This window comes from Poecile atricapillus, chromosome 3, assembly GCF_030490865.1.
Source record: "Poecile atricapillus isolate bPoeAtr1 chromosome 3, bPoeAtr1.hap1, whole genome shotgun sequence".
Classification (NCBI taxonomy): Eukaryota; Metazoa; Chordata; class Aves; order Passeriformes; family Paridae; genus Poecile; species Poecile atricapillus.
In genome coordinates this window covers 44510935-44655113 of record NC_081251.1, presented here as the reverse complement: position 1 = coordinate 44655113, position 144179 = coordinate 44510935, and the positions used below count along the sequence as shown (strand labels likewise).

Sequence of the window (144179 nt, the reverse complement as noted above, 5' to 3'; positions counted from 1 at the left end):
GGCTGTCTCTTCTCTGCAGCTCTCCCTTGAACTTGGAGTAACAAAGAAACCACATATGGCCCTACATCTCATCCTCAGCAGTGGCTCTTGCATCACTAACTTGAGATCTTCAGCCCCTTTTCCATAACACTCATCCCCTCTCCTAAGTCTTAATCTTAGGTGTAAATAATTTTTCAAGAGATAGAAAGATCATTTTAGCTACAGAGATGAACTTCTGGCTAACCTTAAGCCAGTTTCTTTCCAGTGTGAATTCTATCCCTCTCCTCTGCACGTGCCGTGACAAAGCTGCTCCTGCTCTCAGTAACCACAACCATATGAAGTAGCCTAACCTTTTTTCATAAATGTTCTACAAATTGGGAAATAAAGGAAAAACCAAGCAGGATTCAGCAAATGTCCTATCAATTTGATCCTTCCGGTTCAGAGCTTGACATCTAACCCTGTCCTGAACTTAGACTTGTTTAGGGCCAGAGATTCCTGCTACAGCAACAGCAATCTAACTTCAGTATTCACTCTTATCCAACTCAGAAGGCCTTCTAGTTTACTTTAGCCTTTTGTTGCCTGCACTTTGCAACCCTCTCTGCAGCACCAGTTCTATCTGTAAACCTAACAATAATGAAGAAATATCTACCTGGACAAGAAATAACCCTGTAAGTTATTCTGTTCCTTGCTTGACCACATTTGTTTTCCATATCAGTGGACCATGCAGAAATGAGCCTTGCCTCCATTGCTGCACATGTTCATGCCTTATCTGTGTTCCAGCTCATTCTTTTCCCGCCCTACAAGTGACACTACAGTTGTTTTCCTACCTCTGAGTTTTTCTTTGGCCAAAGGTGCGTGAGAGAATGGCGGGCTCAATCCTTTAAACACAGCAGCTGTTGCAGGAAAACACCCAAGATTAACTGCTTACAGATGTACAGATTTCCTCCTTAATGTCCTTTTGTTTCAGGAAGAAGACAAGGACAATGAGTTCCTGGTAGTCTTTGTGTTAAAGATCTCTGAAGTTGTTGTTCAAACTCTCTAGTTCTGGGTAACGAGAGTGGGAAATGAGTAAGAATTTATGCAGGTATTTGCTTTCCTTGAGTTCTTGGAAAATAATGGTGCTTTTTGTGGGATCCAGTCTAACTGGTGCCTGGCTGGGGGCAAGCAGAGCTACATCAGCATCCGTGGACCAGCTGGGCCAGGCAGATGAGCCAAGAGCTGCCAGCTCTTTGGAGAGGGGGCAAGAGAATCCCTAGAGGGAGGAAGAGCTGGTGCAGTACCCTCACATTTCAAGGTGCAAATACAGTGTCACACAGCCACCTGTCACCTAGGGGGTAACTTTATTGCCAACAACTAAGGGACATGTTACATTAACTTTGTGCCTGTTAGAAACCAGACAAACTGCAGATAAATGAGGGCTGATCAGATTATTTTGAATCATCACAGAGTATCCCAGGTTCCCCTGCTGCTTCTCAGGCTCCAGCAATGCTCCGTGAAGCTGGATGCTGATAATCTCTCTTTAGTTTTCATCACCACTCATCTTTTCTCACCAATTTCTCTTTACAAGTTCCTTTGTACTATCCAAAACTGTTTTTACACACAGTCAGAGGTTTTATCCCATCTACTATGAGTATCTTACTCTGATTTGTTTTTTTCTTTTAACTTGCTACAGTCTCTGAACTGCCTCTATCCAGTTTATGTTCTTAGCTAGATTAAAGACAAGTAAGACCTTCTCTCCTACAAGGTCAGGTTTTTCTCAGGTCCTTGCATAGCAGTTTATCTAGCCAGGTTGTTTTGGGACCCACAATACCACGTGAATAACAATGCCTCCCACTGCAGCTGGCAACCAGCTGCTAAAACCTGCTTAGGAATCTCCAAGAACAGACTGTCCTGCAGACCTTGGGGCATTAGCAAAACAGATTTACAGACCCAAAAGCTCCTTTAAGGGTGGGAGTACACTTGGAGGGGCCTTCCAGGTCTGTTTTGACTGAAAGGAGTCTTGTTTGTGTGCACCACAGCTGCCTACAGTACAGCTCAGTGCATGGTATGTGGGAATGATTACTAGATTAACTTTAAAAACATGTTGTAGCTCTGATTTAAGAAGCTATTGTAGAGTTACACAGTAGTATCCTTAGAACTACTCCAGTAAGCCCCACTTGCACCAACACAAATATCAACAATTCTCTGCCCTGATATTCCTGCTACTTTAGGGCACCAGGCAACACACCACCTTTTCCATCTTCCACACTAGGATTTGAACCTCTGCTAATTCATTAGCCAGTGGGGAGCTCTCTCATCCCTCCTGGGAGCAGCAACAGGTCTTCCCATGCTTTTCATCCTGTCTTTGTCCTTGCTGCCCAGCCCCTGTTACCTACTGCCAGCACATAGGCAAATGAGACCGGCTTACACCTGAGTTAAGCTCTAGTCCTCACACTCAGGTCGTACACTAGTCCTCACAGTTTTCAGAACCACCACTACAAAGTTTGGACCTTAAGTCCTTCTCAACTTAAAAGCTATAGTAAAACTTTCCACCCCATGCCCTATTTGTATGACCTTCCCTTTAGCACAAATCAAACTCTTCATTCTGTGTTTTCCTAAATAATAAATCTTATCCTATCCCCGATCTCAGTGCAAGCAGTAATCCTGTTACCCCAAATGACTGTGAGTTTTTGGAGCCTGTTGCTTAATGATTTGGGTTTTTTTTTTCTTAATTGAACTGTAGGTCATTATAGTCAGTGTCATTTCTCTTTGTTGCCAATTCTCTTGTTGATGCTAATGAGCAAATAAAAAGCACATGTAGGCTGAGATTGCAGTCAGGTTATGCTAACAGCAGGGACTAAAGGTTGGGGTTGTTTTAACATTCAAGGTCAAGAGAACTAGAATTTGTGGGTGGAATTAGGTGTCAGAGCAGGGCAGAAAGCTTTGTCTTTAACATTGGTTGTACCAGTGTCTCTGGGCAGTGATTAGAGTACTGGGAAATTTGGATTTGCAGTTAGGCTGTTATGTGTTGAAGAGATTGGTTTGCTGCTGCACCCCAGAGAGCCCACACAGGTCTGGCAAGGGGGCTCCTGAATAATGAAGGGGATTTCGTGTTTCCTTCCCTTGGCCTAATTTAGGGCGGGGCAGTTTGGTCTGACATCTGCTGCATGTGGCATGGTACTGGCGTCAGTGAGCAGTGTATGGATGGCTATGACACTGCAGTGTCTTTATTACAGAAGCTTGTCCAAGAGCTCGGCCAAGGTGAGGTGCAGACGTCATTCAGCAGACATGGTAATCATGATTTTAACTTACTGGGAATTAATATTTATTCCATGGTTGTATCACCAGCAAAACGCAGGCTCTAAGAGCCTTATTCCCACAAGGATTAGGGAGAGTTAAGGTACAAGTGCCTCCTTCATCATCGCTGTTAATTTAAGTGAGCACCTGAAACTTGCATACCTTGCCAGCAGACCTGAGCCAGCATAACAGGTTCTACTTGGAGTTGCCATAGTGTCTTGTTTAACCTAAAAAACAACAGAACCTGAAATTTTCTTGATGTGGCAAGAGGTTAATTTTGCTGAGCCAAAGGGCCTTCAGATAAAGAGGGATTCCGTGACAAAGATAAAGACGCAATTTGCAATGATGGAGGTCCTTAAATATTCTGGGAATCGTAGAAGAAAAAAATTATACAAACACTTCAACACAATACCTGTAAAAACTGAATGTAAGTCTTGTTGAAACAGGCCATATTGGCAAGCCTAGAAAATGAATTCACTGGTTATATAGGACTAGCAGCAATTCATTTACCACAATTTCCAACACAGGCCTGTTTGAAGGCTGAATTCATCATGGTGGGCTTAAAGGGAGTCTGCATACATATCCCAAGCAGTTGGATTTTTCTGAGCAATGATGAAATTGAGGATTTAAAGGGCAACTTTCAAAAATATATTTGTATTTCTGAATCTCTCAGCCACTGATGGAGAGCGGGTAGAAGAACTGTGCTGTGTGGCCTGTGTTCAGCCTTATGTGGTTATGGGGCTGTGTCTCAGCCTGAGACATTACATACAGTGTCTAATCCTCTAAACCGTAAAATCTCACGTGAATAGTGCCATTGATGAGGCTTGCAGGTAAGGGCTGCTTGTGTGAATGAGTGCTTGAAGAACCCAGCCCTCTAATTTCAGTCTGCAGGGAACTTTCCTAGCTGTGTTTTGTGTAAAAACACCTAAAAGTCAGATCCAAATAACATTCCTGGCAGACTTACTGCTGTGGTGTAGAAGGTATTGCTGATATTTAGCTGATGGCTATGACTGTGGAAAACGATGAACAGATTAAGGCTCTCAGTGGAGCTGATCCAATTGCACTGGGAGCAGGCATCGCTCCCAAGTGTTGGTGAGGCTGAACTCTGGGACTGGGGATAGAAAGCAGAGACAAACAGTGAAAACGCTAAGAAATACAGTGAAACTGACCTTCCAGTCTCAATTTTATGCCCAAAGGAGAAGGTGGGAGGCAGGAAAGAGGGAAAGACTCTGGTTAATAAACTTGTGTTCATGATGTGAGTCATTCCTCCAGTGTCTGCAAAGAGCCAGTTAATTTATCTGCCAGGGATAAATTAACACTGAAACTGCTTTGCCAGTCTAATTACTTTACAAGCTAAAAGGAAATGAGTAGTTGTTCCTTAATAGCTTTTTCTACAATGAACTGCTGCTAACATTGGCAGTAAAAATAATGGAGATGAGGAGGTGTGTGTGGAGTGAGACCAGTGTCTTGCTCTAAGTAGCAAGGTTTGCTCATTCTTAGAGAAACTGGAGTGAGGCAAATTTTATGTTGTAAGATACATTGGATATATGTGGCAGACAGCTGTCTCGGGTTAAGAAACTTGGAGAGTCTTCTGCCTTACCAAGTTTCCTCTGTTGTATACAAGGAATATTTCATTCTAAATATTTTACATGCATATGAACTATTGATCATTCCAACCAAGAGATATATAGGTTGGCTGGTTTGGGTGGTTGTTGTTTGCTTTTTTTTTAACCATTCCATATTTTCTTCCATGTAAGGCATAACCTGAGAGATAATTCACATAATTGTTTGGACTCATATTCCAATACAATACTACCTTTTTTTTCATCATGAAACAGTTTTTTTCTGGTGCACCCAGGGAAAGGAATATTAAAACAAATGTATTCCTGGGAAAGTGAATTTGAAGGCTTCAGAGAGCCAAAACTCTAATTCTGTGTCCCTTTGCTCTTCTTTGGAAGTTTCAAATGATGCCACAAATTTGTTTGTGGGCACTGGCTGTGGAAAAAATTCATGGCTATAGCGTATGGAACTCAGTATGAGGAGAGTTGAGAGCTAGTCATTTATCACATGATAAGCTTATTACTAGATGTTTCTCTAGACAGAATCAAACATTTAAGTATTGTTATAAAGACCTTTGCAGGTGGGATTTAAAATTTTAGGCTGAAAATCTCACAGGATTTAAATGTCACTGTACTAAAATGCTGCAATATAGGTAAAGCAAAGGTGAGCTTTTTGCAGGCAGTAGTTGAAGCAAAAAGAATCAAGAAACTCACACTGGGAATATTTGTACCTGTAACTTCCCACTCAAACCCAGTATTTACTGTGAACAGGCTTTCAGAGACTGTCTAGTGTGACAGCTGGTTGAATTAAATGCCAATAATTCATTACTTAGTCACTGAAATAACTGATAGCACATCAGTTTCTTAGCAATTGTACAGCTGGTTAGGGAAAAAATAATCAATACAACACCTACTCAGCAGAACTTATTGATTTTTAGCCAAAACTAAAATGTTATGCAGAGATGGTTCTGATTCAGTGGAAGCCACAAATAGATGTTTTCTTCTGGGACCACTGTACTTGATGAAAGGGGTTGATGCAGCTCCTCTGCCAGAGGCTGCTACCCCAGCTGAGCTCCTGGTCAAGTGCTCCCTAAGGCCCATCCTGCAAAATCAATCCTGGTAAATCAAAGGGGTGGATGGGGAATAATGACTTCAAATGAATGAGGGAGTGCTCAGGTAGGAAAATCCTGGCAAGCAGTATCCTCTTCCCTCTGTATGGCTGGACTTGGAGAGAACACCCAGAAGCCTGAGTGCCTGTGACACTTGGGTATCCATGACCTAGGTTTGCTTTTGTTTTTATTTTGACTCCAGACAATTTGTTCCACTGGTTCCTCTGTCAGGTACCCAGTGTTACACCTTGTGAGTTTCCAAGCCCCATGTCTCTGGGGCACTTGGTTCTTTGGTGGTATTTGGTGGAGATGCTAAATATTTTTTTATGCTGATGGAGACAATCTGTTTCAAAAGGCTGAAGTCTTCTTCACAGAGGAGTCTGATCTCTCAAGATGTATCTGGCTGTTTTGAAATTAAAATGATATTTTGACTGAAAGTTCATTAAAAGGCAGGCTCAAAGAGTGCTGGAAACCGAGATATAAAGGTGGTTCCTGTGCAAAATAGACAATTCTACTTAGCTGACATAGTGTTGTAGGAAACTGGAAGGGTGGTGAAATGAGTTTGGAAATTCTCTTCAGGGAAAATTAATTTCAGCAAGCTCTGGAAAATCTTGCAGACTTTTCTGGTACCCTCTGTCATCCCTCTTCTTCCCTTGTTATCTCTCTGAAGTAGGAAAAGGTTCAGAACACAGTACTCTTCTCAAAACCTTTGTGAAGATGGGAGCATATGAAGGAAGCAATATATCACAAACAAGGCCAGCAGATGGTTTTGTCCTTAAGTCTCTCATTGGTGGCAGTAATTTGAAAGAGTAGATATTTAGATTTTGAAATCTGGAAAATGTATTACTATCCAGTAAAATTACTGGAATCTTGTAAAGAATTGCAGAAAGAAGTGTGCTTTCAACCTTTGTTTAAATCCATTAAGTGATGTAACCTAAGAAAAATGTATTAGTCTCTTAATTCTATATTTTCAATAAAATGTGGTCTTACTTAATTTTTTGCTTTCATTAATTCCATTTTCCAATTCGTATTAATTAGGATTTTGTATATTCTCTGAAACAACATTTGTTGATTTCAAATCAGTTGGCCAGGAGAGATTAAGGAATTACAGGAAAAGTAATGGGATTTTGAAAGACAAGAAATCTGTGTGCTGGATTTTCTATTAGAGATCCAACATTGCCTGAGAAAGTAGGGGTAATTAGAATTTCAACAACAAAATTCTGTGCATTGCATTTGTTCCCTTTGACCCTAAATTGGTCAGATACAGCCCAAAGTATCTCCTGTTGATTTTAAATGTGCTGGAGATTTTTATAATCATGCCAGCGTTGGGGGAGAGGGAAAAGAAGAAGACTGAGTACTAGAGGATTAAATTATAACTGAGTATGATTTATTATGTCTGTATTTTTTCACTTTATTCATAATGTATTTTTCTCTTAGAACAGTTTGTCTTATGTGCCAAGATGTCAGAAAAATGTTTGTTCAGTGTTATGAATCTTATTTTAAGCTAGAAAAGGAGATGACTAAGTAATACCAAACCTGTATTAACTTTTTATATATGTCCTCAATTACTAAGGACTTTCTTACAAAGCTGGATCTTTTTTTACCTCCGGGGTACATGGGTGTGATACACTTTTAACCCTGTTATCTGCCTCGTGCACAAACATTTTGAAGACTGCTTTGTTATCATGACAATTCTCATGTGGAGCTTTCTTTATATATTTATATATGTATGTGTATATGTGTGTATTTAGTACCTTCTTTCTCAAAAGACAGGAATAATCACAGATTCCACATTGCAACAGGAGAACCACCATTCTTGGAGAATGGGGGCAGTGAAACAGAAATGGAATGAAACCAGAATATAATGTTATTAAAGTTGGTCAAAACCCAGTAATTCATTACCACTGGCTACACTATTGGTGGCATTGCACCTGGCATGCTGGTTTAAACAAGTGTGCTGTCCAGAAACCTCCATTACCTTGTGGAGACATGAGTTGTTATATTACAGTTCTTCATCTTAGAAGGTGGCCATAAGAAAGTTTAGCCCTGAAACTAGAATTATACCAGAAATAAAATGCATGACGTCATTGAAAATGCTTACACAAGTGTGTGTGGTTATTATGTTATAAAAAGCCTTTAATTTAGTAAAATATCTGTTGTTTAGGAAAGGCTGGAATTCATATAAAGGTTGCTCTGGGACTTAAAATCTATTAAAAAATATTGTGAATAATTACTTGTGGTAAATATTACTGACATTGACTTATAGGGTCTGATGTACATTGGTTTAATGTTCGAAGTAATAGGTCTTAAAATCCAGATTCTTCTACTTTCAAGTGTCCCTAATACCCTGACAAATTAACCCATTGAATTAAGGTAATCAAATCTGTTCTTTAGAATCTGCATGACTCTTTTATAAGAGTTCAGCCGTGTTTCCCACACATTATTTAATTAAATAATTTAAAAATTAAAAATTTTGAAAATCTGGAGCCTCACTTTCTCACAACTTCTGAAAAACAGATTGGTGTTTCTCAGTTTCTTCTGTCTTTTTTTTTTTTTCTTTTCTTTCCTGTAGCACCGTTCCTTGTTTGCTCACAGGAACAGTAACGCTGGTGCAGCGCTATTTGTGTGTCTCCAGCTCAGGATGTGGACAGCAGTTGTTGCTGTGGGTGGAGAGAGCAGGTCAGGAGAATGTGGCTGGAAGGGCTCAGGTCTGTACTTCTGTGTGCTGACGGGGTGTGATCAGCTACTGCTTATTTTCAGGAGCATCCCTTGTTCCACTCGTGTTGCACTGTGTGTGTGTCGGTTTAAGGATCTGCCTTCAGTAGGATCTCTTTTCTCTGTAGGCACTCGTCTTCAGTGTGAGGAGCCCCAGACTTTGGATAAGAACAAGAAAATCTGTCTCCTAAAGAGAAAGCTTTTAAGCCACAGCTGAAGATGACAGACTTTACACATGAAATCACTGTATTGCACTATGCATTAAGTGCTGTACCTCTACCCCAGGTAAAGAAGTCTTCTGCGAGGAGAACTTCTGAAAACTTAATGTTAGCAACTATATAAATATAATATGCTTTATTGGTAAAGTCAGTTCAGAATTTCACAAAGTGTGTTGTGCTAGAGAGTGATGGAATGTCATTTCACTCAGGCATGACATGGAAATTTGTGTGCAAAAGTCATAACCAGGCCCTCTGGAAATGTTCATTTCGCAGCCTATAAATAGGTGAGACCACCAGCCCTGTAAAGGGTTACTAGGTTGCTGGAACTTTCTGGGCAGGTAGGGAAGTCATAAAATAAGGATTTCATTGCTTGGTTGTGGAACTGGAAAGAGAAAAACATTGCTTGCAGAACTGAGGAGGAGAACTAAGTGAGAACTTAGAGAAGACATGAGGAGCAGAATGCCTTAAGAAGAGCAGTAGTGGAGGCTCCATGGGTGTCATCTGAAGGCTTTTGCTTGAAGGCTGGAGAGCCCAGCTGAGCAAACAACAAACATTTTACTCCTCCCGAAAGGTTTTCTGAGTTCCTGTCACAGACAATGTCAGAAGGCTGGGTGCCCATTACTTGCTGGGACACCAAATCTTGAGAATTTGATCAAGCAGGAGTTTACATTGCAAAGGATCCTGAAACATCATTAGTTCCACATTGAAATATGTTTTACATTCACTTTCATTTCTAAAATACCTATAGCCTGTAAACACTAGAACCTAGATTACGCTTAACTATTCAAGCTTCTGTGATTTGGGACTGTCTTTAATTCAACTTTTTATAGCTTAAATATTAACTAAATAGAGTACATCCATGGCTGGTGGTGAAACAAGACCAGTTTGAAACACTAGTGAGGTGTTACTGGTTTTACTGGTGTCCCTGGATCAGGGCTATGAGTACAAAGGTAGCATTTCCCCCAGTATATCTGCTCCTGCCTGTGTTGGAAGAAATTCTCTTTCTCACCTTCCTGACAGGAGGAATGACTTTGCAGAGATCAGTTTAGGTGCATGGATGCAAGGCTTCTTAGCACATGAAGTGTTCTTTGACTGGTTGGGTAATGTCAGATGTAAAAGAGCAAGCAAGCAGAATAGATAAGAAAAACTAATTGTAATATAACTTGTACATTAAAAACTCAATAAGTTTTTGCAGAGAACAATGAAAAGTAGTGTTGTAAAAGTGGCAAACAAGAATCATACTCTCTGCAGCCATTCACATAAATTTCTTTGATGGCAAATTCAATATAATTTTCTACTTGTTTCTGAAGCAGCATAAGATTTTAGATTGAGAACTCCATTTACTGTTAATAACATGGTCTTCTTTCAATTTAGAAAACAATTAAAATAGTGGCTGCTGATGCCTCAAAATCTTGGCAATATCCAAATATTTCTAATATTTATTGTTGAGCAGGTAGAAAAGAGTAATATGGTCTCTACAAGAATATTTTCAAGACCTCATTTAAACAGCATTATGAATACTCAAAAATGTAACAAATGCACTACAAACAGGTTTCTGGGGCTTAAATAACCTACTGCTTGGAGTTGCTACAGCTAATGCTGCTATTTAGAAAACACCATTTTCCTGTGATTTTGTAGACAATAAGAAGCAAGACTTGCTTTTAGATGCTCTTCTAGATCACAGGCATTTTAAATCAGGGGATAAACATATTCCTGAAGTGGATTTAGCAAAACCTTTTGCTTGTTTTTTTGCAGATCTGAAAAAAAAACTTTGGAAATCATTCTGTCAGCTCTCAAAACATGGAAATGTTCAGGTACACCATGGTAAGAAAGATGTTTAACTTAACAGTGTACAGGATCAGGAAGTATTTTACAGCTCCTGTAAGTTTTTTCTGTCCATTAGGTAAGGGTTCAGTAATTAAACTTTGTTTATTAAGGGAGAAGAGACTCTTTCAGTGGTTGCATAGTGCTTCTCTTCAACAGCATATACTATGTTTTCTGATAGTCTTAAAATAGTCACAATCCTGACTGTGATGTGTTGGGAGAATGTCTATAAGTATGTTACACTGTTAAAAAACTGATGATTAATATTTTGGTTGTAAGTGTACCTATGCAAAACCACTTTATTACCCATGTCTGTACTACCTCTGGAATACTTGACTTCCTTCTGATTTTAGAAAACAGACATGTTAAGTTAATTTAACCTAATTTTCCTAAAATCCCTTTAATTTCCCTGAAAACAGTGCAGACTTCAGGCAATTCTACTTCTTGCTAGAGCTTACAGGTTCGATGGAGGCTGGACTCTGTATGTGTCTGAGCAGGGCTTTACATTGAGAGACCAAGGAAAATGTGTTTACATGCTGTGAGAGTATTGGTTTCCAAAATAATATAATTTTCTGACCTGCAAAACCTTATTTTCTTGATTATTCAAAATCTACAAACACTACATTCATATCTACTGCTGTAATAGCTGAAAGACTACGTTCCTTGAGTAAACTGACTTGGACAATCTGTGGAAAACTTAGAATCAGTACAATCATAATTTATAACTTTAATTTATATTGCATGTCTAAGGAATGGATTTTTAAAAAAATCTAAAATGGGTAAATGCTACTTTGAGTAATAGATAATTGTATTTGAGTGTATAAAACCTGCATTTATCAGAAGAGTACCTGACCTGTTGAGAAATATTTTCCTAAAAACCCTCTGAAGTTAAACTTTGTCAATGAAATAGATTTTTGTAGGGGAATGAATAATTTATTGTGTCTGGGGTGGATATGACAAAAAGGACATCTCACCTCACAGTAAGTTTAGGCAACAACAAAAGCTTTCCATCAAAGTTTATAGACTTTCAGCAGATTCAACAAGTATCAATAATTAAATGCATGTGCTGAATTGTACTCTGGAAGAGAGCTGGTAAATTATTTCCTAGTATCCTTTCAGCTTTGCTTTCTGTTTCTTATTCTTTCCCATCACTGCACCACTCTGCTCCTCCTATCCCCCACCAAGGAACTGGAGTGAGCTTTTCTAGACATCCCTGGAAAATCTGTGCCACATTGGTGATAGCCCTGAGGTTTTCTGTGTCACAAGCAATGAGTCAACCATTAAAGCAGAGGCTAAAGCACCTCATGGAGCTGCTTCTTGTCTAGGGCTCTGTTTGTTGATATGTTTTCCTCTCACTGTCAGACTGAGCAAGGAAATCCCCAGATGTGGGCTTTCTTCCCCCAAAATGTGGGCTTTCTTCCCCAGCCCATTTGTGGAGTCAAAGCCACTCAAGAGCAATCCTCTCCAGGCAAACCAGGCAGTAACAACTGGCTTATTCCCTGGGAAAGTAGATTCAGAAACCAACTTTTAAAGGCCATCTGGATTTGAGATGGAATGGACTAACCAAGATGAATTCAACTAGTACTTAACTACCCACAGAAATGTGTGTGCTGCTGAGTTACTTGAAGTCTGGCATACCCTTCTTAAAGAAACTTGTCTTCATTGGTTTTCATTTCAAAGAGAGACGTGCTCATGGCTGACAGACAATCTCTTGTCTTTGGAAAGATGTCATTCTTAGAGTCATGTCTTCCTGCCTCAGGGTCAGGTTTTGAGCTATTTGTTTCTCTCTTTGAAAGAGCATGACAAAAAGAGGTGGTAACCAAGGCAAGTATATGTATTTTAAAATAAATTCCAAAGAATTTTTATATACTCATTAGTAAGAAGTGCTTCACCCACATTTCACTGGGTGGTATCTGACTTTACTGTGAGTGTTCTGTCAGATTATAGTTATATAGTGATTTGCTGGACACTTCAGATCTTGAAATTAGGCTGAGTGGCCTATAATCCTCTCACGTCATACCTAGTAGCCTTCTTGGGCAGTCAGGTAACACTCTTGCTTTCTCTGTGTTTGCTAAAGGTTTTGAGATTGCTTTGTACTGTTTTAAACAATGGTATCTTGATATTCTTTAGACTTTGTTTCAGTGCTCGGTGCAATTTATGTTGCATTTAACCAGTGGTGCCTGCAAGATTGTGTTTGTTCCTTTACAATGTAAGTTAATTCCCAATAACAGTACTTAAAATAATAGCTCACTTGCAAAGTCAGAAAAAGAACAATCTCTTTGAAAAAATCAGGGTGAGAATGAACAAGTTTACTGATTTACAAATGGAGAAATAAAATTTGATGTATACTTATTTAATCTCTAACTGAATGTATGCGCTAATTTTCTAACAGGAATAAATGCATGTTAATAGAAAAGTTAAAAAATATATTACAGATATTTAGGAATTTGTTGATCAACCAGTCTGGTTCTTTTAACCAGTGGCTCAAAAGTAATAACAAAATAAGCATGTTGCACAACATTACATATGTAGGACTTTTCATGCTGGCTGGGGAGTGCTTAAAGAGGAGCAGGAAGAGGTTGTTCTTGCCTTCTGACTGGCAGCAGGCTCTGGTGCAGATAACTCAAGGATTTCCACAAATGCTGCTGGTATGGTCTTAATGGAATGCTACACTGAAGCAACAATTCAATTCAGTTTGGATTTATATTGTATTTTCTTTCCCTTCTGGACATGCATGCTGGAATCTGGCACTGTCTGAGAGGACAAACTGTCTGAAGGACTCAAGATAGACATATAGGAATCAATCAGACAAAATACAGGTTGTGGAAAAAAATCACTAAAAATTAGTTATTTGGACCACAGCCACGTCAAGCCTTTCCCCTTCTTATAGGCAACCATAAATCCATGAAGATTAAACTATCCTTCCCTTCTCAAGTTTTGCCAAGAAGTTACACAAAGCTTCTTGGTCAGCATTTTTCTTGATGTTTTTTGCAAAGCTTGGTATTATAACTCATCTTTATTTAAGCCTGGAATAGTGCCAGAAGAGTTGTATCTCAGTCATTTCAGGAAGCAATTTCTGACACTTGCCCAGTCCAAAAGGAAATAAAACTTCCAAAAAAATTGATTTGCAGTGTTCAGATAGTTCCTTGTGATTGCAATCTTTGCAAAGGAGAGTACAGAGGCTGCTTCCTCCTGATGCTTCCAGGAGGACACACTGCCCTGATGGTTCAGGGAAGGGATGGAGCACTGTCACCCTCAGCATTAACCTGGCTGTGGCTGGCCTTCAAGGGAGGGAATAAAGCTTTATTAAAGCAGCTGGCAAAGTCCAGTTTCTCCTACTCTTCTCCTCTGCACCTCCACCTGAACCCTTTGATATCCTTAAAATCAAAGGGAGCTGATGAAAAGTCTGCCTAGAACTTTCTAAAATTCTAATTTGACTTCTTTCAGGTCATATAGCACTGACAGCTGGGAATGCCCCTGGTTTAATCTTTTTTTGTTTCAACACAACTGCATCAGAGGCTGCTGGTACCTGGAGGAAGGGCAGTGGATGCACGGTGCGCTTGGGATACCCAGACCCTCAGAAACCAAGACTAGCAGTGTGGAAAAGGCTCTTGTTGTTGAGGAGCTCTGCAGCTTTTTTGTAGGTAACATTTTCCAGCTCTTACATTTTATGACTGATGCTTAGGCACAATAGAAGTGGCCGGGGTGTGAAAAGAACAAACAGTTCAATGTCAAGAGCAAATCATGTGGCTGCGAGTCAGCCCGCTTGCTTGCCGCACCGAGAGTGCAGCCAGGTTACAGCTGGAAATTCCCACTCGGGACATAAAATTAGAAACTGTTTTGCACCGAAAATAGTGGAGGTGTGGAGAGAGAGAGCCATCCACCACAGCAGGGAAACCCCCATGTTCTTGAGAGGGTTTCAAAAAGGTGGAAAATCAGATTTTGTGGTGAAGGTGAAATGGCAAGGGTACCTGGAGGCTTCCGTGCAGTCCACCAGAGATCTGGAGCTGGAGGCAGCTCCTGGCCAAGCCACCCTGCGGTGCTGCCCATGCCTGCCTCCAGGTGTTCTGTGACATCAGCCCTGTCCCATCCCTCATCCCAGCCCCAGTGCCTGTGCCTGCTCCCCCCGGGCAGCCGCCGGTCACAGCAAGGCCCAGTCAGGCACCGGGGACTCACTGCCAAAGCCTGCTTTACACAGACACATTCTGGCAGAAGAAAGTCAAAGAGCTTTAAGGATGTTTATTTTTACTTCCATCCTTCTTCTTGCTTATTTTTGGCAAAAGTATCCGCTGCACTTGCTTTAGCAGAGGATTGATGAAATGTAGCCCTTCCTTCTTGACGTTGTGCTGTTCTCAGGGCAGCAGGACTCACTTCTGCTTTCTCTCCCTGTTTAACAGTTAATGATCTGGAAAAAAAACAAGGGGTAAGGTGACATTGGCAGCGCTGCAGCTCCCGGGGGAGACGGGCTCTCTGCAGGAGCTTGTGCCCTCTCTGGCTGTCGGGGGCCACTAGGTAAAGTAGCTGCTGGTGCTCCCAAATAGCAGCAACTTCTCATTGCATCTTTTGTCCTTGAGCCTGGGGTGGGAAGACAATATTGGGAACTGCAGAATACCTTATTTGTAAACCATTCTGAACAAGGCTTGACTTCATTTATCATTCTGGACTTTCAGAAGATTCATCATCTTCTCTCAGAAAATGTATGTTCAAGAGATATAAACAGCCAGCTGCTGTTCTAAAATTGTCACCTCATCACAACTGCTCAGGTATCAAGAATGTCAGCAGTACAGCAGGTCGATGACAGCAAGGGACTTTACCTCTCATCCTGGATAAAAACACCATGATCACATTAATGATATTCTGATTCTCTAGTTTATAGCAGAGAAAAAGATCAGAGGTGGCAAGGAAGCATATTTCAGTTTTATACTCTCAAAAATATTTCAAGCATATTTATATTTTTCATTTGGGTGAATTGCTGGAAGATTAAAACATTTATTTCTTCCATGAATCCAAGTAAATGTGAAGCATTGATTTAAAAATAAATAAGCATTGATTCCTTTAGTCACTGTCACTTTAACACTCACAGTGGCAGTGCTGCTTGGAGAAGGTGAGCAGTGTACTTTGCTGGCTTTTAAGTCACACAGCAGAGAAGACAAAGCTCTTCCTGCTCAAATTCTTGATGGTGCACTGCAAAATGATATGATAATTACATCACATTGAGCACACGTTCACAAAGTCAGCAGCTCAGTTTTGCTTAGCTTGCAGCATGCCATGAGCATTTAGGGATGCTTTTCCAATTGCTGGTGAGATGGAATCTTTTACACATCAGTGTGGCTTTGGCACTGTAGTCTGGAGCTAATCAGGAGGTATCTGCATCGTATTTTCTGTTAGACTTCTCCTTCTGCTCCTTCAGCCAAATCATACATGTATACTCTCAGTACTAGTATTTCGGGTTTGGTATCAGTCTCTTCGGTTATCCATTTGTTTCTGAGAAGAATTCTACTGCATTTTTTTACAGAGAGGTGATCAAGAAATGCAGTCCCCAAGCTTCAAAAACATGGAAATGTTGGTTCAGGTGCTGCACTTCAGAAAGGTGAAACCACAGCAATTCAGACTTCTCAATTTCCCTGTGTCCCATCATGTGAGACACCTTGAGTCAGGTTATTTGATCTGGGAGGGAAAAACGCTCGCACAACTGGTCACTTGTGGGAGGATGAGATGAGGAGGCCCAGGCTGGTGTGTCTGCTCCCCTGGCAAAGAACGTGGGGCTCAGTGATGAGCGATGCTGCAGTGTGGCAGATAGAGGCTGTGGCACAGGGCTGCTGCCAGGGGTACCAGTGCTGCTGGAAGAAGAGTGCAGGGCTGGAGCTGTCAGGCAGGTCTGGTCTCTGGACATAGAGCTGAATGAGACATGGGGATTTGGAGTCATATTCGGGGAAAATGCTTTCTTACAGTATTCATGGTGCTTGCTAAGTCATGAGTGTTTTAATTAATTCCCAGTAACCACATTCTAGTTCAGGAACAGCATCCATGGAGGCTGCTGGGAACTGGTTGCACACTCACCGCTGCTGACAACAGGTTTCCTCACATGAGCAGTCCCTGGTAACTGTGGTAAAGGATGTGGGCAAGGCAGACTGGTCAGAGCAGCATATTGGGAATCATTGAAAGCTTTAGGAAAGAAACTGCCCTGTCTTTGAGCTGGCTGTGGAGGAGGCAGGGAGTAACTGTTGCTTAAAATGCATCTTCAAAATGCTGGAACCTGTTCCATTTTTCATGCTCCTTCGGATGTGCCTACGGAGCACAGCTTATTCTGCTATGACCTGTCAGGTAGATAAAGTGGTACAAGCCCATTAAAGTGGGTACAGTATAAAGAAAGCAAGGTTTGTAAAAAAAAAAAAAAAATAGTAGCCCTTGTTACAGCAACCAGTGTACTGGAAAATAAATAGAGAAGATTTCAGGTACTTGGGCCTTTTCCCAGATTGTCTGCTCCTTACACAAGCACAGGTACAGACAAGGTTACTGCAACACTGTAGATGTGCTGTAGTAACACATATGTTCCCAGGTGGAAAAGGAAATACACAGGTAACAAGCCCTGCAGTGGGTGGTTGTATTTAAAAGAAAACCAACCCCAAACCCCAAAAAATCCCAACCAACTGAAAAAACTCCACAAGCAAAAAAATCCCGAAGCAAACTGCTTTAATTAAACCAACTGAATTCTTCCCAGCTCAGTTCGGCTTTAAATCAGGGTTTAGAGCAAAGTTTATCCTGACACATATTACCAAAACACGACTTTGCAAAGAGGTCCAAGTTTTCCACATCCACTTCTGCAGAGCAGAAAAAAGCATAAACTTTTCCATTGCACTGTAAAGCTGATAATTCCTTTTGCTGACTGATCAAGTCACACAAGGCATGTACACCTGGATGCTTGGTGATAAGTGGGATCTGATGGTTCTGTCACTGCTCCTGGCTGCAATGACATGAGGTCAGGGCAGGCTGGAAAGTCCAAGCAGTCACTCTGAAAATTGATGAGTTTCACACAGTTGTGAATAATATGATCATACCTTTGTTTTCCTGATGCTTCTTGTATATTCAGTGTTTTATACAGTGTCTGGATTTCGTGCTGCCTAGAACATCCATACTGCCAGTTCATGGATATGCCATAGGAATTACAAATGATGAACCGGGAAGGTTTTGATCACTGGCTAGAATGTTACTGGCATTCAGAGAGGAAGATGTTTTAGTAACACAATTATTTGTGAAACAGCTAAAAAACCTCATTGTCCAACTGATTGTCCACAGCTTGGCGATCAAGGAGCCCATTGAAATGCGCGAGGTGATTTGTGCTTTGCAAACACCATTGATTTAGTCTGGCTGCCAAATTTGGGAATTAATGCTGTAGTGATTTGTGGATGTTTCATGTTTTCATAGCTGTCAATCTGGAGACAGTAGATCCAAAATCAAAAACAAGCCCTTGAATTTGGGAGGACTGGGGGAATACTGAACTCCATGGAGCAATGATGAAAGACTAAAATGCTGGATGCCATTCAGCCACGCTTGTTAAAGCAGACTGCACTTTTGTTCTCGGGGGCTATTTTCTAGACTTTTAAAAAATTTATTTCTTTTACTTTCTTCCAACAGACTGGCAAGGAAATATTTCAGAACTACAATAGCCTTGCAGTGGTATTGACTTTGAATTGAATCTAGTTTCTCTATGCATTTGAAATGACAAAGGTCATTAACTGTGAGGTTTGTATTGGGCTAAGCAAACTGACGAAGAAATGGTTTCAGAGAATGCAAAAATATCTCCTAAGCAAGAGAATATGTGTGAGGAAAAAAGTCTTGGCTTTTAAAGTGGCTGTATAGACAATAGTTCTTTTAGGAAACTCAACTGAAAAGTTGCTTATTTGATCTTGCAAGAAGATGGAAGATCTCTCAGCACAAAATGCTGAGCCATTAGGAGGTTTGGATTAGGAAGGAATAATTTCTGTTCTGAGAGTAAGGGAATACTGCAGCTGAGATTTTTATTCTATAAAGACACATAAAGGGCTAGCAGCAGAACATTGTGCTACTGCATTGGCAAGAGGACACGATTTGAAAGTGGCAGATTTTAAATAAGTAGGTGGAAATGCAATTACTTAAAATAAATTGGGTTTTGTCTCTTTTTATTTCACTATTTTTCTTACTTTCTTTCATTATTGCTGTTAAGGACTAATTACACTACGATTTGTATTGCAATCTGTAAGAATAATTGGTCCTGTTTTAAAGCACATCCTATAAATGGACCATGTTACAAAGCACTGACTGGAGAGTGCTGAATTCACTCTTGTTTGGTGTGCAATACATCTCTGGTAAGACAGTACTGATTTCAAGAATGAGTTTCTGTGGTTTTGATCATTTGTGCAGAATAACATCCTGCTGAAATTTGGGATCATACTAGAAATCAAAGACAGGACTGCATCATTAATGCCTGAGCTTATGTGGAATAAAACAACTTCAACCTTTAACTGCCCTTTAATATTTTTAATGTAACATTTCCTATAAAAGAATGAAAGTTAAGGGTAAGGATATGGATACACAAAAAAATTGTTTTCGCTTTAAAAGTTCATTTCTCTCTACCTTCCTCTTAAGTGCAAAAACTACTCATCGAGCAAGATTTTGGAATTTTTAAAGGGAAGAGGGATGGGCAAAGCAACATATGGTCAAATATTAGCCAGAGTAATGTCAGAAACCACTTATCCATGCTGAAGAAAGGCGGTAAGCATAAATTTGTTTAATGTCTCCTGCATTTGGCTGCAGGGCAGAAGGGAGGTTCCTCTTCTTGGAGGGTTTCTGGTGAGCAGGCAGCCTCTGAGCGAGCTGGGAGAATTCTGCAGCTTCTACCTCTGTGAGAAAGGGACTGCCCAGAAACAAATTTAATTCCAAGCCATGCCACGGTGAATAAAACCAGCTTACATGTTCAAGGACATGAGGGGAAATAATTTAGCTGCTTGAGCCAATTGGGGATCCTAAATAATCAACAGAGAAACTGGGATTGCTTATTTAGGAATGTAAATTCAATAGAGATGGCATTGCTGGAACTTGATGGGAATTTTCTGGTGATTGAAATCTTTAAATCACAGGTAAAAATCTCTTAAGAAAGGTTGAGCGGACAGAAGGGGATAAGAAATGGCACACTATAACCAAAAATAACAAAAGGAAGTGAATATTTTACTAGTGACAAATAACAAAGAATTGTCTCATGGGCAGATTTCCCATTGTGAGAAGTGCAAAAGGGAGTAGGAATTTCTCTCTGTGAGAGAAAAAACCCTACTTTTTATGAGGAACAGGTGACTGGCTTTTTCAGTTACTATCTATAATTTATAGGAGGAAAAGGAAGATTGTGGGTTTTGTGGGAGACATTAATCCAAATACCATATGCTGGCAATCTCATGCTGCTGGCACTGAAACATCTTCAGAATCATTAAATAACATTCTTAATTTTATTTCTTAAAAAGATTGCTCCAGATTTTGCCTCAGCAGAGGAGAGGAAGCACAGTAGTAAAACTTAGTGGTATAATAAATAAAAATATTCACAGCTCGATTATGTTTGTTCAAGGAAAACAAAATGCAAATTAGTAGTTTTAGCTGATACAATTTCACAAAGTGGAAAACAACTCTGAACTAAGTCATTTGGGGAAAAAAAAATGTAAATTGTAACTGTAAAATGTCTAAGAATATTTTCCAGGCTGCCTAATAAGCTGTAACTGGGAAAAAAAATAAGGGTACATTCATTTCAAGACAAACAACAACATCCTGGCTGAAAGGAAACCGTTATAACAATAACCCTCCTCTCTGTGAATATAAAACAAGAATGGGGAAGCTGAGAGTAACAAATACAGGACATAAATTTCTAGCTGAAAAAAGCTGATACACCCCTTTTCATAGGTAAAATACTAATTATGTGCAATAAGGTAAGATATTAAACACTTAAGCCCTCAGCTTTCCTAAGAATAAAAATCCACCTTCCCTTCTCAGCCCAGCTGTGCTCCTGGTCACCTCCTGGTGCTGTTGGCAAAACAAAATCTTTGCCACTAACAGCAGAGAAAGGACTTAGAGACATTTATAGATACAAAACAGAGACATCATAGCTATTTCATATGACTATATATCTTCCCCTCTGGTAATAAACTGGGAGGGTGCTAAATTGCAGCTAAACATTTGAAAATGCATAACCTCCCTCCAGGAAATGCAGTGGGTTGAAAGACTGTTGGGGTGAGTGTTGTTGTGGCTGGCAGGGAAGCCCTGAGGAAGGAGGGGAGGAAGCTACATCTCAGAGCTGTTAGGATTTCAGGGGGCACTCCCAACCATAAGTCTGTTGGGTCTTAGTCACAGGAAAAATAGCAGAAACCATGATGGGGGGACTGGACAGATAACTTGAAAACAATATAATGAGTGTCAACAGATTGATGGAAAGCATTTTCCTATCAAACTTGGGAGATTTTCAATGTTGTTTTAAGAGGTGGCTGATATATATTATAATGTTGCCACTGTATATTTAGAGTTGTAGAGTGATTTTTATTTTCTTGGATGGTATTTGACACTTGTATAGAAATTGGGAGTGATACAAAAAGCAGTATAGCACACTAATATAAGTAAAGCCTCCTCCAGCGGGATAGTAATAAAAATTATTTACTTCAAGCACAGTTTCTGAGTACTGGCCTTTTCCTTGTAATATTTCATCAAACTCCTGAAAGGCAACCTCCACTCTGAGGCCTGACCAAGCTTTCTGAAGTAGTGACATGAGTAGAGAGCCAAGTCAGTTCTGAAAAGGATCAGTTTGAATATCATCTTCAGTGTCCCTGTGCCGCTGGTCTTCCTCAGTTAAGCAGAGAAAACCAGACCTTCACAGCTAGCAGTAAAGACTAATATATTGAAAATAGAAAAACATATCAGATGTTTTAAAAGTGGCAAAAGTAGGGACTTGACAATGTTAGTCTTATAGAAACAGATATCTCCAAGGGCTATTCATGAATAATGAAACTAATTTTCAGGTTTCATCTTTGGAGAGTTCATAATTTTTCAGAACTGTTTCTTGCCAATGATCTTTAGTGGTAATTATAGAAAAAGGTTAGTACTTGCAGCAGGTCCTAGGAAAAAAAGCCTTAAAAATTGAATAGATCAATAGAATTATTAAGTCATATTTAGTCTTCTTGTCCCCCACCCATATTTAAGACAATGACAGCAATTTCTGTCTGTAACAGAACTGGAGCTTGAGCTAAATTCTCATGTATTTAATAAGATTGAAGAATGCTCTAAAATGGCTTTAAGGTGTTAATTCAATAGCACACTCACTCTGGCAATAATGGACTGCATGGAAATGTGATGTTTGTTTAGTGAGTTTGCTCACAACAGCCAGAGCCAGTGGTTTGGGAAATGTCTGTGCTTTCAGAGTAAACAATACCAGGAGAAGGAAATTTAGGAGAAGTCTATAGGGAAGACTACCCATTACTACATTCACTGATGTCTCTTCTCAAAAACAGCATGACCAGTCCATTTACACCAAGCAGAATGAATTCTGATAGGTTTTCTCCATCATTTCAGGTCCATCAATGAATTCCATATATGTTGGCCAAATTCACTGGGAAATTTTGTGTTTGAATGGAAAAAATGAAGTGGCAGTGAAGAGCAGGAGTCAGAAATGCTGTACACGAAAAGTGCTAAGTTTGCACAGAGAAAAGCAATAGTTATCTAAAATTCCTCTATGCCATGGCTTGTCTTAAGGTCTCACTTTTAAAGAAGAAAGGGAAATAATTATCTTCTTTACTTTCAGTTATGTTGCTAATTCTGAAGTCTGTTTTTCACCAGGTTCAAAGTATGTTAGATCTAGTCCTAATCCTTCAGTGCTCAGATTCACTCTTGCTGAGGCAATGGAACTGGAGCAACACACATCCCCTTCATCAGGCTGTTTGTAAATGTAACTGTGCTTGAAGAGCAAATGCATTAGAATATTTTGCTGACTTGCTTGTAAAAACTATTTCCTCCTTTGGTATTCCAATTTTCTCCCCTCAACTTTTAAAGCATGCTACAAATTCCTCACCACCGTTCTTCCTCTCATGGCATGTACTCGAAAAAGTGAATTTGATTTTAGAGAAAAACATGCTGTGTGGGAGAAATACACTTGACACTTACAATGTCTCAGTATATATTCTGGGGACAAAAAAAAGAGTGATTTTGTTTAAAAGTAATGTGTTTCACCAAGCTTCTCCCCCAAGAGGGATGCTAGGAGGTGTAATCTTCTTTTTCTTTGGCTGAAGACCAGGACAGCCTCTTTGCTTGTTCCGTGAGGGAGTCTCTCTTGCCAGGATGTGCAGTGGTCCTGCTGGGCTGCCCTCAGGTGAGATGGTCTTGTGGCAAAGATGTGCAGCACTGTTGGCTACAACACAGAGTAAATATTTTTTTTTGGCTTTGTAAGCAGTTCTGTCAGATGGATGCTTTAAGTCCCAAATCAAAGAGGCATGAGCAGAACTGGGTTTTTGTTCCACCCTGATAATGTTTAGGCATGTTCTTTATGGCAGGCCTTGGGATATGTTATCTCCCTGATTGCACATCAGTGTTTCACACAGCCCTTGGGGCTTTTGTAAGTTCCTCACACTCTCCATGTGCATGCTGCTATGGTGCTCTGAGAACCCTGTGTTTGATTTAAGATTCAAGAGTGGGATGGGAAATGAAGAAACACAAATTCTCCCCGAGTCCTTGGAAGCCAGCACATCTAGAGAGGCATCAGACCTGACCTCAAATATCCCCAAAGACAGCCTTTGCCCTGGTGTACTGGGCAGTCTTCTCAGGGACAGTTTTTCCTCCTAAATATGTTCCCTGACTTGTGTAACCAAGCAAGTGGAGTCCAGCACCTTCCCACCTCAATTTTTCTGCAAGCAGGCAAGCTGGTGCCCATGGGAGCGGGCAGATTGGCTCAGAGATAATGCTTCTTTCTGAAGCTTCTTTCTTTTGAGGTATTTTGTGCTCTCCCTGAGCCTGTACTGGCAAAGTCCACATCATCAGAATGGTTCTGAAGCACAGGGGACAGACACAAATACAACCCTAAATGGAAGACCTGCAATGAAGTGTAGCTTACAGTTCAGTTCAACAATGTAGACGTCCCTCTGCCTGTCTCGTTTCTGACTGAGGCTGCAATTGAGGGTTTTGTTACTTGTCTGTTTAAATACTGTGAAGTTAGGTGTTTACTTCTATAAAAGAAATGACATAGTTTTACATGCTGCATGAAAAAAGCACAGCACAAACTTTGTGACACAATTGTGTTTTTTCTCTGGCTTTTCTGCCGAAGTTATATGAGTACAATATCCTTTTAGAGGAGTATCATCTTCCCTGTGTAAGTGATGCCATTTTCCTTTGTGTCTTATCTTCTCCACTCCTCGGGGGGTAAGTATTAATTTTCACCACTAAACAAAATTCTACACTTTCTGTATTAACAAGAAAGTAATGTAATGGTCCCTCCTTCCAACCAAAGTTGCAGTGACCATCTGGAGACCTCCCCATTCAACTTTGGATGAACTTCAGCTGAAGTATGAGAGCCACTTTGGCTCCATACAAGCTGTTCCAAGCCTCATTGTTGCTATTAGCAGTTTTTCTTAGTGACAAGGCTGCATTTTGCCTATTGAAGGTTCAGTTTTAGTGATTCAGCGTGTTTCCATTGTCCACAATTGAGAGTAGATCATTCAGGCTCTTATGTTTCCAGTGCTGTGGATACAATAGCTCATTATCCTGGGGTGGCTTTTTTGTTGGGGGTTTTATGGGGGTTTTGGATAGATGAATAATAGATGCAAGCTCTTTTCAGGGGCAAGTTCTTTTCTTGATACCCATGCACAGTGTTTATTGCTATGGGAATCCATGATTTTAGCCTTCAAAGCAAGCCAGTCATGGAATAGAGTGAGGGGTGTAACCCCAAGTTTTTGTTAAGAAAGGCTGCAGCTCCTCAGCCTGTATCTAGCTTTGTCAATAGGTGGTTGCACCTACACGATTCATCAGGGCACAGGTGAGACTCACAGAGGCCACACAGGAGAAGCTGGATTTTATTGTCCTCTAAGTCCATTGGTAGCAGTGGCTTGGAAAATGATTGCAATGGGGGTAAAGTTACGGTGATAAGGAAAGTTATTTGAAGGGCACATTCTTTGTTTCTGATGACACGAAGCTGGTAATTACTGTCAAAACAGTGGCGAGTTGGGGTCTTACAGGAAAAACTGGAAAACTCTGATAATCTGAATAGCAGTGATGAGAAGGAGCGCAAGGTCATGAACCTAGAGGTTTAGTAATGAGCTCCCAGCTCATAAGGGAAACGGTTATCCACTGAAAGCAATAGAGGCAGAGCAAGCCCCGAGTGTGCTGGTTAATTATAAATTGGTTCTGAGCTTCTGGTGTAATGTGGCTGAGTAAAGGACAAGCGTGATTCCAGAGTGGTCTGGAGAAGAATTTTTCAGGAGTGGTAGGGAAATATTAATGCTGTTGTGCTCATAAGCCTGCACCTGGAATTGCCTTTACAATACTTCTTGCCTATGCTAAAGGACATGGATTCAGCTGGAGCAGGTGAAGTGAATGGTTACAGGAATTAGCACAGGGCACTCAAATATACCGGAGTAAACTGTTCTAGCAGAATACAGGCTAAGGAAGAATGTGATTGTGCTCTATAAATACAAGAAAGAATTAAACACATCAAGTGAGAAGGCATATTTAAACAAAAAAACCCCAAATATTGCCTTGAGTAAATATGTGTGTGTGGCTTGGCTGTGATTTAAGTTTCTAAACAAAAGGTTCTTGAATATTAATAGGAGAAAGAAACCAAAAATACTTGTTAGATTTTAGTAATGGAGATGACTGAAATCATTATCTATGTAGAGAAATCAAGCCCACATTGTCCCTTCTGCAGTGTGTTCCTAGGCTTCCTGAAGTACACTGTTAATAACAGGTTTTGATCTTTGTTAAACATGTCTTTTGTGTGTCTGGGTCAGACTTTATATGTGCTTGAGCATCACCAGCTTGAGCTGGTGAACACAAGTCATAAATACTCTGGTCTTGGATTAAATCAAGCTGCCTCTATGTTCAGAGAGGTACAATTTATAAAAGGTACCCAACTTCGAAGATTTCAACTTAGGAACATGAAGTCAGGGCCTCTCCTTCACCAGAATACTTCTGATGAGTTTTGTGGGTCCTTCCCAACTCAGAATATTCTGAGATTATATGTGCTTCCTCATCCCTATGTCCTTTATCTCCTCAATCTTCCTCTCCCAAGTTTGGCTACTTGAATGAGTTATCAGCTTTTATGATACTTAATTCTTTCCCTCTTTTGTGTGCTTTTTACCTCCTGACATTTCTCAGCTTGCCTAAACAACGTTTCTGTGCTTCTCAGCATCACTTCCCAAACTGAAACATCTCCTCCTAGGTGGCACAACAAAGTGCCTACTGCTTTTCCTCCATGCACTGCAGTGCAGGAGCTTGTCTCCCCTTTGGGAGTGGTGCTAGCAGCTGCTGCCCAGCAGGTCACGGTACAGTGCAGGCAGGTACCTGGTTGCTGCCAGCCAGTACTGACTACCTACAGCCTCTGCTCCTGCTCCCTTATCTCACCACCTGCAGCAGCCTTTCAGTCTATCCTCTGCCCTTTTCTCTTCACCATAATGCACCTGGGGATCCTGAAAGGGGCCTCTAGCTGAGGAGTCCCTGTTGTGCCCCAGCCGTCTGAACCAGCACACATGACAGTACCCTGTGCACCATGTGTCACTATCGGTGCAGCTAGGCAGGACACACAAATGCTTTCTCCACTGGCTGTCGCACACAGCGACATACAAGAACAGTCTCTTCAGCTGAAAAACATTAGACTTCCAGCTCTTTGAAGTCCATTTCATCACATACTGTGCTGCAGACTTGGCTTGTGACTCCCTACAGCATTTTCACCCTTACTGTGTGGGTATCATACCATAGCCGGGGCTGTAAAATGGCACAGGACATGGCAAAGTGCCCTGGCTGTGTTCCTGCTGCTTTTCCTGAGTGCCCTGCACTCCTGGGCTAAAAACACCTTTTACTGTTCAGCAGCAAGTACATGAGGATGCCTGTGCTGGGTGGGAAAAAACCCTTTCTTCTACTTACAAAGAAAGGTTAACTTGGAATCGCCTAATTGCATCTGGACATTAGTCAATCAAAGGTGTGGTGAGCTAATTAAGAAGATTGTATTTTTCATTTGTTACCTCTCTCTAACATTCCTGTAACTGGATACATTCTTTTTTATTTGAGAGACAGATGGAAAAATAACGAACTTAGATAAACCTTTTTTGCTCCTCTTTTTTTTTTTTTTTTGCTTATTTCTGTGCTCTCTCTGGTGGCACTGTGGGCATCAATTTAACATGAAGTGCAACTGCCACGTACCTCCAGCTGAGATTTTTAGACATGCTGTGCACACCTCCTTCTCCCTTTTCAGCTGCCCATCTGTATGCGAGTCCAGTGGTACTGCTTTCAGTATTCTGGGGGGCAGAGCTGAGGGGGAGGCCTGTGGGATTCCCCAGGTAGGGTACAAAGCCCATTGCTCCCTATTGCAGCTTTCCACAGATTTATTCTTGGGCGAATCATAAAACTCATGGAGAAATGGCTAGCACTTTGGTTATAATGAATTCGTAGTTACTATTAAGTGTGTGATACCTGGAAACTAGAAATGCAGGAACAGAGAAGGAGCAGCACTCAGATTGAATTTTGCTTTGAATTTCTCCTTTCTATGAGTGCTCTTAAAGAGGGTGAGGGGAAAAACTTGTATGTGGAAACTGCTTAAAGTGCAGTATCAGATGGCAACTGTATTTAAGAACATCTTAAGCAAAAGCTCTTAAAAATTTTCATCTCAAAAAAAGCTTTTCCACTGTACAATGTCCTTAAAGGTTCTCATTACCTGAAGAAAAAACACTGTGCGCCAAAACCCAGGTTGCTTATTTGCTAAAGCTCTAGCTTTTGTTTCTCTCAGGAAACACTGGAATTATCTGGACTCAATGTGTGCTAAGGTTACACCTACCTCCCACTGTGACTGTACTGCAATGCCATGAAACTTCCAACTCTATTATTTCAGTGAATTGTTTTTCAAGACAGCTTTAAAAAATGTTTGTATAGGCAGGGATTTGGGTTTTTCCTTTTTTTATTTTTTTTACCTCCAGACCTTCCTGCTCCTTGAATTCCTGTATTTCTGTAACAAGGGGGTTTGAGAGTCTAATTATCTTGGCATAGCAATTTTTCTGTTCATACCTCTGGAGCCATGACTTGGCACTGGGAGCAGCTGCACAAAGCTCTGCTCACAACCACAATACCTATAGATAGCTGGGGTGTTAAGCTCCTTTGGGAACTGCTGGGGCTCCAGAGTCAACTACCAGTTTTTCTAATATGAAGACAGCAGAAGTCTCTTAGCTATTCTCCTGCAGTGTAAGGAACTCTTGCTTACATCCTTCAGCAGCTTGACCAAACTGGTTCCTACCTTCTTACCTCTGGTTCGATAAAATTCCAGCTTTAGAAAGGAGAGGCAGAAAAAGCATATAGGCATATGGTCCCTAAAAATGCAAACCAGCTAGGAGCAGGAAGAGGAGAAAAGAGTGGGAGAAACCTTGTTGGGGCTGCTGTAAATTTCTGATAGCCCAGAAATTTAAGTATCTGCCCAGGAGCTTGTTTTTTAAGTCTCTACAATTGTTAATTCGACTGCTAACACACAATTATAAATACCAGGCAGAATGGGTGCCTGCTTGGTTGGTTGGTCTCTCCCCCAGTGGGTATTTCTTCACAGTCATTGTATGCAGCAGAAACTCTGAAGGACCTTTGTCAGAACAGGTCATTGCTGTGATCTTCTGAATGCTCCTTTAGAGGGTTCTGCAGACTGGAACTGGAGTCCCATTTCAAAAAAAAGGTAGTGCAGATACAGGGACCCTCCACCTACCCCTCCTCTAACTGCTTGGGAAACATGAAGTAGGGATCTCTGCCTTCATCCAATTTTCCCTTCAGGTATCTCTTTACATCAGTGGAAGTTCTAAGAGAAAGACTGCCAAGCACAAGCAGTGATCTTCCGGTAGGTCAGAAGTAAGGCCGGAATTAATTTACAAGGGAAAGAACAGTCCTCAGCTTATTTCTTCTTCAACACTCCAAGGTGATTCAAGCCCCTCCAGGAATGCTCTCCACAGCCAGGATTTTATCTCAAATCCTGGGCCAAAGTCACTGACCTTTACTTTCAGAAACAGCAAGCGGTAAGTCTGGGTTTGAGATGTGCACATCAAAGAGCAGCTATTTTCAGTATAGATCCAGATACAGCAATTTGGATAACCTCACCGAGAGCTCTGGTCACTAACCTGCTCTAAGACACACCTGCATGATTACAGCACACCTAAATTACTGAACAGGACGTTAGTGACAATATTTTATTAGGATTCTCGATTCATCCTCATCACCCACTAATAGAAAAATCAAGTTCCCTAAAGACTGTTCTATGGAAAAAGGTAAGAGTGTGGCTGCAAATAGGCCATACCTTGATTTTTAGCATTTAATAATATAATTTAGCTTTTTAAATGTGGGGTTTTTAGTTGTGTACCATTTTAATTGTGTGGGAAAGGTATTGAAAAAACTCACTTTGGCATATGGAAAATTCACAAATTTATCTGCAATTTTTAGAAATAAGGTTTTTTTCTTTTTTATATGGGTGACAATACAGTATATGACAAGATGTAATTCAGGAGGTTTCTTTATGTTTCCATAGATTCCATCTCAGTCATTTTTCCTCCCTCTATACCTTTTACATCTCTGCATGCTGTACACTATGACTGAAAGGGAATCTGATGCAAAATATCTACAAACTTCATCCTTCATGTTTTTACCTGTCAAGAAATGGAAACTGCAACATTTGAAACAGGTTAATAGTTGTTTAGTAAGTGTTTCAGTCTACAAGATGATGGTTCGGAAATTCAGTTTGAATTACTATTGTAACATCCATGAAGGAATAAATGGCATTATTCCTACAGGAGTCACACTGAGTAAGATCTCTTTTTTAGTAAGCTTTTAAGTGTTGATTATAAAGAACAGTGATGAAGAAAGAAGAAAAAAACTACTCAAGTACTACTGCTACACATCTTTCCCCAGAAGATACCTGGAATTCATCATTCTTACATGGATACAATGCAGAATAATCTGCATGATTTGTAACCCCAGAGGTTATTTTCACCTCCTGCACAATTTAGCTGGAAGTAGGGAATATTTTTGGTTTTTAAAATAGACTAACATTTCCGTATCTTGAATTTTGATAAAACAGGGATCTAAATGCAGGTGTGATTTAGCTTTCTCACAATGTCCTTAATAAGCATCACATTACAGATGTGTAGATGTGGCATTGGGGATATGACTGAGTGGTGAACTTTGTAGTGCTGGTTGAATGTGATGATCTTAAAAGTATTTTCTGATCTAGAGGATTCTATGGTTCTATGTTATTCCCTTGTTTCCTTTTGTATTTAAGTCTTGAACAGATCCTTGATACCCTTGTTCTGACAGAGCTTGTCTGGTTGTCATCATTACAAAAGTCTACGCTCCAGAAGGAAACCAAGCCCTTTGGCAACCATGAAGTCTTCACACAAAAGTTCAGGTTAGTTCTTTAATTGGTCAGATACCTTACACACTCTCTGGGGATTGAAAAATCAGCTTCACAGGCATAACATACAAAATCTCAACTTGGTGTTTTTCATATCAGTAAGAAATAGCTCTTAATAACATGGTAATATTTACTTAATTTACTTTACCTAAATTACACTGTAACAAGCTGTCCTGATTCCATCGTGCATTACTGCATAATGTCTTCATTATTACTTCTGCAAGAGACAATTAACTGCAGAAATTCATTTCCTGACCTCCACAGCTTTCTTGCTCTGACTAACAAGTCCCAGGCTATGAAAAAGAAGCAGATTTCTGATGCTGAAAGACACCACTGTCGTGCCTTTTTACTTCTTCTAGTTGAATCACTGGGAATTGTACTTGTTTTTCAAACCATTTGGCTACAGTGAGAAGCTGCTTCTCCTGGAATGAACGTCCAATGAACTGAAGTCCAACTGGCAAACCTCTCTCTGAAAGAGCTGTAGGAACATTTATGGCTGGCAGTCCTGAAAGAAAAAAAATACACATGCAAAGACTTACTATGAAACCTTAGAGTAATTTTTGAATCAATTTTAAGAGAACCAGAAAACAAACCATGTATAGAAAAAAGACCAGCTAAAATAATTTGATTAAATGAACTGAATGTTAGATGATCACAAGAAATTAATTAAAGAGATTAAAGAGGTCAGCATCCTCTGAAAAAGATAATCAGTTCTCCTTAGAAAGAGATTGCTGTCTCTGGAACAGGTTCATCTTACCTGCAGCCCACACTCAGCTCCAAAGTGCCCTAATTTAAAATCTAGTCTTAGATTTTCAAGCATTTAATAAATTGTCTTTAGACTCAGTTACCACTGTAAGACTTACGACATGTGGGGGAAATATCTTGATTCTAAAGAGAAGGTTCAATACCTAAAGAGATTGGACATTTAAAATTACTTGGCAGGGAAAAACATAATTGAATTCCTGTCCCCTACTCACCAGCCATGTTTGCAGCCTGTGTCAGGATGTCATCTTGAGCACTGCGGGTCCTGTTGTCCTCTTGGATGAATTCCATGTATGGTGCTGCATCACTCAGAGTGGTGGGAGTGAGTAAAATATCAACACCGCTCCTGAAAACCTTCACAAAGTCATTGGCAATGAGACGTCTCACTTTCTGTGCCTTGACGAAGTAATTCTCATAGTTCCTAGAAAAAAACAGGAACATAAAGGCCTGATATTTTAATTCCCAAAATACAGAACTTTATTTCTTAGTTATTCTGGAAAAGACAAGCCCAGTAATCCTTTTGGACAAAATTTTGACTCACATTGGAAGCTTAGTCACCACACATGTATTTATGCTCTCATAGCAAAGGAGCTGTCAGAGAAGGAAGAAATGAGGGCATACAGCTGAAGAAAGGTGAAGGGAAAACAAAACCCTACTTTACAATAATTAACTAAAAATCAAAACAACACTTTTATGACCATTTGGAAACTAAACTGTGTATTGAATTTCACAGAACCATGGAAAATGCCGAGTTGGAAAGGACCCATCAAGATAATGGAGTCCAACTGTTGGCCCTGTGCAGGACACTCCAAGACCCACACAATGTGCCTGAGAGCACAACTCACACTGGCTTGGTGCTATGACCATTTTCCTGGGGAGTCTGTTACAGTGCTCAAGCACCCTCTGGGTGAAAAGCTGGTATCTAACCTAATTTCACTGTAGGGCAGCAAAGTCTAGGACATGCAGAACTACACAGATCTGAAAAACAGGAATAAACCATTTAGGATTCAACCCAGCAAGATACTTGAAGCATGTGAAAAAGTCCCATCATCTGTGAAGAACTCCAAATGGATTTAAAACTATGTATGTGGTTGTAATATACTTTTCTGTAGAATACTATAAAGACCTTATCTTTACCCTTTTTTTCCCCTCATGTAAACATGTGGTCTATGAATTTCTGTCTTTACACAACTCTGAAGCAGAAATACATTAGTCAACTTTACGTCTATTGTTCCTTTTAATTTCATATGCAGAACTGGTAAATACGGAATCTTAAATTCAGAGAAGTTCAGTTTCAAAAGTAACTGTCATCTAAACCCTCAGCTACTTGGGAAAGGAAAAAAAAAAAGGGAAGTGAAAGAAAAATGGAGTGGTGTATTACCAACTGCTACATGCCAGTGTTTACCAATAAAACGACTGCGACTACCTAAAACCTGCTTTGTTAGAGTAATCTAAAGATTAAAGATTCCAAAAGACAGCAATGAAAATGGCTATAATCAATAACAAAGTGTATTCAAGTTAGTAAGTTACATAATAGGAATCAGACCTTTTCCTACAATCACTTCAGAAATCAACCTAGCTGTTAACTTCAAAAAGTCCCTAAGTGCCACATCTACATGTCTTTTAAATGGATGGGGAATTCACCACTTCCCTTGACAGGCTGTTCCAACGCTTGACACCCCTTATAGTGAAGACATTTTTCCCAATATCCAATGTAAACCTTACAGGGTACAACATAAAGCTGTTTACTCTTCTCCTATCACTTGTTACCTGGGAGAAGACACTGACTCCCACCTCGCCAATCTCTTTGCAGGCAGTTGTAGTGAGAGTGACAAGGTCTCTCCTTTGTTCCAGGCTAAACACCCTCATCTCCTTCAGCCACTCCTCATAAGAGTTGTGTTCCAGACCCTTCACCAGCTCTGCTGTCCTCCTCTGGACGTGCTCCAGCCCCTCAATGTCCTTCTTGTAGTGGAGGGCCCAGACTGAACACAGGATTCGAGGCATGGCCTCACCAGTGCAGGTACTGGGGGACAATCCCTGCCCTGGTGCTGATACAGACCAGGATGCCATTGGCCTTCTTGGCCACCTGGGCACAGCTGGCTCATGTCCTGTTGACCAGCACCTCCAGGTCCTTTTCCCCTGAGCAGCTTTCCAGCCACTCTTCCTCAGCCTGTAGGTTGTTATGACCCAAGTGCAGGACCCAGCCCTATAGAACCTCACACAACTGGCCTCAGCCCATTGATCCAGCCTGTCCAGATCCCTCTGCAGAGCCCTCCTGCAGATCAACACCACCAAACAAATTGGAGCTGTCTGAAAACTTGCTGTGGGAGGACTTGATCCCCTTGTCCATGTCATCTCTAAAGATGTTAAACAGAACTTCCTGAACGATCACCTAGTCATTTTAAAACTCTGAAAAGATAAAAATAAGCTGTAAAAGGCAACATTTGCAGCAGACACAGATGGGTTTTCTCTACTACTTATTCTAAGGATGCTTTCTGAACCCTTCAGTCTTACAAGAGAGTAATTTACTGTGGAACAGGAGCACAACTCTCTGTTCCATCTTGGTGGAAGCTAATGAGAGTAGCTCAGCTGGTTAGAGCCTTGTGATAAAATAACCAAGGTTGCAAGGTCAATCCCTATATGGGCCATTCACTTAAGAGTTGGACTTGATGATCCTTGTGGGTCGCTTCCAACTCAGAATATTCTGTAATTCTGGCATGTAATTCTGTAATTGTGTATTCCTTCACAGAAGAGTTAACTATGTGAATTTTCAAGCAGCCTAAGGAAAGCTGATCTGGACAGTTGTAAGCAGAGGGAGCACACTTGGCAGGAATATCAGCATTCCATAAAAGCTGTTTGTTACAGACTGACTGACAACATTCCTGTCTCTCAGAGCAATTAGAAGTCACATCTGATGAATACTCTTGCTGACAGAGCTCTTTCAAAGAAAGTGCACTACAGAGACTGATTACATGCCTAATATTTTTGTTAGTATCTGAGCAAATTCACACAGAAAAACAGCACTTTTACCAACATAAATTAGGACTACTGAATAAGGATTGAAAACTAAAAACGTAAAATAGATCCATGCACCAGATTCTCCATGTGAGCTGGATAAAACCCTGACTTCTGTAAGGACTCCAGTTCAGTACTTTGCCAGTGCTTCTCTTTCCCTGCACCTTGAGGCAGAGAGCCGCAGTTAATGTAACAGCTGTGTCTCTGGCTTTCCCTAGAAGGCCTCACTACAATGTACCAGCACTTTTTCTATGCAGTTTTAATGAGATAAACAGCTACAGAACTTCTAACACTACAGCAGTAATGACTTCAGTATGATTTCAATGTCATACCATAGGGTACATTTCTGCCTAATTTAACTAATGGATGCCAATAATGCTCTGGTAGGGAAAAAAAATATCACTAAGTTGTTTTACTTATTTAATGTAGGAGGCTCACTGGTAAGACTCAGGGAAAACATTTTTGTTCATTATTAACAGTTCACTAGATATTATAGAGCTAAAGCAGCAATAAAAATACAAACAGCTACTAGTGTAAAGGCAATTTCTTTTTCATATCATGATTAATCACCATTTGCTCAAAAATTCATTAACCTGGAAAAGCTGAATTTCAAGATGTACTGCTTACTGTTTCAACAAGAAGTAGTTTCCTGACAGAATCCTTCCTCTTACGACATCATTGAAGCCTTCTCGCCGTGTTGCAGCATACATACTTTCAGTGGAATCCTTCATGTCAGAACGATGTCCTGAAAAGGCATTCTGGGTATTAATACTTCTTGTAATCCTTAAGACTTAATAACGTCACAGTAATACAATAGGTCACTGTTTGCTGCAGTCTGATATGCTACTATTCTGGAAAAACAATGAAACATATTCCTGTCTTATTATGGAAATACTAAACTAGATTTTGAGCCCAGACATTGATATGCCTAGTAGTGAAATAAACTATGTATTTATTTATCTGCACAAGATTTTTTACTATATTTCATCTTGGAGAAATTAACATCAAGCATCCAACCATGAAAAGGAAATCTACAAAACTTTTACATGGCATCCTGCAATATTTCTACTGCCTGAGAAAAAAGCTTTTCAAAGGCCTTACCATATTCCAGTCCATCAAACCTGGCCATATTTGATGCCACTTCTGCTGTGCACAGCACATGATAGCAGACAATTGAGTAACGAGTGTGTGGGAGGCTCACTTCAACCACTTTAGCACCTGCATTCTTAAACAGCTCAGCAGCCTTTGACCAGATAGCCAGAATTTCACTGGACAGCCCTGGTACATGATACTCCTTAGAGGAAAAACAAGAGGAGTTATTTTACACACTGGTTTACTTCTAATAGCAACCAAAACACAAATACTCCTTGCTAAAAATACACTGAAACCATTATCTCAGCACTTTAAGATTTAAAGTACTTATTAAAGCTTTTTGCATCTACTAAATCCTATACAATGAAGGAATATTGAATTAACAGGATTGAATCTTCTTGAGAATATTATGTTCATCTCAGTAGGATTAATATATGTATCACTAATCATGGAATTTCAGCAGCTTCTTCTAAAAGAGTAACTGCCCAGTTATCCCCTTATTTATCTATCAGGACTGTACTGCACTGCTCTTCAGTCATGGGTAGAAATTCTTCAGGTCTAAATCCTAAAACTAGGGCTGCTGCAAGCAGGACAGATTAAAAAAAATGGCCACAGCACTATCAGTGGCAACTGGCACACCTTGGTGAAACAAACAAAACCACCCACCAAAGAAGAACTACAATCAATGGGTTGGGAGAAGACTTAGATTAGCTACATTTCTATTTCATACTCAAATTATAAGTATTCTATTAAAACTCCCTAATTTTGAAGATACTTGCTTTAGTTCTAACTCATAATATCAGGGGCATAATACTGTCTGATTTCTGAGAAGCTATGACCCATGTTTAATGTATGCATGTACCTGTTTAGAGTAACTTGTAGCAGTAGAAAAAACTGTCCAAAGGATAGGAAAAATAAACCAATTATCACCATTTTACATTTATCAAGATTTAAACAGTATGCAACTGATCAATTTTCTAGGCATGTAGTTTTTCCATTTCACAAATTGTGAATAATTTGTCAGTGGACATCCCTGCTTATGAAATTAAAACTTTTGGTATGCCTGTTCTAGCTTAGGTTGCAAAACTGAGAATCCAATTAATGTTACTCACATTGTCTCTTTGCAGGCAGAGCCTTTATTAAATTAAAAATAGGCTGAAGTCCCAAACTTTGTTCTTAAATTTCAAGTACTCTTATGGTTACAAACACGATTGAATTGCATACATCAGATGCCAAATTATAGATGTCAGTTCTTATTAGAACTCTGCAAACCATAGCTCCTTGTGCCATTCAATTGCCTTTAAACTTCTGCTCTATATTAACACAGGGCCATGTAGGCAAGTATCTCAAAGCTCTGCACAAACCAGTATCAAGCTCACTGCGTGGGAAGGCACCAAGAGCAACTTGTTTGAGGTTACAGAGTGGACTAATAAAGGAGCAACAGAGAGAACCAAAAACTGAAGTTCTCCATTTCCCCTGACGTTCCTGACTGTGCTTCCCACCACAATGACAGTATTTTAGATGATGCATTAGTGTATGCTTACTCCAAATTGCCTGGACAGGCAACAGAGCACACACATACCCTTCCTTTTCAGGAGCTGCTTTTACTGTCTTCAATGTTTCAAATCACAGGAGACTGGGAGGTGGTGGGCAAGACACAAGTATTTTTTTGTTATGTGCCTTATTTGTTCTTCCTGTCCATAACTGCTAACAGGATTTAAATGTTACCTTTGGAATTCCTATTGAAAGCTTGCTGACATCAGTCAAATTAGGTAGTTCAAATGGCTTAAAGTCATCCTGAATTGTGGTAGAGTCCTTTGGATCATGTCCAGCAAGTGAACCTGAAATATGACATGACATGTGAAGACCAGGAAAACGTACATTAGTTAGTTAGAATTCAGTTTGTTTTGAGGAAATGCTGTAAACAAAAATGTAGGACATTGTAATACCTAACAAAACTGCCGCATCATCCACACATCTGGTTAGGATTCCTGGCACATCCATGGAGTTCACTAGAGGAATGAGACCATGGCGAGAGATCAGTCCATATGTTGGCTTTAAACCTACAACACCACAGTGAGCAGCAGGGTTTCGGGTAGATCCTCCTGTGTCTGACCCTAAGGCTCTATGGTTTCAAAAGGATGATCATTAGTAAGATAATTCAAAACATTTCCAAATCATAAGAATGTGTGGCTTTAAGATGCATGGATTTAAAACTCTTGTGAATTCTTCCAGATGAGAAGATCTGAAGATCATAATCACACAACCTAAATTCCAGTCTGCTCTCTATCTATTTTTCATTTGTTCCCTGATTTTTCTTAGGGTCCCTGAATTTGCCATTAGGACAGTCCAGTTCTCTTCACAAAGCAGAGGCAGATAGGTAGAATTCAGACTGTCTGAAATGGCCCCAAATATCTTCTTCTGCCTTCTCTGTTCCAATACTGTGGTCTGTTTCAATACTGCATGATAAATATGTGACCTAGGGAACAATTTCCAATACTGATATCTTTTTTATTGGGTAGCCAATGCAGCATGAATCAGCATTTTCCAGGATAAAAATGAAGAGCGACACCTCTTGCCCCTAAAAAGAGGGCATACTTTGGAAAGATGTTTTTCCTGTTTCCAAATCTACAAAGATTGATCAGAACTCCCAGTTTACAGTAGCTTAGGTACAACTAAAACACAGTATATTATTATTATTATTATTACTATTATGTTGTATTTCTTTTTTCTTATTCACAGGTGAAACCTTGATCTATTTTTTTTTAAATTGTACTGAAATGAAACACGCTGTTCTCTTGTTTTTAATAAATCTAACTCAAGCAGCATTAAAAAGATAAAGCAGTTTTCATTCAAATCTTTGCCAAAACAAATTTAAACTTTAGAAACAGGTATAATCTTTATTGAACTGAGTATATGACTTTTCCCATAGCCATTTGTTTCTGATATGGCTGAACAAATTCAACTGACTTTCCTGAAGTCAATTTTTTTTCAAAGCCTTTGTGTTGATGTAAAGCATCTTCAATTTTATAGCATTTTTGGACATCCAAATCTCAAATTGAAAATGTACAGACTGGCAGCATTCCTAGTGCTTGAAAGACACTAATAGGATGGATATACAGCAGGTTATACACAATAAAATAGCTGGACAAAAAAAATCTCACTGATCTGACAGTGTGCTGAGCAGTGCAAGATGGGAGCCCAGCAACACAAGAAAAGGTGCCAGACCCTCTCAGGATCAGCCCATTCTGGCTCAGGATGAGGAGCAGCAGTCCTTGGGAATGGCTGCACAGAGTTCAATTTCAACAGTATTAAAATGTTGGTTAAAATGGGTTATATCCCACTAAAGGTAAGGAGATGAAGAGATACATAATTTTAATAACTAATTAAAAGAGTTGTAATCGACATTATCAAGAATATTTTAACAACAAAATAGATGCTAGTAATGTAGTATATGGGTAAACAACAATGAAGTAAATAAAGAGCATTTTTAAATACCTTCCAATTAAGAGCACAATTGAAATAATTTTCTATAAAACATGCCCCAACATGTAGCTCTAAAAATTGCATAAAATGCAAGGTGTAAAGATTTGTGATCAGTTTTAACAGTCAAATGGGGAAGACAGTACAGACAACTGAATTGCTACACAGTGTGTTGCTATTCCATACAAGTAATAATTACTATTAAAAAAAAATCCAGCTTATTTAAATTCCTTTAGGAAAAAAACTCCAAACGACCATAAACACACACCTGCCTAAAAAAAAACCCCAACACTACAACTGTCTTCTAACTTAAAAACAGGGAAGTCTATAAGTACCTATGTAGTAAATACTCTGTACTCTTTTGTTAAGGGATTTGAAAGTTTTTAGGTCCCAGATCTTATGTACTATTACATAACTACGCTATAAAAACAAAGGAGCAGAGGAAAGATTATTATACTGTTACAAATTAAGGGATCTCCTAATTTGCTGAATTATATTTTCAGTGTGTATTTGTGGAATGCAATTAGTGAGGCAGAGGATGCATCACAAACCCCGAAGACTTTTTAAGAGATTACGTGGAAAAAAGGATAAAACTGTCACTCCTTTATTGCCATTGTATTTTTATTTCATTCAGTGCAAAGTGATACCACTGAAAAATGCCCGAAATGAGTAAATCTAAATTTGCGTGCATGGATTAATTCTTGCTTCATTATATGCCACAAATAACCTAGGGATGTTGAAATAAATTTTTGTGTGCCAGTGCCAATAACCTTCCTATTTCATACTAGCTCATGAGAAAATTAAAAAATTAAAACATTCCAACATATTTTGAGCCATTTAGGGAAAGACAATTTTAAAAGCCTCTTACGCAAAACACGTGAAAGATGACACAGCAGCTGCACTGCCTCCTGAGCTCCCTCCTGTTATCACCCAGTTAGACTCTTCATCTTCTGAATGGGATTTTGGGACAGACTTTTCCTTGTACTGTTTTGAGTAACTCCAGGGATTTCTGACTGGTCCAAATACTCCATCCGTACTCCCAGATCTAAGGTAGTAAGACAGGACAAATACAGACAGAAGTGACAAATGACACACTGTATTCACCAATTTAATTTTTTTAATCCAACTCCTTATCATCCTTGCAAATTCAATTTCAACACAAGAAAGCTGGTGTATGTAAATCCTTATGCAGTCAGCTTCTACAACATTACATACACCTGTAAAATTTATAGCTGCTCATCAGTTTCTGACATAGAACCTGAACTGGTACCTCTTTCTAATTTCTGCTAAAGCCACTGAACCAGGGTCACAGAGACATAAAACTGATTTAAGCTACGTAAAAGTACAGGAGCACGTCTCTTTCCAAACCAAGGTATTCTGTTTTTCCAGCCCTGCATTTGGTGTAAGATCACAGCTGTGAGGAAAAACATGCTGCCAGAGATGGAGAAAAAGCTCCACAATACCAGGAACATGCATTTCTCCGAAATGCCACACTATTACTCACCCTGTAGCCCTCTGCAGAGACCACAGTCCACTGGTTCAGAATGCCAGACTGGCTTCTCAGAAACTGGTTTCACTCAGCTTGTGTCACCTAAGTGTGAGCTGCCACTAGAAGGAGGGACAGGGTGTACTTTCCTCCTTCCTCAGGCCCTCTACTCCATGCTCCCCCTGACTACAAGGTGTCAGTGTCACCAGCTAAATCATCAGACAGAACAGGCAGCTGACAGCCGTTGAAAACCAACCTTATTGAGACATCATTACATTAGAGCTGGATCTGCTCCCTGATCAAGAGATCATGCAAACACACAGACTAGGACGAGAAGCCAATGTTGGGATAAGCTTACTAGGAGAACCCTGTGCTTTACTGAACTTAGACCAGTTGTAATACTACATTATCAGGTTTTTCCTAAGCTTTTTGTCTGCTCCTCCTCTGAGGAATAGCTTTTTTACACAAACATTACTTTATTCAAAATAATATTGTCTATGTATTTCCACCCCATCCATGTGAATTTCCAATTAAACCTTGGACTTTGGTTTAAGTATAATAAAACCAAAATACAGCATTTACTGTTTTTCACAGGTAACTAAAGGCCCAGAGATTCCCTTCCAAACCTAGCAGTAATTATCATCCTTAACAGCTCAATGCTGTTCTCTGCTTGGCTGCCTTCACAGATTTGCAGAAGAATCAATTTGTAGGAGCATTTTTCAATGTGCTCTTGACAAAAAGTCACCAACATTAGCTTAGGCAACTTAAAAGCCTTGCTCTGGATTAGCCTATGTGCAGCAAGTCAGGGAGTACCCATATAAATTACCCCAGTGGCTGACTGGCAGAGGTAGTGACTGCCACTGCGGGCATGATAACAATTACCTAAGGGCAAAAAGCCATCAGTAAGGAGAGAGGAAAAGGCAGCAATTAACTGTGTTGTAATCAATTCTATTAACACACTACCAAATCTACAAGAAGACCACTTGTCCTTGGCCTTCTGCAAAAGCTGGACCACTTCCCGCCTCTCAAGCACAGCTACATTTGAACACTATGTTCACAAAACTCAGTGTCTGTATCATTTACACAACACTCTAAGTGCTCAGGGAGAAGTTCATGCAGCTCTGTGTACCCTTCCAGTAAGTACTCATTATTGTCTCGACTCACAGAAACAGGAGTTAAGGATTACAGGTAGACTGGAACTGATGCTAAGCATGCTATTTATGTAAAATCAACACATTAAAAATAATAAACATCACTCACCCCATTGCAAATTCATCTAGGTTTGTTTTACCCAAAAGCACAGCTCCCTGATCCAGTAATTTCTGAACTACTGTAGCATTGTAAGGAGAAATATAACCTGAAAACAATCAGAACATTTAAGACCAACTGGTGAGATACAAATTATTTTTACAGGTACTATGAACATTTTTAAGCTGTCGTTACCACTCAGACCTTACATAACCTAGGATGAGAACTATGACAGTGACATGAGACCTCAGGTAATAACCAATTCACTTCGTGAATGATGACAGGGGCTCCTCCACTCCCACTTTCATCAGGAACAAGGACATCACTCCTAATACTCACTGCAATCAGTCACAACAGGTCTGAGAATGTGCTTTAAGGAAAAGCATCTCAGGTGATATAACAACTTTTACAACAGTGACGCCATATTTTGTTTCTTCTGCTATTAAAGACAATCAAATTAGAGGTCTGCTAATTTGCTTCTGCTATCTTCCACAAGGATTAATAAAAAGTTTTACTTTGTGCAGAATAAAACAGCTATAAGAAATGTTTCCTACTTTTGCTTTTACTATAAAAACATTGTAATGCCTTGAAAACATTCTTGACTTGTTAATAGAAACAATGAGATTAAGAAATTAAAAGAAAAAAAGCCATAAAACCATTATAGAATGTGATTGTATGTTGGGATTGTTAACACCCACTTTTCTCACAGCCATATGAAAAAATTATTTAAGTCAACAATTATAAACAGAACAACAATAACAACAAAATAGAACTGTCTTTGGATTCCACTAGGCAGAACAGTACTCACTGCTCTCCTCTAGACCTAAAAACAATGTGAAGGAAAATGCAAGTTTTGGATCCCTTTTATTGTAGTATATAGGTTTTCATTATAACTGTTTTTAAATGCATACAAATATAAATACAGAGATAATGTGCTTAGAAGAAGAAAAAGATACATCTGTAATACCAGCTGAACTTGGCTAATGAAATTGGACAAATGTATTTCCTCAAATGACACCAGCTCATTTTCTGAAAACTCTTGGCTTTCTGGAAGACTCCAGTCAATAAACCCTATAAAGAGCAAATTATTTGATTTTACTTTAAAAGCTTTACTGTACCTTTTAACATATTTGATGCACATGTTGTCTCAATGCCAGCTGTATTAAAGTTGTCTTTTACAGCAATAGGAATTCCATCTAGAATGCCCAGTGGCTGACCTGCATTAGGAATGGTTGTAAAACAACAGAGATTAAAGCATAATGTGCTATATATATAATGCTCTCATCAATTACTGTTTATTTTATATGTCCCTTTGTGTGGTTTTTGGAAGAAAGATTGCTTTCCATTTGGCATTTGATGGTTGTCTGTTCCATTTTCAAGAACCATCTTCCATTCCTACTAAAGCATTGAGCACTCTGCCCAAACCAGACTTGGCCTCACAGAGCAGAGCTCTGTGAATGTGTCTAAGCCCTTCAGGCAGGCAGCTGCTTTCATCCAGGCTGGCTATACCTTTCCCAATGTGACCACACAGTGCTTATTTCAGCCATAGGTGCTGCTAAATCCACTCCCTCACTAGGCTGGGAGCCATAAATTCTGCCTACCCGACATACACAGTAGATACGACCTGAAAAATTACTGAAGCAGAGGAAGTCCTTCCCAAGTAATTGATTATCTACCATCAAAAAAACCCCAAACCAGCAAACAACACCACAAAAAAAACCCCAACCGGGAAACTAAAAGGCCTACATCAGGAAGCAAAACAACCTGGCTAACAATTTTATTGAGCTGCCAGAGGACAGCAAGTGTCACCCAGGAAGGAAAACATGTACTCTATTAGGTGAAAATTTACCTTTCCTGCCTTTCTCTAAACATAAAGGAAAATGAGGATGGCCATCTTCTAAATGGTGCAGATAACAGGACTGAAAGCTGCTCTGTTCTCCAATTACTAACGGCAATTAATGAAGCTGTTTTATTTTAATTTGGTTTCTTAATTAAAAACTCAACAGGTTGTACCAGCTGTTTGCCTATCCCAGTCTGGAGGTCTGTGAATGACCACTGCATTTGCCTATTCATGGTACCTAATTGGCTACACATTCCAAATGAGCTGCTGAGGGAAAGAAGCAGCAGACACCAAGTAGCAGTGCTGTCCAAGAGGCACAGGGCCTGTTTAACCTGTAGTACCTCGTTTGGTCCAGGTTTTCCCCCTGATTTTTGGACTAAATATTCTTCCGAGTGCCAAGTGTACATCCATGAGCACCCGCGGAAACCTCAAAGCGTGAGCCTCATCCCCCGACAGTCAAACAAGCCAAGCCAACCCCTCCAAAAAGCAAAGGTGCTTCGTCTAACACAGACAGCTCCTCCACAGCAACTTTTTAAGGCCTGACATTACTCGCAAACCAGCATACCTCTTTTATATCTTTCCTCGGATTCTTCAGCCTGCTTCAAAGCGGTCTCTTCCGCTACGGTAATGTAAGCATTCAGAAACTTGGTGCTTTTGATGAGGGCCAGGCATCGCTGGCAGAGCTCTGTGGGAGTGACTCGTCCTTCCTTCAACGCCGCCGACACCTGAGAACGCAACCTGTCTTTCAGGGCAGCCGGGTGACAGAGGCCGCGCCGGGGCGGCACGGGAAGAACGCGCCACCGCCGCTGAGGGAAGCAGCCCACGGGAAGCGCTCTCCCGGGCCGCCCCGGGGACGGGGGACGCGAGGGGACACCGGTCACCTTGCGAACCCGCCCCGCTCCTCGGCACCCCCACCCCGCTCCTCGGCATTCCCGGCAGGCGGACAGACCCCACTCACCTGTCGGAGAGAGGCGCGCAGCATGGTTCTCCCTGCCCGTCGTCGCCTCCTCACGCCCGCGAAGCGACCGCGACCCCGACCCTTCCCCCGGCGCTGCGGCCGCGCGCCGCCATCTTGCCGCAACACCCGGCGGCACCATTGGCAGGGCGGCCAAGAAGGCGGCCGCCCATTGGCTGCGGGGTCGGCCGGGGCTGAGCGCTGAGGCACGCTGGAACGAGCCGGCCCGATCCTTATCCCGAGCCCGGTCCCGGTCCCGGTCCCGGTTCTGGTCCTTAGCCCGATCCCGCGGCTCCACCTGGCGCGGCCCGGCCCGGTCCGGCTGCCCTGGCCATGCTGTCGTGGGGAGCTGCGGGCGGGCGGGTGCTGCGCTGGGCGAGCGGGCGGGCACCGGCCCGAGAGCTCCGCTCCTCTCCGCGGGCGGGGATCGCCATGCCCAGCTGGGTCATAGACCGGTACGGCAGCAATGAGGTGTTGCGCTTCACCAGCGACATGATGTTCCCCATCATACACTTCCCGAACGAGGTTATCATTAAGGTTCACGCTGCGAGCCTGAACCCCATCGACCTCAGCATGAGAAGTAAGTGCCAAGCCCGAGCAGCCGCGGGCGGGCTGCCGGGATGGCAGGGGCTCTGCTGGGGCTGCGGCCGCGGCGGCCCGAGCGGTGCCAGGGCACTGTCCTGCCCCGGCACACACCTGTCTCGGCAGTGTCCAGGCCTGCCTCAACACACGTGTTTCCCCGAGCCCTGTGCAAAACCGCCGCCTCTTGGAAACGTATCTTCTTTCAGGTTCTCAGGGAAGAACGATGTGAAAAAGTGTTTTTCAAGTTCTTAGGGGAGAACGATAGAAAATGCCGCTGACAAGAGTGTGTGTGTGTTGGGAGGGTGAACTTTTAATTGAGTGATTGTGGTGCTATTCTTTTGACCGAGAGACGCCCGGCCAAGGAACAGCATTCCCCCTAAGTGATGCTGGGTTTTCGCATCTTGAGGTGAATAGCGCTGGAGGTCTGCGTTGCTGCCAAGTCGGCATGTGCGACCTAAGGCAAAGCTTTGTGTTGTTCATTGCCATCCTGAATTGGCATCTGGGGACGTGCTGTCATCCCTCCCAGGAAATCTGTCTCTTTCGTTGCCCGGCTCTTCGTATTTGATACATTTAATCAGATTTACTTCCCCATTTTCTGGGTTCGAAACACGAGAAGGAAGTTGCGGTAGTAGAATACCTTGTATTTCCTATGTAGAAGTGGTTGCATATCGAATCAGTTTCAGCAGAATAAGCAAATATGTCTGCAGGAAGCTTGCTGACAGAGCTGTAATCTGTGTTTGACTCTCTACATGAATTTTAAAAAATCTTTGACTATATTTGGGGGTTTGGTGATGGGACATGCTATCTGAAGATTCATGTTAAGACACTTTCTACCATGATAGGGCCCCTAGGCAAACTTGTCCAAACACTTGAATGGACATATATGCCCCAAAGCAGGCTATTTTTAGGCTGCAAACTAGATGGGTAGTTCTGAGACTTCACAGCATTTGTCTGTTGATTACTGAATAGAAGTCCAGGTTGTTCATCTTAGAGGAGATATGCCTTTTTATTTTTCACACCTGCTCTTTATTTCTAAAATCTGTAGAAGTATGAGATATTGCAGATTTTTTTGCATGCTTTAGTTATAACAGAAATGAGGCATGTTATGCATAGCTGATGCTTTCTAGTTGGAATTGCACAATTAATAAGTGAACACTCAGTATGGTATGCTGTGGTTGATTCCATGTTTTGCAGGTGGTTATGGTGCAACTGCGTTAAATATGAAGCGGGATCCCCTGAAACTCAAAACCGGCGAGGCTGAATTTCCTCTAACACTTGGTCGAGATGTCTCTGGTGTTGTTATGGAATGTGGACTGGGTGTGTCCTATTTCAAACCTGGAGATGAGGTGATTCCACCAGTCTCTTTATTTTTTTTTTCCAGAATGTATAGTTAAAATATGCTATGAGATGTTCAACATTCATCTGCTCTTAATTATTTTTTTAATGCTGTTGCACTCTTAATAAGGCCTATCTGGCAGTAAATTCCTAGAATACTTTCTTCCCTTCATTTTTTCTCTGAATAGCATAATCTTTCAGATACTTGCTTCTTCAAGTTAATTTCCCTTCTGTGTTTTAGTTTTTGGTCCATTTCAGCAGTAGCAAGAGTGGAATTTTGTTTATTTGGTTTTTGTTTCTTTATTTTTGCACACTCAAAGTGCCACTTTATTTTCAGTTCAAGGTAAAATTCTAACAAGAAGGGATTTGTTTTTCTTGAGTGACTTGGAGTAGGAACTTTGGCTTAACCCAAGAAGCACTTCATGGGTGCCTACACAAATACTGATACTGCTTGCTTTCACCTTCACCAGTTGCTTTCACATTTCACCAGTTTTAGCATAGCAAATCCTGATTCTGCACCATGCTCACCCCTCTAATCTGGGCTTTCCGGGCATGGGAGTAGTTTGGGGGGGAGGGGTTGAAAAATTATACACAATGCAGTGGTACAGTTTATTTACATAGCTCTCTAGTCCTTCATTTAGTTAGTTTTGTGATTGTTTTTTTGATGTAAAATAAGCTAAAACTGGTTTCTGATAAACAGTGAAGACATTCTATGAATTAGAAAAAAGTTTTCTGTAATGAAGGAAACTTCTGTGTACATACAATTGTGTACAAAGCTACAAAAATTGATAGTTATTTTCTGTTTGGTTTTAGGTGTGGGCAGCAATTCCCCCATGGAAACAAGGCACTCTGTCAGAGTTCGTGGTAGCTAGTGGAAACGAGGTAAACTGTCAAAACTGTGGCTAACAAAACCTCAAAGTTGTAAAGGCTGTCATTTTTCTTCTTTGGTATTTAAGTGACTTTATTTCTTAGTGCTTGGATTGATTTGTACTCCAGCTAGTTTTGACGGTGGCTAAAAATGTGCAATACACAACCTGCAATTCAGTAAAGCTTTCTTAAATATTTCAGTGCCACATAGGAGTGTGACTTAGATATGATTTTATTTCAGGTGTCTTTTAAGCCAAAATCTCTCAGTCACACAGAAGCTGCTGCCTTACCATATGTTGGTCTCACTGCATGGTCTGCACTTAACCAAGTGGGAGGACTGAACCAAAGTAATTGTAGTGGGAAAAGGTAAGTAAACAGTTCTGGTAAGTTCTTCATTTTTATATTGATGAGCTGCTTCTAAGACACGTCCAGCAGTGATAAAGACTGCTGTACCATGACAGCCATAAAGATCAGCTGTCTGAGGATGATGGATTCTGTCCACACAAGCTGCTTGAAAGAGGCTTCTTTAGAGGAAGGCTCAGATGAGGTCCCTATATAGATGTAAAAAATACCCAAAGAAGTTGTGGGTGCCCATACATCCACAAGTGGAAATATTTAAGGCCAGGTTGGGTAGAGCTCTGGGCAACCTGCTCCAGTGAATGGTGTTCCTCTCCACAGCAGGGCATTTACAACTGGATGATCTTTGAGGTCCCATCGAACCCAGGCCGTTCTATGATGCTATCATAATCCAATGTATATATAATGTATGGGCTGTATAGAGAACTTGAGGATGTTATCTCCAGGAATTTATAGGGACTTTGCCTTTTTTTGCCTGTTAAGACAGCTAGTCAAATGTAATATCCTCTCAGTTATACTGACAACTCACAAAAAGCCCTCTCAAGGACAGAGATGTGGTTCACTCACTTCCTGCATGTGTGGGCCATTTGGAACAGACTGGTTTTCCAGCTTTTTAGAGAAAAATGAACAGGTGACTGACTCTTGTTTGACCTGCAGGCCAGAGCTTTGATGGGGTCAGGAATGCAGACAAGAAAAGGAGAACATGCAAGACGAGCAGCCAATCAAATAGAAAAATCGACTTTGCTTATCAGTCTGTTAATCTGACAATAGCAGATGAGGAAAAATGCAGTGAAAAATTGGAGCAAATACCATTTTTCTCCTGATAATCGAAATTTGCAGTTATTCTGACCTTTAGATGTTTGAGTAAATAGATAGCAAGATCTTCAGAATGGAAATAAGGGCAAAAGTAAAACTATGGGAGTTGAAAAACAGTAGTTAAAATTACTGTGCTGCATCACAGGTTTAGGTCATAAAGTAATTACTGGGTAGCAGGAGTCTGGATGCCTGACCTCGTCTTATCTTCCTGATACTTTGTAACGCAACACATTGCAAAGAAACTAGATCTGTTGAAATTCTTCACCTACATCTCTGGAAGACAGTTGAGTGAGTGGTCATTCGTGTGTCACAGGGAACTTCACCATGAGAATATTGAGTAATTGTTTTTTCTAAAGATAAACAATGTTTTGAGAAAATGAAATTGCAAAATTTAAAGGAGTTTCAAAGAGACATTATTGAAATTAACTTCCAGCTAGTAATAAAATTCTAAATAAGATCACATTACTTTTTATTTTTCAGTATTTATACTTTCTATTATCTTAACTTTCACAGGTAAATAGAATTAACCTAATGATACACTGATAGGCTAGCCTTATTAAATTCTTTCCAATCTTCAGGTAAGTGTTTAGATTTTGCTGTTAACAGTAAAATTCAAACTGTATTTGTAATGTGTCTTTACATTTAATATTTACTTTCATGCTCCAAATAAATTTTTAATTGCTCTATAAGCAAAAAACCCATTTTAATGTATTTAAAAATATTCTATTTCCTGTCTATAAATTTTGAACTGTTAAACCAGCAGTGAATGACTTATGTGACGGTACCTTTTTTCCCCTGAAATATTACTTGTAGGAAAGTGTTTAAAATGCATTGAAGGAGCTGTGCAAAATTACATTCCATGAACTCTCAGGGCAATAATTTAAAAGTACAAGAATTTATACAGTGTTTCCTAATTTCTTTAGGTCATGTATATGGTAAGAATTTACCTACATATGTGATTTTATGTCAGTCTTTTTGTCTCCTGTAGCTGTATGTAAACAACTATGTAGAAGGGTGTATGTTCACACAAAAATGTCTTATTTTGGCAGAGGAGCTGTATTCCTTGATGAAAACTACTTCACTGGTGCTTTAGTGCAATGTTAAAACATCTTAAAAGCAGCAAGATTTTTCTATTGGTGTATATTGTTCTCTTTGCCTCTTTTAAGGCATTAACGTGGGCTAACCAGAAATACTTGCTGTTTAGTCCAATGTCTGGCATTGATCTGACAGATTATCTGCTCCATCTGCACATACTTTCACAGGTTATGTTTTTACAAGTTTCCTGAAGTGTGCTCTCACTGTTTGTGAACCCTCCTGCAATTCCAGTCATTTTTCCATTCTATACCACTCTGATTAATGTCAATATTCTTGTAGAAGCTTAAATGTTTTTACTATCCTAAATGTTCAGGATGACTCTGTTGTATTGAAGTTCTCTGTGGATACCTGGAGCTTCTCATATGTGTTGCTGATCTGTTTCAGTAGAAGGGGGATATGCTTGTTCAACACTAGCTGTTAGATGTCTTGCTTTCTGTATTCACAAAAGGCATGACAAAACAAATCTGACCGTGTGAGAAGTTATTCAAGTGGTTACATTGCTATTAAGTGAAAGTCTTTATGTAAATACAGAAGCAATATCTTAGACTTTCATGTATGCTGGACAGAAATGTTGCATTCTGTTAATGTAAGCTACCAAATGTACACTCTTTGTTTATATGGTTACATTGAAAATTTGAATGATGTAACACCCCAAGAAAATACTTTTTTTCAATGTCTGTGTGTTATTTCATCATTTTATCTGTTGAGAAGTATAAAGTGTAGGTTGTAAAACTTCTTGAAAGGGTAAACATTTCTTGATCCAGGAATAAATTTCTCACGGGCGTTTTGTTGGCATAATAAAATAAAATATAATTTTATATATAAATAGAGTTGATATATTTAGTCAATAAATACATCAATTTTGTAACTATATAAAATTGATGTATTTGTTCAGTTTTTATCCTGCATGTAACTCAGTCACTGAAAATTTTTAATTGTTTATAATCTGGAGAAAATATTAGCCCTTGATCTGTACACCCACTCCCCACCCTTTGTATGTTCTGTTGGGGGACACACACAGCTGAAACAGGTCCTGCTTCTTTCATTCTCATTTCTGACCAGACCACAGTTCCAAGCAGGGCCCAGGGAGATGGGCTAAACTCATGGGTTTAAGATGGGTTCAAATCTCATGTGTGTGCTTATCTGGAGAGATCTGCTCCCTGTGATTGAACTGCTGGAGCCCCATGGGGGTCTTGGTGTGAATGTTGTGCCTCTGTCAGAAAGGAGGAAAGCCTGGGGAACAAATGTTCTTTCTGTTCTTTTCAAAGAATTGGTTCTCTTGGATCTCTGTCCAGGTCAGAAGATTTGTTAGTTTCCTGGTACAAATACTGGTATATTAGTTTACTCCTGAGCTCACCCTTACAGTGAAAACAGGTAGTTTCTATGATGTGTTTTCTCCTGGCTGTGTTTTCCTGAGGCAGTGCAAGCAAAACTGTTCCTGCTTTGGCACTTGCCACCATCTGTCATTCAGTACTGTCCTAACAGGTCCTGCACCTTCAAACACTCCCCCTCTTACCTGTGTGTCTCGTTGTTGTCAGTGCTGTAAAAATGCTGATCTGTTGAGCTGGTGCACATGGATCTCCTGTGCAGATGTAGTTTGTCTCAGAAATGAAGAACTTTATTGAAGTCACAATGTGTGGAGACAGTTTTAATAATTGGAAGGTGTGGTAGAAAATAGCCCATGTAATATAGGAACAAACTGAATCTGAAAGTATTTCTACCTGGAGGAATCTTGAGGGCTTTTATTCAAGGGGAAAATAAAAAACAGTCCTAGCCAAACAGGTCTCCAAACTGAAAATGTTACCTAATTCTTTTGAGCAAATTGTACATTTTTAGATGACAGCTTTCCACCAAATATGTAGTAGAAGAAATGCCCTTTATCTAGGAATGGAATTGTAAAGGCAGTTTGAAAAGGTTCTTTTGAAAGGATTTAATTTTAACTCTCCTTTTAAAGGATAAAGATGGGTTTAACCCAATATCTTGAGTGTAGTATCCTGGAGCCTCTTCAAGTATACTAAAGTCAAAATATGCATGTTGCTTCAGGCATCTGTCGTTAGAAGCCTGGTTCTGAGGATAAGTACATTTTGGCAGATTTAAAAGCTGCAGGCTTTGTGGTATTGTGGTTTCATATTCTTAATCTGAATTTTGCAGCTTGGATCAGTGAAATGGGAGGGAACAGAATCTGATCACTTACAAAAGGAGCATTTTAAAATGGATAGTGTGACCAAAGCCAAGTCTCTTAAGCTACTTCAAAGAACTTTTGTAAACTGAGACTCCAGATTGTATAGTACAGTTTTGTACTGTAAAAAGCAATTTCCTTCAACATCTTTTACTGTGAGATTTAAAACAGGAATTTCATCAGCTTCTGAAGATTCTGAGATTTTTCTGGCAAACAGAAGCTCTGAGAAATATGATGTTCCTCAATCCTATGCCAGGACTTCATCTTGGATCTTCTTTTTGTCCTAGCAAATGGATCCAAAGTCAAAGCACTGTTTGCAACTTGAGCTGCAAAGTTTTCATACTAATTCACTTTCTGATGATTAGTTATTTAATGAAATGTTTGGATAAAATTTTTGAACAGTGATTAGGCTTCTAGCAGTAAGATTCTCACACAAGTAAACTTGTATAATTTTTTTTTATAAATTTAGGGTTATTAGTTAAAATGAACTCTCAATTGCTAATAATTTGACAATATGCTCTTTCATTTTCTTGCTTATGAGCCAGTTTCCACAAGCTGGCATTTACAGGGTCTTGTTGAGATGTACTAGAAGGAACTAGAAAAATTCTACTGCTTTTTTCCAAAGGAAAATGCACCTATCTTCATTTAATAGAAATTAAACGTGTTAATGATGAGGATACTTCATTGTGTTATTGTCTTTTATATAAACATTATGCAATATGGGAAAATTATGTTCCATATGTTCTGCAGTTCACAGTCTCCTTAAATAATGTGATACTAAACTACTTTTTCTCTTAGATAAGACAGATGTGTGTAAAATGTTGGTGAATTGGATTTTTTTCTTTAGGAGATATGACAGTGGACTCTGGGAGACAGAAAGGACTCTTAATTTATTCTGTCCCAAACTAAACAATTATGTTTGGGAAAGTGAGGACAGGTACAAGGTTTTTGAGCAATATAAATGCTACTATGTGACAGCTCCACTGCCTGCATTTAGTTGAAAGCACATATGAGGAAGTCTCTTTGGCTGTGCTGAGGTAATGCTTTTGGCACAGAACACGTGATCAATAATGTTAAGTCACATTTTTGGCTATTTGAACAGTTAACCACTCTTGAATAACATTGAATGACAAAACCAATCTTTTGCTAAAAATAATTCAGTGTCAGAGATGTATAAGAAACATTAGAATACATAGTTACTCCAGAATTTATTTAAAGAACTATTAAATATATTTTAATTTTCTCTTTCAGAATATTAATATTAGGAGCTTCAGGAGGAGTTGGTACATTTGCTGTACAGGTAATACTATCCAGCATGCCCAGGATGAATCTTCAAGCATTTCAGTATGAAAAAAAAAATAACAGAAGGGAATTGAGAGAAGGAATAGAGAAATAGCAAGCTACTGATCAGTCTGTCTGATAGAGACAATTGATATTTCCAAAAGGAAAGTATTTTCAGATTTATTGCTTTCCATTTATTATGTTGTATTATTTTAAAGTAGGAAGCAGGGACTTTCAAGTTGTATGTAAGATCACATTTCACAATTTGGGTGCAGGAAATCTCTGATTGGTGTAACTTGAAATATGTGTCCTGTTCTCATTATCTTTCATTCAGATGTGCACTTTAAATATGAACAGAACTTGGTGTATGAGTGGGAAAACTGATGGAGAACATTACCTACCACAACTACTGCAGTTGGTCAAATGATGTTAGAGGCCATCAGGCTTTTGACTGCAGTGATTGTAAAGCACAGAGGCTTTGATTTACTTTCCCTCACTGTCTTTGCCCTGCTGCCCTTTTGTCTGTCTGTTCCAGTAGCTCTAAACTTTGGAACATCAACGTGCTCTTTTGTTGATTCATTAGTTACGGAACGTCCTCTTTCATGCTCTCAGTTAATTTGGTGGTTTTGACTCTAATTAGTGTCATCTCATGCTGAAACATCTTTCTCTTAAGATTATAAAAAAATAAAGAAGTTGGGTGATTGCATCACTGCTTTCCATATTACTAGACCATAAGCACAGGAGTTTTTGAGGAGTTTTACAGCAGAATTTTTTGTGGTACACTATTTGCCTGATCCATGATAAAACAGGTGACTCTAAGTATGAAAGGCTGACCAGCCATTGACTAGTTAGAATTTTTAACTGATCAAGCCTGGATAAACGATGTTAATTTATCTGGAATCAAGGTAAAACCTGTGAATGAAAAAATGAGATGCAAAAAGAGATAACTAGCAAAAATCCTTTGCTTTGCTATAGCTTTTGGAGTAGAAGATAACATGATACTGTCCCTGTGGTAAATCAGAGATGACTTCCTTCTTTTTCTTGTTACTAACCTATTTGCAGTAATATGAAATACTTAAAGGGCATATTTAATAATATTTAATGGTACATGTGGTGCCAGTATGGTAGATTGGCAGGTTGGACAGTACCTCTTGGTGTGCTTAGCTGGTAGATTCAGAGCAAACTGAGAGCCTTATTTGTCATGAGATCTGGTATCTTTCAGTGGCATTAAAAAACCCCAAACTCTTTCTTTCACACCAACTCCTCCTCTCCCACAGCCACCTTAAATATTGACAAATTCTAGACATTATTTTGTCTGTGGGAATTGTGACAAATTAGCCTGTATTAGAACAGTCTCTCCACTCCCTGTTAAAGGCGCTCATTCATTATATAAATATAATGAGATTTTGGCTTTTTAAGTTGTTCTCTATTTCACTAAATTTTAATCTTTGGGCTTCTTTTTTTTTATACTTGTTTTTAGCTAATGAAGGCCTGGGATGCTCACGTGACAGCAGTTTGCTCTCATGATGCCAGCACACTGGTGAAAAAGCTTGGAGCAGATGATGTGGTTGATTATAGATCTGGAAATCTGGAAGAGCATCTTAAAACATTACCCTTGTGAGTGTTTGTATTGCTTAATGCTGAGATGAAGGAGTTGGCGGTCAGACCTTCTGCCTTTTGATTGCCTGACTCTATCAGAGCTCCCTAAATTTTTCTAAAGCCTTATGTTGTAAAGCAGATTCACCTTTTTGGATGCAGTTAGCAAGTGAGTATGCCCAGCAAAGATTACATTGTAAAACTAAGCCAGTTAATTGGGAGACAAGCTCACTTCCATGTGCTTCTCTTCAATGACTGATATGAACAGTTTTGTAGCTTCCATCCAAGTACCTTGGAGAATATACAATGCATGAATAAATTGAAATAAGTCTCTGAAATCCTGAGTGAAGTTGGTAAATACAAAATTCATCTTGTAGAGGAAAGAACTGTATCATGAAGAAGCAGTGACTTGCCACTGTGCAACTCAACTGGGAGTAAATCTCTGTTCTGTAACATTGGATACAGCTGCTTCTGAAAAACAATCACATTTATCTTGTCACAGCAGCTATGTTTAAACTAGCCTGGGATTTTTGTCTAGAACAGAAGTATTTTTTCTGTTTTTTCTTTTTTAATCTTTCCGTCTGTTTAAATGTAATCTACTTGTATTTGAATATGGTATTTACACAGCTCTTTTTAGCTAGACTGAGGTAAGTTTCTGGAAGGGGAAATAGAAGCTGCTCAATCTGTGGGAGAATTTTACTGGTAACTGTGCTAAGAAGCCATGTGCCCTTTAGCTGTAGTGTGATTTTCAGCAGGCCCAAGGGCAGTTGTGAGGGCAGTGACACTGTCTGTACAGCAGGATGGACTTTGCAGTTGGTGCAAAATTTGCCTTTGGGCAACACTTTAAATTCTAACAAAGTGACCCTTTCTAAGAGAAATCAACAACAGTGTCTAGGGTGCAGTTTAATGATGCAACTAGGCTGATCAGTCAGCTCTACTGACTGGGATGTTCCTACTTTCCTCCCCTTTGCAGTTGTACTGACTCTTCAGAATCCACAGTCAGCTACTCCTTCCAGGAACATTAGTTTTTAAGATCTTTTCTTGTTGGCAGCTAACTGTTACATTAACTGAACTGTAAATATGAAATCACACCCTTGGAAGACAGGCAGGAAAACTGTCATTCCAGAGAGATAAGGACTTTTCTATTTAATTTGCATAAGTATTTTCCCTCGTATTTATAAATTATTTAGATTAGAGATATATGTTGCAATCTGAAGATTGCTGGAAATTTACAGATGAAAATGAGAACGAGTTGTGCATTTAACAGAACAGGTGCATAGCTCCCTGTTGCCCTATTCAGCCTTTACAGGTTCACATGCTGGGAAAATGAGAAGGAACACTGAAACTGTGGCTTTTTGCCAGAGGCTGCGTATATCCATTCCATGGTGGGAAGGTTTTAGATCCTTTGCATTGTTAGGTTCAGTGTTAAATAGGTAGATGTGAAAAGAGCTGTCAGGAGAGGTAAAATGGCCCCTAAATAAATAAGGAGGTAAAAAAAAACTTGGAGAAGCAAAGCTGAGAACTGGATCACAGAAAAGATGTGAGGAAATAAGCATTAGTAGAATAATTTGTTTATGTAATTTTAGCCACTGGAACTGACTTTTGTTGAGTACAGCACGTACAAGAGCTGTTCCTAGTTGAGGGCATGAGTCCAGACTAGTTTTTACATATACATACCATATTGTTTAGTGCTAGACCTCAAGACTGTTCCAGTAGTCTCTGTGGGAGGGCTGAGGAGATAGAGCTCTAGAAGGCTTTAAGCAATTACAGAATGTAGTTGTGCATCTAAGTTTGCTTTTTGGAGCTTAAGTGTACATTTTAAATAGCCTGTGTCTGATGCACAGTGAATGGGCAATAACTGGTAAATTTAAATCCCATTGCACATTAAACTTTGCTGAATGTTTGGGACCTTTGTGAAGTCTTGGGACTTTCTTGCTGCTATCTTGCAGGCTGATTATTTTTGCATTGCAGTGACATGTAGAAATGTGAACTGTAGCTGATTTCTGCTATTAATTAGCTTAGTTACGGTGAAGTTATTTTTCCCATATCAAGATTTTAAACCTGTTATTTCTATGTCTGCAGGTTTGATTTTATCCTAGATAATGTTGGTGGATCCACTGAGAAGTGGGCACTAGATCTCTTGAAGAAATGGTCAGGAGCAACATATGTTACCTTAGTGACACCTTTCCTGATCAATATGGACAAACTTGGAGTGGCTGATGGCATGCTGCAAACAGGAGTCACTGTTGGTTCCAAAACTCTAAAGGTATTTGACAAAATCCTATGTACTTTCATGTTTTGTAGTACTTTAGTGACTACTTCTGTGGCTTGGATGTCAGTCACAGAGCTCATGGCGGGGCAGCTGTTGCATTGTCCTCATACGTCATTAAGTATACTATTCTTTCTTTCTTGCACTGAAAAGAAATGAGTTGGGGTGGTGCTGCTGAGTGTATGTAGTACTTTGGGGGACTTTGAAGTTTGATTCGTTATTGTGCTTTCCATTGTGGCCTTTTCCATATGGCCTCCCTAGTGAGTCCTGCTGACAGCCAGGGTTTCATAATAAACACAGCAAATCCCTGCCTCACTGAAGTGAGGGCAGTTTTGTTACTTGCTTTAGGCCAGTCAGGCTTTCTCTAAAAACATTGTTCCATGACTGATTCTCTTCATCCTGTTCCAGCAGCAGAGAGTAGTAAGTGTGGTTGAGGGTGGCTAGAAAGTCTTTCATCTCTTTCATGTTCGTGTGTCTGGATGGTGATACTGATTTTTCTAGTTTTTGTAAGTGGATCTTAAAACATTTTGCCAGTGGCCAAATCAGTGGGGCTTTTTAGAACTTTTTCTTGAACTTTTTCTTCCCTATGCTTGTGTACTTGCTCTCCAAATGAATGCTTTTCAAGCAGTTGCTATGGTATTCCTGCAAAGGCTTGGCTGAATGGGATTTTAAGTCCTGCAGTAGTACTTTCACAAGAAAGTCCAAAGACAAAATGAAAAGGCGGGGAAGAAATAATGTAATAGTATTTCTCAGTGTGCATGTTGCCATGATGAAGAGGATTCTATGCCATATATAAAAATCATCTCTCTTTGGCAGATGATGGCTTTTATTCCTGTAATGACTTACTTAGAGGAGAAGCTCTTGACTTATGTGTGAGAGATCTTCCCAAAATGCTTTTCATGTGAGCTGCCATCTGTTGTTGGACAGTGATGACTTTAGCAGATATTACAATGGAAAATGAAGGCACTGATACTGAGGTGGAAGGTTGTAAATGTCACATTTTAATTTGGGTTTATTTTACCCCCTTTGTGAGTGTATGTGAACATATAACACCATTTCTCTCTTATGTAACAAATAATTCTGTTTCTAGCTGCAGAGACAAGGTAATTGTTTTTCTCTACCAGCTGATTCAAACAATTGGTCACAAAATTCAACCTGATCCTATTGTGGTAATACAGCATCCTGGTCCGTACATTTAATCCACATGCTTTGGTAACATTTTTTTTAGACACTAGCATATAATTTCCATGTCTTTTCCTTAAGTTACTTCTTCAGAGATTCTGTCATTAATTTTAATTCCCATTTCAGTTTGCTCTCATGGTATTTTAATAGATTCGTGATCTTTCTTGCAGCATCTCCTTAAAGGAGTCCATTATCGGTGGGCATTTTTCATGCCAAGTGGCCCAAGTTTGGATGAAATAGCAGAACTGGTTGATTCTGGAAAGGTATGTCAGTAATGGTTATTTGGGTATTTGTGCTGAAAGAGATGCTGCTTGGACTCAAAAATAGTGTAGTTCACTATCAGGAAGTAAAATATTATGAGAGTCATGGTAAAGAAAACTAGTTAAAAATCAACTTGTTCCAGTTTCTAACTTCTGCCTTTTGCATGGAATTTAGGATTTCATAGTGCTTAAGACTGTTCTGCCTTCTCCCTCTTGAGCGTACATTTTTAAAAACGCAAAGTTTACAAAGTCACAAGGAGTAATGTCCAGTGATTGTTTATTTTTGCCAGTGGGAATAATTTAATATAAACTCTACATGGAAATTATGTTTTAAGAGGTCTCACTTGGTTCATCTGGGCAGAATAAACATGGCTGCATATGCAAAATTACTTAGCCTGGATGGTTTGGCATCCTGCCTGTAGTGTGCATAGAACTAGAATATTCTAGTTATTGCATGTAATAGATGATCTCTGTTGGCAGAATTGTGACAAGAATCTTGTGTTTCATAATTTCAGTGCTGCAGAGTATGATGTTTATGCTAATTCAGCACAGGGACTTGGAATATTGTGAGCATTCATAAACTTCTGAGGAATCTTAGTGGACTTAAGGGGAAAAGCCAAGATAGATTACAGTCTACTTTTGTGATCTTTTCGGGTTCATGAGCTTGTTACAAAATATATTGTGGGACTGAACAGTTGATTTCCTATGTTTTGGATTGTGTGGTGATATAGGTCCCAGCAGTGTTGTCTTTGGGAATTTTGGCAACATGAAATTATCCAAGAGTAGAGAATATGGACAACTGCTGTTAATCTTTCTATGTGGTAGATAAGCAGAAGAGTAAGCAGTCTGTCATGACTGCTGGTAATTCTAGTATGTGAACTATCTTGAGCTCAAAATTTGTGCATATTAGTAAGATTTAGATCTCTCAAAGTCTGAGTGTTGATTCCCCTTGTTTGATATGCAATATGTTCCAGAGTTTGGAAAAGAGTAAATAAACTGCTGTTGTACTGATTGCTTCTGTTTCGGCACCTCAGTGCTGCTGATAAGAATAAAAAGTTTTCTGCTTTGCATTAGATACGGTGTTATAGGAACTGTATAATCCTGTGGTTAAGAAAGAAGCTGTAGAAGGTCCTCATCCTGTGATTGCATTCAGTCACACTGCTAAATTCTAAGTGTCTAAGAAAAAGAAATGTCCTTGTCTTTGTTCTTATCATTTGTCCTGTTCTCAGCCAGTTGCAATTTGTTTTGTGTTCTGCTCCTACCTTGTATGCAAAACAAATGCAGAATATGCTCATGAAAGCCTCTTGGGAAACAGCTGTTTATGCAATAGAGATAGGGCTTAATCGGTGTTCTTTGCTTAATAACCTGGACAGGTGAATTGCAATGCCACTTAAGATGTACGTCATACATACATGAATGTCCTGATGTACTTCTGGTAGTAAGATGATCATGAGGACAAAGATGTTTGCTTGGTCTTTTATTCTCTGTGCAAAAACAGGTCCTAACGTCAGACTGTCTGCAGAGTCATTCTAGTAGCATTTTACTCTATTTTGTGCAATGTTGTAAACATCTGAGCTGTCATCAGGATTTTATAAGACCCAGTTGTGTTCCATTTAGACAGATATTAATAAGACTATGACCTTTTTTGTTTAGACACAAGAGTTCTCTTAAATGGACAGACCATCCATTCAGAAGAGTAGGTGTTTGGGAAAAAAGGCAGGAGAGAATCACTGGAGAAATTGTACCACAATTTCCTATAAGTAAGTGAAAATAAACATTTATGTTTTCATAGGAAAGAATAAAGGAGAAATTGAAAAAGCACAAAGCAATGAAATGTATCAAGAATAGAAAATTGAGCTCATGTAGTTTAACTTGTTACCTTTGAGTGAATATTTTTGAGTAATGCAGGGTTTTTTTTTTAGATTTGAGTCTTTTCTGTTAAGGACATCTTAATTTTGAGATTGTATGAAGTGAATAAGAGAGCAATTAGAAAGCTCCTGAAAATGAGAGGCTTTTTTTCAGGAATAAATGATATAGGGGGATTAAATGTAAGAAATTAAAAAGAGATGAGGGTTTAAAGAGATGTTACAGTAAGTGAAGCGTTGAAGAGCATACCTCTGAAACATTTACAGATCATTTTGATTTGACAGTGTTTCTCCCTACAGTCCTTCTGCACCAACAGAGATTTTTATTTCTGATAAGTTCATTATCTTCCTTTGTGAAAGCAAAAGGGTTCTCAATCCTTCAATGGACGCAGAGTAAGATATTTTGATTAAAGTTACTTGGTTCTCACCTGGATGATCTTTGCAACAAGGAATAGAGATTTGCAAAATGCCAGCTCTGAGGAGGAGTTCTTTTAATAGACGTTTTTTTTAATGGGGAAGCAAAGGAGAGGATTTGATGAGCTGGTAATACAAGTAAAGAGAATAATTTTCCTTGTGTAATTTACCTGCACATCAGTCAGTTCTGGGAATTGTAAAACCACTTTGAGTTTATGAGTTGTTTTCTCTGCCTTGCAGCTGGATATCTTGCAAAAAGACAGTTGCAAGACTGAGGGGCTGGGAGGCTGCTGCAACAGTTGTGGGCATGGAGAAAACCTAGTATTTCCTTGACAAATTTGAGAGAGACTGGCTATTTTCTAAACTGCTGGAGAATCCCTGTTGTGGTTTGAATTGCAGCAGTTAATTATAACCCAGTAAGGACTGGCTTAATGTGAGCTCCACCAAATGAGTTGACGAAGCCCATGTCAGAAGCTGCTGTGTCTCTTTCCATGGTAGAATGTTCCTGTGGAATTACAGTTCTCATCTAAAGGCAACTGAAATCAACAGAGATTTCAATTCAGGACACAGACCTGCTGGCACACTGTTCGGTGAAGTGTCATCACTGAAGGGCTCATTAGGAATTAATTTGGTGTTTTTCTGGTCAGTGTTGTGGATTTAACACTGACAATTTTGTTTTTTGCTGCTTGCCCAGCATTTTCCTTCTAAAGAGATGTCCTATAGTCCTTGCTGAAAATAGGCCAAATTCACATAAGTACTTAAGTTGGTAGAAGCCTCTAACTCATAACTGATCAGTTACTTTGCCTTTTATAAAGGCTGGTGCAGGAAAGCAGTCTCAGAAGACTCCTTAGTGTTGTAAGGAGGAGCACTGAGTGTGTTGTGTGTTCCTGCAGGACCATAATAGGATGTGGGTTAACATGCAGCCCAACAGAAATGTGACATTTTCATTTTAATTCAGTGCTATTTAAATGCACTACAAGTGTGTGTGCAGTGTTTCTGGTGACTTAATACTCTTTCATTTAGAGCATTGTTGCATCAGATGGGCTGATGGATGAGTTATTTTTGCAGAAGGAAGGCTAAAGGGCAAACAGAGTCTCTAATCATTACATGAATACATCAATCTCTCTGATGTTTTCTTTTTGGATAGATGTTCCAGCACAGGCACCCATAGGAAGAACAACTGCATGCCTATATTAATGTAATTTGTGAGTAGTATTGATTATACATTTTGCTGAAATCACTAGATGCTTTGGAGTTAGCACTTGCTGTTATGGTTTGGTGGGCAGGATGCTGACTGTTCTTTGGACCTGCTACTGTCTTCTTTTGCAGTGGTGAACAAATCACATAACCTTTTGCTACCATAATTTCTTGATGTACTAATGAGGGCTAATGCCCTTTATTCACCTTTGGTGATTTGCTCTGAGATACCTTGTTAAAATGAGGAATTGAATTTCTTCCTGTTCCTAGGTATTTCCTATTCAAGAAGTAAATAACACAAATGGATATGGTCATCGACTTTGACATACCATGGGTTCTGAGAGTTGTTTGGATGGCCATGATTTAAGATGGCTTACACCTACTGCTAATGTAGGTCATCACAGCTTCTGGACTCTGTATGTGTGTATTGATTTGCTTCCAATTCATCTTGTCACAGTTCTGCAAATAACTACTTCCTGGCCCTTATTGCACTATTGTTGCATTTCTCTCAGCTGTATGAATATCAGACTGAGTCCTTGAATATTCTCCAAACATGGCATCTATAGATCTGGCCTTCTCTACAGTAATTCCAGGCTTTATGACTGTGCTAAGGTATCCTACGATACCTGAGAACTCACCCTTGTGTGGTGCCTGCTTTAGTCTCCTTAAAAAAGGCACTAGGGTGCCTCATTATAGGGGTTTCTACACTTAAATGTCTCAATTAACTAGAGATCAGTCCTTCTCCCTACTTTTTAGTCACTCACACTTGTTCTGATGACTGTCTTTCTTCATGCTAAATTGTGAAGCTTGCACCTTTTTTATTTTTTTGCATTTAATTTTGTGTTTTCCTGTTGCAGTGCATTTGCTTGCCAGGTTGGTTGGCTAGAGCATAGAGATGTTGACCAAGGAGGGGTTGCCAAAAGCTCTGTTCAGCCCTTTCTCTTCCAAAAAGAAGCTCTATCTGCATTTTGTCACAGCCACCAAAAACAGCCACTGTGATTTTTATTAAATCACACCTGTTCCTGTTCCTCCAGGACATGGTGGTTTGCTTATGCTCTTTATGTAAGTGCTGTGTGGTTACATCACAAAGTGTCTGTGAAGGGCACTAATGGAAATTTTGCATTCTGTGGGGAAATAGGATTTCAATATGTAGATTCACTTACACCACAATGAGATCTGGAAAAAATTCATCACCATCTTCCAGGCATTTAATTAGATGTGTTCCCTTAACCTGATCTAATTGTAAATTGTGTGGAAAGTTAGTCCTGGTGTTCTGAGCTCTAGCCTCCTGGTGTAGGAGGCAATTGTGACTAGTGCAGGGGTAACGTGCAGACAAGGCAGCCCTTGTCTGCTGTGAGTTTAGTTTGCTGAGACTGGGAAGATGTGGATTACGAAGGACTAATCTTCTAGTCTTTATATGTGATATGATTTCACATGTAAATATATATTTCTGTTTAACTGTATGGAAGTTGGTTGTCTTAAGTAAATGGTGATGTTGACCCAGATTGCTTTAATTACCAGCATAAATATCAGAACAATTACCAAGAATGTGCCTTACCAGGGATTCCAGAGGAGATTAATTGTGCTTTCCTTTAGATAACAGTTTTTCAGCATGGTCCAGTACGTAGCTAAACCCAGGATCTTCCTTATTTTTATTGTTTTAAGCTTGGGCTAGGCTAGCACACAGTGCAGTTCTGGGCTTGTTCCAGTTTCTTACTGCTCTTCATTGTGTTCTGTAGAAGCTGTTCTGCCAGGGCTAATTAACAAACAAGAGATTTTGAAGCCTTTTCTACACTCTGAACTGTACCCTGATAGCCTGCTTAACTGGGGATTTGTATGCTAGCATTTTAATAATTGTATATGATGTTCATGAGTTCCTGTGGGCTGCTGTTAGAGATTTGATATGAAAAATGTCCTTTGGCTTAATAACCAAATAAGTAAGACCTGATAATACAGTTGTTGGTAAGATGGCTGTGGGATTAGACCCTGGGACACTTGCCTTCCATTCCACATCTTAACCACTGCAGCACTGTTTTTGTTATGGGTGTATTGTTGGATCAGTTTGACTTCTGTTACGTATTTGGGACAGAAATATAATGTACCTGATGTCCTTTAATGTGCTCATGGATGATAGTGCATATTCTCTGAAATACAAGTTAATAAAAAACATAGCAAGGAAAGTTTTATAAAAAATATTCAAAGATGAGGCTCTGAGCAATCTGGTCTAGTGGAATGTGTCCCTGCCTATGACAGGGGCAGTTGGACTGAATGGCCTTTAAAAGTCCTTTCCACCCCAAACCATCCTACAATTCTACGCTAGTACTGTGCAGTTGCAAAGCTACCTGTACAAGATGTGACCAGAGCCAGCTGCTGCAGAAGGTAAGAACTTCAGCCTTTGTCTTCAGTGAGGGCTGACTCTAGAACTTGCTGTTGGCAAGCACTATGAGGATTGGCATACTTTGTTGCATGTCACTTTAAGGAGAAGAAAGAAGTGAGATTAAGATGCAAGGAGCATGGAACATGAGTACAGCAGAGAAGATGCTCAGCTAAAGTAGGAGTGTCCCAAAACAGCATCTTTTTTCCCCGTGGGATGACAAGAAAATAACAAATGGATAACCAATTGTTTAGTTCCAGGACAAGGACTGTTCTTTTTAATGATTTTTCTTCATTATTGTTGTTGACATTGATGAGAGATTCACTAAAGGCCAAAGGATCAAGCACTGCATTTGTGCTCATGGATTACATTTAGGCTCAGTGATAATTTCTGGAGGAAGACAGCCTTTATCTTTTAAATCAGCTAGTCAAAACAGCAGCCAGATCTTTTCCATTACAGCAAGCCCTCAGGAGGATTTTGATGTCTAGTGGAGCACATCCCAGCTTTTGTTCTGTGTGCAAGTACCTTTTCTGAAGGTTGGTGTATGGGAGCCCTGAGCAGCATCACCAAGGTGTAGGAAGGGGATGTGCAGTGGGAGGCAGCAGCTGGGAGGGAGGCACTCTCGCTAGCAAGGCTGCCCGGCAGCTCTGACACGGCCATCCTTTGCAGACCTGGAAGAGAGCCAGTGCACTGTCACTGTCCTTTGAGTGTGGGCACTTTTGTCCTTCTGCGCTCTGAACTAGGCTTGCGCTCAGTTCCTCGCTCTCCTGAGAATTTCAAGGCTCTCGCTCTCCCTCCAGTGGCAGGAAAAAGCTGCGCATCTACTGGAGCGACTTCTTGTTACCACGAGGGTCAAAGCCATCTCCATTCCTTTTGTGTTTTCTCACTTGCTCTCTCCTGATAAATTCAAACTGTGCCCTTGCTGCCGCAGAAAGTGGGACCTCTAAGGGTGGGCCTGAATTTGCCATGAGCAGGAATGTGTTCCTGCTGACCAGTGCTGTTCACTGCCTTCTACATTCAGAGCTGGAGTGGCTGGGATACCACCTCTACGCTGTGTGTAGGACAGCCTTAATCAGCATCAGCAACTACTCCTTTTATTTTTCCAAGCACATGAATTAATTTCAAGAGACCTGAGATTCATTTCTATAGTATGTCCTGCATTGGAGAGAATGAAGAGGAAGAAAATACCTTTCAGGCCCAATCTGTTTTCAGATAAACATTTCAATGTTGGTATGTGTAATCCTTTCTCTCCCAGACTTTAGTTTAATCCCTTTTCCCTGAACAAATAGGTGTCCTCTGGCAAGGAACTGATGCGTGGCTGTAAATAGGCAGTGTTTTTATTATCCAGTTAATCTCCATTTATTATCACATATTCAACAAACAGCAGACGCTCCCCTACTTGTTTGTCTGTTCACAGGAAGAAATTTTATCTTAGTCAGTGGATTATGGTAAAGGCTGAGTGAATCACTGTGCTGCAACATGGTCAGCCCTTTCAGGGTTATTCAAACAATGGGACTGTCCAGCCAGCCAGATAAAATGTTTAATGCTCTAGATTGCCAAGATCATCAATTCGGTATTCATGTCTCTCTATAGCACTGCCTAAAGCCAGCGTTTAAATGAAGCTAGAGGTTACATCAATGTAGCAGATGGGCTTTGAGCATGTGGTGGCTGCAATACACACGGTGCTTTGAACTGTGAGGATGAATTCAGGGCTCCTCTGAATCACTGTGTCACCACTTTTCAAATGCACTGCTTTGAACTCTACCCAACAGGCTGAGGATGTAACATACCTCTGTCAGGGTTATAAGCTGCAACCTACAGTAAGGGACTGTGGGTTAGCAGGACAGTGAAGTGTCTTGATCATGTTTTCTAAGTTGATGCACGTGTCTGAAATTAACTTCTGCTTTTCCCTGGAATCCCTTGCACTTCACATCCCCCGTGCTGCTGCTCTGCTTTCTTCCCTGAATACTTTTCCTCTCCTCCTAGCCTATTACTTTGTCAGGGTCATCTGTGTCCATGCATCAGCAGGGTGGGTTTCTGCATCTCATTTTTCCCTCTTAATTGAAGCACCACAGCTTTGTACACAACTGCCACTAACAATCAGTACTGTACAAGTGCTTGGCTCAGCAAGGTTCCTGAACTGTGTTTTCCCAAGCATCTGCTATGAAAGCAAGGGTTGGTCTTCCTCAAAACAGTCAGTACTGATCAGCAGCACGTTCCTCCTGCTGATGGTCACAACAGCTGCAGCTGCACTCAGATGCTCAGTTTACCCCAAACCATTGTGAATTCAGTGTTTTTGCTGCCTTGAGTCCACGTCCCTGACTTTGCTGATGTCCAAGACAACATTTCCATTCTGTACTGAATGCTGACCAGACATGAGTTTGTCTTGAATATGATCATTTATACCCAACATTTCTTCCACAGTTGGGGTATCGTCGTGGCTCCTCTGCTGTGTGATGCTACTCACTTTGCTAGGGGTTAGTTTACAGACATTGTCCAGGCAGAACAAGGGAAATAATTACTAAGCCTTGTACCTTGCTGCATGGAAACTTTGAGGCATTTGGTGACTATATTTATTTGCACAGTGGCTCTCAAAGTGATTTGTCTGAAAATTCTGATGCATTCTTTGGAAGGGGTGCATTCATTCCCAATTTTCTGCCATGTAAAGTTTCACACTATGGCTAAGCTTGCTTTGACAAAATAAAAAGGAATATCTAGTGATATTGGGCAATACTGTGGTGCAAATTAGGAGTACTGATGTCTTGGATTACTGTTATCATACAAGCAAAGTCAGTAGTTATTTAAATGCAAGGAGTGGATGTCAATGTAAGGCACAGTGTATAAATGAAGTGAAAATTAGGAGATCTAAGAAAAGGACCTCCCTGAACATAGACAACTATCAGAGAGCATTTGTTACGCTTTTGGGGAAGGTGCTGGGTGGTCAGCACTGCTGCTAGGAAAAGTGTGTATGTATGAAAACCTTTCCTTGGTAGTGCTGCACACTCACCTTCTAAGCAGCACATCTGAAAGTAAAAACCCTTTGTCTCGTGGTAAAAGCAAGGCAGCTTTTGAAAGACAGTACCATTTCAAAGCTGGCACATTGTGTCTTTATTGCTGTTGTATTCCTTTTCTGTCTGGCATGATACATGTCCTACCAGCAGAGAGAAATTACCAGTTCTGGCTTATTCAACAAGAGAAGGGTACATGCTAAAACTATAAGGAAAGTGCAGACGATAATTTTTCCCTGACACAAGTGAAAATTATCTTTTTCTAGCACTGTAAATAGCGTGTTTGGATCTTGGGTACTTCAAATCATCATCACTGCAAGCATCAGCTGCAGACTCATCTACTGGTCATGTCTTTCTCTGGTAAGAGGATTAGTATCAGTGCAAGGACATGTACTGGTCTGGTGTTATGGGATCCAAGGTAAAGGACCAACCTCAGGGTAGGCACATCTTAGGTAGGAGGTGTGGGAGGTACATCTATAGACAAATCTTATTTTGGCGTTGGGAATGCTTACTCAGTACTTGACAGTAAAAAATAACCTCCTCCCTTGGATCAGCAGTGATAAATATTTTTCAGAAGAGCCGAAAATTCTGCTTCTGTTGGTACACTATGACATCTAAAGAAAATTCTTATAGGGGTTTCAGGCTCCTTACTTAATAATGGGGAGAGTGATTAAGTAGTTTCACTGTTGTTAGAAATTAGTCTAAAACAATCCAGAAGGCCACTCTACAAAATTAATGTCAAAATAGCAGTTGATGCAAGCTAGGCTTAATAATGATTTATGGCTCCTGGAATACACAGTGGCTGAGTTTTCAAGTGTAGTTAAATGATTCAGCAACAAACATTGGTGGACTATTTTTCTACTTCATTTGTGGTCTTCTACAGGTACTGAGCTGTGTACTGATGGGCATCAGGGTTATAGGTATCTTTAAAATATCTGATGTTGTGACAATTCTTGAGTTTAACAAGAAAACCAGTAGAGAAATATGAGGCAAAAAAAATGTTCTGTCAGTATATCATTGTGGACAATAAAAAGTTAAATCACAGTGTCAGTTTTTGAAAGGATGTAGAAGTTACAGCTGTACATGGTGATAGAATGTATCACCAGATACCACCATGGTTAGTGGTAGAAGCCACAGGTAAGGGCTCTAAACTGTGTTAGTAAAGGTGTTTCAAAATTTGGGCAAAGAGCAGCAGAAAGCCTTCTTCTGGATGCAGAGGTATCCCTACCAAATCTTAAAATGTGGCTACATGGCAAGTTCCATCCTAAATACCTTAAAGAAACCTCCCCCTTTTCTTCATACAGTTTGAGGTGTGAAGGTGATACATTATTCCTAATATAGTGACATTTTTCTTTATTCTGTAGATTCAACCAGTTATTGATGAAGTCTTCTCATTTTCTGAAGTTCCAAAGGCCTTTCTGAAATTGGAAGGAGGACATGCACGTGGAAAAACAGTGATCAATGTAATTAGTAAACAATAAATATCTCTAATCATTATTCTGCCTGCAGTCAATCTCTGAACATGAATTGGTATGTAGCAAGTGTTTCTTTTTTAAAAGCTCATACAGGATGCCTAACTTATAAATCTTGTTTTAGAAAAGCCTTTGATTCCTTCATATGCTGCCTGTTAATAAGCAGACAAGACATACTAATGTCCCTTAGGCATTTCTACCTGAAAACCATGTTAAAAATGTAGTTGTGACTTTTGCAGAACTCCCCTCACTCTTAGGATAAGAGGAACAGTCTACGGCATTTTCCTTTTAATATATTAAAAAGGAAAATGCCTTTTGTATATTTTGGAGTTTTTATTTTTCAGATATAAATCCTAAAATGGTGAGGCACACTCTTACCTACTTGTCTATATGAAACCTGTGCTGTTTTTCCTTGACTTCCCTGGTTCTATTTACCTTCACCAATGTAGATTATTACTCAAGCTGTTTCATTCTCAGAACTAAATAGTCACATCACTGTCTCAAGACTGAAACTTTGATCTTGTATGGCAACCCTTTCGTGACATAGCTAATCTAAATAGAAGCATGGAACAATATCAGTCTGTAACTGATAATTATTCTAATTGCCCAATTCCTGGCCCAGATTCAGCTGACTGCAGTGTTTATGCAGGTAGGGTGGACACAATTTTGTGTTCCTGTTCCTTTTGTGTCTCATCAGGACTGGTGAAGCACTGGAGGGGGTGTTTGTGTCTGGTGGGCTGTTTTTCCACTTGCCATTTTGCCAGAGATGAGCTATGGAGTAACATTCCCTGCAATTATGCAGGTGGATTGATTGAAGGAATCTCTTAGGTGAGAGCTGTCAATTTACTGCAGTGCAGCTGTGGTGGTACAGTCACCACAGTCACACCAACCATGTCATGCAGCGCTTCTACCAGGGGACAGAAGTGGCAGCCGTGTGAGTGGTGGCCCCGTGCACAAATGCAGTGAACATGTACTTGTAAAGAATCACTGATTCCTCAGAGCCTGCAGCTATTCCACACCATCTATTCACTCCTCAGGTGCTAGCGCAGAGAAATTATGGACAGAGATGTGCACAAGATGAAAGCAAAACTAACCATAAAATGTTACCTTTCTACCTTTAAAATAATTTCAATAAAAAGTTACCTAACTTAAATTTATTTGTAAAATGCTATATTATATATAGCAAGAGTACATCAATGTGACAAAGTACCACTGTTTGAAACCAGTAACAACATATTTTCTATTAAGGACTAAAAGCAGCACATTTCAGAGCAACAAAACTTCAGTGCGTCTTTACAAAAGGAAGAAATTTTTAAGGCACTTCCTCTAGGGTGCTAATAGTAAAAGCACCAGTATCCTTTGAGGCAATACAATAGTAATGAAAACGTTAATTTTAAACAGACTTACTATGCAAGACAAAAGCCTGGATGCTCCTTGGAGCAGCTTGTAATAACACTGGTCTAAGCCAGAACAAAACACAGCAGCATAGTACCAGAGTGTGTATTTTACCTTTTTACCAACATTATTCAGGAAAACTAACATGACCAAGTTCAAAGCAGGGAAACAGAAGGACTCCTGCAGTAATCAGAACATCCTACTTGTCAGAAGCTCTTTACTAAACCAGTAATACTTGGAATGGGCACAGCCCTTGTGGCTGGGTATGTATCCAGGCTTGGCTGTGCCCCTTCCTGGAGGAGTCTGACACTTCTGTCCAATGGAGAGGCAGGAGCTCACCACAAACACTGCTCTCCAACATTTACAGAAATATTGGGGAGCTGGGCATTCTCCATGGAAAGCCCAACAGGCAGTGGCTGAAAAACTCAGTAACCACAGCACTTACAGGCTGTTGCAGTCATCTTCAGTAATACTCCCCCTAAGAATTCTTGTTTCCTATATGATTTGGGAGCTCACTAAGACTCTGCTTCCTGAAACTGTTTTAAAAGGCACAAATATGTCTTGGCAAAGAAGAAAAAATACCCACAACTCAAGAAGTTAGGTAACATAGAAAATGAGGAAATTCTTCACATTCCAATGCATCCTTTTGCCAGCCCTCTTTTTCTAATGAAGTATCTGCTGCTTTACATCCTCTATACATGAGAAAATCTAGATTTTTTTCTTAATTTAGGACTTAATATATTAGCATACTAACTATACTTGAAGCCACATGTGAAAAAGTCTTTGGATGTGTTGTACTAGCAGTCTTTAAATTTTCAGTAAACATAAGTTTGTTCCAGTGAACCAAATATAATAATTTCTTGTAGTGAATATTTCTCCATACTACAGCCCACAGGTCCAAGTTGCTATACCCACATACACACTGCACTCCTGTCCTTTATAAAATAATTTGCACTTACTGACTATTTTGGGTTAACTACTCACTTACATGATTGTAACTCTGTGGGGTCTCTCGCACTTTCAGTTGTTCTCTTCCAGCCTGAGGCATACTGCCACTCTCTGTCCAACACTGAATTGTAAGAATTTAAAAACATAAACAAAAAAATAATTTTGAGATACTCAAGCTTTTATAAGGAAAATAATCTTGGATAGGGAGGTGAAATCATTCTGTTGCTTGTTCTTCTTAAAATAGTGAAGAAAAGACAAAATTCTCATCGTTGATCCTGTATCCTTCAGAGATGGCAGTGCCAATTCCAGTGTCCAGAATAGTGGCTAATTCAAACACCATTGATTCATCAGGTTTATACAACCAGTGGTTCCCAACACTGTGTTAACTTTTCTTCATTGACTGTGTTGACAACAACATGGTCACAATCATACTGTGTGCCTCCTGTAGAGAGAAATGTCAAAGAGGGGAGGTTATCTTTGAAATAAGAGACAAATACTCTATGTTTCAGAAAAGCTCTAGTAAGAGCTGGTGTAGACAGTTTCTCTTTGACCCATGGCTCTGGGAAGAAAAATGTATTTTCATCACTGCCTGCTTTTGGAATTTATTTTTAAAACAGTTTTTGAATTAACAAGGATCAGTCTGTCTTATTCCCTCCACCCCCTTAGCAGTTCAGTTTCTCAGATTCTTCAGCCTGGATGGAAAAGGGAAAAAACACTGCAGTACAGTCAGGTGCAGCTCTTTGAAGACTGTCACATGCAAGAGTCATGCTTGACTATACAGTTTTCCTGCAACAGCTGTCAGTTGTCACTTGGCTCTAAGAATGGAGTGAAGATGTTTAGATGATGAAGTAAGTCCTGCTGCTAACAGACAATACACGTGACCATGTCAGGGACAAGGTCTGGCACTTGTTTACTCCTTGCCATTATAATCCTTTATTTTGACCAGATGAATCACAAGTCATCATGCACCATGTATCACCCAATGTTCAGCTGTTTGCACTGGCAGCTGAACATATCTGAATGCAAAATAGAAACATTCTTAGAAGAGCTTAATCTACTTACGTGATGTAATGCCAAACGTTCTCATAGAGGAGCACCATTAATATTCTGACTTAAGAAACTGGGAAGCAAAGACACATTTGACTGGAGCTGAAAGTCAGAACTGATTTTTTTTCCCTCAGATCTAGTATGTACTGCAGAATTGTAGGACACGTGCATTTCCTATAGTACAACACACCTGCAAAGCAGGTGATATTGCCACTGGAAGCAGCCATCTCTGCCAACCATTTATACAAAGTACCAGGACACTCCCATAGCCACTGTCTTTTTGTTCTGCACCCCAATTGCCTCACCCTCCCTGAGAAAAGATAAGCTTTTCAGCTGAAAGCTTATGATGAGTGTAACATACTGAACTATCTAGCTAATGTTATTTTTTGTAGCTCAGTTTATCACTGTGAGTTGCAAAAATTGTTTTTAAATGATGTCTGATAGAATGTAAACATATTAAAATGGGAAAAGATGGAATTTTTTTTCAGCGGATAGACAGACTGTTTACTTGGATAGCATGGTGCTCTGGACAAGGCTTTGTGCTATGCCAGTTTATCCACAAGATGGCATTGGCAACTGCACAGTTACACAACTGCATTCATTTGCTGAGGAACTCTTTACTGCACAATTTGTGGTCCATAATGGATCAGCAGAGTTGGCAGAAACAGGCAGAGTTCCTACTAGGATTTCTCAAATAAAAGCTAAATGTATTACTGCTTTGTATTTACTGGACAGATTTACTTTGTTTTAGAGCTAATAGTGTATCTCTACTTCCACCACCAGACCTATCCATTGTAAAGTTCTTCAGTTATGAATGCAGAATACATAATTGTTTTTAACATGATTAACTGAAGAAAAGACAATGCAGTAGTATTTCTGCTTGTTTGGTGCAACTTAGAATGCACTTTAGAAAAAGGTATGCAGTCATTGTGACTAAAGATTCTCCTTGAAGTCGAGCATTTTTGCTAAGTTTGCAATTAATCATCATTAGCTTTTTATGTCAGTAAAGAGAATTTGTGACTATTTGTGCCACTGTTGTTATGGTCAGACACCAGATAACCCTGATCACACAGTGCTGATAGTCCTGCCCAGCTGAGGTGTGTGATTGTCCCACTCTGCTCTGTGCTCGCCTTGAGTGAGCAGCCTCACCTCCAGTGCTGGGGGCAGTTTTGGGCACCACAATATAAGAAAGATATAAAGCTATTAGTGCATCCAAAGGAGGGCAACAGAGATGGTGAAGGGCCTTGAGGGGAAGCTGTATGAGGAGCAGCTGAGGTCACTTGGTCTGTTCAGCCTGGAGGAGACTGAGGGGAGACCTCACTGCAGTTACACCTTCCTTGTGAGGGGAAGAGGAGAGGCAGGAAAGTGGTCACAGCACCTGACGGAGTTCAAAAAGCTTTTGGGCGATACTCTCGGGCACTTGGTGTGACTCTTGGGGTGTCCCATGCAGGGCCTGGAGTTGGGCTTTGCTGATCTTTATAGGTCCCTTCCAGCTCAGGATATTCTATGATTATAGGCATTTACTTCTAAAGTGCTGATTGTTGACTGTGCTATTTTGCTGGTTGGTTTGAGTTTTTTAGGGGGTAGTGATGGTTGTAATTGATGTAACTAATGTCACAGCATCAATTAAAAATCCATTTAAAAACAGCTAAAAAATTAATAGAACAGATATAGAAAATGTTTACTACCTTCACCCAAAAAAGCAATTATTATGTAAGAACATCTGATTATGCTAATTCTGCTAATCATTCAATTTGCTACTTTTTTAGACTTTCTGTGAAGCTCTGAAAACAAAGTTCACAAACAGCATCTACACAAATCAAATTACTATGACAAAAGTGACTCCAAAATACACATCAAGTTCTCACAGACCCCAGGTAGCTATGGCAGAATCTCATACTTGCCATATAGGCATAGCCATTAATAAACAAAAGAACCCCACCTTTTTGCATCTAATCACATCAGTATATAAGCCTGCCTTTGCTTTCCTACTATCCTATGGCTATTGCATCTTCAACTATAATGTAAGAAAATTTGCACTTACAGAAATCAAAGTTAATGAGAAGTTCAATTGTTCTTGTTTCAACATTTTAAATAATCATATTTACACTGACCAAAAATTAACTGAGCCTATCAACAGTGAGTGGACACTGAGAATACAAGATAACCAAGTACTGTGAGTTACTAAATTGTATGTAGGAGAAATGAAGTCTTAGGGCCTGTATAATTCAGGAGGTCAGACTAGCTGATCGGGTCTTTTTTGCTTCTAGATTAAAGCAACTACAGCACCATCCTTAATTTACAGGCATGTTTAGTGTGTATCCCACTGCAAATACCATGTAATTAAGGCCCAATGTAATGAGATAACATTTGCTTACCTTTGATATCTAAAACCAGCTTGGGTTTCATCTTGCTATAAATTCTGCCATCAGGACTAATATGCCAATATTGTTTGTCTTCATTCCGCTCAAATGACAGACCGAGTTTAGAGCCAGGAGTTATAAGATTTCCAACAATTGTCAAGCAGCAATCTTCTGCCATCTGTATCATCAGAAAGACAACAGCAATTACTCAAAATGGCCTTACTTTTATTTCCACTGTATTTTTTTTTATTGAATAGGAGAGATATCATCAAGTGAGAATAGAATTTAGGAATTATTTTCCCTCAAGGAATCTATTTTTGCCCCAAACTCAAGACTCATCTTTCTTTTGTTCCTGTTTCTGCTGACACTCCCCACTACACAGCAACATTAAAACAGCTATGCTGTGTTGGATCAAAAGGAACAGTTAGCACCTGTCTCTAGCAGTGGCCAATAAATGAAGATTACATTGATACCATGGAAGATTACATCGACTGTTCTCTTGTATGCAGTATGCTCCTGATTATCTCTTCCAGGCTACAGCAATTGCCAGCCCAGAGACTTTTCCATGCATCCCAGTATCTTTCATGCTCATTTTCTGTCCCATGTGTGAATTTATTAGCCACCAAGATCAGTGTAACCCTTTTATGTGAACATCCTTGTTTATTGTAAACCTTCCATACTGTGGCAAGCAGTTCCAAAGCCTAACTACCACTAAAATATATATATATTATATATATATAATATACATATTAAAAATAATTTGATATGTCTCTAGTATTATTTGATGCTCTCCTCACCCCCTGATTACTTTAATGCATATGTTGTCCATGCTATATTTGCAGAGACTTCAAGCACATCATCCCTCAAAGTGTACCTTTGCAGGCTAAAATGTCCTTGCTGCTTTGTCCCTTCCTTGCACAGAGGCTCTCCATATCCTCTGAACAATCTTTTTATTTTTTTCAATAATTTCTAGTTTTGCAGTAGTCTTTTCATATAAAGGACATAACTGCACAGGATCAAGTGTATGAACTTCACAGGGTATCACAGTAATATTTGCTTCTTTGTTCTACACTCTTTTCCTAGTCACTTGTATTACTTGATTCCAAACATCTGCAGATGTCTTCTTGGCTAAAAAAAGAGCTGGCAAAAATTAAGTTTATTTCAAAAGAGTATTAAGGCTGTATTACTAAGTAACAGTTAATTTTTGTAGATAAACAGTGATTTTCAGCAGATCACCATAAACTGCGCCTTTTAACTACTGAATGCACTTTTGTGGCAGACTGAACCCTCATTTGTCATTGTTGAAATGGCCCTAAATTATTTTTACAAGTACTTTTGAAAGCACTATTTATTGAAAAAGTCATACTTTTGACTATCATAATCTAGAATTAAAGTCGATTTAGCTGTGAAATTCTCTCTTGTGTCTGAAGTGTTCTCTAGTGGGACTAGGAAAACTCTGAGCTTTGATTAGGCCAGAACTTCACCTGTCTTGATGAAACTCATGAATAGTAAGGAGACCTGCATTCATATCTATTTCTGAAAAGTGATGTTCATATCTTGCTTCCTGATTATCCCACATAGTTAAAACAGCCCTGCCTTGAAAACCCCAGGCACAGTTCAAGGTCACATCTCATGACTCGGCCACTGAGATGACCCAAGCTTACAGGAAGGTGCATGTTCTTCCAGTGACCTGTCTGCCTCTGTGCAGGTAGCTACCCACCCAGGAGCTCAGTTTTCTTTGTGATATGTGGTAAAACCCAATTTTTGGTTTGTGCAAAATGGATTTATTACCATTCACCAGAAATATGGCAGAGCTCTGTACAAGTCACTTAAGATCAATGTTGTCAGCTTGCACTGTGCACTAAGCTACCTGATTGCTATACAGCACAAGCTGTGTATTTTCTGTGCACAGAAAAACTGCTTTATAAGATACAGAAAAAGGGGCAGAAACCAGGAGCATTTATCCAAAGCCATATAACACCACACTGTCTCAATATGAAAAGTTTCAGTGACATGTTTTAGAAACACCTTCAAAAGAAAAGTCTTTTGTATGTCACATTAAAGCTTTTAGCTTACTTTGCATCATTTTGCTGTCTGCATAAATCCCTTTTACAACTGCATGTGTCCTGTAAACATGTCCAAACAATGCCTTAGCTTATTAACAGTAAGATTCTTCCCTCCAGCATAGATGACATAGTTACAAATGGCTCCTTTGAAGTTATACAATCCTATAGAAAAAGTTCGCATGATTCTTTGCAGTCAAGTTGTTTAACAGTATTAAAGTAACTTAATTTTCTTTTGGCTGGCATTCCTACCTAAGACTGTTCATGCTTAAACATTACATGAACTGCGCATACCTCTGCTCACCTCAATGACAATTTGCACATGATTAGTTTTATGGACTGTGAGAAAAGTAGGACTTTATTTGGAAACTTGTACTTTCCTCTGGAAACTTATTGAGGAAAGAAAAAAGTATGGATTTTACAAATACAGGAATAACCAGAAAAGAAAAAATCCCCAAACAAAACAAAACCAGACAAAGCCCTACCCTAAATGGCTCAAAAGAGTGGGATTTTATCTTTAAGCTTGCCTAAATACAGAAAAGGATATTGTCCAAGGTTGACTTTATAATGTTTGTATCTTTAATTGTCTATTTCCTCCCAGATTTGCCCTAAACCAGTACAAATACTACATTACACTAACTGCCCTACTGCAAGGTATGCATAGTTCAAAATATTATCAGGAAGGGTCTGTACTTTAAAAGGACTCCTCTGCTTTGATACTTTTGCAATACTTTCTCTCAAAATTTCAATTATTCAAAAAAGTATCATACAACTAGTTTGTATCACCTTGAAAAGCCAAAGTTGATTAAAACAAAACAAAACCCACAAAAACCAACTCCCTTCAGAAAGATTACATTATAGTTGAAACAGATTAAACCTATAAAATAAATGAAGATGCTGCAGTAGGAAATAAGTTCATAAAGTCCTACTACTGGTGAGGAAAAGAGAAAATGCACACTGAACTCAAACCTTACCCGACACCTTATGAATCCATCCTGGTAAACCCAGATTTGATCATCTGAGTCTGTATCTTCTGCAACCTGTATCCTAAGGAGATTCAGATTATCTAGGTTTCCATCAGCTGACATGAATTTTCCTGTTTCCTTGTTTCGAAGCCTGAAGTACACACGTTTCTGCACAAAACAAAAGAACTCTTTAACCACAATCTCAGCAGAGAACACATCTTGCTCTGAGTTAACTTCAGAGCAGTTACTGTCAGTGCTGAACCCCAAACCTCCCTCTTTCTTTCTGAAAGTTTAACTTTTTTATTTGATAATTTAATTCAGAAGCCCATAAACATCTGAATGAGACAAGCTGTGAGAACTCACCACTCTGCATGGAGAGTTTTAGGCTTTCCTATGCACTGAAATCAGCACACAGTGCAAAGCTAAAATTTTTTTAATTCAGAGCAGAACTAACTTCTCTCTACTAATTCCTTCTATAGATGCTCTTAGCTTTCATTAATGGTGCAATTGTGTGACCTATTACACATGAACACTTCTGTTCAGACAAGCTCTCAGCAGGGCAGTAAAAATGCATTATTCCTAGTTCTGCTTAAGGCTATACAAAGACAAAGCTATGACAGCAAGCAAATGCAGTTGGTTACAGGTACAAGTAACCTATGGATTAGAAAAAGCTATTTCTCCAATGAAATAAGGCTTAGCAAGAATCTCAGATGTTAAAGCTCCCAGGACTGCTGCACCATTGGACAAGATCATATGGTCTTTATTTAGAGAACAAAACAGAGGGGATGACAAGAATAAATTTTGCATTAGATTTGCAAATTATTCTGCCAAGTAATAAGCAGGGAGAGACTTTCCCTCTTAAATCAATAGAAAATCACTACTAACTGAAGTATTTTATTTTTTTTTTTACTAATTTTCTTGTTTTTCCATAAATAATGCAGATAGTAGAGACAGTATGCCAGCAACCAGTGTGGGTGCTAGTTATGAAACAAAATCATTTATATATAGCAGTTATAGCCATTATTTATTAATGCTTAATTAATCCTTAAATACTGTCTTCTGTACTTTGGTTTAAAGGATGCTTAATGAACAGTTTAAGCACTGTAACTGCAAAGCCATGTAGCATATTCAAACAGCTTTTATTACACACAAAACTCCAGAGTGATTTCTCTACACAATTGCCAACGCTGAAGTTTGTACATGACTGTGACAAGGCTGTAACGCTGTTTTCAACTGCATTAATATCTCCCCAACCCCATGACAAGATACAAATTAGTGCTTCATGAGCTCATGTCAAAGCCCACTCACCTGCAGTAAAGGTCTCAGAGAACCTATCTGACAAAAGCCACTGGCTTTATACCAGTCTGGAATTTCATTTGGTGTTAACAACATCTGACGTCCCCTGTAATTACTGTGTTCATAAATGATCCATCTATGAGGAGAAAAAATAAGACAACTTTTTAACTGCTGAATTCTGCTTTGGAATCAATAAATAAGTTTAATAGAAATCTGTCCCACAATGTAGTAGTGTTTAGCTTTGGAAAGCAAATGACTTTCTTTTTAACAGGCCTTGAAAAATAATAAAATAACATCCTGATTTAGATCAGCCACACTGAGATGGGTACATAGGAGTTGAAATTTTAGAGTCCTATTATTTAAAAATTGCAAGCTGAATGAAGCAAAGCATTTTCTTGGGAGAACCCTGCTTTTAAATGCCATTTGCTTTCAGGAGGCACTGTGATTCCTCAAGGAGAATAGATCTATATGGTGTAAATGCTACATTGCTGCAGGTGCAGAACAAGCTGGTTTGTGTATCTGAATTTGGACAGGCCTGGTTCACATGAGAAAGAACTACTATGGATGCAGACTGGAACAAGCAAATACTGGAAACTGCAACAGGGTGAAGTTCTGTTGGGTATTTTGACAAAAGTTTTATTTCATAACATCTCTCTTCATTCCAAATACCTGCAAGGGGGGTGGAGAAGAGACAGAGCAAGAGTGCACATAATAAAAAATTTGTTTAGCATTCCCTAACATGCATCCAACTACACTTAAAATCACACATTGAGGGTAATCTGTCAGAACCCAACTTCTGATTTATCATTATTGGCACAGCCAGTGAATTATGTCTGGGCTTCAAAAAAGGCTGCCATACAGTGCAGTTTCTAGAGTCTTCTCAGTGATGGGCTGGGACTGTCCAATAGCCATGGGGGTTTGAATACATGAGCACTCAATATGCTCGTTTTCAGGTTACGTCCTTCCTCTGACGGATTTGTCACTGGACTTCTTCATCCAGAAGCACACTCACTTTAATTTTGGTGCTTTTTCACTGCCTAATACACATATATCCCCAGGTATGAAATTAAGAGAATTATAAATAGAGGTCTCTTATCAAAGGAAGAGAAGATGACACCCTCTCCAATAAGGAAGCAGCAGGGGCAAGGGAACTGTAAACCTTGTATTTTGACACATTACAGCAGCTTACATTGCTATAACAAAATCAGAATTTTCATAACATATTCTGTGTTTCCAGTGATCCACCAAAAAAACCGCCACATATATTCACTGGACAGGAAACACAAAATTCACAATTCCATTACTTGGAATCACGATATTGGCAAAGAAGTAACTTGATGTTTGACTTCACGTTATGGAGAGTGAGAATCACTTGTGGTTATGGTGAAAGATACTAAAACCTTGGGAAGCTTCAGAATATGAACACGTACCTTTCCTTAAAAATTTTGTTTCAAAGTTCAGTTCAGTGTGCTAAGGAAACCCTTTGACCAGCTTATCCAGATGGGAAAAATGGTCTGCTCTACAGATTTGCTTATTAGCGATCCACTTGAGGGCAGTCTTAAGCTACCCAACAGCTTATCTCTAGCACATGCCTTGGAAATTTACCTCTTCAAAATAATACATTTAAATGTAAAGCAACAGTAAAATGGATCTATCATTAAAAACAAAAAACCCTCACAAACTACAAAAACCACCAAAACTGGGGGCAAGTAGCTTAGAGGTTAACAACGGGCTAAAAAACAAAAAGAGAATTTAACAGATCTTAACAGATCTTTAACAGAATTTAACAGGAATCCTAGAATATGGGACAGTAGTTTTAAAAATGCTCCTGAACAGCTTTTAAACTTCATCACAGACTACTTTTTACATGATTTCAAGGGTACATTTAGAGAACACAACTGCTTAAAAACACCTAGTAAATCTAACTGCTAGATACTCATCCAATTCCTGAAGTAAATGGGACTAAAATTACTAGTAACACCGAGAGATGAGATCATGATCTGACTGTACCTCTGTGTCCATAGCAGAGGTTAAAGGATGACCATCAAGACTTACTAAAAAACATTTTGAACTAATAACACAGATCACAAACCAAATGATTTTTTTTACGACTGAGACCCAAACCAAGAGCACAGACGTTGTTTTTAAGGATGCTATCCAATTATAAAAATATGGCATGAGAGAAGACATGAGTTTCCTTGTGAGCTTTATTCAAATTAATTTCAAATCCTAGCACAGGACATGAGTCAGTGATAATATATTGTTGAGACAGAATATGAAAATGCTTTGTAAGACAAAATGGCATTAATGCACTACACACATTATGAAATTCTAATTTTACATTCTGTGGTTCCATTACACCTGTAAAGTTGAATAAGTACTTCATTTTAAAGAATCGAAAGGTGATTTTAAACTTACATGCCACCAAGGACTTGAACTGAAGCTATTCGAGGATTGTATCCCAGGAACTGAAGATTTAAGATTTCTGTACTGAATTCGATTTTCTTTCCTTGGAAACCCATCTTTTCAAAAAGAGCTATGCATGGTTCAGACAGCTCCTGCAAAAGGAAGATAAGTGCTTTTATAGGATGTTGGAACTCCAGACGGTGACTGTGCAGATCAGTACTCCACATACCCCTTTTATTTTAGAGGTTTCTTCTTGATTGTTTAAGATCAAAAACCCTTGGTGTTTCTGCTGATAAAAAGCCCTTATACAAAATACACAAGGGATCTTCTCGCATGGAACATAAAACTTCCTTATCTTCAGGCACAAAGACCTCTGTGGCTGATTCTTGTACAATACCTTAAGTATGTCTTAAAACACATTTTAATCAATGCCTTATCTCTCTTCCATTGCACTAACCCCCACTCGTGGGAATTTTCATACAAAGAGCTGAACAGACAGTAAGATAAATATTGATTTCTACAGCTTCAAATGATGACAGCCTCATCAGCACTGCTTATCACTTATTGCATTAATTTTTAACTTTTACTGTAGGTTACAGCAACTTCAATCTCTGACTAGACAAAAGATTCAAGTTTCATACTACTGACATAAAATTCATGACAAGTGAAAATTATAACATCTGAATCCTCAAAATTGTTGTGGAAAAATGATTCTTCTCCTTCTCTGTCAAAATGCTCCTGGTCTCAGAGGGATTCTGCCCACATGAAGCTCTCTGCAACAGTGAATCCAATTTGAATGTCTTCTGGAAAAGGAACCTTGGACTCTTTTCTGTGGGGCAAGGTATCTGTCGTGGACTGAAAATAGCCTGTCATAATGAAGGCCTTCCTGTGGAAGCTGGGAGGTAGGGTTTGAAATTCCCCAGGGTAAAGTCAATTAAGCCTGAGTGTCCTGGTGTTACAGTGTACACTCATAGAGAGAAATGACACTGCCACTCCCTTTCTCACCAGTCTTCCAGCCAACAACTGCATAAAACCAATGCCACAGCCAGAAGAGCTCCTTCCTTCTGGCATGTGTTCAGCACACTCACTGATCAACTGGACCGGGAACGCCTGACATGACGCAAAGTCTCGACAGACTCCCATCCGGCCTCAGGCATGGAAACAGGCCCTCCAAGGCAGAGCTGGCTCCATGCATGCGTGGCAGCTCATATATGCACGCTTCCATGTGAATTTATTAGGCAAGACCTCCCATCTACCAATTTCTAGACAGTGCTTAAATTCCTCTTTAATCTTCCTTTAGATGTTTAAGGGCTCAGATGACAGTGTTGCATGAGCGTCACCATCACCTGCGCAGCAATCCAGCTTATCACACAGCAGCTGAGCTGTGCTTCCTGATGGCACACATGCTGCTAGGCTGTGGAAAATGCCAGGAGAGGCCTTTCCACTTTACTCCACAATCATAGTATGCTCAGTCCTGCCAGGAAATGTAACACCAGTTAGATTGTCATGTGTCGCCATGGGTAAAGAGCCCAACAGGACCAGTCACACTGTGAAGATGTCCCAGTGCCTCTGAACTCTGAGCCTTTTTACAGACTGGCACCTCTGGCTTCCTCTGAGACATGCAACGTCTCAGGCAACAGCCTTTCAGCCTCTTGCAATGCTTTAGAAATAATCTTCTTGCAAAGAAAACAGAAATAGAAAAGGAAATCCTCCAATTTTCTGCCACACCTTACACTGGGCATTTTTTTTGATTCAGCAGTAACAATGTTATATAAAACAGCAAGAAGTGCAACGTCAGCACATGAATTTTCTTTCAGTACTTTTTGTGTACCGCACTGTACCAAGCTGGTGTTCCTGCATATCTACATTTAGTTATTCCACAGAGTTTCTCATTAAAAAGTAATTTCACATGACTGTTCAAGTATAAACCACATTCTCAGCTGTTTTATGGTATGCTTAGGAAGAACAACATGTGTCAAATTCAAGAAGGAAAAATGCTATTTTCTATCTACAGCACAACCATGTGGAGCATGCAAAGTAAGCACAACCAAGATATAGTGGAATCTAACCCCCAAAAACCCTCGTGCTTATAAACAGCCCTTAATATAGTTTAAGTTCCCTTATTTTAAAAAGTCCTTTTAGCTTTCACTTGCAAGTGTATCAAATATCCCTTTATTTTCCTTTTTTTATGGTCCCTTACAAAATGATCCTTGCAAAGGGGAGGATTCAACTGGATAAAACAGTAACATGACATTAAAATAGCAAAGGTGCTTCTAGTACAGAAATGTCATGAAAAATCCTGAGAAAAGTTACAGATGGTGGGGAGGAATTAAGATTGGCACTGACAAAATACAGTCCCAAAATAAGTCTGAGAGGTGAAACCAGGAGCTAAAATAATAAGGTTCAAGCTTTTGGAAAATCATGAAAAATGAACAATATAAGTAGTTAGAAACAAACATTCTTTCTATTCTGGTTTGCTAATAAACCAATGAGCAAAGTAACCCATTCTCCTCTTCTCTGCAGCTAGGGAGCCTCTGAAGAAGGAAGCAGCAGCACATGATTTTCAGACAGATGCAGCTCTGTGCTGTTGTCTGAAGTGTGATAAAACATAGGACTAGAAAAAGTTTCACATGTGTAAAGAAGCACAGAACTGGAATTTCTGTTTTAACACAACAGTCTCTGTCACAAATAGTAAATCTTTTTAAAGTAAGCTGATCCTTCCAGCTTGAAACAAGCATTTTAACCCTAGGAACTACTGACATGTACTGAAAAGCTTATTTTCCATGGTGGTCACCCACCAAGCTTGGCTAGAAACAATTATATTGTTTTTAATAGGATCTGTCTACTAGACAGTCAAAGAGTTCAGAAGGCAGATGAACTTGCTGCAGTTGTCAAAATTCTCCATCAAAATTCTCCAGAGCCATTAAAGAGGATGACATATTTTAGCTCTCCTTCAACACAGGCTACACCACTACCAAGTTATCAAAATTAAAGTGGAGTGCAATAAAGTTGCCAAATTCAAAGAAGAGATTCAATAGTGAACTCCTCCTTTTTTAAAATTAATACCATCTCATGTTGCCATAAGTTCCTGGAATCTTGACCACATTTTGCTAGTAATTACTTTAATCTTTAAAGATACCTGCAGGTTCCATTAGTGATCCATCATAATGATTGGTTTTAAGCTTGAGCAAACTCATTCCTGGCCAGTGATGAGTTACAAAATATGTAAATTTAGTTTAGTTTGTATCCACCACACATAACAACCCTGCCTGATTTTGCCAAATAGTATTGGGTGTTGCTTTATCTCATCTAGAATGGTGCATTATTTTGTGATTAACTCAAATTCCATTGTCCTGATGATAGCAACAGTGCCTTATAATTACATGTGTTTTATGCAAAGTTGCTTAATTAAGCATGCTATTTAAATATGCATCAAAAACAAGGTCCACGGTACAGATATTTCTTCACACTGTCCTACCACTTTCTCAACCCATTCTAAATGGTCTCTCTTACTGGGAAATAGGCTTGACTCTTCACAGAAGTTCTTTTAGAAGCTGTTGTCAAGAACAGGCATCCCAGGCAGTTGCTTCTGTAACATCTTCTCTTTTACAAAAACAGCACAGAGGTCAAGAAGACCTGACTAACTGCAGCTATGACATTTAACTGCTACTGCATAGAAAAAAACCCAAACCCAAACAAACAAGCAATTCCCCCCCTCCCTGCCCCCAACCCAAACCTTCCTCTGTTGTATGTGTGCCCTAGAATTTTTACTGTTGCAAAAAATGGGGAATCATCACCGCCTACTTATCTTTATAATATTTCTAATAGGTTTTACTTACAATATTTATGATCCGTAAAGATTTTAGAACTGCTTGGGGTGAGCAACCCATTGCTGTGAGGTCAGGATAGATCCCTTCTTCCAACACATACTGGTTACCAGCAAATTCCTCCTGGTCATACACTATGCAGCTGCAGAAAGAAGGAGAAGTTTCCTCTTAAGACATCTGTGCCAGTAAAATGTAGATGCATTATTTATAATGTTTTTTCCTGAAAGACTGACGTGCCAACGTCAAAGCGTTGTTCTCTGTAAGTTCCCATATATGAAATCACCTCATGTGTTAGAAAGCTCATTGCTTTTCTAAAACTTCTACCATTTTAGTGATTTTGCAGTATTCATTCAATATAACTTACCTGCCATCTAAAATTTTTGAAGACTTCACAGCAAATGAATCAATACATCTTGTGTTTTTTTCAAATATTTGGCAGTTACCCTTGAATTCAGGCTCTGAAAATAACTGGACCTTTAAAAAGTTATAAACATATTTAAGGAAATTCATTCTTCTACCTTCAGTTACATCTCTACCATTAATTCTATAATTAGATAAAACATACTTAAAACACCCAGACTTCCTTGGTTATCTATGTTTGTCACCTCTTCAGTGTTACAATCCTTGCTCAAGAGAGCAAAGTAACAATTCCAAAAATTACTTCTGGCTGTAAATCATGTAGTGACATACAAAATAATTAAAACAACACAAGTATAGCTTCTTGGTCTGTCTGCTGGGTAAGATGTTTAAATTCCCACAGAATGGCCAGAATAGGCACACATTTATTATAGGGCCATAAAGAGTTTTATATTATCAATCTGCTTGATCTCCAAAATATCTAATATATAACATATCTTTCAGTATATGAAAACTCTCTGCCTCTCAGAACACTAATGGTGCATAATCCTGGCAAAGGACTCAGCATGCCAAGAAGCATGGTATACTCCCAGGGTAGATGGGTTTTATGAGCCTGTTACAGCTATAGACACAATCTCATGTTGGTTCTTTCTCTGCTCCAAGGATAAGAGAGGATACAAACCCCAGAGTCTTTTTGCCTTTCTAAAAAAAAAAAACCAAAAAAAAAACCATACAGAAAAACTTTCTTTTGCCGGAGGATAATTAGCAGTGATCACACACAAGTCATTCACATTACAACATGCCTACCAGCTTTATTCACTCTTAATAGAGATAGGAGTGTGGGCAGGTACAGCATTCTCCAGAGAGGAACACACTGACAATGGATGTAGTCTGTTGGCTGCAAGCCACTACTTTGTTTCCTTAGGATAAGGTCTTCCTTAGGATAGGGTCTTAATAGGCACATAATGCAAAGATGCTAATAATTTTTCATGCACACAGCTGAAAATAAGCAGCTTTGATATTTTTATTCTGCATAGTTTATGCATTATCCCTATGCAGGAGATTCCACTGAAGCGTGCTACTTACCAGGAGTAGCAAACCAGGACAGCTAAGAATTGTCTCCTTAGTTTTTAGGGCTGTGATATACTCACCACTTTGACCGAAATGAAAATAAAAATAACTTTGTACAGGGACAAACCTGAAGAGGTTCAGAATTAAGAAGGATGAAAAAAGCTGCCTATTAGCCTCACTGTCAAAACTACATATTAGTGCTTGCACTAAGGAGACAATCCAATGTAGAAATATATTAACACACTGAACAGACAAGTTCTCCCTGCCATTTCCTTTCCTTATGTTATTGACAAAGGTGGCATTAACTTTTAAGCACAACTCAGCAGTATTTGTGAGTGAACAACTCCCTTCAAGTGCAACCACTACTAGCAAAACTCTTAAAGAAGTAGGTTCAAAAGGAATTAAGTCAGCTGTACCAAGAACAATATCTACCCTGTAGTGCTCTCACCAAGAACACCTCTGTTGTAGAGCCCTCTCCTCAGCAACAGACTCCATGTCCTGCAGCTCTGCATAGAGGGCTGCGAGCTCCAGCTCCTAAGAACAATCACTGATACCCCAAAACACCTCACTTGCTGAACCAAGACATTGCCAGTGCCCTAAGAAAGTTCTGATGGCAATTGTGTATTAAATCCCACCTTCCTTGGGTCTTCATGTGCCTTACTCGAAAGGTTTGGAAAATAACCTTCCCCCACGTGCAGTTTTCACTCTTTGTCTGACTAGTCAGCCATCTATGCAAATTCCTGAGTGTTCCACTTGACAAACAGCCACTTCTTTATTTACATGTTACAGACATTACACAGTTTGTGTGCTTAGAGAAGTATCTTACCTTGACTTTACTCCTTTCATTTCCAACAATATCCTGCAAAAGTTTTGTGGGGAAAAAAAGGAAAAAATATTTTCAACAGTGATAAAAGAACACACAAAATTTACTATTAATTATCATTTAAATAATGTAAGTAAACTGAATTCAATAAAAAAAAGTAGAGTTCCAAATACTTCAGAGAAACTTGCAGAACACGTATAAAATAAGCTCCTTACCATAACAATGGGTTGAACTGAAGAGATTTTGCAATTCTTTCCCCCCCATGCCTCAATGCTGGGATACAGCCCTTTAGCCAGTATATACTGCTCCCCTGTAAACTCAGGATTCTCATAAGCCACCCACCTAAAAGAGAAAGAAGAGGAGGGTGGTTGGTAGAAGTCACACTACTTTTCCAAAATACAGATGTGTATATTCATTACTGTCTTAAACAAACCAGTGTATCTGACAGTGCAAACCCCATGCAAATTTTCCTACCTTCTTGCAGTATGTTGATACAAATCAGAGTGAATTAGCTAAAGCAAACCACAAGTTCAGACACATCACCTGCCACATATCCTAAAAGTTATCTACAGTTAGAATATTTCAAGATGTTTTACAATTCTATTATTTTACCAAGGTCAAGTTCCTCTCTAAAAAAGATCAGAACCCAAAAACACCGCATAGATATCAGAATAGAGCTTTTTCAACAAAACTAACTTTCAGAATAATCTGGACAGGAAATATAGCAATAATGACTTTTAATATTGCCTGTAGCTATGGCTCAGTTGTGTTTAAGCAAATACACACCCCAACAGGATGCTGAGCTGCAACAACAAGCATATATGCTAAGCAGAGGAGACTGTTCCCTGCTAGGAATCAGAGAGAGTAAGAAGATCCTTGAAAGTTAAGCATTAAAACCACCACAAATTTGACCAGATCAATGTATTTAAATGCTAAGCTGTTACTGTAACTACTCAGTTGGACCTCATGCTTGACAGAGGCCACAAACTCGGAGATCTGCATCAAGCCTTCAGTCAGAATCAGTTAGAATATGCCTTTTTGAAAGACTTTCAACTTTTGAGATGATACACACCAAGTACAGGAAAAGCAACCAAGTCACTACATATATCTCTCTGATGTCCAATTACTCCCGCAGCACTTTAGGTCAAATCTTAAATATCTGCTATCAGTTAGTCTTGCTAAGCATAGTTTACTACACTCAATAAATCTTCTGTTACAGGGTTCCTATAACCCTGGTTCCACACTGAAAGCCCAAACAGAGCACTTCCTGCATGTATATGACCTTTCATTTTGTGATAACCTGCAGAACTTGCCTTGCCTTTCACTGTTATACTTCCCAAACTTTCCCATACTTGCACTCTGACTTTTTTTTCTGTTTGGTTGTTTTTAGAATGCCCACATGAGAACAGACCACAGCAGCAGCTGTGTTTGATTCATTATTTTTATGCAAGAATCAGGACATCTTGCTGGTTCCTGATTCTACAAGAAAAACTTCTACACAGAGTCAACCTGCTTTGAATTTTAGCCACTGTGGCACATAATGAATGTATGCTAGGTTATGACAAAATCCACTTTCAGTGGGCTCAGAAACTTACTGAGTTTCTACACTAACAAAAATTTCATATCATAAAGCAGCAAAATTATACAGGTCTTAAAATCTGCAAGGGAAGATAACTCTCAACATTAGAATTCCCCATTAATTTTTTATGTGTGTCGATCAATTGGATTCTACTAAGCTGCCACTTATGGCACTTATATAAGTAGAATTCTTACAAATGCCAGAGTCTCTGCAGATACAAGAAGTGGGATAACCTCAAACTGAAATAAAGGTGCATCAACACGTATGTGCCAAGAGTATGAACTTTGTTTTATGTGTCCATGGCAAACACTCAAACAGTGATTCACATATATCACTATTCACACATCTCTTGGTTTGCCTCAGATATAATCAATTATTCCAACTTGTTACGCACTAATTACTTACGGCATATTTCAAGGCCCATTTCAAAATCACCTCAGAGTAATTCATCAAAGAGACATTGGTATGTACAATAAATTGGGCAGAGAGTTCAAGTGTCTCAGATGTGTCTATACCTGTATACCACATATACCAAAAGCAGTGAAAATGAGGTTTCCTTAAACAATTCGTTCAGCAGGAATTCATTAGATTTTTCAATGCACAAGTACCAGGACGCAGCTATGGTGCATGGTAGTTTTACTTAATTGAGATGAATGCAAACAAGTGTTTCTGATATAAAGTCAGCTGTAAGACATGTCAGCAGCCTCCCAAGAATCCCTTCACAGCATTTATTTAGTTTCCCCTGTCTAAAAACCAGCCTGAATGCAGAAGTAATCAACAAATCTCACTTGCACATGTTTACATTTAAATAAATGGGATTTAAATAACTAAGTGCCACTCTTCCATGCAAGTCAGCCCATGCAGTTTGACAGTTCCTAGAGTCAGAGCTTAATGGTGACATACTTGTGCTTCTCCACTTCATTCAGAAGCCCATATAAGCTGCTGAAAGTAGTAATAACATCATCAAGGACAGGCAGTTAAATTCAGTACCAGCTAAACCTGTCAGACCTCAAGATTATCCCTAGGAAGGTGCATTGCCTTAATCCAAGTTCTGACTTAACAGAAAGGCCTGGAGAGCAAGACACTGCCTCCACAGCTGAGCAAGAGAGCCACATTCCAGCTGCCAGGCACAACAAAAACTGAAGTGCTGCTCTGCAGCATGGCAGCAACCATCTTGCCCCACAGGGAGTGAGCTCTCCTAACACAACAGATTTTGTAACCCCCAGACGTAGAAACTGCCTTGGTGAGGCTGAGCAACAGCTCCATCCCAGGCTGCTGGCAGGAGGGTGCTGGAGACCTTTATCACTGGGCACCGTCCATGCCCCCGAAACCAGAAGTAGCATAAAGCATTGATTATATACTGTTAGTACTATTACACACAGAGACTCTTTCTCCAAAAACCTCTACATGTGACATCTAGGAAGTGCAGCTCCAAACAGGGTCTGAAAGTACAGCCAAGAAAATAATCCATACATGGATAACTCGCCAAAAATCAGATTTTCCCTTAGTTAGCCCAGGACTCACCTTGTCTAACTTTAGGAGGGAGGTCAGAAAGTTAACTGGCACTTGCAGATTTATACCATGATTAATAGATAGGGTGAGGTAATAAAATTCTATTTATAGGAAAGAGATAAAATGGGTTCATCATGCTCCTTTGTGACTGTGACCCTTAGTATCCCAGGGATCTGCGAGCTTTAATTTTGTGACTCCTTGAAAGATTTCTTCCTGAACAGATACACAGAGAAGTTAAAGCTTTGTTTGAAGTGCTCTCCAATGCGGTAACCAGGGGTACTTGCCCTTTTCAGCTCCCAGTGGAGGTTTGCTCTTCTACCTTGTGTCTCCAGGTTCACTCATATTACACCTTCCTGAGTGCATCCAGATTAAATTTACTATCTCTGGTTTCTGTACATGAACTGCTCATTATTTCCTTAATATCACTCACTATCCATACGTACTCTAGAAGCAACCCAATCTACACTGTGGATTAATTACTTGAAAACTAGAGGAAAACCAGACTGATAATACGACCACAGTAAACCGATGACTACATGAAATAAACAAATCTGGGAAAATTCTTCCAGCAAGTTCAAAAGGAAACAACAAAAAGACTAGAGCTTCTTCAGGGGTTCTGGCAAAAGTTTGATGCGTTTATGGATAAAGAAAAGACACATTTCAAACATGCAGTTCCTACGATTTTGATCACTATTCAATGAAAGCCTGAAGAAGTTTTTAAGTAGAGGGGAAATCAAAATACTACAACACTTGATTTTAGTACTTGCTTGAACTTGTTAAGGGTGTTACCTGTTGCTAGTAAATAGTTCCATTTTCCACCATTTCAAATTCTGCCAGTTTGGAAGTAAAGATCAAACCTTACTTAAAAGAAAAAAGCCCCCTCCTGTTTTCAAGCAGCCTCGATTGCTTTCTCCCACTCTAATGGTAGAAAAATAATTTTTTCATTTTATGTTTGGCTAGTCTCCAAAAAATGCACAAGAGCAAAACATTTTCATTTTTAAAGAAGTAAATTTTCATTTCTCAAGAAGTCAATCCTCATCTCCTTATGAAATATTTTTCAGGATGTCTTTACAATGGATTTAACAAAGACATGAAAATACTGCTTGGAAACATGTTTAGAAACATTTATAAATTTAGAAATTTTAATGCAGCTAGTGCTGAGTTACTCCAAAATGGAATAGTCACTCCCTAAATGCAGAGCTGGGCTGTCTCAGCAATACAGTTTAAAGCTGCAGTTGAGCTCAGAACTTGTTCAGAAGTGTCGTGCACTGAAGTGTCAGGCTTTCTTTTCTTTGATATACCTTTTAAATTAACCAGAGCAATCAAATTAATTATGTGGGAAATACAGATCATCTGTTATCTTACTGCTCTAACTGCTTACCCCAGATACCTGTAGTTAAAAAATTGCAATGAAAGTTGAGGGCTTCTTACATTTTTTACTTATTTTAATTGTTTCCAATATGATACCAGGATGGTTACTTTGAAATATTTTGACAAGCTTTTACTGAATCTGTCACAGTTCACTATGTCATCAACTGCATTACAGTCTAAACAGCTCAGGAAATTGCTCAATGGATTATTCATTGCACAATGACAGATTTCTTGGAAGGAAAGATATAAAAAATTCTTCTATCTGAACAGACGGTTAATGCTTAAAATAAAGCACTGTATTGCCAAACATGACTTCACACAGATCATTCAAGCTTTCTGACACATTTACTAAGATCACCACAAAACTCCCAAACACTCACAACTTCTCTGGAAACAGAGTGGTTGTACGAGACTCTTAAGAGCTGAGTGCTAACCACCTGTTATGAACAATGCATCTGAATTTTTTAAAAGCTTATTGCTACAAATTACATCTTTTGGAGTCTACAAGGTGAGATTACAGGAGTGGTAGCAGAGTCTATGGGACAAGTTTTGTTCCTAAAGACTCCTAGCCACCTTTGCCATTAAAGTCACTCTTAATTACAACACTCAAACTCATGTATGACTCCTATCTCAGATGCAACAGACACATTTACTGGAACAACTACATGAAGGGCATGATAGGTAACCCACAATTTGTTTCCCAACCTTCAGGGGTGACTCTTTCCCATGAATCTGTCTTGCATATTACGGAAGACAAAAGAGCACAGTGGCTTCAGATGTCACCAGGCAGGAAAAAACCCCTCCTGTCACACCATATTCATATACAAATTATAAGCATTCCTCTGGAATGCACTGAGCTTGATTCTGCAACCTTTATCCAGACAAAACTTGCAGAGATATAGCACAGATAACACACTGAAAGATTTAGGGTGTGGCTGGGTAAGGCAGAGCTCCCAGCAAGTCACCTGCACACATACCAGGACTGTGCATCTCATGCTTTTTTGATTCTGCTATTTTATTAATTTTGTGTGTTTGCAGCCATGACTGCTGATACTTGTCTGCATTTCCCAAATACTTTGATACAGTCTTCAAGGCTGTAAAACTCAATCTGCAGTTGATGGACTCGATTAATCAAACAGAAAAGTCTATCAGCTGATCAACTGCACGTGGTAGCACTTGTGGGACTAAGAGCTGGCTTGTTAATGGCCATGGCTAATAGAGACTTCTGGGAACCATATGTTAAAAAAACTCCAAACAAACAATAAAAATGAACACCACAACACTAAACCACTGTTAATCTATAGGATTCACTGCAAAAGCAATGTTAATTTTTGGAACAGTTACTCTCCCTAGTATCAGAAAGTATTAGTGAGCATACTAAAAGTTACCTCCATTTGAAAGAGAATTGAGAGAAAGAGCAAGGAATCTACCTCTGGTCAAATGCAAGAAGCTTGGAAATTAGGTTTGAAACTGGAAATTATTTCCATAACAATTTTGCTGTTGAAATGCTTCAAACAAATGCAGCCACAAGAACAAGCTATTTATTCCTCTCTTGATGAAATCTCATCTCATGCTTTCATGCTTTGTGTATCAGAAAGTCAATGCTGGGACCATCTATTCTTATTTTAAGAAGAGAGACGGTTTACTGTGCACATTCACCAAACCTTTACTCTTCACATTCTGTGGTCAAGAAAATCTTATCTGAAGACACCACATAGAAGTCAGAGTCCTGAAAAACATCTGCAAACACTATCAATTTCTACAAAGACCACCGTATCTAAAATGAAAGAGTGAATAAAAATATTACTTACACGCCACTTAGCACATTTATAGACTGTGTCCTCAGCCCATATCCAGTATCTTTCAAATTGGAAATGATACCTAGCACATTGATATTGGAACCCTTTGATCCAAAGTCTTTTTCACTGTACATTATCATATGGGAGCTTGTGAAGTCCTGTTAAAACAAAGAGAAGCACCATAAGAAACGTGCAACATGACATCTCAGAGCACTCAGGGGACACCTACTATGTGTTCTTGGAACTTACACCAACAATTGGTCGCAGGGACTGCACCTCCTCATCGTAACCACCCCAGTCTGTCCAATCCCGGTATGCTCCTTCTTCCAGCAAGTACTGATGGCCTTCAAACCCAGGCTTCTCGTAAGCGACCCAGCTGAACAACAACAGAGTCCGCATGTCAAAATCAACAAGTGCCACTTGTGTTTTCATGAAGTAGACACAGATATGTGATATTTATTCTTTCGCTGTGAATATTTTCAAATTTAAGCCTGGTGTATACCTCAAACCCAAAAATTACAAAAACAAAATTAACAGGGACTATATTTGTCCACTGCAATTTCCAGCCTGTGGAGTTACTACTTCAGCTGAAGGGTAAGTACTGCTTTTCCTCACTTACACTCCTCCCAGTACTTTGATGGATCCCACTGATGGAAGTGGAAGGCTTGTCTTGTCTTCTGATTCCTTGTCATCAAGCGTAAAGATCTCTGATTCTACTTCCACATGTCTTCCTTCAAAGAAAGGCTTCTCATAAACAATTACCTGGAGTGGAAATGAAGTAAAAGGAAAATTGCAGGGAGGATGATGAATTCTGACAAATAGACAGTTTCTTTTGCATGGGCACACAGAGGGAGAATGCAAAATGATGAAACCAACTAGTGGGATCGATCTCTCTCTCTTCTCTACAAGAAGCCTTTCCACAAGAGATGCAACATGAGGGCTTGAGCATTCATTACCCATTTGCATTATCTGGATTGGTGCTAATACTGTCACATATGCATGTGATGGATGCAGAAATGTGACAGAAGATGCATTTTCACAGTCTGCTCGCATACAAAAGGACTACCCAATAAACCATCAGCAGTTGGTATCCAATCAAAGCATACTTATCTACCCAATGTGTAGGTTCATGTGCTGTAAAATAGCTTTGGACAATCAATACATACTGACTTTTACCTTTGGCTCCCCACTGAATTCAACTTTGCGACCACCCTGATAAAAGAAAAAAAAAAAAAAAGAAGAAAAAAGTAAGCTGTTAATGACTTAGATAACTTATAGATGTCTGTAGGAGTCATCAATTCTTTACAAAAAGGCAGGACTAAGGTGAAATAAAGAGCGCAAGTGAAAATAAAACACAGATTAATGGAAGAGATGATGCAATAAAATGTTGTAAGTTCAAGAATTTCATAGACTAAAAATTTTGGGGTTTTTTAAAAGAGTTAGATTTTTGTAAGTCTTGAAAACTCTAGCCACCTTAATACATTATTTATAACACATAAACATAGGTCATTTAACTTGTAAGTAATAACAGTAGTTTACCATTTTTAAGGGTCTCATGGACCTAATGTATGCTTCCTTCTTCTCCCAGAATAATAAATTAGGATATTCACCAGGCTCCAACATTAAAGGGACTCCCTGGAAACCAGGTTCTTCATAAAGAAGCCATCTAAAAGTAGAGGGGGTGGAGGGACAAAAGCAAGACATAAAAACCCCAGAACATTTCTGAACAGTAAAGAACAAGACAATATGCTTGGTTTTGGAACTAGATCATTGTATCCTTAACAAAACTTTGTTTCTTTACCACCAAAACTGCCACCTACAAGCTGGCATACTGACAAATATCTGTGCTCCAAAGGAACCACCAACAACACCTGTCTTTTGTTTGATCAGACCAAAAAACCCGAATGAAAATAGTGAACAGTAAGTATTTGACTCTGTCTTACCTGAAACCAACTTAGACTGAAATAGAAAGATTCAAGGTTATTCTATTATTCTTTAAAATAGTTTTAAAGTGCAGAACCTATTTACAAGAATTTTAAAAATCCTTATTAAACCTTACTGGTATTTGATGTAAAATCTGCTCAATAAAAAAATTCTAACCTTACATTGTTTACTAATACATAGAAAAACTTGACAACTCCTTAGAAATCTACTTCCTCGCGGTTTGTGTCTGCTAATAAATCTACTTTGGAAGATGTAACTTTGAGAATTCTTGATAGGGGCAGCAAAAGTAGTTTGGTTTCAAAGCTTTTTTTTAAAAATCTTGGCCAGTCATCACTTGCTAGAAACAAAGAATCACACTGCTGATCTCTGCATAAGGATGTCAGAGTATTTCTCCAATTTAAATGTGCTGATCTCAGAAAAGTGCAGTGTGAAGCAGTATAAAACACACAAACAGCAACACTTTCTGCAGCCAACCCTTTAATCGTGTAAGGACCATAAAATACAAATCTGGTGATATCAAAGAGATTAAAATAATCCATCATTCTGTCACACAGAACTCTGTTTAATACCTTAATATCAATTATTTGGACGACAGGATTTGAGTGCTCCCTCAGCTGTTCTGCAGATGACAAGAAGCTGGGTGGGAATGTTGATCTGCTGAAGGATAAGAAAGCTCTACAGAGGGATCTGGATCAATGGGCTGAGGTTCAACATGAGAAAGTGTTGAACAACATCCCCAGGCAGTGCTCCAGGACTGGGGAAGAATGGCTGAAAAGCTGCTTGGCAGAAAAAGACCTGGTCAACAGCAGTTATATATAAAGCCAGTGTGTGCCCAGGTGGCCAAGAATGGCATCCTGGCCTGGATCAGCAACACTGTGGCCAGCAGGACCAAGGCAGTGACTGTCCCTGGCACTGGTGATGCCACACCTCAAATCCTGTGTTTCAGGATTGGTTTTGGGCCCCTCACTGCACCAAGGACATTGAGGGGCTGGATCGTGTCTAGAAGGGGACAATGGAGCTGGTGAAAGGTCTGGAGCACAAGCCTAATAAGAGTGGCTGAGGGAGCTGGAGGGGTCAGCTTGGAAAGAATGAACATAAAGGGAGAATGCAAAATGATGAAAATGATAGATATTGCTCTTTACAGCTGCCTTGAAAGGAGGCTGTAGCCAGGTAGTGACTGGACAAGAGGAAATGGCCTCAAGCTCCACCTGTGGAGATTTAGACTGGATATTAGGAAAAAATAATTCACTGAAAGAGTTGCCAATCACTGGAACAGGCTGCTCAGGGGAGAGGTGAAGTCACAATCCCTGTAGGTATTTAAAAGATGTGCAGTAGTGGTGCTTAGGGACATGGTTTAGTGGTGGACTTGGCAGTGTTGAGTTAATGGTTGGACTAGATGGTCTTATAAGGCCTTTTCCAACCTAAAGGATTCTATGACTAACCACTGCAAGAGCTGACACACATGGAAGAACAAGGAGAGAGTACCGTCAGAAGGTAAAGGTGCATTGACTCATTTTTGTTGGCAGCTTTTAACAAACAGCAATTAAGCATGAACACTGGGAAACTTTAAGATGATACAACCACACCCACATGGCAAGGTGACTCAGAGCCTCACTCACCTGCCAATACAGTGAACTATGTCATGCCTGTAAACTAAAGGCAAAAAATCCCCTAACCCTGCAACATGCAAAAAAGCAGCAGCCATCTACTGAATTTCTCATGGAAGCAACTTCTTTCTACACTGGACTAATGAACAGACATCCAAGAAAGCTGAAAAATAATATATTTCACTTCCTAGTGAAAATATTAGTCTACTTTCATTCAGGGATACAAATGCAAGCAAGAGGTATTAAGACAGCAAGAGTTTGTGTGGATTTAGTAAAACAATGCTGTTACACTAATGCAAAATAAAGATAACTCAGATGAGCACAGGCTCTGCCTCCCTTCAAAAACAATTTACAATTTTACTGGTCACAGATTTTAAGCAGGACAGAAATAAAGTGGAGACGTAGATGAAGCAAATTAACAATCAACCTCCAAATAATATATCTGATTTCATTACTCTTGTGAGACATGTAATTTGGACTGAGGTTGCAGTTTATCAGAAATAACTTCTGGTCAGAGAACCAACCATTTGGACATCTTCAAATTTGCCTATATACCAAAATGTTTCATTTTTTCCCACAAATCAAGGTGTAAATATAAACCTGATAAAATACTTTGCCTAACAACAAAAATGCCTGTATATCATGCGGTAGACTTGAAACATCTTTGCAGTGGTATGTAACATCTGTCTTCAGCTGGGCAGTTTTTGATAGATGGTTTGCAGCAACACAAGTGCTATCAGTGCCCAAAGGTAAGAGCTAACAGCCAAGGGCTGTATACCCTGTAAGAAGTTCTGCAGGATGACTGAAACTGGCTCCAGTCTCACTTTTCCTCTCTCTTCTGCATACTTTTCCCAGTACTACTTTGAGGCATGTTTTCCATAATGATTTACAAGTTTGCTTATTAAGCCATGAAAACTAATATTGGTATGGCACCTGGGTTGCTCCTTAGAGATCTCCTTTCTCATGAAAGCTTGCTTGGTTCACAATATTACCCTCCTAACTCAGATGGCCAAATATTTTCAGGTGACATAACATATTTGTATTAAACATCATTGTAAAAGCCCAGATCAAAATGCACTGTGAAGTACAAGAATATCACATATGGACTCTCTAAAGCACTAAGTCTTAGTATAACAGAAGGACTTCAAAATTTTCCTCTTTTAGTAGGATGATTTCAAGCTTAGAAGAAAGCAAGTGGGAAATGTGATCTTACTATAACAATTCATTCCCCACCCTCACTTATGGTCAGTTTGCCTGAATGAGAAAAACCAAGAGAGGCAAACTCTTATTCCTTGTCTACAAATACACAAGGTTTATTCAGTATTTACTACATGCAAGCAGAAGAAAATGTAGCTCTAACAAAACATTCTAGGTCAGACTCCCCAAGAGTGAAGCATTACAGTGATGCACTAACACTACTGTCAACAAATACTGCCAAAATATAGGACTAGAATAAATACAGCCTGCTCACAAGTCTGACAAGTGTAACCAATGGTTTAAACCAAATTCCTTTCATTGCACTACACATTCATATAGAGCTACATACTTACATGCCCCAATGTACTTTAATAGAACAAGTCTTCTGAGTGGCTCCAAACACCCCTGTTTCTTCAGTGTCATCAAAAAAGGAAGTCACGATTCCTAGCCCTTCAGGCTCTGTATACAAATCAATTTGGGAAACCCTGTAATCCTGAAAAATGAAGATCGCCATAATCACTTGATCTGTGCTGTGAGTTCTGTAATTACTGAACGTAACTAAATCAGTTTTGAAACACCTGTTTATTTTAAATTGTTTTCCCCCCCTTGTCAATTACTACTGCTATTAGATGCCTATAATATAAGTATAGCTAAGCCAGTTTGCCTGTCTCTATTTGAACCAAGACAGACAGGCAATCTCTAATCAGCATTTACACTGTTTACTTTCTGCCATCTAGGCAGGAATGCATCCTCTTTCATCAGTTAACATCTCCTCTAGCAAATTAAATCCAAAGATAACACCAAACAAGCCATCCTTGAAGGGAACTGCAACTTAAACAAGAATTGTAGTTCCAAGCAATATATACTCCTCCTTTTTCCTTTCCTAGTCAAATAACTTTATAGCTTGTGCTTGTTTTGGCAACCTGCAACTGTAACTACTTAATGGTAGGTTAAAAGTGCATGTAGGAAGGCTGTTCCATCACGTGTGAAATTCACTGTTAAGTTTGCCTATACCAAGCAAACCAAAATTTGGTGTTTGACATTGAAGTTTGTATTTGAGTGCAAATTTGGTATGTATTGGAAAAAAAAAAAAAAAGAAGCAGCTGTATTTTGAAAATTCCAAATTATTGATGGTTTTCTGGGATGCTTTTCCTGAGACTGACCAGACTACAAAGCATATGCTGCATGTAGCATATTTGGTGCCTATTCTAATAAAGCCCACCAAGTTCTGTTCCTACCCTGTCCTTCCTCTTGATGTTACCACAATCCTCACATGCATTTTGTGATTAAACATGAAATTCAAAATTAAAGATGGTTTCATGCACTTGTAGCTCATGTTACACTTGTGTCCTAATAGACCAATCACACTGTGTATCAGTGTAAAACACCACTGTACATTAAGACCTATAAATTTATTTTTTTACTTGTATTACTTGCCTTAACAACATGTCTTATTGAACCGATCACTGCAGGCTTTTGAGACTTGCAGTCACTTTGCTCTTCAGAAGCACCTGCACCCCAAATATCTGTGAGTTCCAACTCTCCTTCTTCCAATGGAATAGAGGGGCCTTCAAAATTTGGCTTCTCATAGAGTATCCAGCTTAAAATAAATGTTAAAAAATCTAATTTTTCATGGTGCTTTATCAAGTGTGATCTGCAAAAATCATATTCCCACTTAACAAATCCTTTCATACACAGTACTGCTTCCAAATCCTTGCCATTTCCCCAATACAGCTTATTCACCCAACACTGCTGATGCAAGCCATTTTCAGTCACTGTGATACCTTTAAAAACAATGATAAAACCAAAGATGTCGACTGCTGAATTGTACTTTCACAAAAAAACTTCTCCACCTTTTAAAATTGCTAATTTGGGGCAGCAAAGACTGTTGTCTCTGAATACCAGACTTTGTATGAGATACAAATCAGAACCAATTTGTACATCAGAAAACAATGACACTGCAGACTGCTGCATCACATATAAACAGACAAGTTGCTTGGATCCTGTGAACAGCCTGGAGTTCCACAGGAGCTGGTGTAGATGTGCCAGAGGATGATAAGACTGCTCAGAAGACAAGGACAATTTCATTTTTAATGGCAGATTGGAACATATAACTAACTAAGAACTTTATCCACCTGCAAATACAACCCTTTCACTCAGGCTCTCAGCAGAAGGAGGAAAAATCCCCATACCCAGTCCCTCTAGACCATGCTGGAAAAGACGACCTGGTTTACAGAGATCAAAAGGTTTTGTTCCAGTTTTCTGAAGCTAAACAGCAATCAGTTTGCTTCCCAGTAGCTCCTACTGCAACTAGCCCTTGTGTCTGCACCATACTATCAGATAATTACTTTTGAGAACCTGCTATTTGCATTATAGCCTGGCCACAGCACAACTTGCTGTGCTAGCCACACTACTAATGGCCCTTCTATTGAGGCTATGAAGAAAGTAGGATATGAACTCGTTTTGAATTACTCTTGGGCAATACAGTTTTTAGAGCAAAACCCCTCATTTTCTCAGAGAAACAGTCCATTATGACTACAGCATCATCTTATTCCTTTGGCCATGAAAAAATCAAGTAAGATCTGGCTTTAAACTTACTGGCTAGCCTTTTAGCCCAATCCAAATACTGTGCAAAATCCCTGATGACAGGAGTTCAAGAGCAAAATAGCTGGACAAAATCTGTCATTTCATCTCACACCTGTAACTGATGAAATTTCACACCCCGCCAGATGGTAACACTCATTCAGTTAGTCAGCAAAATAGGTTTTCCAGCTCAGAACTTCCTGTTGCAGAGGTAAAATGCCCTATTTCTTGCTGTCCATGATACATTGCCATTTACAAGACAGACTTACTGTGAATAACATGCCACTTCTGTTTCAAAGCATCTCTGGATACAGTAAAAATCTTTGTAGGAAGAGTAAAAATTGATCTCTTACCATCCTCTGATGACTTTAACTAAAATTGTTGCAGACAGAACCCAAGAACTGCAATCTGGAACATCATGGAAAACTTCAATCCCAGCTTTTTGACAGTCTGAGTCACAGTATATCACCAGCTGTGTTAAAAAAAACAACAAAACCGAAAATCACACCAGTAACATATAGTTTTCTCTTCCTAAGCTTTAAATATAGACAGGAACAGTAAAACTATTAAAATTGATCTTACCTTGCCAGGTCTGGGATTGATTTTACTTTGTCCATTTCTTGGAAGTGTCTAATAGACAGTGAGAAAAGAAAAATCACAAAAAAACTCAACAAAATCAAAAACATTTTCAATAAAGGTGCTCAGCTATAGAAAAAGGGCTAGTAGAACAAAACATAAGCTACTCTGAATAGTAAAAGCTGGTAACCTTTCAACTATACCTACTTACCACTTCAATCTCTACTTCCCCTTGCAGAGATAAAGTATATGCTGTTCAATGATAAAGATGAGTTTCAATGTCTAAAAACATCAAGCCATTAAGCATGATGTATTTTGAAGGAAAATATGAAAATACTGAGGGGTGCATGATGGCACATACATGTATGAGCTAACTAGTATAAGCAATTTTGTGATGAACACTTTGTAACAGGTTTTCTCAAAGAGTATGAGACTGTGCACTAAATGATAAACTAAAAATATTCAAAACAAAACACAATGAGGTACAGAAAATCTAAATCAGTGTTGAAGTCAGCAGTAAATTGTATGATGCAGAATATATGGGAAAGCTGTGGTTGCATCACGTCATCTTCAAATAAATAAAGCAAGCATTGAAATTATGTGTTTGGTTTCGTAGCAAGGACAGGAGTGCTCATTCTGGGACAGGGTCCTGCTCTTCTAGGAATTATTCACACAAAGAGAAAGACCAATACAGATCCTGCCCCTAAATAGGTAACCAGCAACATGTGCAAGGAATTAAAGAGAACACAGTAGTTAACAAGCAGAGCAGGCAGTGGTCGCAAGACAGCTCTTAAGCACCACCAGATTTTTGTAGGCATCATCAAGACATGTGGAAGCATGACCGGTTTTTTAGCCTGCGCTTCAATTCCTGTTAAAACTTGTTCTGTGTTTTGAGGAATGCCAAAGTCATTGTTTTGGGCTGGCCTTACTCTTTCCTTCACATTACCCACTAGCCATTGCATCACCATTTTCTTAGTCAGTGGAAGATGCACAGCAGGTACACCTCACAGAAACATTTTTGATTCCTAACTTGAGCAAAACAATTCAGGCAGCAACAGTGCCACAGAAATCCAGAAACCCTTCAAAGCCTAAAGGGATTCTCTCAAGTGCAGTCTTAGGTACTATAGTCCATAGGCACACTCCACTGCTATATCAGGCCTCCATACCCTACTGCAAAATTGAAACCCACTCAAGAACAACAGCTGAAGTAGCAAAAACCAAACTAAGACAGTACTGGACATCTAGCTTTAAATTCAAGATTTTAAATCCAAGCAGGACCATCAGAGTAAGAAAGTCTCTTTAACTGGTAAATCTAAACACTACTGTAAATAACCCCCTATTTTCCATTTCCACTCTAATTAGGGAAACTTCCCAGAAGAGTTTGAAATCTACATTCTCAAAATTGCAAGGTACCATGGATGGCTGTCTCCTGCAAGGTGACAAAGAAAGGAGCTGATTCTACTACCTCATTCCTTTTAGTAGAACTGTTAGAGCAGATAACCATTAGCTTCGGAAAGTATTTCTCACATTTCTTACATGCTGCTTCAATTCCACAGGTCACATTCATGTGGCTATTAGACTTTAGAAAACATATTTCTTCCCATGGTTCTTAGATCTCCTTATTATAGTTTTTCTCTCAGGTCACAACAAGAGCTTACATTAACAGAAACAGCAAATACTACAGGACATCGGCTCATCATCTTAAAAACAGAAATTACAAATATATTCCATATTAAAGTTGCTTGGAGGGGAAAACATAGGTCTGTCTTCAGTCATGAAGAACAGGTGCTTGTAATCAGACCAAGGGACAGCCCTCCATTGTAGCAGCACTTTCAGTAATCACTACTATCCAGTTATTAAAGTATTCTTAAAGAATATATATTTTTCCAATGCACAGGAATACAACAGAGGGCTAAAATAAAAAATTCGCTCTATTACTTATTTAACTGTACAATGGCTGAATGTCTTGCTGGAAGAGAAGAGCAATTACTTCAACAGAAGCTTTCTGAAGTTCACAGAAAGCATTCTACTAATTTGCAATAAAAATTAAAGTTAGCATAGGATTTGTTTCAATATAATACAAAATCAAGTATGAAGACATATTAAAAAAATGCTTTCCATTCATATTTGCAAAAAGTCTCAAAATAAAGACCCCTTAATCATGTTGACAGAGGTCATCTCATTTTCGTTTTCAGATAAAACTGGTACCATACCTAAGTTCACCTCAATGAATTTGTAATCTATATATATCCCAAAGAGGGGAAATAAAATAATGTATGCACATTGTCTTGAAAACATAAAAGCTTGGTAACTTTGCAGGCAGCTTTTTAAAAACACAATACTTACATCCACATCTAACAAACCAGGGGGCACATTTGATTCATATCTGCTTGTCCCTAACCAGCTCGAAAAACTTTTCTCAGGGTTGCCGTAGCTGGGCATTGGTAAGCTTAGTTCTTTTTTTGCATTGTCTGCTTGCAGGTACTTCTCCACAAAACTTGGAAACTTCATATCTGAAAGAGACTGAATTGCAAAATCAAAATTAACAGTCATGCAGCAGGTAAACAAACGTTGTTTCATTTCCTGAATGATCTTTATTACCTCAGATTTTTGAGGCATGATGAATGGCCCAGAAACATCCTGTTGTAAAGGAGGCATCCCTGAAGAGTCAGTTGCAAAAGCTGTTGTGTTATTTACTGAAGTGACAGAAGGGCTAAAAAACTTTTCTTTAGAAGACAGCAAGCTTGAGAAGAGGGAGCTTTTTTCAAGCCGTGATCTCTTAATTTCACCATCTGTACAATCAATGCTCTCTTTTCCATTTATTTCATGAGTAAAGGCAGGTTCCTCCCTACATGACTGCAGAGCTTTGAATATGATACTTTGCTCTGTTGATGCACGCTTGGGCCTGACTCTGGCTATTGTTTCCAGGCTTTGCATTTTAATTTGTTGTGCTGGTAACAGATCCTGTGTTTTTTCCCTCCTCAGTCCCAAACCAAAAGTAAATACACTAGGATCAAATACTTTCTCTAAGTTGTCTTCATGAATGGGAGGCATGGCAAAGTGGGGTGCTGGAGACTTGGGAAGCTTTGACCTCTTCTTTTTCTGGGGTAAACAAACTGAGCTGTCTAAGTTTTTTATTGTTTCAGCAAATTTCTTCATGTCAGATGGGGAATCAAAAATGCTGTCATCTTCAGCAGATCCATTACAGGTTTTGCCTGGGCTCTTCTGTGTATCGGTGGTGTGCTCTGATTCCAATACACTGTCTTGATTGCTGTCATCATACTGCAGTGCTGAAAAGTTCAAATCCCCTGGCTTTACCTTTTTATCTCCATTTTCCATCTTCTTAAATTCTGATCTGGAAACCTGATGAGATGGTAGAGGATATTTATCATTATTGCAAGGTGATAAAGCCTCTGTGTTTGGCAGCACTTTTTCTTCATTTCTATGGAATTCTGAGCTTGTGTAACTTCTTTGGTAGAAAGGATCTTGAGCATTTTCACTTTTAACAGGTGAGTGCAAAGACAGTTTAAAAGGTGAACCTTCTTTCTTTGCTGTGGTTAATTCTGGTTCTGGTTGCTTCAGAGAGATACTACCAGCATCACTTTTGCTGCTTTGGTTAAAAAGGGATATGGCAGCTTTTACTTTGAGTTCTGCTGTCTTCCCAATATCATCATAAGAGGCAAAGTTTTCTTCACTCTTGCCTTTTAATTCTGCAGTGTTTTCTTTCTCCAGTGTGCCATTCTCAAATAACTTCTGGCGACTGCTTTGCTTATTTAATGTTTTATCAGGCTGTTCATTCTCTTTAGGTTGTTTTCCAAATTTCAGCTTTGCTCTGCCAACAAATGTGCTTGGTACAGCACTCGTTTTTGAAGCAGGGATTTCAGAAGGCCTCTGGTTCTGGTTAGCACATTTGTTTTCAAACAAGGAAATTTTGTTGGCAATGTTGCTGTTAGTTTTATTAACTGGTTTTTCAAGAGTGTCCTGCTCACTTTCTAAACTGTCTTGATTCGTAGGTGTTTTAAAATTCAGCTCTATGTTCTTCGGTTTGGCTGGACTACAGGAGGCAAAGTGACACAGAGTGACATCTTTAATTAATCTTGAACAGGCTTGTAACAATTTTCAACACAATAAAATGTAGAATTATAAACCGCAGACTTACTTTAAACTTTGATATCTCAAAAGGAATCAAGTAAAAGAGGAGTAACTACATGGATTAAAAAAATTAGACACTAAATAAGGAGTATGTATTTCAAACATGTATTTAGTTCTTTAAGATTAGTCAAACAAACACAGCAGCCTACAGCCTCTGCAACTGAGGCAGAGAACTCAACTACTTGTGACTGACAGACATTAAAATTTAGTAGTGAATAGGCAGAATAAATTATAAACATGCAATTCCCTACAGAGTTTAGAAAACAAATCCCAATTCATTAAGGTGATAATGAGTTGGTTAACATTTGCATATTCTCTTCGATGAGTTTTGAAGACATCTGCCCAGATTCTTTGCAGCCTTTACACCTACACTATGGAAGCAACCTCAAATTGAGTGAAAGAACTCTTTCAGTCTCATGAATGCTTGCAGAAAGTGTTAGCTGTCCCCAAGCACTGCATCAGCACCTTGGCTAAGCAAACACCACATGTGAGGACTCTTCCACTTCCTTCAGTTAAACTTAGCTAACAATTTAAATTGTGTAAACCAAGCCTAATAATTTTACAATAACTGAATTTGGAAACACAAAACTTTTCTATCAGAATGGACAGAGAAGCACATACAAGAACATGCACACAGTACTCCTGTGTGCATCAGAAGGCTGATGATGCACAGCTGAGTGTTTCAAGCTCTTTTCTCTGAATACCTACAACCAGGAAAAATTATTTATCTGTGTAGCTTGCTACTGCACACTGTACATTACGACCAACTGTGAGAATGCAAGACAGATGGCTTCAAAATTTATCAGTCAGATCTAAGGAGTGCAAAGGAGCCCACCATCACCTCAAAGACAGTCCTGTTCTCCAAAGAGGAATCTGGGGACACTCAGCAGTAGGAGGACAGGCAAGAACTGCCCTATGTGAAAACTGACAAAAGTGGGAGATAAAAAGAAAATAGCTTGCAGCAATCTCCAGTGTCCCAAGTACTCTACCAATCAATACATGATTCTGGTGTTTAAGTGCTTTCTTCTTTCTTTTACCTACATAAACTGTGTTCACTAAGTTCTCAGGCAGCTCTTTAGCCCAAGAAAGAGGTGTGAGATATATGAACAACACAAAAAGTGAGATGCTTTCCCCTCTTCCTCAAGTGATCCATCCCACATAAGAAATGAAACCCTTCTAATCCAAGACTCTCCATTGTACAAGCTTTATTTCTTGGGAATACCATGAGGAACAAACTTACTGAAATAACAGGAGGATTCGAGAATAGTTACCTACGAATCTATACAGAGAGTAACTGTTAAAAATCATGGAATCATAGACTATTAACAGGCTGCAATGGATCTTAAAATATCACCTAGCCCCAACTCCCCTGTCATGGGCAGGGACACCTCCCACTAGACCCGGTTGCTCAAAGCCTTATCCAATCTGGCTTTGAACACTGCCAGAGATGGGGCATCCTCAACCTCCGCACACAACCTTTGGTAGTATCTCACCACCCTCACAGCAAAAGGTTTTTTCCTAATATCCAACACAAATTTCCTGTCTCTCAGTTTGCACCCAGTACTCCTTCTCCTATCACTACAGGTCTTGGCAAAGAGTCCCTTTTCAGCTTCCCTGTAGACCCCCTCCCCTTCAGGTACTGGCAGGTTTTTATGAGGCCTCCATGCAATTCTCTTTGCTGAGAAGCCCCAACTCTCTCAGCCTGTCTCCATAGGGAAGGTGCTTTGTAGCCTCCTCTGGATTTGCTCCAACAGTTCCATGTCCTTCTTATCATCATGTCATTTCAGAGAAGCCTTCCCAACACTGCTCCCTGTAACTACCAGCCTACTCAACCTGGTTCACAACTGGAAGGCTCTTATGAAGAATGCATGATCAATAAAAGAGGAAATAGCAAACTTAAAATCCACTGGCCATACTTCAGATAGGTGCTAATAAAACACACTTGGAAAACTTAAGGAAAAACAGAAAAATGAAATATTCCTGAAAGAGGGAAGGTATGAAGGGAACTATCATACAGCATAAAATTAAATATATTAAGGCACTGCTTTTCATTTGAACTACAGTTGTTTTTTTCCTAAACTTTTAAAAGTTAAATTGTTCCATGACTTTTCTCTTTGGAAAACTAATACAAGTTGAAAGGGACCTCTAAAGATCAGCTAGCCCAACTTACTTCCTACTCAAAACAGGGACAGCTTCAAAGTTAGATCAAGTTTGGGAAGGCTTGAATAACTTCAAGGGTCAAGATTTCACAACCTTCCTAGTGAAGCATTGCAGCAGGGCAACCACAGTTGCTGTGAATTATTTTTGCCTTATATCCCATTAAAACTTTACTGTTACAACTTGCAGCTGTGGCTATTGTCCCTTCACTCCACAGCTCAGGGACAAATCTGCCTCTGCCTTCTCTATAGGTAGTGAGAGATGACTGAGGTCTACCTGTATCCTTCTCTTCTTACAGCTGAAGAAAGCAAGCTTCTTCAGCTTCTCCTTATACATTATTTGCTCCAGAACTGTCACCTTCTTTAATGTCTCACTACTGGACTCATTCCAATTTGGGAACATATCTTAGAGCAGAAGAGAGATGGAAGGGAAGGAAGGACTACAACTCAGCAGAGTTACCCAGACATAGACTCATGAGCACCAAGTGTCTTGTCCTTTGACCTGCCAGCTATGCTCCTGCCTATGGAGCACAGCACAGGCTCAGCCTTCACCTGGTACAATGATGCACTACTGACAAGGGCTGAATTTCAGGTCACCAGGACCTTTCATATCCTTTTCCAATCAGAGAGGAAAAAAAAAAAAAAAGTACTTATCCTTTTCTTTTACCTGTATTTCCAAGAGGTAACACTAATGGCCAAATTATTTCAACAAATTCTTTCCCATACCACCCTTTTGTCAGCCTGTCACTTGCGCTACTAAATGCATTTATTTCAACACAACAACACGTATCTTCCCCATAAAATCTGTGTCTCTCTGTATGCCCTGACACAAGCAAGTTTAATGGCTAACAGTGATACTCATCAGCCACACTTAAAACCTATTTTAAATGAAGAGCTCACCCCTCAAAGGTATAGTTTTAAGCTTTGCAAATTTATGCAGAAACAAGCACTTCAACACTTTGTATTTTGTATTCCACAGTATTTCTGCACGACAGCATCAGCCAAACAGCTGAGACCAAAGAGCATGAGAAAGCTCAGCCGTGCAGCTCCACTTGCCACAGCTGGCCTCCCTAATCTTTTCATTACACCTTTTCAAAACTACAAAATCCTGATTTAAAATACAGTGAAAAGATGCACTTAATTGCAAGAACTGAGTTTCTAAGTTTGTTTAGAAGGAGATGTTGTTTGAGAGAATCCTTTAAGCCTCTCATCTTGTATGGGGAAAAAACAGTACAAATGCTTTCTTACAAAGAGTCCACTGTGGCTGATTCTTACTACCCATTCCTGATCTGCAATGCCAGGAACAAGCAGGCACAAGAGAAATACCAATGTCCTTCTCTTTGGCTACACCTTGCAGCTAAACTGTGGAGGCAAGCAGTTAAACCTCTCCCACAGTCAAAAATGGAAGGTGAGTCACACACCAAGCATGCAACTGGTGCCAAAAAGACACTGATGCCAAAATATCAGATTGAGGTGAGCAAAGAAAAATGGCATGTGAAAAGAGAAGAATAATTCAACAAGTAGGCTTAAATACAAAGGCAGCTACAAAACCATGTCTGAACATAAAGTATGACAACCAAAGCCAAGTTTTCCGCTGAGCACATCAAAGTAACTACTGCCTGAGGTTTTATTTCCCAACTAAGATTTACCATCAACCTCATTTTAGTCTCAAATCTGATAGGTTTTCCTTTCAAAAACTAGAAGCAAAGTATCCTGTAACTTTCAAGTTATCCTGTACACAGACGCAAATGGAAAAGAGAGAGAAAATGCTATCGTTATTTAGAGGGAACCTGCATTTTTGGAGGGGACTGGAAAAACTGACTTGTTTTGAAATTGTGTCTAAAGAAACTTGACTCCCAGAATTGGCACAATGGCATAAGTAAGAGACATCATGGATTTTTAAGGGAAAACTACTTGTATTATATAAAATCCATCTTACAAGGGGCCAAGGAATCTCTAAGTAAATGGGTATTTTTCAGCCAGAAAGGAATTAATGTGAACTACCTAACAATGACTTTTTAACCTTTGAAAATGAAAATGTTATCTGTTCAAAACAAAAACTAGAGAACAAAACCACACTGTCTTCTAGTGATGGCACTATTTTTTCCTTTCCCTTTTACAGCAGCTTAATCCACATCCAGGTTTATAGTTCAAATGTTCTAATGAATGACTATAAATTATACCAGATCACTGAGCATGTAACTCTGGCCAAAGAAATGGTGCGGTGCTGTGCAATGACAGCTATCAGATGCATCAGAAACCTTGCAGGCAGCACAGCAGTCCCCACCCAGGGCTAAAGTTCCTATGGCAGCAGATAAGGCCAAGACACAGTGTCACACACCCCACAAAATGGGATGAAATAGAACAGGCTGTTTATTCCTTAAAATTTGGGTCTTTTGGACAGGGTATTTATCTGTTACTTTACGAGTACAGTAAAAGATAATTCACTGTACAGCAAGCCCAGGAGATAAAAAAAAGGAGAAAAGTGGAGAAAAAAATGAAATCCAGCTATGCAGGTGTTGATAACTTTATTATCACTAATGACAGTGACACAGAGAAAAAACAATATGAAAGGTACCTTTCCTTTGAAGCTGTGAAGATACAAACGCAAGAGTTTTAAGATTTGTGATCTATACTGCCAGATGGCAAAGCATCACCAAATACAAAAATGCCTCAGTTTAACTTTTGATATTAGGCTTTTTCAACTTAAGTTACAAATTAACAACTCAGATGCAGAGTATTGCAAATTATGCAAAGGAAATTGCTCCTGTGCTTCTCAGATGTGGGAAACATAAATGGAAACAGAGGTGTCTCTTAAACCATCTCGTTGAGCCTCCACATCCCTCCAACACAACAATTATGAACACTCAATGTACCCCAGGTGGGCCTACAGGATTCGGTGTACCCCGACACCTGTAACTGAACATGCTGGAACGAGGAGTGTAATAGCACACAGTACACAGCTGTGACAACCAAACAACAGAGATGAATAATGCAAACAAATCATTCCCTGTGGATGAGAATGCAACAGTATCAAGTAGTCGATCGCTGGTCTCATACTAGTGATAACAGTGAAATTTATAAATACAGCTGCTTCTTTGTAATCTAAGGAAAGGTTTGATCACCTGCTCGACAGAAACAGTTTCTTCAAGTGTAAAATCAAAAACTGAAAACCAATATATGCATAATTCTGCAAACACCTGATGTTATTCACATGCATCAAAATTTATATGATTCATCCTGCCCATAGGTAAGAAAGAAGCCTTATGTATTCAAATCTCTGTGATCTTTCATATCATTTGAATGACCAAGTTCTACATTTCTTCATAAAATAATAGCAGAACTTAGGCTGCTTCACAGAAAATTCCAACACATTTCTTATTTGAACATTTTCACATACAAACCTTCAACCACATTACGATTTGGTGTCAGAGAGAAAAATTACATTAAGGTCAATGATAGATGAATTAATCTGATCCGTAACAATGACAACTGAGCACTTTTTATATATGTTAAATTATTACATATAATGGAATTGACAAAGACATTCCCTATCCATTAAAAAAATAAAAAAGGAATCTAATAAATGTAGACTACAGTGCTTGTTAAGTAGCAGCTTTAATTATGGCTTTTTTTTTAAAAAAAGGCAGTTTTTGACTGACAGTAACAATTTAGACAGGTAACAGATACACAGCTAGTGTTGCCATAATGTTGCCATAATTCTAAACACAGACACAAGCAAAATCACAGCTACAAGGACAAGGTAAACTAGTTTGTTACTTACAGGCTAATCTTTGTCGTGACTGTTCTGGAAGCATCCAAGCTCTTCAGCTTTGAGGTGTCTAAATCAGAATTTGTCTGTCTCTCACCTGACAGACACAGGTCTCCATTTTTAATCCCATCAGTATGCAAGAAAGCTCTTCCATCTGGACTATTACCATGCTTTACTGCCTTGGTATCATTTCTGCCTTCAGCAAAAGCAAAGGCATTGTCTTCTGTCTTAGCAGCCAAAGAAGCTTTTGGAGACTCCAAACTGTCTTCCCCAAAAGCCACAGGTATAGCTCCCTTTTCCACTGAAGTTCTTTTTGTTACTGGGTTAGTCTCTGGCGATGCTAAAGGTTGCCTTTTTGAAGAGTAATCTTTCACCTGACTCTTCAAACCGGTAGGGGAAATAGGTACAGTATCTGACTGATTCTTTTTATATGATCTTCTCCTTGCAGATGTTGTGCTTGAGATCTGCTGCTTGCCCTTGTCAGCCTCAGCTTTAGATGCCCCTTTGTGAGCAGATCCAACTTTTAGGTCCTGATTACTACCTGAGGAAGAGGAATTTCTTTCAGGAGTCTGTTGAAGAGACCTCACTTTTCGTTCAGAGTTTATTATCTTGTCTGAAAACACCTCAGAATGGGCATCATCTTCAAAAATGGATTCTTCTTTTGCGGTAATCTCAGTCTGGTTTCTCTCTCCATTTGGAATGTCACTAGATGACTGAGACTTTCTCCGTTTTCCAGATCTTTTACTAGCAGATTTTTTATCCATTGTGTCCAAATCACTACAAATTTCTTCTGGTTTAAGAGTCACGGGTTCATTAAGGAGTTCGTCTGTTTTTCTTAGATAGATATCAACTGTTAACACTCTAGCAGAATATGCGTGTTCACTCGCTGCAGATTCCAACTCGTATGGCAAATCCTTTGGTTTTGCATGCCCAGGCTCCTCAGACACCCACGTGCTCACAAGCTGCTTGTGACTTAAGATACTCTTTTCTAAGTCTTCACTAGACAAATTTCTCAAGCTCTGTATGAAATCTGGAGTTGTGGAATTATTTATATCTGTGACAGATTCTTTCTCCAATCCTAGTGTTTCCACATTCAGGCTGCTCTCACAAAAAGAGTTTTTAATGGTTTCACTGCTGCCGCTCCAATCTGCTGACCACTCACTGTCAGAAGAGACTCCCCTACTACTCCATTCTGAAATTGTATCGTGATACAGTGGTCTTACTTCCCCACTGAAATTATATTCCTGTGCCTCAGAAGGGGCACTTACGTTTCTCACTTGTTTCTGTACTTGAGGAGCTTCGTGTCCTTCTCGGAAGTGCCTACAGTACACTGCCTGTGCCCCGTGAGGAGAACCTGACTTCTCTCCCTTATGATGTGAAGTGTGTTCTACTGAACTTTTGACATTCTTCCTCTTCCCTGTACCAAACAAATTTCCAAGTCTTTCCAAAACAGGTTTCTTTTTATTTTCTTCTCTGGAAGAATCTGGAAGGTGTGAGGTGGACTACAAAACCAAACAAACAAACATTTGGTTAATGTCAAAATTGTTTCTATAATACATTTATTTGTTTTTGGACAATGTGAATGCAAACAAAACAGTTTACTAAACAATACTAGCTCTTAAAAAAAGAACAAGAACAACAAAACTCTTGAAAAACTATTAAGACTCCACGATGCTTCTGAATATTTTTGCCTGCATTTATTTACAAGTGAGTTCATCCTGCCTTATAATGGCAGTTTTATATGGCCCAAATGTCAAACTTTTGCACCATTAATTAATGTCACCCAAAGTGTTACAGAAAAGGATCCTGGTGCCTGCAAGACCAAGGTCAAACTTCATGGTCAAAACTTTCCTTACAAACACAAGAGTGGGGAGTTTAACTCTCTCTCCATACTGACTGAGTCAGTTTTCACACTTGTGCCAGTAGAGAACAGCTTCAAAGGTCTAAGTTGTCTTAAAATTCATACATTTCTCATTAATGAAGTTCAGTAAATATCTGGCTTGTGTTTTGGGCTAAAAACCCCAGTATTATACAAGCCACTGCATCATTCAGTGAGCGTTACTGGGTCAAATACTACCCTGGATTACTCTTACTGAAGTTCTGCCTTACAACTTCTAATTAACATGGTAAACAGGAAACACGCAACAGCATCGCCGAGTACACATGTATATTTGCATTTTAATACATTAGCCCTTTTTACATGCCGGTACGATGAATACTTGTTTTGAGACGTCTATTTCAAAACACCGCGAGTATTTTCTACCCCGGCGTACCAGACCTCCCGAGGAGAGTTGGTTCCCTCGGCAGCACGGACCCTGCTCCGGCAGTTTCCACCTTGTTTCTTGCTGCAGACGCCCAGCTCGCCTGCCAGTGCCCAGCGCACCGACAGTGCCCGGGGTCCCACCAGCTCCCAGGGCGAGCCGGCGCCGAAGCCCCCGCGCCCCCCGCGGCCGCCGATCCCTTCCCCGCAGGTACGGCTGCGGAGAAGCGGCCCAGCACCATCTCACCGGAGGACTCACGGCCCCCGTCCCGCGCGTTACCAGGAGGGCGAAGCCACCCTGGGCTGCCACTGTCCTCCCCCCAGTCCCAAAACGGGACAAGCAGGAGGAAAATGCCGTGGTGGTCTTTGCCCGCCGCCAGCCGCGCCGCGACCTCGCCTCACCTCCTCACCCCGCCAAGCGCCCGACACTCACCGCCCGCCTGGGCTGGGCTCGGCGGCCCCTGAGCGAAGCCGCCGCACGCACCCCGCCGCTACCCACACGGCTGCCCCGGCGCCGGCCGTCTGTGCGCTCCGCCTGGGCCCGCCCCCGCAGCCCGCCCCGAGCCACCGCCCCGCCGCGGGCACCGGCTCTACCTGGCCAGGCCGCCCCTCCCGGCCGCGGAGGGAGGGGCGGAGGCAGCGCTGGACCGGCCCCCGGCCAGGGCCGCGGGGCAGCGGGAAGCGCGGGCGCCCCCGGCCACGGGTGAGGCCGCTGAGGGGGCGGCGGGGCGCGAGAGGGCGCCGCGCCCCGTACGTGCCCCAGCAGCCCGCGCTGCGGCCGCCGCCTTGTTATTGAGGGCAAAACGCCGCCCCGGGCAAAACCGACGCCCTTTGATGTTGAGGGAGAAGCAGCGAGGGTTGGAGGCGGGCGGTTCGCGCCGCCGCCGTCCCGGCGAGCTGCAGTGCGGGCTGCCCGGGCTGAGGGGCAGCGCAGGGCAGGGGCACCGGCTCGTCCCCGCCCGGCTCGACGGCCGCGGGGCAGCGCAGCGTGGGGAGCCGCCGCGACCCGGCCGCCCCCAGCTGCCGGCCGCTCGGAGGTGCCGGGAGCAGGCGTGGCTTTCCCCGAAGCCCGGGAAGTGCGCGGGGGCCGGCACCGCCCGGCCGCCGGGGCCCCTGTGGGACATCTGGGTTCAAAGCCCTGCGGGGAGGTGAACCCGCATCTTCCACCTCGCCCCGGCGGGAGCGGCTGGTTGCCGTCTGTGCCGGCTGACTGTGCCTGGCCGCCCCGGGCACGGCTGCGGGCGGCCGGGGCTCCCCCCCCCCGGCCCCGGCCGGACCGGCCTGAGAATGACTCCACGGCCGAATGGTGCCGGCGCTCTCCCCGGGCGCTCAATTAGTACTTAATGTTTAATGAATGCTCAACTAGTCCTCTTCTAATTAACGCTTAATGACTTATATGAGGTGGAACAGCTTCAACAGGAAGGACCACGCAAGGCTCACTTCGGAGCGTCTGAGGGCCCAGCGCGGAGGCGGGGGAGATACGAGGTCAGCCTGCCTGCAGCTGGCCGGGGTGCCCGGCCTGCGGTGTGTCTGGCCCTTTGGCTACTGAAGAAAATAAGGTCCTTGGTTTTTTTTTTTGGGTTTTTTTTTTTTTTGGTTTTTTTGTTGTTGTTGTTTTTTGGGGTTTTTTTTTTGTGGAGTCACTTCCTCCTCCAGCTGGAAAAGTGTTATTTTTTTCTTAATCAACAGCCTACACAGTTGAAGCCACACAGAACCTACTTAATGCCAGTGCAGCAGGCAAGGCTTGCCCAAGCAAATGAAAAATAACAAAAACCATGAAAAACACAGAGCCTAAATTGGGGAAGATGTAGAGCTGACTTACAGTGCAGTCTAACAGAAATACATGGAACCCTTGTCTTTGCCTACCTCTCTTAACCAATGTCACTCATTCAACTGACAAGCAGCTGTACCACCACCCAAGACCTGTGTCCTCACACAGTTATCTTTCACCAGTGGCCTTCAAATAGGCAAGTCTATGGTCATTACCTAAAGCTTAAGTTTTTTATTGTTGAGGTTTAGGTTTTACTAGACAGTGAAGTAATTTACTAATGAGAAAGTTGATGGCTGTCTTTTTCTCCTCCCTTTGAGGACTTTTTTCAACCAGCAGAACCAAAACAATTAAGTAAAGACCAACATTAAGAACTGCATTAAGTTCATACAGCTCAGACAGGTAAAGTGCTTTAGCGATAACAAAACCAACTATAAATTTCCCTATCAGATGCAACAATAATGAATAACACAGCCCAATTACTAATTTCTTATTCTATGTATGTATTGCCAGTACTAATTAATTATAGGGAACAGATAAGATGGCAATAATGAACATTGCTAGCTAAAACAAGCAAAACTAACTTTTTAAAAAACAGAATTTTTACCCTTAATGCAAGCTAATAAGGAATGATACTGATTTCTCTGAAAATTCATAATAACTAGAAGTGTGAGGAGGATGGCTATATTGTTCATACTAAAAACTGTTTTGGAACACCAAAACTGGGGAACTTTATTATGGTGTCAACCAGCATATTAATATTTGGATGGAAATAGCTGTCAGTCTTCTAAATTAGTTGGAACTACATTATCAACCTGACCGTCATTATTACACTTGCTGTCAAGTTTTTAGTTTGCAAGATTACACCTGGAAAAATTAGTTATTTGAAATGGGAATCTGTATTTCTCTCTTCCCAGCCACTGATTTGCATAAAGTCCATGGGAACTTAATTATCATTGAGACGTCTCCCCCTTACAAACATAGCTTAAACTACAACCAGCAAGTTCAAAAGGTGTTGAATGGAAGTGAGGAGGGACAGCCAGCCAGTCCAGTCACATAAGCCTTGTTTCCTCGGGGAACAAGGCTAAAGATTTTTCCTTGATCTTGAAATAGCTGCCCTATGTAAACTGTTTTGAAGTAATTTCTTCATACAAAGTACCTTAATTATATACAGCTCTTTCAAAACACATAAAAGACCAGGTACTTGCCCTGAAGAGCTTGTATTTTAAGTCAGATAAATGTAGGTGAGCCAGTATTGCCAGTGCAAGAGGGCACAGAGACCACGCTTCTCCAGGGGCTCCGAAGTGGGACCCAGCCTACCAGAGCACAGCACGAGAATGCTTGACTTCCAGGCACCACACAAAAATGTTTGATTTCAGAAGGCAAGAAGTACCCTTGCTCTGCAGATCAGGCATCTTCAGCGTGTTTATGCTCAAGCATTCTTACTCTTAGAACATTAGCTGCTTGAGAAATACCTGATCAAAGGCATTGGCAATTGAAAAATCTAGAGGACCTGCCTATCCATTCCTTGGACTATGGGGAGGAAGCCATTTCAAGCACTCTGCATGAACCTTGAAAGCCATGTTCTAATCTGAAAGCAAAATGACACTGCCTTCTTAACCAAGAAATGTAAATCTTGTTTGTATTTATATTCATACCTGTTTATGCTAGCATTAAAATATTTCCTCTGTTTTTGGCTGGGTTTTTTTTTTTTCTCATTAGCTAATGTGAGTTGCCACAGCCAAACCCCTAATTTAACAGTGAATTAAACATGTGCTTTGCTGGTCTCAAGTGAAAAGAGAGCATAAGCTACTATGATCTGTTGAATCAAAACTTCAGGATGTGTCTTGAGGGATCAGTTGGATGCTATTTTCTTAGATGAGTTCATCTGAGTCAGCTGAACATAAATGAAAACACTTCTTGGAGCACACATTAGAGAAAAAAGCAGTATTTTTACTAGTCATTAGCAACTTTGTGGTAACTAATAGATGGTAATATCTAGTGTGGACAGTTCTTTAATTTAAAAATTTATTTTTCCAGCATATGTTCATCTTCAGAGGGTAAAAAAGCAACAAACCATTTAGTGAAGAGTAACTTTGAGCTTCATTATTCATTAGAAGGTCATAAATAACTGGACTTCAAGTAAATGAAAACTTCTGAGACCCTTCTATCTTCAACAATTTTTATACTTTAAGACCTTTACAAATTAATGCTAAAAAGCCAGTAACATCAAGTGTCTTTAAATCACACTCTCATAATTCACCCAACCATGAGAAACAGAAAGCCTTGAAGTTCTAGCAGTCACATGACATACTAAAAAGTGCTTTAGCCAAAAACATTTAAATAAGTATACTATTACTCTTCAGGCTTTAACATTCTGCAGAGACTAAGACTCAGATATCCCACACTACCAGTGCCGGGCTTTGTGAGGCTGAAAATTGCTCTGGAGTACTGCTGGCTCAACATGCTGTGAAAGTATTAGTAGAAAAACTGGAAGGAACAATGTACAAATCAAAGCTAAGAGAAAGAAAAGTCTGAGAAGCACAAGACCCACTTGTACCCTCAAGTCGTACAGAGAGAAGTTTTCACACCACTCTCCTACAGGTGAGTGCCATAGCTACTGGCAGAGAGAGAGGAGTGAGTTGCAGATGGAAATAAAGGCTTGGTACCTATGTTCTTTTAAAAGCATGGAGAAAAAATATACTTAACAAAACATTTGACCTGAGTCAATTCTTGTTGTGATTCACTGAAGGGAAAAATGCAGTTGTATTTTAAGTTAACCTAAATGATCTCTAAACTTAACCAGTTTAATTGACTGTCAATCAAATGGATTTGAATTACTTCAATTCACTATACTCATTGTTCATTGTTTAATCTGACCCTTCACAAAGACACAAAGTGGGGGTTGCTATTAGGAAAATATGACTTACGTTATTTTAAATCCCAAACTGCCTTATTCTGAATACCAAGAGTTTGGCATATACTCTTTAAACTTTTTTTAGTATTCCTTTTACGTATACCACGTTCCAGGTTGACAGTGTCCTCTTCAGAGAGAAAAAAAACCGCTTTCAATTTAACAAGTCCACTCTAGCACAGAATTCACTCCCTGCCTCTGCCAGCTCTTTGACTGCTATGCAGATAGAGGATATAAACAGCAATAACTGGATTTTAAACAATTTCAGATTTACCTGAACAATTTGCAGGGAATGCATTTATTTAGATCCATGAACTTACCTGAATAAGCAAGGGGCTATAAATGTGAGACTGGAGCAGAGGGAAGTGGAAGTGGAACAAACATAAGTTTTCTGAACAGTCATATTTTTACACAGACTGTATTTTCTAGTAAGCCAGGATATTTTAGTGGAACATTTCATATCTTCAAGAGAACAGGACCTGCCTACTTCCAATTTATTTTTTCACAATAAAAATAATTTTTTAGTTCAAACATACATTGAAAATTGACTATTTTGTAACAGCATATAGATTAATGAGACTAATTAATGAGCCTGCATGTTTGATGGATTTTTTGGAAAGGAAATGTTTATATAAATTGTTTTATCCCATATTATTTCTTAGGTTACCAACACCAAGATTTAGATATTGGATGCATTAGAAAAGAACAGCAAAACTAAAAGGAGAAAAACATGCAAAATCAAATGAATGGAAATCTTCCAAAAAAGCTCAGGGAAGACAAAGAAGCATTGATAAAATGAAATAGATCCTTACATGAGTATTTAGGAGAGGAGGGAGATAAATAAGAACAGGCATGTCAGAAAAGGCATGTCTGCTCCCATCTCCTCTTCCCCAGAGCTAGTTATTTCCATAAACTAAAATCTTTCCCCCCTCCACTTCTGTCAAGAGGAGAAGCTGTCAGTTTTAGAAATGCTCTATAAAACTAATGGAGATCAGTTGACTTTATGATTTTAAAAAAAATAACTGTGTATTAACATGAAGATTTCTGGGGGGGTTTAAAAAAGGAATAGAAGAGAGTGTTTTTTGCCTTACCATGATGATGATAATTCTTTCTGCTGTTTACAGAAGAATAAACAAACTATCGTGTGTGAGATGCAGTCCTGTGTGCCACTAACCAAACCCTTTTTCTTAGCAATCCTCCCACGCTTTAACCCCTTCTTTCTTCTGGCAGCACTCAGGTTAAAAACAAGCAAAAAAAAAAGGAAGTAGTATCTGACTTGAGCCTTTCCAACTGATTAAGTCATTTGGCAGACAAATTAGAGCTATGAAAGGGGCTCAATTAGAGGATAGGAAAAAGAACTGCAGAAGGGTGGCAGCAAGTCCTTCAGTAAGCAGCTCTACAGAAGCAGAGAACATGTTGCAAAGAACTACAAAGTTAGTGTTGGGCAAGCGCCTTACGTGTATTAATTAACGTGCAATACCAGTGCATAGATACGCAACAGTAGGAGAAAAGATACCACACACGTTGGTTCTCACAGACCTCGCTACTGTTTTCTGATCCAAATTTAGGATGGCTAAAGAAAAAAAAAATCACATGTGCCTTTATGCAGAAAGAGATTGATTTATACTGGTATCCTTGGTTCTTCACCTTCCTAGGTTGGTATAGTAAATCTATATTTTTCAAGCTATTTGTGGTAAAATGGTACTAAAAAGGGACTTGAAAAAGCAGAAAAGAACTAGCATCAAAAGCAGGAGCAGGGATTATTCAACAATGAGTAACTGAGAGAATATTTCAACTCTCCTGAATCTGAAAGACATCCAGAAAAAATTATATGCAAAAAAAAGTATTAACATGAATGACTGCACTTGCAACTCTTTGTGTTTCAGTACAAGAGAAAGTGAGGAAGTTTGAAATGAGTTAGCCTCACATTTTCACTCTCAGGATTTTGAATCTTGCTGCTAGGTCAAAGCTGTATCATTAGATAATCTTGTTAGTGTAAAGATTCATCAAACTACCTCTTTCAAAGTAAAGAGTGAAAATAAACATATGCATGTTTTGTTCTAAGAGATAGGAACTTGAAAGTACTTTTTTGATAATCAATAAAGGATAAATGGCAAAAGCATTTTGAAGAGGAAGAATGTGGCTTGGAGTTAACTTTAAGTCTGCCCTAATCAGCAGCCACAACTAACAAATGTAACCCCTTTCCTTTTTTATTTCTGAATGCAATTCACAATGATAAAGAATGTATTACATAAGTGGTTTTGGTTTAGCAAGTCTCTTCTTATGCTTGTGGGTCTCTCTTCCGTTTTGTGAAAGCACACAGTATCCTGTCACTAACTCTAAATGGTGTATACTGGTTAGTATAGATTTAACATAAATTGTGTTATTTAGATTTATAGATTTAGCTTTCTGCAACACTTATTCCTTTTAGATGAAGTATTTGTGTGTAGTTACGAGAGCACAAATGAGCTCTTTCTTAAGCACCATCAATCTTCATCTCTTCCCCATGCTTTCACACAAAATTGTTGCTGTCAATAGGAGCTCAGCAGTCTGGAAAGTCTATGGAACTTGAAAAAGTCTTGCACATTACATTAAATGTTTACAAGGCAAAAAGGAAATAATCCTATGGAGCCATATATCTTATCAGTCTTTGCCAAACAGGGTGCTGATGTGGCTACTCTGTGCTGGCTTTTCCTGGGCATCTCTACATGACACTGCACCTGGCCTAGCCTTGAATCCTATAAACATTTCTGGGTGCTACAACATAACAAGGATATTAGGGTGTTAGAAAGCTTCCAAAGAAAGGTTACAAAGATGGTGAAGGATCTTGAGGAGAAGCTGTATGAGGAGTGGCTGAGGTCACTTGGCTTGTTCAGCCTGGAGGAGACTGAGGAGAGACGCACTGCAGTTACAAGTGGCAGCAAGAGGAGGGGCAGATCTCTGCTCTGTGGTGACCAGTGACAGGACCCAAGGGAATGACCAGGAGTTGTGTCAGGGGAGATTTAGGTTTGGTATCAGGAAAAGGTTCTTCACCCAGAATGTGGCTGGGCACTGGAACAGGCTCCCCAGAGAAGTGGTCACAGCACCAAGCCTGACAGAGTTCAAGAAACATTTGGACAACACTGTTGTGCACATGGTGTGACTCTCGGGGTGTCCTGGTGGAGCCAGGAACTGGACTTAGCCTTTCAACTCAGGATTCAGGATTTCAACTATGATTCTATGTAGCTGAAGAGTAAGGCAGAAATTCGAATACACTCCTGTGCCCAGTGGTTCTTTTTAGCTACCTCTAAGTGCTCAGCAGAGGAAGGTTATAGACTTATGGGCTATCTAGTCTCACAGTACTAGATAGGAAACCTAGGGCTCACCAGCAGTTTTCATTCAGTCTAGGGAACAGGGAGTTAAACTAACTAATGCACCAAAGTGTCCTTCAGCAGCTCTAGCTCTAGATACCTAAAAGTAACTCATTATGTACTTTGAAATTTATAAATCTGGTTATCTTTTTCTTGGGTAGCAGATAGTCTGAAACTATAAATGGAAAATTAAAAACCTTTTGCTAGCAACACAGGGACTTTCCCCAGGTCAGGCACAGTGTAATACAGGCTGTCACAGGTCAAGAGGCAGAAAGTCATCCTTGTGAGCACTGTGCTACTAAGGTGAGTCTGTTAAGGTGTGAAAGAATAAAGATAGTAAATAAACTGCAAATTGGACTGCTAATTTGATCAAAGCCAAATTTCATAAACAACAAAGTGAACTACATGTTTAACATGATATCTTTGGAAAGCTGATGTGATGGTCCTGTGACAGAAAAAAAAAGTGTGTATGGTTCTGACTCTGAAAACCATTTAGCAGCATGAAAAATGACAATATTTTAAAAAACTGTATTTAAATATGAAATTAATGTAGTCTCTCTTCTCCACAGAAGTTCTCATTAAATAGATTAAAATCATGTGATGTAAATCCTATTATACATTATACCAGGATATCATTTGGTACCTTTCAACTACAATGTGTCTCAAGTCCGCACTACAATATCAAGGTGCCCAACCTAGCATCTGTTTCAGAAAATTTGGGTTTGATAGGCTGTGTGCTTCAAAGAGACCTTTTATGAAATGTATAAAGTGTCTGCACTCCTTGATAACTTCTCTGATGTACTGATTTTCCCTCATGTACAAACAAAAAGTTTTTAAATACAAGGAACTATTATTACTAAAATACTTATCCTGATGTCATAAAATTGGCCGGATATCTCATTTTTACATCTAAATTACAGTACTATGACTAAGTGTTTATTCCAAGTAACAGTGTTCACCTAAGGCTTCCGGAACTCACTAAATTTATTTCTTACAATAATTATTACAGAGAACTTCCTCAATATTGGTTAGAATAAGCTTTATAAAACCAGTATGAAGAAAATGGGAATGACTCCAAACCCACTGGTTCCCTACAGTGTTGTGGGCAAAAATGTAAATCAAGCGGAATAGTCCTTCAAACTCTTTGCTTGTAATCCCACAATTACTTCCATATCGCAATAGTCTCCATTAAGCAAGAGGAACTTCTAAGAGGAATGTTCTCATTAAATGCCTTTTTATTTTTAGGTGTGTTTATTTTAGGCTCCAAACAGAACTAATTAATGCAGAAAGCATTAAAATAAACAATACGTCTGTCTAGAAAACAGATACATTATTACTTCTGAAGAAAAAAGGGAGATACATGTTTTCCTGCTATTACAGATGAATTACTACAGTCACGCTGCATTATGCTACTGTGCACTCAAACTGCTAAATGTTAGCTACTAAAGAGATACAACTACAACAGCATTTAAACTGCACCACTACCATTGGTGGGTAATTGGATGAAATTTCTCATTCCTACTTGGTATTAAAAAAACCCACATCATGTGTGGGTTCTCTAAAAATATATTTTGTTGATTAACAATAACGCAAGAGGGAATTAGATCAAACTGGATTAAACTGTAGAGTTCAGAAATACCTGGATTTCCAGGAAATGTCAAGAAATACAGTGAGTTATTGATTCCGCACTTGAATTTCTGAAGTTGTTAGTTTGGATATAGGCCAATCAAACATACCCTATGATTGTCTTTGGTGTCTGTGGCTTAGAACAACAGATTTGACAAAGGTACTTTTAAAGCTAACCCTTAAAAGCATCATGATTAACCACAGTTTTAGCTCCAACTCTTCTAGAGTTCGGCTCAAACTATTTTAGATTACTTTTTAAATAAATTAAAGCAAAACCACTCCATTAGCAACTTCTGGAGTCCCCTTTGCATAAACTCGCTCTATTATTTGTTGGTGCTTTGGAATGCAGGAGGGAGGTGGTTGTCTACCATGAAAACCTGGCAGACAACAAGCGTTTCCTGTATGCAGAAGGCAGGCATGAGTCCTCTCCTGTTCCTAATCTACTGCTTCCCTCCCATGCCTTCTTGGCACCTGTTGGGAAAGGCTGGGAATATAAATCTCTCCTACTCTGTATGTTTTTTCTCTAGCTACCTACCCTTTTTCTCTGCAAGCGACTCCATCATTTTTCCCTTCTGCAACTCATGCTTTCCCAGCTGGCCACACGGTGAACCTGACAAAGCTCTTCAGTTTCCCAGCTGTGCACAAGGCTCTGAACAGCAGCCAGCAACAAGCAGGGGGAGCATCTCTCTTGCTTGGCAGACACTTGGAAAAACACCCTCACAAACTGTCTACACATCTCCCATGTCTGGAAAGTGGGATTCTTTTTCAGGTCCAATAGTCAGAAATTTATCTAATAAAAACTGTCTGACACACCAGACAAAAAAAACATACTCTTGGTGTTTCCAGAAGCAAAACCATCAAAACTCCCCTGGAGAAGAGGGAGAGGAAATATCTTGAATCACCTCTGATGAGACTTCTAAAATCACAAATTTCTCCAGAGGAAATGCAAAAAATACTAAACAGATCTTGATATTCTTTTTATCTGAACTGTGGCTGCTAAAATTTATGGTGTAGTTTGTCAGATTTTTCAGACTTTTCAAAAGCTAAACTTTTAAATCTCTATTTTCCTCTGAGAAAATTTTTTTTTTTTTTTTCCCCCAACAAATATACCCTAGAAAGCAAATTGGTAAACAGAAAAGAAAAAAAAAGAGGGGGGAGGAGAATTGTAAAGATAGGAGAGGAAAAGAAGATAAATTTTCATTTGCACGTCACAAGATATGATTCAGAGGAAATTATGATGTCAAAGTTCCATCATAAAAATGCAAAGTTTGTAGTAGAAAACATTATATTCTGTTTAAATCTTTAGACATTATTTGTAACCACTACAAACTGAAAACTTACCTGGTGAAATGTTATCCACTATGATTTTGAAAATTACATGAACAATACTAGCTTGTAGGAATGGTAGATTTTTTTTTTTTACAATCTTTAAATCTTATTCAAACAGTAGTTTAGGCAGTTTGGTTTTTCAAGTGGATCATGCTTTGCTTTTGCAGATCTTGAGCCATAGCAGGTGGAGTGCTTGTTTTAAAGAGGTAAATGAAGAAGCATTCCAGCTTATTCACTGTAATTCAGCTCTTGAGACAATAAAACCAGAAATACGAAGTTTTTCATTACTACCCTCTTCAAACCCATTATTACACTGCAGCTGGCACTACAGTGCAATAAATTACACATATATGTATGCATACACACATTCCTAATTGTCATACGCATTATATAGCTTAAAAAGTGGCAAAAGCCTGGTCAGGAGGAATGGACTATTAGCAAAAGCTTTGTGTCGCAACCTCCTCAGATCTGAGGGTGCTCAGGTGTACTGTGAGCCACCTGGTCACGTAGCATGGCAAAATGGAGAGGGCCACACCCAAGAAGAGAGCAGAGCTAGCTGCCAAGGTCCTGAAAACCATTCCAACACATTGCACAAGTGTGGAAATGGTACAAGAAAAGCATGATGCAGTACAAGTCCTCAGCTCTCCACGCTGCAGATCACTGCACAGCAGCTCAGCGTGAAGGCCAGAAACAAACGTCTGGTGATTCAAAGAGCAACTTCACAGGACTGTACTCACCAAGGGAAAGAGAAGGGAGGAGTATACCCTTGGGAAGAAAGCAGTAAAGTGCCGGGTGTCATCCTAAGGAAAAGTTACATACTAGCAGAGGTAACACCTGTGAAATGTTGAAATGCTATGTAGCTGCGTGTTTGGCATGATGATACACAGAGGTGGGGCAGATAAAGGATGGTCACCGATAATACCAGACTGCCTGGTGCACACTCCCATGTCACCATTACCAGAGTCATTATGTACTGTCAATGCTTGATCATTGATGACAGACCTCCTAAATAATTTGCAATGCATGAAGGGTTCATTGCCTTCCCTGGGCAATACCGCACTGAGCGTGTGGCTGTCCACATTATCTCACCTGTGCAAAGCGCAGACGTCTGCTGGTTTGCTAGACCTTTTATTTTGTTCCCTGCTTGGGAGGCTGTAGTTAATTCAGCAGCCCAGCCCTGAAGACCTCAGCATTATCACATTCTGGGACCACTGCTCACATGACTTTAGGCCATCATTAATCCTCTCTAAAAGAAACACATTATCATTCACTGCTTCCACTAAATTTGTTCACCGTATTACCTGGAGTATGCAATAACTCAGATGAAATTCAATTCCAAACCCAGCTGAATATGAATACTATTCAGGATTCAGATCCAATGTAGAGTTGAACATAACCTTTTCATACTTCACCTGCATCAAGGTGAATGTATTGAATTGCTTGGAAGGAGAGCTGTCAAAGTGACATCTGTCTTAAGTTGCCAGCCAAGAATAAATACATGCAAGTTGTATTAGACAAGTTCAAGCTTGTTTGGGTGTCTTTAACTATATATATAAAACCCCAACAATCTCCTCAATAAACCTTGTGAGTACTTGAAAGATCTATCAGAGTAAGAATTTACTGATATCCCTGCCTTCAAATACATGCTAAAGGGGTGAAGGAAGCCTTCTTGACTCAGTATATCCACTGCCATCTTGAATGCTAAAATATTAGACTACAACACAGATTCCTCCTGCACCAATATTCCAGGACCTCTGTTCCTTCTATGAAAATGATACATAACTCCATGCCATCTTCCCTCCTGTGTTTTGCCCTTCTCTAAGGCCCTTGTTCATTGTCAGCTGTGCTCCTGTATGCCTACAATCAACCACAGCTTAGATGTCTATCAATCTCACCAAAAACCAGCAGAAATATAAGCGAAAAGGATGTTTTTGAGGTCCCTCTGAACCAGCCGCAAGAATGGGACATAACCTAACCCGGATGTTATTTTTAGGAAAGAAGAGAGTTTTGGTGTCAGAAGCCATGTCGGAAACAGCAAAATGAAAACCTCTGTAAGTTAATACTGAAATGAATTTGTGGTTCAAATGGGGATAAGGGGAATAATGAGCTGTGAATATGGAAAAAAAGTTAACCGACAAGGAAATTGCCATGATGCCATCAGTCTAGTCAGCAGCACAGTATTTTATTAAGCAGAGAAGTAATTTTGTTGAGCAATACTCAGAGAGGTTTTGTCATGGATAGCTGAGAAACTCTCTTGTGCTGTAATTAGCCACAGATTTCCAGACTTTTTGGAAGACAAAAGGATGAGCATGTCTTCAGTGGGCTAAAGACAAATCACAGTAATCAGATAGTTTTTTAGTGGACCTGATGCACAAGCTTTTTGACATCAGGGCTTCTCAGAATTTTGGTTATCTGCCTACACAGTGAGTATGACACTGCATATATAACTAGTTGCTTGATTCTTTTGTTTTCACTATTAGCAAATATGGCTGAATTGAGGACGTCTGTCATCATTTTCTGTTAAAGAATCATATCTTTGTATCCAGAGCATCTCTGCTGCAGTGTTATGAATGTCTGCTGTGTCCTGAGAAACCTGGGCAGAATGAAGCTTGGCCAAAGGTTCGTATCATTATGGATACTCTAAACTAAGGAATCTTTAATTCTCTTGTGTGTCTCAGACAGATTAATCATGTTAAAACGCAATTCTACTATGAATCGCTTACTCTTTTAGGGATGCAAATATCAGAATTGTAGCTCTTTAAGCAGAGACATAAAATAAACCTGACTTACTGCAGATTCCTAGAAAAGCACAAATCATGTAACTGAAAGCATTTAAATGACAGAAAGTGCTTATTCAATCTTCTGGACACTCCTACTTCCATTTTTAGGTTAGCTTTCTTTCCTATCTGCTGTGAATTTAATATATAAATAATTAATTGTTCCTGCTTTGGGGTTTTAGCTTGCTTTTGTGCAATCTTTGTGATCTCTCCTCTCTGGTATCCCTCTTGTCCCCTCCTCCCTCCTCCTATTGAGTCCTTAACAAAGAGCAGACATAGGTAAAGCAGTGGATGTGCAATTATCACAGCCCAAAAACAAATGGGCTTGATGTACACAAATCCATATCACATTTCTCTTTATCCTTTTCCATAAAAACAGACATAGTATCTAGGTTCTATCAGTGCAATAAGCCTTACCAATGCTGACTTATAACTACAGCTGGCCCAAGTGTCCTGATTCAGCACTCCTACAGGTACAACAGCACCCATGCAGCATTAAAAGTAAATTGCTTGTATAAGGGCTCTGCTGCTGCTGTATTTTTAAGTGTTAATGTTGAGAAATGTCTATCTTAAAGGACAGTACTGTATGTTACTAAAACTGAAAGAATTAACAAAAGTGTAGTTCAGTCCTCCACTCTCAGTGCTGCTCTTTAGGAAGAGCTCACCTATATGTGGGTTCTTGCTGGCAAGCAGTATTACACAAAGACTATCTGGACGTGCTGGGGTTAATTTTGCTTTGTTTCCACAATACTGAGCACCCCTTTCAGTTAAATATACTTATAGTAGTCAATACTGCCATTATGTCTCTGTAGACCATATTCTTAAATATTCTCTCTGCAGAAAAAGGTTTGATAGAAGTTGTATTCAAATTATTCCCCCTGTGCTTTGTGGGTTTTAACATTTAAGCCATTTCAGTCTACTGGTTTATGACACTACTCACTGAACACTGTGGACAAGTAATTTAATATACAGTGGCTTCTTGGAATACAAATGTTTGTGGGAGACATCACTGTGACTTAAATTGTCAGCATTTAAATTCTGTCCCAGTTCTGCATTTCCTGGCTTCCATAATGATTTCAGTACTAAATTCTAAATTATGATTTTTTTCTTCATGTTTATGGTGATGTTGTCTTTTTAATTATGAATTGCATATTTATCAACTAAATAAATCTGAAAAAATCCTTCTGTATTAATTATCTCATACTATTGCAAAACAGAGCACGACTCAGAGCTAAACATCTTAAAAAAAACTTTAAAAGTTTAAGGGACAGAGCAAATTAAATATTTATTATGTGTGTAAATGCTTTGTCAACCCTATAAGAAATGCTGGCATGGCCAGGGCAAAATGAAGCATTTTTCATGAATGAAATGAAATGAAATGAAACTCAATTGGTTTGAGAATTTGATTACTTCCCACCCTCCCCCACCCTCCATGAATTTCAAAGTAAAGATTTCAGCATTCTTCTCCTGTTAACATCACTTTCTTCCCCAAATCACATCATGGTTGCAGCCCAAGAATGGGAACAATTTGCATTGAAAGGAAAAAAGGAGGAAAAAAACCTACTTAGATAAACCAGTATAGCATTCTCATGTCTTCCTATACTTTAAACCATATTTTCTATATTTCCTATATTTTAAACCATAATAAAGAATTGATGTGCTGCTCAGCACAATAGCATCCTATAAAAAGCCATACAGACAATGAATAATGTAGCTGTGCTGAACGTTGTCAAAGAACTCTCATGTGATCCATGCTTCACCACATCTGCTCTTTTTCCATTCTCTCTGTATACTGTTTTCTTCAACTGATACAAATACTTCAGGACAGCAATCACAAAGCCATGGCTTATGAATAAAATCCCCCAGAAATCCTTCAGTCCATACCTACATTTAAATATACACCCATACATACATATCTGTACATGTTTATAAATAAAAATGTAAATATAATTGCTATACCTATTTCAGCCTATAAAAATATTTATTACTGTATTTCTGATTGATTTAAAGAAATGTATTTATTCAGATTTCCCATACACATCACATGTAGGTAACTCTCACAAGCAGACCTATATATATAAAGAACTTGAAAGTTACACTTTAAATTTAAAACATGGGAAGCTACTCTCTTCTCTGTAGGGATGATAATGGGGAGCAATGTGATAAGAAGGTAGTCCTAGCAGAGTGAGCACAAATATGAGTAACTGAAAAAGGAGTAAAGTGAATACCAGCTTTGTGTAGGGATTACCAGGGGATTTTGAATCTATGTGTCTATTAGCCAGGGGGAATTCCTAGTAGAAAAAAAAATAAAAAGGAAGAAAAGAAAAAAAAAAGGGAAAGGAAAATTATTCAGCTGGTTAAGCCTGGGAGGGAGGTGGAAAGTGGGACCATTATTTCAGGGAAACAAGTTACACTTAGGGAAGATGGTGGCTGGAACCATCATTTGGTATAGCAAATGACCTATCTGCACTGAACACACACTCTCAGTGAGGTGTACAACCACCCTGAGTGACCCTTGCCATATTTCCCACACAAGCAATAACAGTAATTTACCAGGTAAGGAACATAACAGTTATACCAAAGAAGAGGGGGGGAAAAAAAAAAAAAAAATTGAGCATAAGAGTAGTTAAGCAGATAGAAACTCTGGCAAGAATCCAGACATGCAGCACAGCACTGAGCAGGCTTTTTTCCTGTCCTTTTCCAGGTAATACAATAAAAAATCGTTCTGCTGCAACATTTAATTAGCTGGAAATATATAATCTATTCCAAACAGCTAAGGGAGGACCTATCTAGATTGTAAAAGAAAATTTAACAAAACCAAGGAGAAACCCAGCACCCTGCCTCACCTAGGCCTCTCTTAGGTAACTGCCTTCCTATAACTCCCCTTCACCCCAAAAGAAAAAGATGCTCCAGTGTCATATAATTTCCTCTCCTTTTCTCCCTTCAGTCTTTGCACAAGCCAGGTTTGTGTTCTCCTGAAATTGTGAGGGGCTTCTTTTCTTCTTTGAGAAAATCTACACCAGCAAACATTCTCAGCCCCTGTACGATTCATTTTGTAGGACCTTGGCTACCAGGTTTTGTTTACCTGTCTGATTCCAAGCTGGAAAAGGAGGTCTTCTTTCAGTCTCAAATTCTGGAAGGAGATTGGTTAACCACTGAAAGGCCTTATCTATTAAAAATTGGGGTGAACCTTAAGGCAATGACTTATTCTTCTCTGGACAGGTTCCTCTCACCCATCCATGAACTGATAATTTTGTTGTCTGTTACTTTGCAAAGTGACTCACCTGCTTTTTCACCTACTTGGTATGGACAATATAATATGCTTTGTTTCTACCATATAAACATCACTCTGGGAGGTAATTTAGTAACCCCATGGATTCCAAACAGACTTTAGGTTTTGTTATTTCTTGAGAAAATAAACCACTCTAAGAAGAAGCAGTATGACAAGCTAGGCTGAATGTCTTGCTAACATTTCTTTGAGCAAGGCAGACAGAAATTAAAGAAGCAGATGAGGAATCCTAACATGAAAATATCTTAGACCTTGATGAACTATCATCTTGAAAGATGAGTTAAAAGAACAGGAGGAATTAGGGATCTGCATATCTGCTGTCTCAGGAATATGGCAAAGGCAGTGATAGAATAAACTCATTTAATCCAGTAATTTGACACAGAATCAAAATGGGCTTCCATAGCCACACCTGGGTGTTAGAAGTACTCCACCCGGTTTCCTTCAATGAATATTCATGTCACAGAACTGAATCTTTGTGTGAAAGGCAGTGGCTGTGTTCAGGTAGCAAGTAGGTGTGAGAACTCTTATCTAGGTGGAGAATCCTGAGAAACCTTCGGATAGGTACCTGGTTATAAATCTGAAAATATGACTAATCAACACCTCAATATAAGAGCAGAGACAGCATTAGAGCACACAGATGCGACTTAGGAAAAAAGATATTGAAGCCAAAGTATCTCTCACATGGAATTTTTAAAGTCTAGATTTTTGTGATCATTATTCCTAATGCACAGGAAATATATAAATAATGAAGCATTAAGAACTCTATTTTCATTCACTGATTTTGCTATCAGCAGAAGCCAATCTAAATTTGAAATTGTTTTCTAGGGGAATAAATGCCTTTCAGCATAACTATACAGAAACCTATAAGCTTAACACCTGTTTGTCTTTAACTACATAATTTAAGGTCATTTGAGTTTGCCATACCATAGGTAGGACTCCTTCACCCTTGGTATCAGTATTTTGTCACTGCTGAACCTGCATGACTGCAAAATACACGTTTTATCTGTGATTTGGCTCTCAAATTAAATTATTATTTATCCAAAGAGAATTAAATTAATCAAACATTCAGGATGTTGTTTCTTCATTTATAGTGAGAACACTGGCCACGCTGTTTTATTAGTAAGTCTCAAGATATAAAAAACCAGATAATTAAAATCATGGCCACAGCTATACTTCATGCAGTATAGGCCATATGACAGCTGAAGCAATCCTCAGTGTGAATCCACACAGACATTCTAAATATAAACAGGAATCTAAGAAAGCTATTTTCCCCTCACTTGCAAAGAAACTCAAGGATACCAAATACTCCTATTTAGCTTCAATTAGCAAAACTGAAAATGTAACCAGTGATGTAATGTATTATTTGGGAAAAGGAATAAACTGAGTTTTAGAATCTAGAAATAGTGTATTTTGTGGATCTGACATCTAGAAATTATTTCTGAGGGATTTTTAGTATTTAATAATGTGTTATCAAGTGTCTATTTGCCAAAATACGAAAAGATAAACAGCTAACCTTCAATTTCATTCAACAAATGTTTTGCATGCTAAATAGCACAGGATTAGGAAAGTCAAGAATCACACAGAATCACAGAATACTCTGAATTAGAAGGGACCCAGAATGATAACTGAGTCAAACTTCTAAGTGAATGGCCTATAAAGGGATAAAACCCAAAAATTAAACATATACTCAAATTTTTATGATTTTTAATTTCTCATCAATCTAGTTACCTCCAGTAATTTAATAAACATTTGCAATTTGTATTTTGATAAGAGCACTCTGAAATCTCTCATTCATTGTTATATAACTGACCTTTTTGGTTGTTCCAACCAGAAGCTTACAGTAAACAAAATTATAGATTCCAGATGGCCTTGCAAAGGGAAAGAAAGTGGAAATCTCTGTACAGAACCTCAGAAGTATATGATGAGAGAGAAATACTGTTATAGAAGGATGCCTCTCTCTTCCTAAGAAAATAATGTAGTGAAAGGAAGTATTTTTGCCTTATAATTTGGACAACACAACATTTACTCGTGTAATACTATAAAGCAAGTGATCTTAAACATTTTTTAACATCCTGCTGGTTTTTTACCATCACTATTTATGGAAGTCAAACAAAAAGAGAAACAAAGTTGCACTGTTCATCAAGAACAGTTGCTGTGAAGTACAGGAAGAAGCAAGATGAAGATTTGTTAAACAATCCTGGAAGAAGATGAAAAGGGAAACCCAGGGTATACTATGATAGAAGTTTATTATAGACTAGCTTTTAGGGTGGAGAGAAGTTGTGTTTTTTGATCACACAAGGGAAGCATCCAAAAGGACAGAACCTGATGGCTTTAATTACTTCTTGAAATTAATTTTTTTTTCTGTTGGAAAATAAATACAAGAAGGAGACAGTCCAACAAGTTCTTAGAATATGCTGGGGACAGCTTTTTCTTTAGAAGGCAAAGAAAACCATTAAGGGAGTGGCTATTTTAGATCTTCTGCTGACTAGTAGGGCACGAACTGGCTGAGAGTGGAAGGCAATCTAGGTGAAAGTGAACTCCACCATTTAATAATCAATACCATAAAAAAGAAAAAGAAGCAAAATCAAATTACTTTTTTCCCTAGAAAACAAAGCCCAAATTTTATGAGCTCCAGAGACTGATAAGGTAGGTTTTGTAGGAAGACTGTTTCATTAACAAAAGAATGTAGGAGAGCTTGTCTTAGTCATTGCTGGAGTCAGATCTTAATTACCTAAGGTAAGAGGACTAATATCAATTAGGAAAAAACAGAGGATAAAACAAATTAGTCTGCATATATTATTCTGCAAGACTTTACTCAGAACATTTACCTTTGAAAGGTTTATGAACAGATTTCCACAGAAAGAACAGCAACACAGAGGAGCCTGATGCAAACAGTTTATGTTTTTTAGTGCACCGTTTTCTACCACTCTCCCACAAGAAATGCTGAGGGAAGGCAGGGCTTCCTTAAATCCCAATCCCCATAAACCATCTGTCATCAGCAGGTGACTGTGTTATTACACACATTAGGAGATTATCCCAATACAAAAGAAACTGCTGAATTCTCACACACACACACCCCCAGGCAACTTCCTTGATTTTTACGATTTATCTAACAATCAGACTTTTGCATTATACATCGAAATATAAAATTATGTGGCCTAGTCTCACTTTCAGAAGCTTCATTTAAAAGATTGTAAATGCTCTTAGTAAAAAATGGATTGATTCCACGTTAGAGAAATGACACCCCAACAGTTTAATTTAGCTGCAAGTATGAACAAATTACTCCAAAAGAACTAAATGCCAATTCAGAGTTTTCTAAGCAACAGCTGAACCCTCCTATTCTTTCCACTGAAAATATCAAACATCTACTTGTTCTTCTAGAAGTCCTTGAAAGAAGCTAATATACAAAATAGTAATAGGGTGAACATGACTTTTTTTTGTTGGAAAGCCAATTTCCCAGCTAGGTCTACTACAATGGAATGCCATCCCAGCACAGTAATGTGCCCTTTTGCTGTTTTGTAAAGAACTGAGATATTTTTGTAGGATGTTTCAACACTATCAGTAGAACTAAGAACCTGAATGAGACCAAAAGGGATATTTGGAGTTTGTGTTATTTGTGTATTCAGCTGAAGACAAATGAGTCTTTTCCAAATGCAGAAATCAGTAGATGAGATTTGCTGGCTTGAGACGACTGAAAAATAAATGTGTTTGTTTTCAAGACAGAATATTTTAAGCCTCCATCAAATATATTCAGATGAATATTAGTTCCACAACCAAGAAGAAAGCAACTTTTTCAATTACTGGCCTGTTGAGTGCTTTTGTTAATGTGGAAAAATAGTATTTCTCTCTCCACGGAAAGATTACAATAAAGACAAGAATGGCATTGCACAACTTTGTCTGCAATCTGAAATTAAGTTCTCACATTAGAACAGGAGTAATTAGCATTTTCCCTAGCTTGCTTCCATGCAGTAATACTGCTGCCAAGCAAATGAGTAACACTCCGTGAGCTAAATGAACACTAGAAACAAACGTGTAGCCATTCCTCCTCCTCTGGGAAAAAAACTTACAGAGAAAACAGTGTGGGTTAGGTGGAGAACTGTAGAAAAGTAGGTGCTGTTCTTTTATTATTTTGGCTTACGTATTTTTTTATGAACAAAAGGAAAAAGCCATATGGTTTGTGGGAGGATGTGGAAGATCTCCTCGAGCCATTTTCTTTTTTGTCTCTTCATGCCAGCTATAGTCATTACGCACCTTCCTTATTTCCGTAGATGTTATTAATTTGAAAATTTTCCAGTACTTTAAACACAGCTCTTTTAAAGGAAGATTACAATTATACTTTGTGTTAAATTCCGTTTTCAGAATAGACACCCTCATGATATATGTGTGTTTGTGCACATCTACACTTATAGAAACACACATATTTAGTTTTCTCCTACCTTTCTAAGCGCTGCTGGTAATGAGGCAGTAGACATTGATATCGCTGGGAGAGCGTAAGAGTGGGGGCAGATTACTGACGATGTTTGGTTCTCCTGAACAGTGTAGCGTCTGCCCGACACATCATAGTACCTGCAAGGAGAGGAAACATCCTTCAGTTAATGCATCCTAGGGAAAAAAAAAGAAAAAAAAGAAAAAAAAAAAAAAAGCCTGCGTCAGTATTTGCTGTACTTCTGACAAAACACTAGATGTTTTCCCCTGTTGCAGTGGTACAAGGCTTCTGGTACTTCCAAAGTTTATTGCTTTATTTTAGCTAAACTACTTGCTCCTCTTCTTAGACATTAATTCATCCCACCTGGTTTAGCTCTCTGAAACTAACCTGTCAGCTTTTTCCTGGTAATAAAACAAACAAAATCCAAATACAGTACTCAGCAGGATAACCACATCAGAGCCACAAGGCAGAAAAATTAGTCGTCTTATCTTCGGTCACTCCACCTCTTCAGAGACAGCAGATTACAACATTTGGGGTTTATTACATCACATGTTCCGTTCACTTTCCCTCTGGAAGCTGTCTCAGTAAAGAATCAGTTGAATTCTCAGAACAAGTCACTTAATGGGCTGTCACAATGAAAGCGTATACAATGTTTAAAGCAATACATAAATTTTAAGCAAGTCAAAAACTTGCTTAAGGAACCTAATTTTGCTTATGTTTATTCCACAGTGTCAAATTTCAAATTCTGAATCCAAAGAATGTGAAAAAGTTCATTTAATCTCCTCACAAGAGAAAAATAAAATAGTAAAACCTGACCAAGTTATAAAATGTCTTCCCTTTCACTGCCTGAAAAATGGAAGTAGCAAGAATCCAGAATTCTCTGAAGACAGTTTTACTAAAAGGTTGATAAATATAACAGTTTAAATCTAAATCTAAATATAATAGTTTATATATTTTTGTCCTTCAGATGATTCAACAATTGGTTAAAATGCAGTTTTGAAAAGATTTTGATTTTTTTTTCAAATTGGACTGAATTTTTCATAGGATCATACGACAATTCAGGTTGGAATGGATGCCAGGAGGTCTCTGGTCCTATGTCCTGCCTGAAGCGGGGTCAACTATGGGAACACACCAGGCTGTCCAGGGCTTTACCCAATCAACTCTTGAAAATATGCAAGGGCAGAGACACTGCAGCCTCTCTGGACAACAGTGAAAATGTTTTCTCTTACATCTAATCTGAATCTCTCCTTTATCAACTTTTCCACTGTTGCCTTCCCACCATGCACTATTGTGAAAAGCCTGGGTTCATCTCCATCACCACCCAAAGCTGCCTCCTCTCCAAAACTGAACAAGCCCCAATTCTCCATTCTCTCTTCACAGGGCAAGCGGAGTTTCACAGGCAACCACCATACTGGTGGCCATCCAACTCTCCCCAGTCTGAAACACTGAGGGATCTCTAGGCAGAAAAAATACCCTCATCAAGTATTTTGCATTCACACACACCAAAAAAAAAGTCTCAAAAAGTTCTTGTTTTGTTTTGTCCTTAAAATATGCATATTTTCCATTTTGCTTGGGACAAAACTATCTTTTTCCCACAGGCTTCTTTTCCAGACTCACCATATTGTCTCAAATCCAGCTCTGTTTGTACAGCTTTATTTGCAAATTCAGTTTTATAACTGACTTTCATATAGAGTTTTCAAAGAGTGAATAAGTGAGCAGGAAAGCCTCAGGCATACTTATAAAGTTGTTCAGTTTATTGCATAATTGTGGTGAAAATGTTTTCACATTTTAACACATATCCCAGTAAACATGCGCAATTATTTTGTTTATTTACCTATTTCTGAGGAAGAAACTGCATCACTCTTAATAGCTGGTTACCTTCCCCAGGACATAGCTGACTTTGAGCTGTCCATCTTGATTTTCATGTTCTGCCTCCACTGATAGAGCTTGCTTTTGGGGCGGTTCCACACACATTTCATGTGAGAGAATTCAAAAGTTACATTAAAAAGCTTCTCAGGTAGTGCTGAAAGATCCTGTGGCACCCTACCCTGTCTGCAGTTGATTCTGCTGAAGGGAGTAAGAGCAGGCTAGGGACTGTCAACTCCCTGACTCAGAGCAATGGAACAAGTGACATGATATGGGCAGGAGACCGGGAGGGTGTTTGGCTGAAGTCTGGCTAAGAAGTCAGGCTGAGGAGGAGGAAAATAATGGCACACCAAGGGAAGTGGATGGAAGAGCCATGAGCTGTTGAGGTGGCACTGACACTCTGCAAGAGGCCACCATTCTCTTTGGTGCTGCTGGGCTGGCGACAAGCATCTGCACCCCGAGTGATATACAAAAAACATGTGTCAGAAAATAACACATCACTGATCCCAAATGCCAAAAGGAACCCAGAGAAAGCTCTGGAAGCAAACACTTTCTAGGCAGGAAGACAGGATATTTCACCAAAGGATATCCTTTGTCCTGCTACAGAAGGGGGCTGTGCTGGTCCCCAGGCAAGCCAGCAACATCCACCTGGGAGGCACCTGCTGGCTCCCTTCCAGCAATGAAGGCTGGGCCTCCTTGGGGACATCCTCACACCTTGCCCCACGTGCCCTCTCCTGATGGCCATCAGCCCCTGAGACACCGTTAGACCTCAGGGTGCTGGTTGACCGCAGTGCGGTAGCCAGAAAGCTGCTGCTTTCAGAATATAGTGAAGCAGCACTGATTCTCTCAGGCACCTTCTTTTTTTTTTTATTTAAAGGACAAAATTTCACACCAAAAACTGGAGCTTACAGAAGCAGCCTGGGAGGTTTCAACCCAAAGATGTTGCACTGGAAAACAGCCAGCTCCAGATTTCCAAACAGGTGAGAAAAGGTACTCTTTGAATTTCTTCATGGTTTGAGGTCTATCCTCCCAACAATCTGCTGATGAGCTGAACTCACCAAAGCCTCCAAGTTTTACTTTATGGCACCAGGCAGTTTTCCAGGGAAATGCTGCAGAACGCTTCTCGCCTGAAGGCATGGGCATGCACACAAGCTCCTGAGGGCAAGACAGGGTGTGAAGGCACAGGGCTGCACTGCTTCTGCCCCAGCTCCCCAGCCAAATTTCCTCCTTCCAGCCCAGATGCCGAGCAGTCCACCCCAATGCATGGCAGAGAAACTCACTGTGGGGCAAGGGCAGGTGGGGGGACAGTCACCATGGAGAAATAGAGGCACTGTCAACTCACACCCTTGCTTTTCTCACCCAGGACTGTTTGTGTAACCATACCCACTTGCTCAGAGCCCCGAGGCTCCGGAGGGAGAAGGCACTTGCAACACGCTGAGCATGTTGTGAAACCCTCCCAGACACTTTGCTCAGCAGTAACTACAACAGCCCCATGTTACCTACGCTGTTTCCAGCAAAAATCCAAACCATACCCCCATAACTGCTATCAGGAAGAAAATTAACTCTATGCCAGCCAAAACCAGCACACTTATTTTCACAGAGCTATTAGTTACAGTGATAACTAATTTTACAGTGAAGCAAAGGAAGAGCAAGAAGGAGGCCTTGGAAGTTATCAAGCTTTTGGAGGGAGCATGAGGAGGAAGGAGAAGTTCTGTAGGTATGTACATCTTCTCTTTACCTGATTTACAATAGATATTGATTCACAGTAGAACTACTGACTGGAAAATGAAACCTCCAGATGGGAACTGACCTGGCAGTGCTCTCTTTATGCTGCAGACCACACAGTTTGGCCCCACCACTCTACCTGTCCATGCCTTAATACTTCATAGCAATACAATGTTATCTTATTAACTATCTTAACATATTGACTTGAAATATGACAATTACAAATAATTTTGAAGGGAACTAGCCTGTAGACAAAAATATATAAAGACAATGTAGGACCAATGAGCAAACAACTCACTAACAAAAAGAAGAAAAGAGTGGGTTGCCATACATTTTAACCTAACAGTGCTTACTAAACTAGCATCCTTATAAATTTTACAGACATGGCTTCCCTCATAATACATCATATTCAGCCCTGAGATCCATCTCCCATCTGCTGTTTTTCAGAACAGTCTTTAATCTGTACAGAGTAGATGGTTCTTGCCTATTAATTCCCACTTTTCAATCAACACAGTATGAGATAATTTTTTAAGAGAGAGCATGCATGAGCAAGAGCAACTTGATTGCAACAGAAAGAAATTTTGTTTGTTTATTCAGATACCCTACCCAGTCTTCCCCCTCCCACACCACATCAGGACTAGAATTTTTCCCTGGGAGCAGCAAATATCAATTTGATCAGCAAAATGACTGACTAAAGATTTACTGCAAAACACAGAACAATATAAAGAGCAGTAAGGGATGCTTCTCTGGTTCATCCGTGACTAGGACTGACTCGTGACTATGATAGATGCACCTATGCTGACAAATAATTTACCTCCCTGGTTCATTCCCTGGTCCTGGTCAGCCGTACCACACATGCATCACCGTGTGCTTGGACTCTCTTCTGAAGGAGACCGACTGCTTCTCTCCAAGGAAAAGCCAAGGCACAGCTCTGTGGACGGACTGCCCTGAGGATGTCACAGCAAGGCTGGGACTAGACCAATAGTGGCTTCTCCTGCCCTCCACCATCCCAACCAGCCTCTTGTCCTCAGACAGCCTCTGTATGCCCCACACCCCACAGCATACTTTTGGCACAATGCTATAAAAACACCAGTCTTGCAGGCAGCAAAGCAACCTTCACATTACTCCAGACACTTTGAACTGAAACCACAAAAATATAATTATGATCTTAGAGCCATGGGGGCATCGGACCCAGGTCAAATGTTAGGCGGCACAAACACAAACAGTTCACTCCAGAGGCGAAAGAGGTGTGGATACATCTGTAGGATCACTCCTTGGGGCAGATCCTTTAGCAGTGTAGACTATTTTAAACACGGGTTTTTTAATTGTGCGTTATTGGAGCTGCTGTCGTTACAGCCTTAATATATTTTGAGCATTTCAAACAGCCTGCTCTGGGCTGAAGTTTTCCATACAAAGCTACTGCTTGTTATTCTTTCTGTCATCTTTTCCACAGAACCAGTATGTGGACTCCATGAACAGTCTGCAGCAAGCTACTTACCACATTTGTATCACCTCTTCCCACTGTCTCAGCAGTCCCATTTCTGTCTCCCTGGTTATAGAAGAGAAGAGCCAGCTTCAGCTCCTACACAAAGTGGCTGGGACACCTCTTGCACACACCTACCTACTCACACAGAGTTTCAAGGGCTGGAAATCTGGAGCAGACACACAGGTCTTTGAAGGGACATATGCTTGGGGAACATGTACTGGATGTCTTTCTGTTGTGGGAGTGACAGGATGTGTGTGTGATTTTTACAGGGAAACTGAGCATTTCAAACTTCTCCCAGGCCTTGGGACTGATGAATGGCTCTGAGCTCCTCCTCGGGCATGGCACAGAGAAGTGGTGGGGAGGCACGCACCCTCTTGTGCCAGCACCCTGCCATCTAATGGCCAGGCTTCAGATTCACAGGTGAATCAAGCTTTACCTTTCTGCCTCCACCGTTCTAGATCCTAGAGATAGAAAAGTCTATTTAAACTACCTTAGGTCACATCTTGCCAGCACAGAAGTATTCTTACTGGCTTACTTCGAGGTGTTTTGTCACATGTCTTAATAACAGGGTTAATACCTCACCTAAAAGTACCCTTTGTTATAGTTACTCCACTCTGCCTTACTAATTCAGCCTAAATAATTCCCTCCTTTGTTTGGCAAATTCACACCATTTAAATACTTGCAGGCTTCAGCTGTGTCTCACTCACAACAATTATTTACCATCATCTTCCCTTTTGCAAAGGAATTCCCATGTTCTCCTCTATGCTTCCTTCTGACAAGACCTCTCCAGCAGAGATGTGTCCAGAGCTGGACACGATGTCCCTGCTCGACTCAACATAAAAAAACCACAAAGAGCAGGTCTGCTGCCTCGTTGCTTTGTTCCACGATACATTTGCTCACACAAAGCCTGCACAGAGCTTTTCTGAGCCACTCTAATACCACAAACTTGTCGTACTTGTTGTCCACTTCCATTCCTACATGTATTTGTTTTTTCTTTCTACCACCTTCCCAGTACAATATATTAATTTCAGGTTATTAAATGTATTTGTTTGCATTTGGCAGTTTGTTGAAGCTCTGAGCAACTGCTCATGAGATGAAATGGCTCCAAGCTTCTGGCTTTCCTGCACTTCAAACAGCATGTAGCTGGAAATACTACAGTCATTAGGCCTTCAAAACATGTTTTTCTGTGTGCTAACACAGAGACACTGTGCTGTTCTGTAGCCAAATCTTTAAAACAGTGAATCCAGGCAGCTTTTGGTTTCTTATTCCAAGTGATCTTCCTCCATTTTACAAAATTGAAAAGCCCCTCGGTCATGGAAATTACTGCAATTATTGATTATATTTAAAGTTAACTTTACCTCCTCTATTAACTAGGGAAAAACACTAGTTAATGAAAATTATTAGGGTAAAAATAAAGACATTTCAGAAAAATGGATTATAAAATCCAACAATAAAGTTGAATCATAAGGTTATCTGGAAAAGTAGCGAATAATGGAGTTAGGTGCCCAGAAACCCTGCCATTATATAGTTAAAATATTCATGAACAGTAGCATAGAGCTTGATCTAGACCAGGTTTGTGCCAAATGCTCATCACCCTTCCAGTATTTTGCCTCCTGATGCTCTCAACTATGGAATTACCTGAAAAATATATAATTTTATATCCTGCTGTCTTAAGTATCTTTGTACCTTAAGTATCTTCACAGCAACTCACTTTTTCCCTTTTTATATCTACAAACCAGGTTATTATCATTCTGTATTGACGTTCCTATGAGGAGGTGCATCATAAACTTCAGTTAAGGCCTACCACAAACAATCACTTCTCTCCAGCTGTATTTCTAGCCCTCATTTGCATAGGAAAAATCACAATGTAACAACAAACAAAAATTTGGTTTGGTACAAAATAACTGGTACATGTACTGATCAGCTGTCTAAAACCTCATTTCAAAGGAGGAATACTTTTAGTCATTTCATCACTTGGAGACTATTCAAATTACTGAAGCTCTTTATTCTGTAATTTGAAGACCATAAACAAATTTTTGCAGTTACTACTTTTTGTGAAACTGAACTCCCTCTGCTGATATGTAGTGATGTTTAAAAAAACCCCAAAACTTAGTACAATTTTAATACAAGGTGTACTCCTCTAAGCATTTTTTATCTTTTTTTTGGTCTTTTATTTTTCATTCTTCAGAAAAGCTCATTATTATCATCCAGCCACTGGGTGGCACCTCTACATAGATGCCAGGTGTGCCTCAACAAACTCCTGATGCCTTCAAACATCACTCCATTCCTCCCACAGCCAAGCACTGACCTTATATCAGCTTTGTGTACAGAGCCACATGTGGGAGACAGCTAAAGTTGGTTACTAAAAATGGGCTTTGTAAAATATTCCTGGAATTTTCTGCTGTAATTTTTCAACTCCTAACTTTTGGGAAAAAACAAATCTGTATAGAGAAACCAGTCAGGGGAAACCTGGTTCCTTGAATATGTTTTAAGTATGGGCAACTTTTGATAGCATATGAAATTGTTTTGACAGATGTGCCAGAGTAAATATATAATGAACTTTGTTGCTTTGTAGGAATATTTTAAAAATCATGTCGAATATTACAGTGGCATCCTGCAAGCCCAAGAAAAGTTAAATTCCAGTTTTGGTGGGCAATGAACTAATAGTATCTTTGCCCCTACGTGAGCTGTAACTATGCTGCACTGGACTATCTCAATGAGTGAAAAGCTCATCTAGATATTTATACTCTAGCCTAGCTTTAAAGCATTGTATAAACAATAATCATCACACTGAGTTACCTAACACAGGTAATATCTCATTTTATATAGCAAGAAGGTCAAAGAACCAGATGAAGCTGTTTGACTGAGGAGACGAAAAGCCAGCATCGCTCATTTCTTTAAACACATGATGCTTGTCTTCCTTTGTTCATATTGACTCACCATGACTTGAGGAACAGAAACATCACGTTACTGCATCATTTTCCTACTTTCTGTAGCTACATTGGGAGATACAGAAGGGTGTTTACAAATCCAGGGACATGAAAATGCTTTTGAACATGCAGACTTGCAGCATTTCCCCATCTGCTCTTTTTAGGTGAGTTTTAGCATTTCAGTTCAAAGTGATAGTTGAAAAAAATCAGCAAAGTTTGTGCTCTTTAAAGCTAGTTGTGAGCATCTAGTAATCTGCCTTGGACTAAAGTTCCACTTTTGTGGAAACAAACTGGAATTTATTCTAAGTCAAATTAATCTGGACAATTCCAAACACAGTACAATTCCAGCAACAAGTAGGAAAGTCTTTAATTCTTGGGAAGAACATTTCTGCCCACAAGGAGGGATAAAACAGGTTTGTATAGACCAAAATAAGCCTCTCAAGTTCCCAGGAAAGGCCATGCAGGATGGGTACAGAGGCAGCAGGGGGGAGGGATGCACTGTCACACACACCTGAGTGCGAGGTCTTGTGCTGGGGACACCACCTGTGACACGGAAATGAATGACCACAGCTCCAGGCTGTGGCTGGGGACTGCAGCTCGCAGGAAGGTCCTGTTCAGCACGGGATCCCAGAAGATTTCATGGCCTTTCAGCAACCTAATGCTCTACTCTGCTCCAGCCTCTCCTGCACCCACTGGGCCAGTGAGGAGACCCTGTGCAGGTCCCTGATCCCAGCATGAGGGTGAGCCCCTGGCAGCACAGCCTGAGAGTGAGAGTGAAGGCCAAATGAATGAGATGCAACCAGGACTTGTGAGGTTTGGCTGGTGCCCCATAAACTCATCCATTTATCTATGCATCAAAATCTTCATAAACCACACCCTGCAATTTCAGCAAAGGAACTTACCTAAAATGAGTTGATTTCATGAGCTAAATTAGCCCACTGTCTAGAACAAAGACAAGCATCTAGTGTGGTACCAGCCATTCCACATTTGCATCAATTATGCTGAGCCCAATTGAAACTCAGACTTTTGGCAACAAGGCACTGAGCCACTTTTTGCTCACAAAATAACACTGCGGCTTACATTCAATGGAGATTTGCGATTACAAATTGCATCAATGTAGATTTATTATGTCACTTCTGAGCATCAACAATCTAAATACCTAGGGAACCTACAGTTAGAAACACGCTTCAGAAAAAAAAGCAATCTTTTTTTTTTTTCTTCTTTTTTGGAAAGCAGTACAAGAAAGGCACCAATCAAGAATGCAGACTTAGCTTTGTAAAT

At 39.6% G+C, this 144179-nt stretch overlaps 3 protein-coding genes and 1 long non-coding RNA gene across 6 annotated transcripts; 2 read left to right on the top strand and 2 right to left on the bottom strand.

The window, feature by feature from the left end:
• Window positions 1–30302: 30302 nt before the first annotated feature.
• On the bottom strand, window positions 30303–44366 carry QRSL1 (glutaminyl-tRNA amidotransferase subunit QRSL1). Its single transcript, XM_058834759.1, has 11 exons — window positions 44198–44366; window positions 43805–43964; window positions 42518–42616; window positions 41412–41508; window positions 39534–39710; window positions 37132–37307; window positions 36911–37023; window positions 35192–35384; window positions 34718–34835; window positions 31291–31496; window positions 30303–30818 (listed from the first exon to the last, which is right to left on the bottom strand). The coding sequence occupies exons 1-11, from the start codon at window positions 44219–44221 to the stop codon at window positions 30607–30609; spliced, it is 1575 nt and encodes a 524-aa protein (XP_058690742.1). The 5' UTR covers window positions 44222–44366; the 3' UTR covers window positions 30303–30606.
• A 9-nt stretch (window positions 44367–44375) lies between these two features.
• On the top strand, window positions 44376–68368 carry RTN4IP1 (reticulon 4 interacting protein 1). Of its 3 annotated transcripts, XR_009277164.1 has the most exons (10): window positions 44376–44774; window positions 45971–46122; window positions 46925–46993; window positions 47220–47344; window positions 52677–52725; window positions 54187–54323; window positions 56385–56568; window positions 57924–58016; window positions 59667–59773; window positions 68236–68368. XR_009277164.1 is itself a non-coding variant. In XM_058834760.1 (9 exons), exons 1-9 carry the CDS (start codon window positions 44528–44530, stop codon window positions 68350–68352), a joined length of 1173 nt encoding a protein of 390 aa, XP_058690743.1. In that variant the 5' UTR covers window positions 44376–44527; the 3' UTR covers window positions 68353–68368. The 3 variants fall into 3 exon arrangements, 2 of the variants coding, with proteins under 2 accessions (XP_058690743.1, XP_058690744.1); XM_058834760.1 differs by lacking the exon at window positions 59667–59773; XM_058834761.1 differs by lacking the exons at window positions 57924–58016; window positions 59667–59773.
• A 42-nt stretch (window positions 68369–68410) lies between these two features.
• CRYBG1 (crystallin beta-gamma domain containing 1) lies at window positions 68411–112046 on the bottom strand. Its single transcript, XM_058834758.1, has 21 exons — window positions 111165–112046; window positions 103674–105126; window positions 103419–103595; window positions 101079–101126; window positions 100850–100968; window positions 99351–99513; window positions 98267–98406; window positions 94705–94831; window positions 94342–94377; window positions 93785–93927; window positions 93415–93541; window positions 93178–93323; window positions 87120–87246; window positions 86908–86940; window positions 85018–85127; window positions 84666–84795; window positions 80839–80978; window positions 78433–78556; window positions 77134–77292; window positions 74112–74274; window positions 68411–71128 (listed from the first exon to the last, which is right to left on the bottom strand). Exons 1-21 carry the CDS (start codon window positions 111914–111916, stop codon window positions 71040–71042), a joined length of 4506 nt encoding a protein of 1501 aa, XP_058690741.1. The 5' UTR covers window positions 111917–112046; the 3' UTR covers window positions 68411–71039.
• A 25583-nt stretch (window positions 112047–137629) lies between these two features.
• LOC131578247 (uncharacterized) lies at window positions 137630–140381 on the top strand. The gene is made up of 3 exons (XR_009277416.1): window positions 137630–137737; window positions 138391–138474; window positions 140238–140381. It is a non-coding gene; the product is annotated as an uncharacterized LOC131578247 (long non-coding RNA).
• The last annotated feature ends 3798 nt before the right edge of the window (window positions 140382–144179 follow it).

Excerpts from the sequence above, each read along its gene's own strand:
- QRSL1 (XM_058834759.1), bottom strand. The coding sequence starts at position 44,221 with ATGCTGCGCGCCTCTCTCCGACAG. Across the intron at positions 42,617-43,804 it reads CGAGGAAAGATATAAAAGAG|GTCAGCCACTGGGCATTCTA; the intron begins GTATGCTGGTTT and ends TTCCTAATGCAG. Across the intron at positions 35,385-36,910 it reads TTTCAATAGGAATTCCAAAG|GAGTATCATGTACCAGGGCT; the intron begins GTAACATTTAAA and ends TTTTCCTCTAAG.
- RTN4IP1 (XM_058834760.1), top strand. The coding sequence starts at position 44,528 with ATGCTGTCGTGGGGAGCTGCGGGCGGGCGGGTGCTGCGCTGGGCGAGC. Across the intron at positions 46,123-46,924 it reads ATTTCAAACCTGGAGATGAG|GTGTGGGCAGCAATTCCCCC; the intron begins GTGATTCCACCA and ends GTTTGGTTTTAG. Across the intron at positions 47,345-52,676 it reads AGTAATTGTAGTGGGAAAAG|AATATTAATATTAGGAGCTT; the intron begins GTAAGTAAACAG and ends TTTCTCTTTCAG.
- CRYBG1 (XM_058834758.1), bottom strand. The coding sequence starts at position 111,916 with ATGGATAAAAAATCTGCTAGTAAAAGATCTGGAAAACGGAGAAAGTCT. Across the intron at positions 98,407-99,350 it reads CAATAAGACATGTTGTTAAG|GATTACAGGGTTTCCCAAAT; the intron begins GCAAGTAATACA and ends TTCATTTTTCAG. Across the intron at positions 94,378-94,704 it reads CCATGAGACCCTTAAAAATG|GGTGGTCGCAAAGTTGAATT; the intron begins GTAAACTACTGT and ends TTCTTTTATCAG.